This window comes from Xiphias gladius, chromosome 13 (assembly GCF_016859285.1).
Source record: "Xiphias gladius isolate SHS-SW01 ecotype Sanya breed wild chromosome 13, ASM1685928v1, whole genome shotgun sequence".
Classification (NCBI taxonomy): domain Eukaryota; kingdom Metazoa; phylum Chordata; class Actinopteri; order Istiophoriformes; family Xiphiidae; genus Xiphias; species Xiphias gladius.
The window spans coordinates 3,986,613-4,130,791 of NC_053412.1; the positions used below are offsets into that span (position 1 = coordinate 3,986,613).

Consider the following 144,179-nt stretch of genomic DNA (forward strand, 5'->3'; position numbering starts at 1 on the left):
ACACAGAAATTAAAGATTTATCAGCTATTATTAACCTACTTGTAGTAAACATTTTATTTGAGGATCCTTTGGGCTGAGTCACCTCTTTCCTCTAATTTGCGAGGATTGTTGCCACTCTTTTGGCAGTTTGTTTGGTCCACTGTCGCTCTATCCGAATGAACAGGTCTGACGGAGCATCCGTGCAAAGGCTCATGGGACTTCCACAGCATGTGAGGTCTTGCGGCGCTTCCTCCGTTTTCCTCGGCCTCCGCTGAATGCGCTCCCCCCCGGCGCCTAGGACATGACTCCGAATACGGGGTTGTGGCGGCAGATGCTCGGCCCGATCTCCTCGTAATCTTTCTTAGTGTGACACACTTGGTAAAACTCAGGCTGCCAAAACAGAAACGATCCTTGATTACTCTTTACATTTCACAAATAAAAACAATTTGAGAGTGTGTGCTGCACGCAAAAGACTGACAAAAGTTTACCAAAGTCTGGGGCACGTGGAAAGATTTTGCTCCTTCCCACTTATTTCTGATCAACTCCGTTCAAGTGAAAACTCTCATTAAAAAAACGTTCAGAAGTTTTATATCTGCAATTATTTGTTGATATCCAAAATATATGTATTAAAGCGGCAAAGACAAATGATTATGTGTTGTTAAGAGAGGCTGGAAATACTGTTTTGATACTCACAGTAGACGCCAGCATGGATCCTCCGAACCAGACAGCGTACCTCTGCATGTGGTGAGTGATGACTTGCACATCAATGGGCTTCGGCTGCAAACAACGAGATTTATACTCAATATTTTAAGTAAAAGACCAAAAAAAAAAACCGACTTCCTGGGAACTTTTTCAAAGAGAAAAGGCTAAACTTTTTTCAGCATTCAAGTGCATATCTGTACAGTCAATATCATAAAAACACAGATGAAGCCAAGGACAACATACAATACTAATCTTGTGTATAAGAGGCTTGTGTAACAAAATTCAGTCATACTTTTAATGCATTTTCCCCAACTTTTCAATGGTCTATTTTCTGATCTTTCCAAGAAAAATCGATCTCAAAAATAAGGCGGTGGATTAATCTTTGTCCTCTTTCCCATTTCTTCACCTTCAACTTGCCGCCGCTCAGCTCTTCGCTTATTTTCAGACGTGCGTCCACAGTCCTCTTGAGGTCCCTCTGCAGGCGTCTGCCAAAGTCCCTGAACATGGTGGAGCCCCCGGAGAGCACGATGTTCTGTGGCACAAGTACACATTAGCAAAAGCAGACAGACTTATGCGTACGTCATACTGCTATTAGTAGTTGCAGAGGGATTTCTGTACCTTGTACAGTGGACGCCTGACATCAATGGGACAGTTCTGGATGACTTCATCCACCACCTCTGAGATTGGCTGGGTGAAATCTGGATTGGCAAACTGCACGAGACCAAATTATTAGAAGAAGAAAAAAAAATGGCGTTCTCATAAATCTCATGAATCACTGGTTGTCAAATAAATAAGCTGAGTGAAAATACTGTTGGTAACAAAAACAGCAGCATGATGAGTACGACACACTAAATTTCCCCAGTTACACACTGCAGCTAAGCTATTATGATAAATATGTTTTTCACTTCACCAATTTACTAACTTAATCTTTTTATGAAAGCAAAGATGTATGGCTTTGCTTAAGAATTGCCCAGTTCAAGGAAAATTTTGGAAAATCAATTTTCAGGATAAGGAATCCAGCTTTATTTAGGGGCAGATATTAAAAAACACCCTTTCACTCTTGTAGTACTCAAAATGATATTTTTTCTTAACGCCTCTGCAGACTTACGTTGCCGAAATGTCATTTGCGATCTTGGTTTCTACAGGGCAGAGAAACTGATAAGCCTGGTACTGACCGGTCACATTGTTTCTTCATTCGGAGCTAAAATTTTAGGGAGCATCATCTATCAGCAACAGCAGCAGCAGCAGAATCGTGAAGACGATATCTCTTAAAAAAAACAACCCATCGTACCTCAGGATGGAAAAAGATCTCAGGCCCGAGGAAGCGTTCGTAGCCGACATCGATGGTGAACTCCTTCTTGGTGATTGCGTTGACGCCTGTGTACTGTTTGATCCACTTGGAGCCGTCAGTGTCGTACTTGTTAAACTCCTTAACAAGGTCAGGGCAGACATAGCTGAACCGTTCCTAAAAAAGAAAACAAGATATTTCACCTGTTTTTGCAATGAGTGGCTATCATTAGCATTGGAAGACAATTTGGCAGCTGTGTTTATTAAGTACTGTTCAAAAAATGCGGAGAAAAAAAAAGGAAAATGTCAGAGTGGGCATCTTTCTATTTTAAACCTCTGACACTCATTTCAGTTCCTTAAGGTGAGGTACAAGTTTTCTGTGACTGCACTGACCTCTAGTGGCCAAACTCAGGAATGCATGACAGTGACAGGACAACGTCATGACTTCCTTCCTCGACTGTTGAGGGTTTCGCTTCCTTTTACAGCGCCTTTTTTTTTTTTTTTTTTACAGATTTCAGTGCAGAAGCAGAGCATGACTCAAGATGCAAGAACATAACTTCCCTTGCTGATGCTGTGCGGACCGGACAGCTTCATACAGCAAAAATTTTTTTTTTAACATCAGCAGTTACCGCATATAAAGCTGCACCAGGTCAGGGTTTTGCAGGTGGGTGAGGGGCTTCTCGTCTGGTACAGACCTTTTCTACTCTTTTCAACTCTACAAGAACTGAGTGTTTAATTTTGGATGGAACATCATTTCTGAGTTTAAACCAAACAGTCTTGCCACTTTACTATAAAGCATCAATTACTGGCAGTATAGGAGGCCACCTTTTATTGTTTTAAAAAAACAAACAAAAAAAAAAAACAATAAGGGAAATGCAGAAATGAATACTGACCTTGACAGCTTTAGCCGTCTCCAGGGACTGTTCCGGAGGTATCCCCACCTCTCGTTCCCTCAGCAGCTGTTGGATGAAGTATGTAATGTCTCGACCAGCGATGGGGATGTGCTTAATGCAGCTACCGATGACGTAGCCTTCAGCCTGGAACACAAACATGCACGAGTTTGAGGTTGAGAATGAGGAAGAAGCAAAAAAAGAAATCACAGGGGAAAAAAAAAACAAAAAAAAAACCTACCACTGGGATGACGTGTGTGACGCCGTCTCCACTGTCGATCACAGTCCCCGTCAGTGTCCGCTCTCCAACCTGTCTGGATGTCCAGGAGGCAGCCAGCGCCAGGACAGCCTGATGCAGAGAATACAAATTTTAATTGAAACAATTAACAAGACGAATTCTGTCCTAAAAAGCGAGTAGAGATAATCAGGGTCAAGCAAGCTAGTAAGGATTCGCTGTCTTATCTCTGTCTGTCTAAATGGCTAAGACATAAAAAATACAGCAAAAATGTCACTTAACAAACTGCATAATTTAAGGCTTCAAATGAGAGTCTGGTACAATTTTTTACAAGATTCATGCTCTAGATTTCAGGTACACAGAATGATGACATTGTGCAGTGTTTTGAATCAAGTGGAAATAATCAAATAGACTGCGAAACCTAAAAAGAATAAGTCAAAATAGATATTTCCCGATCAAAACACCCTCTGGATCACATTACATTCCAAGATGAAAGAGTCAAATCTAGTTCTATTTATAACCCACGAGTCTTGTTTCAAATGTGTGTCAACTAGTTGTGAGTTCTGTATTTTTAGGCATTTGTTCAAAATCAGCCATAGTGACTGGCTGAGTAACACCTCAAGAGTGCTTTTAAACTTGCCAGTGTGTTTGTTAGACTTCAGAGAAAATGAACACTGGTTTTGCCATTGGGCACTTTGGCCTCTTGCTGGTGCTGGAATGTTTCTGGAAACTTACCTGAACGGCAATGTAGAGACCTGGGACGTTGAACGACTCAAACATGATCTCTGCTGTGTACTCTCTGTTTTCTGGTGTGTTAAGGGGAGGTTCTGTCTGGATAGAGACAGACACAGAAAACGGACGTGAATACAGTGTGAATATAAAACACTATGGCACATTTCATAATTTAAGAGACTGAAGTGCAAGACTTAACTTCAATTATGCCACAGAACATATTTACTGATGAACTTCATCGGGCTTAAATGTTTCTGAATGACCCTTCATCTGAACTTACATTTTTTGAACAGCTTCCCATATTCTCTACTTTAGTGAAATCTTTGGAAAGTATTATTACATTAAATTATACATTTCTTGGTAGAATATTGATTTTTTTTTTGTGTGCAATCATCTCAATATCCTTACACATATCTGGCTCAGGATGAAGTATTAAAATGTTGCTGCTCCTAGCTCACTGCTTAAGTCCTTGCCTGTGTTGATTTCATCCTTTTTTATGCTTTCCTGATAGCAAACCGTAGCAGCTTCTAAATGTTTTCAGTAGGCGTAGCATGTAGTTTTCCCGCTCTATTGTCATACCTAAATATCAGCAACGGTTTTAAGGTTATATACTTAATAAAACAGAAACAGGTGACGACCCCAGATGCTTCTATCTTGAAGCAAACGACTTGTGACTTTCAGGACATGACGGGAGGACTTGTGACAGGAACTCTCTCAACAGGAGCTTATAAGACAATTTACTAAAAAAAAAAATTAAATAAATAAAAATAAAAATGCTCCCTACTCCTTGCCTATCTAAATGCCATTTAATCTGAATTTTAGGTTGTAATCTTAACAATGTATGTAGTTCTGGTCTTACCAAAAGAAAGTAATGGTCTTCAGGTTCTGCCCGCAGATACTTGAAGATGATCTGCTCCATAAATCTCTCCATCAGGTCCCAGTCTTCCACTATCCCATGACGAATGGGCCACTGGGAACGGGAAAAGAAAACAGTGTAAATATCGATGCCCTGCTGAGGCCTAAATCGGACGGCTTCTCGCAGGAAAACCACATCTGACCCAGTTCAACTCGCTCTGTTTACCTTTGTTGCATACGATGGTTTGTCGATGGCTTCATCCCCGATGAAGAAGTCCAGGTCATCCACACCCTTCATCATCCTGCGCTGGGCCTGGTCTCCGACCTTGGCTGATTCTTTGATTGCGATACCTGAAGTTGATTAAACAAATATGAGAATTTAACTGAAAACACCTTTTTGAAATTGATGAAAATAAACAGCTTAAGGTTCCAAGTTTACAAATTCCTGTTGTCCAAATAAATCAACTGATATAACATTATGATCCTGAGCTACGGGTTAGTTCAAGTATAAGGCTGGTATTATGGAATAATAGTGCATTTGTTGGGGACTGCTTTCAGCGATACAAAACTCAGTTCTTTTAGAATCATCAAGTCAGCAGCCTTATCCTTGGCAAGTCGTCTAGCTGGTTTCTATCTGACTGAACTGTGTGGTAAAAGGAAGTCGACCTGAAGCTGGCCCCTTGTTGGAAATCATAAAGGAAGTACCCTCATCGAATAGATGTTTTGTTACAGGGCTGCAACTAGCTGTGGTTACTGCAGGTTCTTTTTTAAATTAATCAATTAATCAGTTTGTCTCCAAAAGGCCAACACATAGTTTAAAAACGCCTTTTATAATTTCCCACATATCAAGGTGGCATCTTAAAACCCCTTGTTTTGTCCGACTACCAGCCCAAAATCCAAAGATAATATTATGTTATGTTTACTGTCATATGTGACCAAGAAAAGAATCAAATCCTCATATCTGAGCAGGTAGAAACAGCAAATATTTGACATTTCTGTTTTAAAAATGACAAACTGCCTTTTCTCTTTTTACCAAAATAGTTGCCGATTTATTTTCTGTTGATCAACAGAGCGATTTATTGACAAATCGTTATAGCTGTACTTTGCTTCGTAAATGTAGAAATACAAAAAAAAAAAATACAATTCACAATGTTAAAACAGAACCTTTTAATATAATTTCAATGATTACACTAACACTATAAATAATTTACTACAGATTTCTGTAGTTACAATTTAAAAAAAGTTCCGGTTAAAATTACTGTAATTTAATGAACCAAATTTCTGTAGTATTTACTTACATGAAGGTATGATGAACTGTGGTTCTGTGTTTCCTGCATAACCAAGCTTTGTGTACCTAAAGGAAAGGAGAAAGAGAGCATAAATGTTTAGTTACAGCTCTTTCCTTCTGGTAAAAGTGTTTGCTGGAAATCACAGACGAGTAACAGTAAAAAATAATCTGGATAATATGCTTTCTGATGTGAGGATTGTCCAGGAAGTAACATTAGCTTCAGTAGCTAACAGCAGCTAATTGCAATGATAAAGCAGTATTGAGAATAAAAGCACACAAAATAAAGCAGTCGGGCACTTTGGCGTGCTCATTTGTAGCATTTGCCTTGTCTTTATAGACACAATAAGAATAAAGAAGTGAGCAGATGCAGCTGAGTAACGTTAGCACCTTTCAGGCTGAACAGCTACACAGCAGGGCGTTAGCTGAAGTTTGACAGCCGCTTATGTGGTCAATGAAAGCCAGGCTAACGCTAACTAGCAATTAGCTTTTCTCACTTACCCTGTGCCACAGTCAACAACACAAGCCGGCAGCCGACCAGCCATGCTTGCTCTCCTTTAATCTACCTACAGGTAAATATATCAGGCGCCCGATATGAACGTATATCTCAACGGTAACCAGTATAAATCGCAGCAGCCTGAATGAACAGCACTCACGTCCGACTCGGGAAAGCTTCCGGGTTCGGTGAAATTTCTTCTAGTGCAGAGTCAGCAGCTTCGAAGGCGCAACACTGCCGAAAGTGGATGAAGGCTGTTACTGCAATCGAGTTAGAAATATAATTGTATTTTTTTTAGATTCAATTTACCAAATTAAAAATAAAAACTATATACACTTTTATAATGACAAAGTCTCCAGTTTTAAGTAAAACGTCCTTAATTTCAGATATGTTTTTTCCTGGTTCAAAGATTTTGAAAAAATTTTGAAAAAATTTAAGTTGTATTTGAGGAAGATTCAAAATTTTTAACCGCCACTTGCGCAAACAACATCTCCAGTCACATGCAGGATGGTACGGAGTAGGTGACCTGTGCAATTTTTCAGTATATAAAAATGTAGAATGCATATGTATATGCAAACTATACAATAACAATAAGAACTAAAAAATTCTGTAAATTAAACTAAAAAAAAGAAATAAAGGGAACCTTTTTAGTAGCACATTTTATTTGTTGGAATTTTTGTAAAATTTATGGCTGTAAGCTATGATTTAAAATCTGCCAAATTAAAAATAAATACAGTATATACTTATATAATAATAAAGGTAAAATATAATTTATGTCTAGTGATTTCTTTTGATTACACAATAAAAACAAAGAAAGAAAGAAAAAAAAAACACGTAGCATAAAAAGAAACTTAAGTTGTGTTATAGGAAGTATTGAAGGTTTTATTTGTCACTTGCTCAAACAATATGAGAAATGCAGGATGGCATACTCTTAAGTTCAATAAGTAATAAAGAGTAAAAGAAAAGTGGGATAAATAAAGATAAATAAGAGTAAAAGAATTAGTAAAACAAGAAATATATATAACTATTAGATTGCTGAAATGCATATCATATACTTGGTAGGTAGGCGAGCTGTGAAATTGTCTTTTTTTGTGTGTGTCACACAATGTCACAATGGTAATGCAAACTACACTATAAGAACTAAAGACTTCACAAACTATACATAAAGGACCAAAGGGAAATTTCTTTTCAAGCAGATTTTATTTGTGTGGAATGGAATGTTAGAGGGTTTGTGTTGTTTGTCTCACAAAAGTTCCACCACTGTTAGTGCCTCAGAAAGTCCCTGTGGGCAGGGCACGTGTACGTGCATGACACGGAAAATAACCTAACTAACCAGCGATATCATTGATGTAAATGACATTTTCATATACTGTATCGTGTTCACGTTTAAAATACAAATATAATCACTTTCTAAAGTTTACAGTGTTAAAAACAAAGTTGCCACCAGGCCGGTAAGCAGATTCTCCATTGAACAAAAAAAAAAATGGTAACTGACCTCATCTCACCCTGCTGACTCCGCCAGATGATATCAATGATTTAGGTGCCATCAGGGGCCAGACACCCTCCACGACTGCATGGAGGGCCACTGATAAAGACGATATATGAGCAGGAAGGAGCTTTAGGGCTGGATTCTAGGTCCGTAGCGCCTCACCACATTAGAGCCAATCCCAGGGCCTGAGAACATTGGCCCTTTGTCCTCAGGCAGACTCATCACTCACACAGGAGTCTCTTCACCACAACGAGTCTCCTAGAAAAGCCCTTGGCTCTGCTGCTCCTGATAGAAACACTCCCGGTCTCCTTCGCCGCGGAGCCGTGCCACTTGATGGACACTCTCTATTGAGAAGTGTAGGTGGAACAATTTGTTTCATCACTGTCAGTGCTGGAGCAAAGATTTGCCAGGAGCCCACTATCGGTGGACTTTCCTTTTACATCACAGAGACAAATGACACAAAACACAGGTGGCGCCTTTTGTCCTCTCTTTTTAGCGGAACAGAGCACCAGCGTCATCCCATAATGATAGCAAAACACAAGAACTGGTTGTATTATTCACAAACAACTCCTCTTTCTCCGTCATTACACCAGCTCGTGCGAGCGCTTTCTACTCCTGTGTGTCACTGTTTTGAATGCTAGAGGGCACCAGTGCTCTCACTTTTGAGAAACAACTGAGCCTTACAAACCATCACGAGCTGTAATTAAATACAAAACAAGATAATTTGTTTTTAGCCGTGCAGCCTCACCACCACCGGCTCAATCATTCTGACCCCTCTATAAAACATCCTTCCTGGGATGGAATAATCAGTGTAACGAGGGATTTTTACAACCCTTCTTCAAGCCACTTCTCTTTTATTTTGCAGGCCCATGCAGAGGTTCAATGTATTTAACACTAGTCTGATGCTTGTTAACTTCCCCACAGCTGCAGATTAATATCCTCTTTGCACCCCTGTAACTTCGGGGGGATTGTAATTGTGTTTACTTTTCTTTATGGGCCCTACTTACTGGAATGAAGATTTTTGTTAGTGCACTAAAGTGGATTAGAGTGAAAGTAAAGTCTGGTGAAGGAGCCTGTATCAGGTTGACTGCTAAGTCATCAGGTTTAGGATAACTGTTGAGGCAGCATATACCTTCCTCAGCCTTGATCTTATTCATATCCAATGTAATACTGTATGTTTAATGGAATTTAATAGAGTTTCATTATTGTTTAGCTGTTTCATCAAAAAACAAAACGAGGCCTGTTGATGGCTAGGTTCATTCCGGAGTTACAACAAGTGAACATAAATGAGGTTAGATGCATTTAAGTGGGCTGGCTCTGATTCATTATATCTATATACACTGCACAGTATCTATATTGCTGGACTGAGGGTAACTGACTCTCTGGAGGTTTTTGATCTTGCTGTCCTCTGTTAGTCCTGCGATTTGTACCTGAAACACTTCCCGCCCACAGCAGAGCAGATAATTCCCCCCTTATTTCCAATACACTTCGTCTACTCAGTAAACAAAGTAAATGAGTTGAGGTCCCTCATCAACTGAAGTATTCCCACTGCCAGGGCCCTAATATGAGTGTGTTTGCATGCACGTCATTAGAGCAAGGCAGAGGTGGGCCTTATTATTTTTAATAATCTCCTGTTTTCGCTGCTTCTTATCCCTGGGAGATCTTCAGTCGGCACTTCCCCTCCATGATCGTCAGTCCCGACTCCTTCCACCACCTCCTCATCTGTGTTCGGGCTTAATGATGCTCTGCCATACAGGCGCGCCCTCACACTGCAGGATGCTTTGGCGGCTAATAGACCCAGAGTTTAAGCTGCTATAGTCTCACACACACACACACACACACACACACACACACACACACACACACACACACACACACACACACACACACCCTTAACTGAGGTTCAGCTCCTCTTAACATCATTATTTAACGACACCAAAGTCATCTGTTATTACTGTATTAATGATTTCTCTGTTCTTTTTTTTTTTTTATCTCTTTGCAAAAATTACTTTACATTTCACTGCTGACTGCAAGTTTCATCCAGTGGGAGCTGCTCCGTTGTCTATTGTCTCTTACAATGCACTGCTGCATTGTTAGGCGCATGATTGAAAATGGTTACTTGGAAACACTATTATGGCACTTACAAGTCAATCATCAGTTCCCGGTGACACTCATCACAGCCGCAACTGGACTGTCAAATTCTGTGTCTGTCTTTGAAATTGTTAGATATTATTACAGACGCAGTACCAGCATCCAGCAGGGTTTTACATGCTTTGTATGGGTGTTTTTGCAGGGGCCGGGGAACTCTGCACTTTCCCCATATCTCATCCTTGCTAAATTACCTGATTTCTACTGGAATCTGGTGTTGTCGCCACAAGACAAAAACAGCCATTGTAAGACTGCTGTAATACGGAGTGGATTATGTCTAATCTGTACTCTCTGCTCATTCTGACAAAACCTTAATCTTCTGTTTCATATAAAGCTTTTATCAGGTTTCAGTGCAGGCTAGTAATTGAAAATGCACACAGCACAGACCTGCACAGTAATAAAATGGAGAATATACTCCTGAAAGACTTTCTGCTCAATAATGCATAAATCCTAGCACACAGAAAGCTAAACATTGGAAAAAAAAAAACACTAAAAATGCATGTGCATACTTATTTGAAAACCACAGAGGAGGCACAATGCGCAAAATAATCAATAGATGAGTAATTGAGTGACGGTAGCGTACGAAAGCGTAGCTAATTCAATAAAGCTCCTGGTTCCGCGCCATGCTTAGCCTGGCTGTTTGAAGGTTAAAGGTATGGAGAGAGCGTTTAGGCCCAAATAACCACCCAGGGACCACCAGCAGTGGAGGTTTTCATTTCCCAGAGAGTCAAATAAAGTCGCCCGATCCCTTTAGAGCCCCAAAAGCTCGTCCATTATAGCCGAGGTGAGGTGAATTCTAATGTTAAGATGTAGGAGGCGGTTGTTGCAGTGAAAAATGCTGCCGCTTCTGGATTTGATCTAAACCCCGTTCCACCTAACACAAAGGTGGCTTTTTCTTGGTTTTATCTTGAAGGAACGCGCGTTAGCATGGCAATATTCCATGTTTGTTCACTCAATCAGTGGGGAAGCCCCATCGTTGGGACCATTTCCTAGACTTTGCAGGTCCTGTAGTTCCCTTTAAATCTATGAGAAGGCTCCTAGAGAGAACCTAATTTGGTAATAATTACTGTACAGGGAATATAGAGACAGTACTTCCAGCTAATTAATTCCAATTAATTGATAGCACAACCAACAGAGTCTTTTAGTCAAGTCCTCAGAACATGTTGCAAGACTGTGATATTCAAACCTCCAATTGAACATACAGTATATGGACAATAGAACAAATGAATGAGTATTTACTTGGGTTTAAATGCAGCAGTTATTTCAAGTAAAACTCAAGTAAACTCAAATACCGTTACTGTGCTAGAGCTTTGTCTCTGTTTCCCCTGAGTTGCTACCGAATCACAACTTTCTTTCCAGGAAACTTTCTTGGATATAATTAGGAAATTACAGGCTTGTAAATGCAGACGGGCGTATTTTCATGAAATTAAACGCCATTGGGCGGAGACGTGAAGTTCCTACATAACAAATGATGTAAGGGTTCGAGCTCTTGTTACTGAGTGAAAACATGAACTCTCGCCACTTGACCGGTCCCTTTTTTCTGCAACATTTATTTACATCACATACCAGCAGAATACAGTGTTACTCTTCACAGAAGACCAGTAAAATGAAAAAAAAAAACAAAAACGGCATGAACATTTATCAGATGGTCCGTCTCTGTCTGAAACTGTAAATGTTTTTTGTTTTGCCTCCATAACAATCAAATGATGCTCTGAAACAAGTATCGGAATATTTTACAACATTCATATCATAATAATGTGAAGTCAAGGTCTAATGAAATCGTCAGATGGAACCTCAAAGCAAATTCTTTTTGCTCTGCTCTAGACCTTAGACCAGACCATCATCTGTGGCATTAAAATGCAGTGAGCGAGTGTCTGCGTTGTTGTTGCCTACGGCACATTCACTACATATCAATATACTACTTTACAGGCTGGAAAAAATAATGCAAGCAGTCAAATAAAACTTCACGATACAAATAAATAAATACATGAAAAAAATAAATAGGTAACTAAACGATTTAGAGGGAAATGTAAGCATGTAAATTTCCTATCATGTCCACCTGAACATGGAAATATGATCCATATGTCAAATTAGTTTTCATTAGATTATAAATTACACTATTAGGTGTACCACAGTGGCTACATGCATCACTAACTATGGTTTGGGCATATGTTTGACTCTCTTTCGTTCTAAGCTAGTATAAATTTAAAGGGAAATATGGTTGATATCACCCTGAAAAGAATGTATTTGTGCTTATAGGTTGTTTTTATACTGCACTATGTCAATGTAACACAAATTTTATAATGTTTAGTTCTAAGACAGTTCAATATCTCATTTCGAAAAAGTAATATATGAAATATTAATGTCTCTACAGTATCTCTAATAAAGTGCTCACATGGCAGAATTAAGCCAACCAATTTGATGATAGTGGATGAATAAAAACACAAATAGGCTTTCCAAAACCATTTCAGCATTCTTCATACTCCCGGTAGTAGAATGTCAGTCAATACTGTATGGTGGTGGAAAATATGCATAAATATGACAGGATAATATGCTGAAAGACACCTCATATATCAGTCCTTATTTGCCTGAAACAAAGTACCTTCTTCATCTTAACATATGAAGAATGTAAGTGGGGTTTGGATTCGTAAGGTCAGTTCCGTTGTAATCAGTTTGAAATAAGAAAAATCGAGTAGTCTGAGCAGCGACAGCAACAGCATCAACACGAAAAACAAAACTAACACTGCTGCGTCAAACCATAATTCCAATAAAGCCCAGAGAATAAAAGCTTCAAAATATTATTTTCTACAGTAACCACTACCTTTACACCATGTAATAACCAGAAAACAACTTCAGAGCAGATTCTTCACAAAACGCTCCACTTCACAAAAAGCAAAGAAATTGAAAGATGCCTCGGTCGCAGACTGGATTGTCCTTCTTTGGCAACAAGAGCAATACATGATTGAGAAAGCTCGGTATACTTCCGGTTTCCGGTTCTGCAGTGTCATTCTGGGTTGTTGTTGTTGTGCTATATCGATCAGATTCACTGTTCTCCATGACGCTGAGATGATACAATGCCAGTATGGTGTCCAAGTCTGCTCCTTCAGCATACCACAGCAATGATCGCAGGTCCAGGCTCCAGGGTGAACCTATGACAAAAAAGGACAGAATATGTGTTCATTCAGTCTCTGAAATGCTATAATGCTAAATGCTGAAAAAAATACCAAAGTGCGACTGTAGAAGCCTCCACTCTTCTGGCTTCAGGTTTTCCACCAGATTTTGGGGTTTGCTCCCATTTAGCCGCGAGAGCATTAGTGAGGTCCAACACGATGTTTGCTCACAGTCGGTGTTCCAGTTTATCCGCAAGGTGCTGGATGGGGCTGAGGTCAGGGCTCTGTGCAGGACCGTCAAGCTCTTCCACACCAAACTGGGAGAAACCATTTCTGCACATGGTTTGGGCGAGGCCCATTAGCTCCAATTAAAGGAATAGTTTGACATCTTGGGAAAGCCGTTTCTTTACGGACCTGCCTTTGTGCACAGGCGTATGTGTTGAAAACAGGAAAGGGCCTCTAAACTGCTGCCAAGTTGGAAACACCCGGTAAATTAAACATATTGCTACAGCTAGCAGCCAGTTAGCTTAGCCTAGCTTAGCACCAAGACTGGAAACAGGGGGAAACAGTTTATAGGCCCTTTCCTTGTTTCAAGAAAGCCGGGTCATTTAAGAAATGGATTTCCCAAAATGTCAAACAATTCCGAATCATGAAAAATAGCGCTAGAACAACAGCACACAACAGAATGTGGTCAACATACACATGCTTTTGGAAATGGAACCAAAATGTCAGATTTTGTGCTTCTTAGGACACAAAATTCCACAACTTGGGTTGTGGAATTTGTTGGGGGAATAGATCTTACACAGATAAAAAGCAACCAAACCTGAAGCCCAACCACTCAGTTCTTGTTAGCCCCAGTGTTACAGAAATCCTCTCTTCTCTGAAGACACTCATTACTACTGGAGTGTAGCTACCACTATTTATTGGCATCCAATATCTAGCAGTAGTCCATGCTTGAAAAGTCGTGCTTAAAAGAGGGCAAAAGTGCTTAAAAGTGGTCTGAACTTATGTTTATACATTTGCATGTGTATGTATGCGGCTAGTTCTTTGTGTATAGGCCACAGATAAATTACAGCAAAAAGAGCAGACAAGTTTTTCAAGGGCAACTAATTTGATTTGATTTCCTCTCCTGCTAACAAAATCTTTAACCTTGCCGGATGACAGGTTGCTGACTGAGAACCGACAAGAGCCAAAAACAAGAGCAGCAAAGGGAGGTTTCTTTCTTTTCTATGGTTTGGACTAAGGACAACAAACTGTACGGTGGAAATACGGTGGGACCGTCTACGTCCGCGGGAGGAGCATCAGTGGCAGCAGGAACGAGATCAGGAGGAGATGAAGAGGCTGGTTCGTCTGTAGGTTTGGCATCGCCGCCGAGGGTACGGGGCGCTTCCTCTTAGGCCCATTGCAGAGCGGGGTGTTGCAGCAGGAGATGCAGACGGAGTTCAGCCTCCCGGTGCAGAACTGCTGGTAGCCAGAGGAGGCAATGAGGCAAGCCCCAGAGGAGGCACAGGACTTCCGATAATGTATTCCTGCAAAAAGAAAGAATCAATAGACCAGAGGGATTTGTGTTTTCTGAATTTCTAAGTTTGTCCAGAAAGAGAAAGTGTTAATAGTGACCGGTCACCATGCAAAAGATAACATCAGACTGAGAGAGAGGTTGTGATTCATTGTTCCCCGTTCCTGTAATTAGATTGTTTAGATTGAAGATGTAACGTGTAAGAATCTTGTGTTTTGCAATGCTGCAAAATTTTATTGCACTATAGGGTTATGGAGAATTGACTTTCTGTCCGTTCTTATTAACGGATGTTTGTCAGTGTGCTATATGTTCCTACAATTTGTATGCTTGTATGAGGGGAAAAAAAGTCTGCTGTAACTTTTTATTGCACTCGGGAGCCATGGACTCCCTTATCAAGTGAGGTTGGTGTTATTTCTTATGTGCTCGTATGGTATGTTACAGCAAGTATTTTATCATTTATATGACGTGTGTTATTTATCTTGTGTTTTTTTCTTTTTTCTGCAAATAAAATTTCCTCTTTCTGGACAAGAAAAAATTTTGATTATATCTACTTCAGATAAATTCAATCTCTGCAGGCACAATGTTCCATTATCTGGGAATGCTCTTTATTGATGAGGGAGCAGAAAAATGTACAACCTAGAATTTTTCCTCGACGATAGTCTGTGTGCTTGTGGTATCCAAGCATACTCCGCAGAAAGCACCAGTACTCTGCTGCTCTGTCTGTCGAGGCAAAGTACAAAACATCTGAAGTGTTGCAGGTTTTACTCAAGGACATCATTGCTATGCTACTGGACCCGTAAACGTCAATTTGCAAAATGGCGTGTCCCACCATCAAGCCCACCGCTGTTTGATATGCTTCACATAATGTGAAATAGTCTCTGTGCCAGACAGAATGCTTGACCTTAAACGGTAAACAAGGGGTTGTTGGAGTAAACTTACCCAAATCCGATAAAAAGCTTGACATGGCTGCTAATGTTACCCTAAACCCCGGTAGCGTCCGGAACCAGCTTTCACATCGCGAGGAGGTACCACATGTTCTTTTTATGATTTTGGCCTTTTTTGCTTAACGAATACTGTAACTGTAACAAATTAATGTCACCTAGTCAGTTAATGATGTGCCTTGGGCCTGGAAATAAGGTTGGGCTACTCCTGTAGGTAGTTAGCTAGTTAGCCACACGGTCGCAGCTTACATTATAGCAGATAAACACCCTGTTTAATCCATTCCTTACACTTTCACTGGTATTTTTGGTTTAGCAAAGGCTAAAAAAAAAGACAGTTCCCTCTAAACTCCTTAGCAAACAGTCAGTTCGACACCCTACAGGCTGAACCGTTTTATTTTCCGCGCGGCAGTGCAAAACTAATCCAATGTTGTGTCGCTGGCAGCTGGAGGAAAAGTCTCTCCTCCTTGACGAATGAGCTGAATAAAGCGGTTCGGTGAGACAGCGTTTCACGGCGTCAACACAACACCAAACTGCCTCATGTGAAAGTGAGCGTGAACATTAAAACCACCGGACGGCTCCGCATTTGTTTGTGTAGGTTTCACATTGCAGGGATGAACCGATTGTGCTGCACAGCCGGATGCCGTTTCTGCTCTGTGCAAGTGTGACTCCTGTAACACAGCGAGTCAACCCACACATCAATCAATGCTTCTCTCTTTCTTTGAAGCGGGGCGAAGGAAGAAAAGAACCGATAACAATGCCTGTTACACTGAAAAGCACGGGAGACTGTTTTGACCAACTCGGTCTCTTCTGCCGGCTCCGTAAATCAGACACATGAGGATTAGAAGGTTTTTGGGGGGAGGAAGAAGGGATAGCTGGGTTTCCTCGGTGAGGAGTGTTTCAGTCTTATTTGTCATTTTACCGTCACGAGAGAAAATGAGACAAACGGGTGCAAACATCACAGCTAATTTAATGTGCCGTTTACAGGCTGCGCTTGCATGACCTGACAATAAATGTCACATTGTAGCAGAAAATCTTCTGAAGTGATATTTTTTGACCTGCTGTTTCCCAGGCAATCTTGTTTACGACCGCGTCCCGGCTCATCTCAGCTGAGACATCAGTATTTATGATCACTGTCTGTCCCGTTGTATATCAAAAATAAATAAATAAAATAAGTAAATGCTGGTTCTTCGTGACTTAATAATGCCCTCATCTAAATGGCAAGGAAATAAAACTTAATGCTCAGAGCTCACTCTTCTCTGAGCGCTGTGTTCGGCTGCGTCTCCAGTTTCCAGGAGGTCACCTTTTTCTCTACAGATAAATAGGAACACTGGCTTTCTACCTGGATACTTTTGGATGACCCAGCCCTTGCACTTGCAGCCTCAGCTCTCAATCTTCTCTGGCTTTGCCCCTGGATCCCGTGGAAGAATATGAAAACCTTGAAAGCCTATTACTCCGCCAAGGATGCATGATCCTCCAAAACTGTATTTCGGTAATAGAATATAGGAAAATTTAGATCCATATCAGCTCCGTAATACATTCGACGTGGTTGACAATCATGGGAAACGTGTTAGATTTTGATTTTTGTTTTGTTTTTTTCCATTCTAGTAAGTGCAGTAGTTCATGGGCAACAGCGAAGTAGCCTTCATACTACACCAAACCCTGCAGCATTTTTCCGTGTTTACACTCACAAAGAAAGACTCACATTACAGCGAACTGTCGCTTACCATCAGGTTTGACCAGCACCTCCTTCTGACACATGTCCTGTACGTTGACGGTGCAGTTGACGATGTACTCAGGCGTGGAGCAGTCATTGTGCTTCATCTCCTCACACTGGTAACACTGGATCTGAAGGGCATCTCCTGCACCGTGGAGGAGGAACAGAATGGCAAAATGTACACATTTGTTGCTGGTTTTATAGAAGACTGTGTTTTTCCCTATGGAATCGATTAGACAGACAGATTCATGTTCAATCCTGCCATCACAATATGATAAGGAAAGAAGCTGGATTAAGCTACATAATTGACAGAGTTTCGGAAAATGGGCTTAGAATTTGAAGCACGAATGTCTGTTTGTCATGTCTGTTACGTGTTTCGACATTTTAGGTGCAACGACTTAAACATTTTCCTCGACATCAACGAAGCTAACGTGATTGGTATCGATCTTCTCATCTAACTCTCGCCACAACAAGTACGTCAAACTGTAAAACTATACATTAAAACCTAAAACTATTCCTTTGAGATTAGGGTGAAGTTCTAGTTATTGTTATATTAAAACGTATTATATCGGTCCAGCTTCAACATTCTTGCTTTCCTCTGTACTGGTTCAATGCCACCTATTTCCTGTTTTTCTCCATGTTGTCCTCTCATGACAGGACGCATCCTTCTTCTTTTGTGCAGAGTGTATAAAAGCTCGGACGATTTTCGGGATCAATATAGGCCCCCGAAAATCCAGTACCAGTGGGGCTCTAGAGTGTAACATCGACTTGTGTTCACAATATTCTTGTTCCACCTATTTTTGTGCCCATTGGTTTTCTTCTCCATGTTTTTTCTTTGAGTCAAGCAGGAGAGGCTTTTATAGATTTTGCTGTCGTGCGAGAGCCTTTCAAGATGCTTCAGCTCCAAACAAGACTAATGGTACTCCATGAGAGTGCCGTGTCGTCTTCTGTATCTTCTGCACAGTGTTGTGACATGACTAGCAGAGGGGCCACTGTGAGGTGAGAGCACAGCGGGATCCCTTTAAATTCCCCTTTAACCCATGTATCTTTGTAGGTGATAAAGCTCCATTTATGATACAAACAGGGAGCGAGAGAGACTTGATGTGCTCTGCCAGTGCAGAGATGCTTCTCATCCCCTGCGGTGGTGAAAATGTGAGTGCCTGACTGCTACAGCACCTTCTTGTAAAGATAACATACAGCACTTCACACAGCTTTTGCAAATGTCATCCGATGCTTTTTAAAACTGCCCCAGATGAGCTTTTCTCGCCGCCTAGAACCTCATCACGAGTCCGAGTATCCACCGTGCACGTCGGCCCGACAGAGAGGGCAAGGCATCGACGGGAATCGAGCTATGAGACCTAAAGCGGAGAACATTTTTGCAGACAATATGCCAGCTGTGCGACACCCATGTGCAATGAACGTGACATCTTCCCACTGGCCACGCACTGCATCACAGGTAGGGGGGTGAAGTCTACTCAGTTCGTTGAACCTCTGGATGCTTTTTCAGAGAAAGCTGCAGGAAAATATAACCCTCGACACTACATTCGCTCACAGAAAGTACTTTTGACATTGCCTGAGTCAGTGTTTACTGACACTCTAAATTGTTTTATACACTACACCTGCCAGGTTCAGTTGGTATTTCTATAAGATATCTAGCATCACACGGGCATTCAATCAAAAAAAAAAAAAGTCCTACAAACACGCCTGCCCTTTCTTTCCCACACAGGCTATCCATCCCCACTGGCAGATATCACTGGTGTAATTATTAAAATGGCACCAATCATTAATCTCCACTCCAACAGCGCCATCAAACGCAACTGATAAAGGCCCACATATAACAGCACAACCCCGGCTTAATTACTTTAAACCAAGCAAATGCCTGAAACCGCCATCCATCATCTGGAGGGAGACTCACGAAACCGAGGAACTCTCTTATGGGGATATCTGTCACACCGCTGGGAAAAATCCAGCGCCTGGGCTCGGCTCATCAGTTTTAGAAAATTGATCTGAATCTATTTCTTAGTTCCACAACAGAAAACAGAAGCTGATAAGAAAAATAACCCCAAATCCCTTACACCTTTCGGACCCAGGTGTAGAACAATTGAAAAACCAATACTTTTCATCACAGTCCCGTTTACTATCATCACTGCAGGCACAGCAAAACATAACAATATCAAAGAAAAAATTAGACACAGGTGCAGGAGCAGCTCTGGAAACAGCAACCCATTTCCCAACATGAGCGCCGGCCAGTGAAAACAGAGCAAAGAGGCACAAGAAGGCAGCATCAAGAGGAGAAATCCCTCATTCAAAGCAAATACACGGCTGATAAACACCGGTTTTATTTCAGCGCCTAAAGACATCACCAAAAACGCAACAGGGTTGCCAATCACCGCCCGTTGTTTGCTTCATTTTTCCTTAAGTTTCCCCAAGAGTACTAAACAAAAACCAAACAGTAAACGCCCCGTGTTGTATTCAGGTCTGGAGATCGGACCCCAGGCACGGACTTTACGGGTGCAGAGAAAAAGTGTCACCGGGAGGCAAGAGTTCGGTTTTTCTAGACAATAGTGGCATCAGAATCACATTTGCAAACATTTCGGAACATCGATATCTCAAGTTTAAATGGTCTAAAGTCTCTGCACCCCCCCCCCCCCTCTGCTACGCACTCATGTCCATGCTCCGACCCGTGCCGCCGCGCGCCGGCTGAGGACAGCGGCTGCCGCCTCCTCCAACCCGCACCTACCTGCGTCGAGAAGGACTCCGAATAAAGTCGCAAGAACGAGAAGAGGCATTCTCTCCCAGACGACGCTCGGCGGGGAAACATCAGACCCCGCCAACTTGTTCAGACGGAGGCACGGAGGACGCGGATCCGCTCGTCATCCCCGAAAGCTCCGCCAAGTGGGACTGATCTGCTCCGGCGCAACTGGGGACGGAATCCGGAGCGCAGAACTCATAAGGCGCACCACGTGATATTTTCATATCTCAGTCAGTGGGTCCTCATGCGCTGATGGAAAACGAATGATGAGGACGTTCCTGTGGAGGCTTTTCGAGCTTCCAGGTAGTGAGTTTATGGACATTTTGAAAGTCGTATGGAAGGAAACCCCCCCCTTTTTTTCCCTTTTTTAAAAATTATATCGAAGATGCAGATGAAACCACTTCTGTTCCTCGTAATATCCTGTTGTACACCTGCACTAGTGGCATCTGTATATTAGGGCCTGAGTGGGTTTAGAGCGAGCTTTATTTATTATTCCTACAAAGGATTAGATCCTATGGAGGATCTAAGTTTAAGGCACTTTTTCACTTCCCAAGAACTCACTATCATACTTCAACTAACCATTCGGTGACACTACGACCTTTTCCCGAGCTTTTCTTGTCTGTCAGTATCTTGTATCTTGAGTATATTTCACCAGTATTTTTTAGGGGGGGGGGACTCAGAGCCTATAATGACCTCGGTGGCAGTTTTCTTTGTCACAGTTCTAACTCCTTACGTCTATTTACGTGCTTTTCATGAGTCATACAGGTATATGTTTACAGTGTTTGGCGAGCTTTTCTGTAGCCTGCTCCTTTAAGTGTTTCTCCGACAGATCAGTGGGTAGACACGATTTTTTGACTCACCCAGCTGTGCTCATCTCAACGCTGACTTTCAACGGAACCGGACTCTGTTGCTTTGGAACGGGTTTCTGCGATCGATACAATATATTGAACCCGAGCTACGGGGGGAGACAGAGAGAGAGAGATCATCCGAGCGGGCGTGAACTAATTGCGTTTATTTATACGCACATAATTGCCCATCAAGGGACTAATGGTTCTAAATCCCTCCGCAGTGAGCGGTCCGGGCGCAGCCTCGGAGCGAACCGTCGCCGGCTCTGTGCCTCATCTCTTGCTGACAGATTGCGAGTGGGAAGCGGTGATTACACACGATGCCCGCGGCGTGTGTGTGTGTGTGTGTGTGTGTGTTGTTGTGAGTGAGTGAAAGATTTCGGGTTTTATCCAAACTTTTATCTCCACATTCACAGACTGAACGGATGAATCACCCGGTGACGCACACCTGCACGCGCCCGCGCACTTTTAGGCATGGATGCACGTTCTGCCTCACACGCACAGACACAAATACACACTCACACGCACACACACACACACACACACACACACACACACACACACACACACACACACACACCATACAGCTCAGGCTGAAATAGGAAATAGTTTCTCATATTTATTTAGGAAATAGTTACATAAAATATAGCATTAAAGTCTAGTGTAACAGACAAAATTGCACACGGTAATAATAATAATAACAATAATATTAATAATAATTACCAAAGTAACACTGCTGGTAACCATTTCTCTTTACAAGGGAACCAGGAACATTTAAGGAGAGAGGTGAAGCATGACAGTCACACTACAGTCTGACAGTACAAAATGTGGGTATAAATACTGGACATCTAGAAAAATACACAAGTCCTCTTCAGACTCTCTTCATACAATATTAACAGTTTCATAGAAAAATTGAAACACACAGTCGGCTCTGTTGATTAGCACCAGCTGGTCAAATTCCAGGTAGAAATTTGGCGTAACTTCAGCCTAAAGTTCAAATATGTCTTTCAAATAAAGTGATAAAATATTTTAGTATTAGCTCTTATTGATCAAAATAAAGACTTTTTAAAAACAAAACAAAGCAAAAAAAACAAAAAACAAAAAAAAACAAGAACCCCTAAAGAATTCCATAAGAAAAGATACATGCCATTTTCAAACAGCAGACTTAAAACCTTGGTTGAATGATTGGCAAACAATGTACATCTTTTTTTTGTTTGTTTCTTTATTTTTCTACTTTGCATATATCAATCAGCAATGCCCATTCTGATATTAACTTATAGCAATTTTTATATACAAGGTAATATACAACTATGAAAGGAAAACTGAGGTTTGGAGAGTTCAGGTTTGCTGTGCTACATGAGAGTATAAACTAGACTGTGTGGATTGTGGAGTTTTGTATCAGGAACTCAAAAAGAAAAAAAAAAAAGAAACAGACTGAGTGTTATTTGTGTTTGTCAACATTTTCCTGATGGCTCTATTTTAAGTCTTACAATCTACATTAGTCCAGTATGTTCCCTGAGCTACCAACAATGACACTGGGTGCGTTCAAGCCAAAAAGTTGGTTGTTTGCTGTACCTGCGTATCAGTCAGACACTGAAACATCGTTACAATAGTGAATGTACCACGTGGAAACGTAATAAGCCGTGCGTCAGTTGGCATCATGAGATAATCTGCCGTTAAAAATGAGTTTTGTTAGCTGAGGGGTGATCATTTTCATGTCACGTGAAGAACATTTGTCAATATTTTCTGCTTTGTTTGCCATTATCGGCTGCATAACTGCTGAAACGATCACACGCAGCGACGCGATGGGCAACAGGTTTTACCTTTAAAATGATTTCAAATGATCAGAAATTATGATTAAAAAAAAATTCCTTCAAAAAAGAAGTAGACAAAGCTGAACCAGGTGTATTATTATGAGTTGTGATTCATCGTGGGCAATTTTCTTGGGCAACTTAAATGGACAACATACTTAGCAGCAAAACATACAAATGACCCCTCTGGTTTAAATCTAGTTTCCCCAACCAACAGGAATTCAATCAAAAGCAACACTTTTGTTGCAACTGTACGCCAATGTTGCCCATCACCGTTGTCCCAAGAAGATGCCCAGCCTTATCACTGCGTGAATAATTGCTAATAAATTCACTTTACACTCCTTACAAACTTTGTACATTTTTTTTTGTTACAGTGCAATGATAAAAAGTTCCCCAGCATGGGGAAAAGAGATAACTACAAAATTGCAATGAGACAACGTTGTGTAATGCTGTCCAGTCAACCACACCCAGAGTCAAACTATTCAAAGTTCTGGTTCGATGCCTGGGTTGAGGTTTTATCATTGTGTCCCCAGCTCTACTAAGTGCTTTGTGTCGTATGCAGAGAGGACAGGGCTCCATGTGTTGAGGCAGGGCTGCAGTCAAGAACCCGTCAGTCCAGTCTGAGTCTTCTACGAGACCAGGCTGCCTGAAAACCCACTCTGTAGGCCTAGCATACCCTTCAATATCCAACCAATCAATGCATGGACCTTCGAAAGGAAGAGGAGAACTTGAAAAGGCAGGAAAAAGTTGGTAATGGCCAAGAACACAAAGTGATGTCTAAGTGGCCCTAAAACCTGACTCAAGACGTGGACCGGACTCCTTCACTGCAGCCCTACCTTCTGACTCTTTGCCCCTCACACGTCATTGGAGCCCTGACTGGTGCAGGAGGAAAAGCTGTCATACAGCGAGTCGCTCAGGGAGCCCACTGGATCTGCCCCGGGCTTGCTGGAGAAGCTGGAGGAGGAGGGCTCGTCCACCTTGCAGCAGTCCTCCGCGCTCTTCCCGGCGTCGGCGTGGCAGTCGCCTCTGCGGCCGCCTAAGCCGGCGTCTGGGTAAAGGCTGCCGCTGCTGGAGCTGCTGTGATTCAGCTTGTTCAGGGACTCTAAAGAGAAGTCGAGAGAGCCCGGCTGGTTTGCGCCGACGGGCATTTTCTCCAGGGGAATCTCCTTCTGTAGAGAAAAAAAGGAACATAGATCAATAGAGAGCAGAATTTGTGCTTAAGAAACATGATTTCCTGCATCATGATTAACGTTGAATGTTTGTTGCACTGTAAGTAGAGCATTTCCTTGTCTCCACACTCACTTCTTTTGCTTTGACAGATACACAATAAATACCAAGAAGACAAGTAAGTCTGACATTGCACCATGTAACTCATCTCGTTTGCAGTGTTGTGCTGCAAAGCAATGAGACTGACGCCGCTTGAGACCATGATAGTGATCTATATTGAGATTTTTATCACGCTCAAGGACCAAATGTATGTCTTGCGTGTTGGCAGACGTGCATCTCTGGGCATCTGGGCTCACACACTCTCCCTGTTATATTAACTGCGTTGTATGATGTATTATTTCTCTTATACAGAATTTGACAGTCTGCTTTATAGATTAGCATAATCCGGAAGGTGTTACTCAAGGGAAACGTTACATCTGAAGCTGCTATCTTTTAACACTGCTTCAGTCAGCAGGGGTAGTTTCATCCGGAATGCGCTAATGATTAGAGGGCGACGTGTGCTTGGAGTCGTGGCAGTTCAGACGGTGCTAAAACTGAGAAATGATATTATTGTAGGTCTTATCACTGGACCAAATGGTGTCATCACATCTGAGCCTGTCGGTCTTTTTCGAGGGTGCACGCCTTCAGGCAACTCAGCAGTGATTAGACTCAACAACAAAAGTGCAAAGGCCCCGCATTAACCAAGTGGTACGTGACGAAACAAAATAATGACACAAAACAACACATAAACCTAAAAATAGTCACTTGTTGTTTAAGATGTGCCAACTCTTTGAGCATACTTCATGATTGCTACTGTATGCCTCAAAAGGCACTTTAGGGAGCTAGTTAATGGGGCATCCAAACCCCTCCGCAGAGGCTGTAAACAAGATTCTCTGCTTCTCCTATAGCAATCCCAGCCTTGGAGAAGCAGCTATCTACACAGGTATTTTTGCAGGGGTAAGTAGACAGAGGACTAGCTGGAGGGCTCAAGCAACCCCCAGGGAAGCTCAAAACCTGGACTATTTGGCATTTCGCCGCGAGGCGCGTCTCCCCTCAGACCTAAGCCCAGAACTGCTCCACACAAGAAGCATGAACACATAAACATGACTTCATCGGTAATACAGATCTGAGCGCTGTTAAAGTGGTAAAAACTTCGACATGTTGGCAATGGATCCCGCAGGCTTTCTTTGATCTTAAAAGTTGCCAAGTTTCTTCGTCACCGACCTCATCAAAACGCTACCACGCTAGAAGACCAAAAGCAACATTTAGAAGCAGGTTCTGCAAATGTGGGTCCACGTGAGTCTCATGACTTCATCAGTACAAATGCTGTAGGCAAGTCTCCCCAAACAATAAAACCTCTAGCTGTTGCAGTAAAATAAAGCGCCGTCTGCATAACATCTTACTGCGAGAACCACCGACAAATTTTTGGGCCTTTTTTTTGTAAATTTCCCTTCCGTTTGAAGAAATTTTCTGCACACCCTCTGAAATCAGGTTCCAGAGCCTGCATTTGTTATCACATTTGTCCTAATTATGTGGGACCATTACAGAAGAAAACAAATCTTTGTTTGCAAGATAACAATTTTAATAGCTCTCCATTCTTTTTCCTGTATCTTTTACTTTTCCCAGTCTTATAGTCACATCATTTTAACAGCCTAATTAGCTACTTTTGTGGTGGAACGGATTTGGTTCATTAACAGGTGAAACTACAATAGATGCAAACAATTTCATTAATTGATTCAGTAAAATTTGTTCTAATTTGGGATTTTATTTAGATGCAACTGCCTGCAATGGTGACTTCGCAGCCATTTTGGAGCTTACAGTGCCCCCCTGCCACTTTTTCTGCATTTTCCAGAATTTTTCCTGACAAGTGTGAGTTTTTGCATCCAGCTGCATGTAAGGCTGTGGGGAGTAAAAACAATAGTGATAGTTGTTTTCAGTTCTGGTCCTCATGGTCTTGAAGTCTTGCTGGTTTGCTCTCCTACAAACTAGCTAATGGCAATCACCTGCCATCCCAGGTGTAAACTATTCTGTGACTAGGGGCTGGAATGAAAGCAGCAGGACTCTTAGCCCACAGGTGCGAGTATGAGAACTACTGGTACTGTACAATAATTGCAAGACAGCTCTGTCTCTGGAACATGTCTCGTGAGTGCATCGAATTCTGGTTTACTGAGGTTTTCTTAGAGGAAAAGAAAATAGTTTTCAAAAATATGAGAAATGTTTGTCAGAGATCTACGCAAAGTACTGTCAAAAGGAACAATGATTTATTTAAATATTTGTGCAAGTATGTAAGAAAAATTCTAGTTTGCATGATTTGATTAACTTCAGAGGTTGAGCTTAGAAGGTAACCGTGAAAAAGATCTAATCATGTCATACTGTGATTATGTATTTTGATGCAGAATCAACCTTGCGCCCCAGAATCCCATCTGGCCCCATTAATGTGCACTGATGTGGCCTTTCTTAGCGGGCATACTCACAATTAATTTGTAAAGAAGACATAATCAAAAGAAATATTAAAGGTAATTGTGGCCAAAGGGGACATCTGACTCCCATATGATCTGAAATGTTGAGCAGGTTTTTGCAGGAGTGGAGGAGGAGTCCAAATTAAGCCCAGGCGTCGAATGCAGATCAGACTTGTTGAGTTTTAGTTTAACACCCGCACACTGCTGTTCATAACATCACTGTTTTTTATGTCATTGTCAGCCATAAAAAAACGTTGTTTCATGGCTTTGGGAAATGAAAGAGTGTGGGGCGTGATGGGGATCAGTGATTACCAGAGCTGTGTGACAGTGAAAAACAGTCTTCAAGTCCTAGCTCTCTCAGCTAGCCCTCCCCTCTATGTCCCTTTTTGGTCGGTAATAAGAGGAAAAGAAAGGGCAGTGGCTGTGTTATCGCTGATTGGATTTGATTTTGGAGGAACACAATTACCAGCAGATCGAACTTTCCCGGCGCGGGTCCCTGTACCACCTGCGAGTGCAGCCAAAATGATGGCCACACACATAACTGAAGCTGCAGGCAGATATCTCGGTGAGAGCGTCGCACTTGAAAACACAAGGGGCCAAATCGACAATAGGTTCTGCATCGCATGTCACTAATGGGATGTCTAAACTTGAATTCAGTAGACCTGCTCGCTACAACGGCTTATTGGGAGGGTCTTTTATTGTAACTTGAGCCAGACATGTTTTCTCCTTTTCCCCCACTCTTATGTATGCTTCTGTTTTTACCTTGATATTTTTGACTTGTATAAATGGTGAAATAATGCTATTTATTTTATCTTATTTATTTATTTTTTGCAATAGCCATTCAGTGTATTTACATTCAGTAATTACTTCTCTATTTTTTGTCATTTTTATTGTTGGTGCTGGATTCAGATCACATACCTGAAGCATGAATGTATTCCGGCCCAGTTTTATCTCACTGATAACACTGATAATAGCTAATAGAAAATGGAACATTTCCTATTGCTGCTGCTTCACATCAAAAAAACGTTCAACCTGCGAGACACGGCAGGGCTTATATTGAGAGACAGCCACAAGAAACGCACTGTATTTATCACAAAAGTTAGTAATGACAGTGATCGTTCATCAAAAATGCATCTAAAAAAGCTACGTGGTTATTTTAGGTTTATTTTGGCCTGACCTTGGCATTTAATGAGATTGTGGGAGGGATTTGGACCCAAAAAGGAAATGATTAGTGACCTGGACCGGGTCTTAATACAAACAGGTTTGCATTTAGCACAAATTGAGGCATGACAAAGGAGACCAGCGAGTGACAAATCTCGGCATTTGTGCTAATTCTGATTTTAAGTGTTTTACAATCCAGTAAAAGAAGCATTTAAAAATGTGTTTTTTCCATCTGCTAAAACATCAGTTTACTAGATATCATCAGCTGGGCCACTGAATGGTTAATAGAAGCTACTCATTATCACTCATTATCCATAAGTGTGACAGTGTATGCAGATAACACTATGTTCTATGACCAGTAGATTTCCTTAGCAAGGTGTCTTGTGTCCACTGGAGGCAACACATCTTAAGTTCGGTTTGCTAACCATTAAGTCAGGAGGGAGAAAGTAATTGGAAAACTCACGTTGATACTTTCCATTGTTATCTAGTATCTGAATCTCATTTGCAAGAAACGTCACTCACATCGTGTCCGTGGTATTGTGTAGACTGAGGCTGATTCTGATTTCGCTTTACAATGAGGATAGCGGTGAAAAAAAAAACCCCAATACATGCAAATGAAAGATGGTCAATGTCTCAGAAGACGAGTCATCTTTGACGTCAACACTGTGCGAAATTATTTGATCACAGGCCAGTGTGAGGAGGTGTGATAGCAGGTTCTCGCTTTCTGTTCCTGGGTCTATTCCGTTTGATTTTCCTGTGCCATGGCGGCCAGCAATGCCACCAATCTGACAGCAACTCTCGGGGAGCACATATTACCGCCGCCGATACCTATTTGTGCACTGATATTGCTATAGTTTTGGTTATCCAGTAACGCTATTTCAAATTACACGTCGACCGGACTGTTGCCTCTCCCTCGCCATGTAATCATTACTCAAGGTAAAGCTGTTACCGCGCTCCAGGAGATGCTGCGCATGCTGATTTGTCGTACACCGGCTTTGGACCCAGGTCACATAACCCCCAGGATGCTCCCTAACTTCAGTGATCCTACGCCTCGGCTAAATTTCTTGTGTTGTTTTCCTGCAGCAATTTCTCTCTCTCGCATGAAGACAAAGGATTGAAATAGGAGGAAAAAAAGGGTGAGTAAGTAGGAAAGGAATGAAAAAACGAGAAGTTAGTTTGGGAAGGGAATTCAAGGAAAAAAACAAAAAACAAATGTGCGGATAGTCTAGAACAAAAGCGAGAGAAGTCAACTGAGAAGAGCAGACAAAAAGAGAATAGTACAGGAGAGACAGAAATAGAGAGAGGCGAAACTGAAAGGAAGACAAGAGAATACTTGGGGAGAAAGAGAGACTCAGTGGAATGAGAGGATAGAAGGAGAAGGGGCGGGGGCCGCCGTTAGCGGGGCCGTCAGGTGCTGTCAGGATGATGAATGGGAGGCCAGTATGGGCTGTGAGGGCTCTGATGGGAGCTGCTGAGCTTTACATCACTCTCCTGAGTGTTTGTGAAAGGTTATTCAAGGCGCTTAAATCACCGGGCTCTGACACAGGCCCGCCACCAGCCACAAAACTTCCCCAAACTGCAGCCAGCGACAATGTCTCCCGAGCCAAGAGCTCCGGAGCTGCGACAAAAGGAGCGCGGTCACACAGGTAAGGACGTGCGCTCGAGAGGTGAGGAGGTGGTGACACGCAGATGGATCATCCTATTCAGAAGAATAATGTAGGGTAAATGGGTTCAGCAGCAGCCATCCATCATTAGGGCTGGTTCACACTTTAGGAATAAGGTTATTGTCAAAATTAATGTCAACTTTGCAGGAAGGTATAATTCCCCTTTCCAACACAGAAACTAGGAAAATCCGTATTTGTACCCGTTGCATTTAATTATTTAGTCATAAAATCGCTGCAAAAACTTCTTATCAAGTCATTTTGGTTTAAATTGAGTCTTCAAAGTCTTAATTTCTCACAAATGGCGAACAAGTCTGCCTCTGCAGAGGGATGTTTCAAGTATTTCCTAAAGTCAGGTTAAAGTTCTCTTGATTCTGCAGCAGTAACACATCTTATTCTTCCTTGTTGTTCAGAGACAGACACTCATCTCTGGAACATTCTTGAAGTGAGCCAGTTTTCTTTGGAGACAGGTTGAAATATTTTTACCGCGCCAGCAGATTTACTTCACTTGTTTTCAGAAAAGAAAGTTAAGGGGGAAAAAAAGAAAGTACAGATAGAAATGGCTTGATAGATGGGTTTTTTTGATGATTACTGTCGACACTCATACAGTATGCTAAGGAGCTAAATTGAGCGTCCGCTTTCGTGATTCCGTACCCTTAGATGGAAGCGACATCTAGATGCACAGTAGCAGGGGGTGTCCACATACTCTTGGCCACATATTTTATATACATTAAATAATTGTGTTTTTTGTTTTACTGATGCATTACCACATAAGCTCCTTTTACTGTTGCAGCTGGTTAAGTTGTAGCTCATTTTAACTACTGTATACTCTGTCGGGTAGTTTAATCTATAATAATGCATTATGTTTTATAAACCGATGTTTTTAATGTAGAATCTTAATCTGCAAAGTTACTATAGTTGAGAAATAAATGCAGCGAATGAAAAAGAGAGATATTCTCAAATGTAGAGGAGCGACTATATAAAGTATCATAAAATCACATCATTCAAGTAACAATACCTCCAAACTGTTCTTAAGTACAGTGCTTGAGTTCCATCACGGGACGGGACAGGGGAGAGGGTCGTAGTGGGAGTTGAACTCTTGACCCCTCATTTTCGGTGCAGTCCCTTTAAGCACAAGGCCGCCCCACTACCCTCGGAAATGTAGCCTGCCGCCACCAATTAAATGACAGACAGGTTTGAGGATGCGACAAACAGAGCTTTGTTTGCTGTGTCGCGTCTCCTGCACGTCAGTTAATGGAGTTGTGCTTGCAGCTCGGTTGCGCAGCACCGCATCGCTCGCCGCGCCGCCCCTCCGCCGGGACCCGGCGGCGAATCAAAACTCGCTCACGCGAGCCTCGCCTCCGGTTCAAGTGCGAGCACCGAACCTCGCTTTGTTAAACAGAGACTCTGCCTCATGCAATAATGTAACACTTGAGTGAAAATTCCCTTTTTGCTTGAGGAGGTCACATGGTCCAGTCGGCTACAGCACACTCGGAGCTTAGAGGGATTCAGTCTCGCTTGAGTGTTGCTCAAGGACACTTTAGCAGTGTTTACCTGCCGAATCGCCCCGGTCTTTCTACTCGAAACAACACCTTACATCCCAACCAATTTGTCATTTTCTGGTAAACAATGGTAAAATGTAATGCGGCTCAGAAGGAGGCTGCCCTTGCTACAGTCCTGTAGCAAGGGCTGAAGCAGTAAGCATATTCCACCTTCCACCCAATAATCCTGCATAACTATTCTAATAAATGGGTGTCAATGCATTACAAATAGTCTAGAGCCGATCCTGGTGTTAAAGTCCAGGATGACACCAGAGGTCAAGTATCAAGAACACACAGAATAAATTCAGCTTTTCTCCCACCTCTCATACACAATTGTTTTTTGAACTTTTTGAACGTGTTGAGTCAGACCCCTTCTCTTTTTTTTTCAGAATATGGATTTTTGCGTCGAGGTGGGTGTCGGGGCAGCAGCGGCGTATGAGAGTACGGTGCGGCTGTCCCCTAGAGTTTAGCCATGCGGGCTGGAGGCCATTTCATGGTCTCCGATTCTCATTTGTCATTCAGCAACGTTAAATACTTGTAGGCAAATACCCGCTGACACAAGAGGCTGCGGCGATCGAAAGCAATTAGACGACTTTTTCTAGGAAAATCAGCAAAATATTCCAACGGTAGAGAAGAAGAACCTTGGAGAACAATCAGCACAGTGCACACTGCATTATCTCCTTAGTATAGTATACTGAGGCATAACAATTTATAAAGGTCAGTCTAAAATAACAAAAACAAAATTCCTCTTACAGTAAACGAGAACTTCAGGACACCACTTAGCAGAATGTTAAATGTCTGAATAAGTGCCTTCAAAAAAGTGAATAAAGCAAGAAACGCCACAGCTTACAAAGCTTCCTGGGTATCATAAGAGGGTGTAATGACCGATAAAATGCTTGGTAGGAATCCGCAGCACGCCAGTAGAGCATCTTTTAAGAGTAAGACCGACGAGTTGCGAGAAGTGAGCTGCTCTAATACTCACACTGAGCCTGTCCCCTGCTTTGCCATCGAGGGATGACTCTTTGTGCAACAAGTTGTACTGGGAAATCCTCCTGCTGTCCTTCTCCAGATGCAAGAACATGTCGTGTTGGTAGTAGTCCATGATTGAAAAGGATTTCTCCACGCTGCTTCTCTTCAGGGTCTCCTCGTTCTGGTCGACTGTGGACGGATACGTTTGGGCGCGGTGGGAAATGAGAAAGAAAAAAGGGAAAGAAAGAAATAAAGCATCTCAATAGAATTTGCAGGCGCCATGTTTATAGATGAGTGAAAATGACCAAAGGAACTTCATTAATCATGTGGTAATTTTAAAAGTTTCAACCAGACCTGAGTCGCTCTTCTTGGTTCTGTTGATCAGGGTCCTTTGTGGCGAGCTCAGAGTACTTCCGCTTCCCTCGAGTTCAGTCTCGGTGTCGCTGCTGCTGCTGCCCGAGTACGTGCACACTCGCAGGGCTCGTTCCTATCAATGGTCAAAGAGGCAGAGTCATTTTAAAACACAGGTACAAAGCACATTCAAAAACTCAGACGGGCGCTATTATGCTGATGCCGGTGGAAGGAATAAAGAGTGAAGAAAGTGAACAACAACAAAAAAAAAATCAAACAACGAAAAAATCTTTAAATGCAGTTTTTGTGCAGAGTTCAATGGAACAGTGCTTCGTTTTCCAGCCAGTTGTTGGTAAATAACATTTTTCTGGACAGAATAACTTAACTTTTGCCAGGCTGTGCTGTGTTTAAGGTCTCAAAACATTCATACTTTTTTTTTATCAGACCTCGGGTACTTAGATGTACATGGTGATTGCTGAATTAAAGTCTTACAGGACAGTTTAGCTTAACAAAAACTTTGTGAATACTCAGTGCTAATGTATCTATCACTTACCAACCTGGATAAAAGGTCCATGTACATTAAATACAAAAAATGTTTTACCGTGACATTGTGTTAAATTCGGGGAATTCTATTGGTATTTCCTGATGTCTTTTCACTTTTTTAAGACCTGGTAATATGTCCATTTTGAAACGTTTCACACGGATCTCTGCATATAACAATGTAAATGACTTACACCGGGCATATCATAGTCCTTGGTTTTCATCTTCCTCTCTGGTTCTCTTTCTTTGTCCTCTGTGGAGATGTTGCACCGTGGAGCGCACAGACTCAACCTCTTTGTCCTGATTGCATCTTTTGGTCAAAAGAGACAAAAGAGAAATGAGTCACAGTAAATAACAGAGGCTGTTTTGTATTCACCACATGGCCGCCTCCTGTAATGCATGTGGTGGTGGCAACTGGAAAACATCATTTGAATTCTTCTAAAGTGAAAGTCTTTGCTTCTGCAGACGGACTGATGAAACACAGGATGAGCACATCCATTCAACCAAAACCCATCCAGCTGCCTACACAACCCTTTTTTCTGCATATAATGGAGCTGCACAACATCCAAGCTATCAAACATTAATGGTGTGCACCCCGTGATTGTTCCCAGTCATGACTCCTGGCGGTCCAGATGTAACAGCTTTCAGCTGTCTGTCCTGAATGACGAAGCACTGCCTTATTATCACTCTGACTACCGTTGTCTCGGACAGGCGCCAGTTCGATTGTCTCTCTCGGCATTCAGCTACATAACAATAACAGTCTGCTTTTGGCCAGTGCTCTCCGTCTCCATCTGAAAAATCTGCATCAAGATAATAAAAGTCCTTGCACCTCCTTCCTCTCGCCTAATAGGGAAAAAAACAATGTGACAGACGCAACTCTTTTTCTGGCATCTTTTAGCTTTGTGATGCTCCATCATGGTGATAGAAGGGAAAAAGTGGTACAACACAGGATAAACATGCACAGAATATGTTTAGGCTCGTCTAATCGACTTGTTCCACGGGGAAGACTCAACAGGAACGGCTCTCCACTCAAATTGCTGCCTCTGCACTGCAACCGCAGCCACGAGGTGAAAGAGATGCAGGCTAATGTCCTGTAAGCATAGATCTCTGGGTGATCGCTCATCCCTGTGCGTTATTGTAGCTTTAATCAGCCATCTGATTGCATCTCACCCACCACTATTCTGTTGTGCATCACAGCAAACAGCAAGGCAGACGGCGCTTTATGATTTATGGCTGTGCTGACGTGCTTATCTAATTGCATTTGTTAGTTCCCCCCGAGGCACGGGAGTGTGTGGGTTTTCTATAAGGACACAAGGAAGGTTTTGTCATCTCAGCTGAGTATCGGACGTCAGTGTTGATACATTAGCTCCAGAATTAGTTAAACATCAAGGTTCTTTAAGTCAGAGTACAATAAACAAAGCAAATTCCTCCTGTCTGCTTGTCTGGAGGCCTTGAGTGCTCCGGAGCAAAATGTGTTAACATAAAGTACCACAGCATTCAATATTTCACTTACGTCCAAGCTGTCTAAGGTTTTCAAGGCATGGCACAGTAGCGTTTACAGACATACATTTCAATTTGTTTTCCTCCTCGAACTCGATCGAGGACACCAATTTCGAAAAACAAAGGCATTGTTCTTCTCTGTCATGTGGTGCCATAACCAGCTAACAATGATAATCGAGTTGGCTCAGATTAGAATGAACTGGCACTGACACAGAGCGGACAGGACACAGCGCTGAGGAATATGAGGATTTTTCTAGAAGCACCAGTTAATATTAAACTAACAGGCACAGAAGTGAGCATCGTTTTTTCTGAAACATAAATCCCCAGCAATGTTTGAAAAACTAAGAGGTTTATTTATTCACACTAACTGCTCTTTTGAAGATATGTTCAGAATCCTCAAAAGCTCATTTCCAAGTTGCAACTCCGTTTCCTCATCCAAACAAAGATGTTTTCCAGAAACAAATTAAAATTAAAAGTTTAATTATTGGTTATATTTCATCTACACTAATGTTGCTTTTCGTTATTTAATGCTTCATACGTAATCACAGGTTGATATTTTACTCGTGTTGTTAGGCACAGGATGGGGCTACTTAAGACAGAGCTATTGTACAACATCTTAGTGGTTGTTCTTGACTCACCGGAAGTTGCTAATTTTGGCAGACGGCTCTGGGTGTCCTGGGCGCTGCTGCTGCAGGTGACGGCGGAGTCGGACAGGGAGTGACCCATGCTGGTAGGGGCATGCAGGTGTGTTTTTGGGAGGGAAGGCACTTTCACATCGGGGTGAGAGGGGTCTGGGTGGGAAGAGGGAGGCCCCGGATCGAGCTCAGACGAGCCGGCGCTCACCCCATCTGGGCTGGATTCAGATTTTGGGATGTGGCGACCGCTGGCCCGGGTGACGGAATCGGGGAGAGGGAAGGTGCCGATCCCGCTGTCCAGGGTTCTCATCTGACAGCCGGAGCCTAAAGTGACAGGGAAAGGAGTGTGACGTCTGGGAGAAGCAGGGGCCAACAACGAAGGAAAGGAAAGGAGGGTTTGGATTTACATGCAACGGAAGGGGTTGTGAGTAAAGAGCGCATCTGTAGCAGGTTCAGTAACACATAGCCGGTAGGAAAAGAGAGAAAAGACAGCAATTTTATTTAATATAGTAATATTTAGGAAAGAAAACAGACTATTCACTTCCAGTGAATAGCCTCCACCAGCAACCCGGGGACTTGTTTGCTTAGATTCATCAGAGTGCATTCTGGGTTGTAATCAGGAGAAAGGACGGCGAGTAGCAACAGATGGATGTTGTTTAGAAACCACAGTTTGCAGATCCTTGACTCAGGCTGGAACAGATGGACGGCAGTTTAGCACAGCCCAGGTCCTTGGAACTGCGAACGCTAATGATCAACAGTTACATCGGCTAATTATTAGTGGTTTGTAACTTTTTGCTGAGAAAGAATTTGTAAAAGTGAAAAAACATGTACTGGTTCATCTTTCTGTGTTGCCGTGGGGCAGATTTAGGTTGAAACTGAACTCCATTACATTATGTCTTCCACCGTTCGCCTTGGAGATGAGGAACCCTCATCATTGTTCTGTGTATTGGTAAGTAAAGCAGACCAGCATTTCCCCCCCCCCGTGTTTTTAGGGGTGGATCAATGTTGACAGGCTCTCCTTCTCAACTATATAGCTCTGTCTCACTGGAATTCACAAACATACTCTTCTCATGAGCATTTCCTTCCATGAATAAAACTTCTCTCTGAACTCTGAAGTGCATTACAGTTGGGTTTAAAAAGAGTTTGCAGGAAATGGAAGGGTGCACTTTTTCAGAATCAGTTTATCGCTAAAAACATTTACACTCGGGTCTGAAGCTAAAAACTACTGATCCTTCACAGATGAGGCAATTGCAGGAAGTTGTGTTTCAGAGAGTTCAAGAGTTCTCGACAAAAACAAAAAAAAAGGACTTGATGCTATGCCGTCAATATCCCTGTTTATGTGCTCTTTTTGTTTTTATCGGACTTGCTTCTGACATTCAACACCATACTGTACGTACAGAACCTGTGAAAATGAGTCATCTGAGTTCAGATGTACACATCCGCCATGTTCACTGTACAAGTGTCCCGATACTTGTACACATATCTGCTCTGAGTCACTTGAGAGCAGCTGCTGCGAAAGAGTTCAAGTCAAACCAAAATTCTGATCTAAGTTTTAAAAATGACATACTCACAAAGAGTGCTCACATGAATGCTAATTTGTGTGTGAGGGAAAGAGGAAAGCAGAGAGCGCCATAGATTACACAGCTGTATAATTGAATGCCAGGCCTGGCAGTTCATAATGCCCTCTATAACCAAACTATAACAAGGTCCACAGTAATTCTACCCAGAGGCAACAACAACTGGACATAATCTAGTTTTTCATGAGCTCCCTATCACCTCTGTATACAACCTCCAGGGTTTGAGGGTAGAAAGCTGGTTTGTTGATACCTCCACTGTGTGAAATTGGCTCTATGCAATGGAGGAGGTGTCAAAGAGAAAGAAAGAGGCATCACTAACGACCATAACTTAATTTAGGAGATATTTCTATCTCAACATTCAGGTGAAAATGCAGCGAAAAACTGACACAAAATGTACAACGTCACATTTCCACAATAGAGACTAGTATCCTTGGTCATTAGAGTAAAGATACAGAAGCAAAATGTGAGGCAAAATGTTGCATAATTGCTTTTGTTTGGCTTAAGAACGAAGCTTTCATTTATCATCTTGTGGTTGCTTACTTGTTGTCTGGGAAAAATCAAAAATTTGAGTTTTTTTTTCCAAAACAGTCTTCTAGTAAAGACTAGAAAGCAAGTTTTGAAAGGCAGAAACATCTGCACCTGGCGAAGTAAATGCTGAATCATTGCTATTGATCAACAATGCCATCATTCCCCTGCAGATGTATTAGGGTTATTCTGTGCTGTGCGCTAGTCAAATATTGATTATTGGGCCTTTATGAGAAAAAAATACCGAATCGAGGGAAATTCTTCTAATATACAATAAATGACCAGTGTAGAGGGAACCTCAGACTCTGCATTCATAGCTTGAGCATGGTTTTCACTCAGGCTGCTTGCATCATAAACTAACTGGATGTAAACTATTTACATGATTGATGTGATTGTCTGGCATTAGGCGTGTGAATGCTGCACTTTGGAGAGATGTGACATTAAAGCGGCGCTGAGGAGCAACGAGCAGCCACGACTGCAACCTTTGAGAAATATTTAATTTGTACTGTCTGGAAACGCTTAGTTGGCAGAATATAGAGAAGGCAGCCTGTTCATCAGAAAACACAAACAATTAACCATTTTATTTTGGCTCTAACCCAACGTGAGCTCTTTTTCGCACATCTACGTTGAATCTTCCAACTCTGGAAATGAGTGAAACTGAGAGCCCAGTTCTGGTTCTACAGATATTATTTCCACCAACACTCAGCTTAAAAAAAAAACCATATAGGTAAATTCTAAGAACTGGCAGATGTGACGTTTGTCACAATCACTTTTGGACCTAATCAGCGCCAATGGTACAGTCAAGTTAGTAACTATAAGCTAAGTAATGTCAAGTAACAACGTCAGACACAGTGAGGACAACTGCAGATACGGAGCAACATTAGCATTAACTTGTGGTTGTGTTTGTGTAAAAAAGGCAAATGTAAGCCCAATACAAACGTCTTCTGCCTCTTTTACTGCGGGAAATATCTGGCGCCTTTAGCTGCTAAATGCTCCACTATCTTCATCCGCTGGTTGCTAACTTTGTCATTCTGCTGCTCAGTGCTGGGAAGATACCGTACAGCGTGTTTGCTTTCTTGGCGAAGCCGGCTACCTGCGGCTACGGCTGAAAACGACATAACGAGGGCAAAGAGAGTCAACCAAAACGGTAAAGTTGCGGGCCCGAAAACCAACATAATGAGCTTAAAGTAAATGAGGCCTTGTAAAGCTAAAAGGAACTGCAGAGTCAGGTGATAACTCTCTTATGACTGCTTTCCTATAGAAGTGGTCTTGTGATTACATTTTTTAACATAAAAATATTGATTATTGCACATTTAAATGAATGAGATAGTTTTAACGTTTCATTCTTTAAAATTTAGAAACAACAGCCCCGTTCGTAAAGCTAGCACAAGGAAGACTTTGGAAAATTTTGCTGTAGGAAATCTAATTTTTGTGACCAAGACTAAAACTATGGAAAAAAAAGCACTTTTTTTCCGAAGAGCGTGGCCCCAACTTATGAAAAGGACCCTTTTCAGCTCGTCTCAGTTTGCCGGCCATAGTGCTATGTCACGAGAAATATGTCATTACTACCTCTGAGATGGATCACAGAGACAATTTCTCAAATACTCTACTGAGTGACAAACGCGCAGCACTCCACACGCGGTAAACAGCATGTCGTGGTTGAATTACATACTACAGTGTGTTGCGCGGCAATAACAACAATCATCATGCCATCTCACAAACGGTCTGATGCATCTATTTTTTCCATTTCCCTACAGCTCGGGCATTGTAAAATATCACCCGGTAGCACATCAATCATCTGACTACATTGTCAACATGTTGCTTGTAGCGGCTGCTATTTCTCCAGAGTAATAGCAAGTCTGGCAGTGAGGGGAATCAGTTGGCAGAGGAAGTGAGTTGTCAATCATGTCAGAAAATCGCAACTGTAAAATGTGTTAATGCTCTGCTGCACTGGTTGATTCGTGATGGTTAGTGACAGCCTTTCGTAAACTCGATGACAAAAACCACTGGGGGCAGTAAACACTAGCAAATGTGAAACTCCGGGGTTTAAAACAGACAACGTGAACTTTTGGTGCAAGAGGAATTTTTCACACGAGATAAGATTTGAACATGACTTTGGTTGGTTCGCGGTGCAGATTATTTATTTTTTTAAAATAACAGTAATACATAAGCTTACCGATCATGTGGTCTTGACAAGCCGTGTCTGGGATGCGTGCCTCCTCATTTTCAGCCCTCATGCTGATCCTCTGAGTCATTATAAGGGTCTAGAATATTAACAACAATGCATGTTAGTGCTACAAACTTCAAAAAGCAGGTGTAATATTCCATAACACATAAAAATGCCATGATATACAGCATAGGTAAGTTTCAGAATTTAAATGTACCTTTTATTTGTATAAGGTGTTGCATTACGTAACACGTATTCGTTAAAAAAATTAGTTTTCCTAAGAATCAGTTATAGTAACTACAGATTCATGTATTTTATTGTTTCCCCGGATGAATAGACAAGCTTGTGGCATTGTGAAATATGTTTAAAGTTTTGAAAAGAAGTAAGGTAATTGTCATACTTTCCTGCCTTACTTTAACTGGGTTATTTAAAAGAAAAAAAGCGGTTTTGGGGTGATGCAAGGCTTGTAGGTCATAAAGTGTCGCTCTTTTGTTGTATTTCTGTGGGGAGAAGATAGAGGGAAGGCTTGGAGGATGGTATTAAATGGCCGCTTTGTCAAATTGAGTGCCTGCGATAAGGGACTCCTCCATGTTATCAAAATTCCACATCATCTGGATTAAATTTCCTACATTATGCAGTGAGACTCTCTTTTTGTCATTCTCTTCCTCTATTCAGCCCTGCTAATTTTACTTTATTTTTATTGCCGTCTTTCTTTTTTCAGGCTCTCTCAAGAACTCAGCCTCTCCATCGTTTTCTGGTCTTTTGACTGACAGATTAATAAAAAATAAACCCACAAGGTCATAATTTTAGCCTGTGCGCCGATATGATGTGAAGAATCAAGCAGCTGAGAGAAACCCAATTTAAGTTTGTATTACATGCATGGACTGATGGCTGTCTCTGTATGAGATATAGTTTAAAAACCTTCAGCCTTGAGGAAAGAACAACAACAACATCAGCCTGGATTGATAATGAAAAAGTAGGCGAGGAATTGTAGGGCTGAGTCAGAACACAATGTGAATCAATAACAAGCCTTCAGGGGAAATGACGCTGAGGAGGTGGCGGTGCTGCGGATGTGTTTGTGAACATGTACATACTGTTCAAGTGTGAAACACTGGGGGAATTTGCATGTGTGTGTGTATGCCAACAGCCTGTCCAAACACAGTTGGAGACAAACAAGCAGAGCTCGACACAGATATTGCTGTAATAAAGTCAGTGGAGTTCTATTATGGTGGCATGTTTGCTGACTTACAGCAGTATCTGGACAGATCTCCATATCGGCCTTCATTTCGCTGTGTTTCTTGGGTGTGGAGATCCCAGGCGGCGACGCAGCCACAGAGTTACTCTTCACAGCAGTCCTGCGAGGAAATAAGATTTGATCTGTTTTTATGCCCGTGCGCCGAGTTCCTCCTCTATCAACTCGGCAGGTAGAAAGTGAGCCTGCTGATAAATTGCATTGAACCGCTCTTTCGCTTCACGAATGTGCACGCAAACATACGTGTACATGCACAGAAATACACACACACACACACACACACACACACACACACACACACACACAGGAATGCCATCAAATGTTTAACAGCCTCTATGAAGTGCTCCCTCTTAAGTGATTGTTTGCAGGTAGTCTGGATAAAAATCTGTCAGTTGTGAATTGAAGTGGCAAACCAGTGAGGTGCGGGTTATGAAATGTGGAGTTTTCCCGGCTGAAAGATACTTTACCTAGAGTGTGCTGACTATGTGTCTGGATGCTGGTCCAAGAACTGCTTATGCTCGCTGGAGTGGTTTCATAACTCAAACAGACAGCTGTTGTTTATGCTGTATACTTTCTCTGAACACAGGTTTAATGCAGTGATGGCTCATATTTAATTCAATAGAACATTCGGTTTGTTTCAATGTGCCAATGCACTTACTATAAAGAAAACTCTGGCAAGGCTTAGTGAAAGGAAGTAATAAGCATAGCATCTGATCAGTTAAGGATAATTCATTCTTGATTTTCTTGATAACAAAGATGTCGGTTTACCCACCTGCCAAGAAGCTCTTTCACGAACTGGTCTTTGCCAATAAACGCTGTCGTACACTGGATCTGACTGGCAATCTGACCCATCTGATTGTTGCAGTGGTCCATGATGGAGCTCAGCTTGTTATTCATCTCAGACAGATTCTGCACCTCCTGACTGTCTTTCTGCTGGATATCATTTTTCTTTTTATCCTTCTTTTTGTCAGACCTCATCTGTTTGCTTCCAAGCACTGATCCGATCTTCAGCTCTTTCTTCTCCTCTTTTCCTTTGGGGGAGTCTGTTTTCTTACCACTCAGAGCCGGGAGTTTGCTCTTACGGAGGCCAAACCAGTTTGCCAGAGAGGGGCCCGTCTTCTGTTTGGCCTCGTTTGCAGCGACCTTCTCCTGTTCTTGACATTTCTGCAAATTCTCTTCGATTCCCATCATGACTTTCTCTTCAATAGTGCAGACTGTGGAGCTGATCTTTTTCTCCTCCATATCTGGAGATTTGTTTGGCGAGTCTGTCTGAGTTTTGACTTCCCTGTTAAAGTCTGGCTCATTAGTGGTGGCTGCTATGCCTCCCGTCTCTCGTACTGGGTTTTCCGAGCTATAGACACAAGAGGACGGAGGCTGAAACTGTGGATGAGAGGCAACTTTTGTCTTACGAATGTTGTTCAAACCAGTCCTGTCACTGATGGGTAAGCTACGCACCTCTTTTTGAGAAGGTGCAGTGATTGCCTCTTCGTTCACTGTGCCCTGTGACCCCTCACCTTTGGAGCCTGATTTAGAAGTTCTCTCAGGAAGGACTTTATGAACATTTGACTCTGTCATACCTCCATAGTGGCTAAGCCTGGTCCTGGGGGAATGGACAGGGCTCTCAGCTAACCCAACACTGGGTACCTCCAAGGAGCTCTGTCTTGACAAAGAGTTCCCCCTTTCACCTGAGTTGGTGATGATCTGTGTCCGGATTTTTCCTGGTCCATCTAGAGCATTGATGTTGGGTTTCTCAATGTAGTTGGTGCTGAAACTCTGGCTACGGGCTTTGGCTCCATTCATCCCCAAGGCTGGCTTTAGATGGGGTTTGGTAGTAACAGATATAGATCTAGAGAAAAGCTGACTATTCCTTTTCCCTGTATCGCAAACATCCCCCTCCTCTGGTAACACAGCAGCGTGTACCTCCTCTTCCAGTAACCTACACTGGCCCTCACCTTTCCCCTCTGTAATGGACATCTTGGGTGGTGAATCAATACTGTAAACTGGCTGCAAGCTGTCACACTGGGTAGAAGCATTTGAAGTCACAGTCTCCTTGGAGACTGAGTTGATATGATCCTTCTCTTGCTTGCCTGGTATAGATGGACAATTTTTATGGCTGGGGGGAGATTTTAAAAATGCTTTAAACCCCATTGGGATACGAGTCTTTGAGGCTTTTTCCACTGGATTAGAGGACATCATAACTGAGCTGGGTGGGCTGACCACAGCTTTACCATTTTGTGGTTCTGTCTTACCTTGAGGGGTGTCCTGAAGCGATATAGGTAAACCAATGGAAGTCTTTTGCACTGATTGATGGACATTTTCATGGGTTGATCCTCTTTTACTTGCAAATGAGCTCTGAAGTGAGGACCCTCTGAGAGCACTGTACGGAGGAGGGACATTCTTTGAGCTTTTAGGTGCATTTTCAGGTTCTGGAGCACACCCTGAGTTTGTAGTAGGGAGGTAGTCTTTCGTGGTCATTCGCTTGGATGTGCCTTTAGTAGATGTCTGAGTCATGGCGGGGGACTTTTGAAGGTGCTGACTGGTTTTGTCAACCAGTTTCTGAGGTGCAAGTGCAGTCCCGTAGCCTGCATCCAAGTCTAAGCAGTCTTTATCCTTGATGGGTAGTGTAGTTTGCATATTTGGTACAAGTGAGGTGTGATAACTTGGGGGAGGGCCCCTCACAGTGGTTGGTGTGGATGGTTGAGCCATCCCTGTTTTATGTGCTTGAGATGACCCTTCATAATTTGGTCTGATCAGTAAGGAGGTGGTGCGGCCTGGGGGAGGGGGAGGAGAAGGGGACCTGAGTTTATTTTTGCTGGTTTCACAGTGTTTGTCTCTGGTGGGCTGTTCGCCATTATCAGCATACTCCAGGTGCCTCCTTGAGAGGTGAGGGGAACTGGAGGAGGAGCCCTTACTCCATTCAGCCCAGCTGGGAATCTTGGAATTTACCGCCTTTGGACTCTGTGAGCAGTTTCCTTGTGTCTTGATGAACCTGGACATTTTAACTGTAGGAGAAGAGGGGGATTTCTCCTGACCGGAGGGTCCTGAGTTTCCACTGTTACTTTGTTCAGTGGTGGAGCCCTTAGACAATCTCAGTGGGGATCCCGAAGGTTTGTTACGACCTGGTATCTTTGAACCACTGGACTTGGGACCAGTAGAATCATTCATGGGAGGGATTGAATGGCCTTTATTAGCTCGGCTGTTTGGTGGTTTGATTAGCTTCCTTTGTGGAGTCAACTGCATTGACAGCCTCTCTGCACTGCCCTCTCTGCTATTGCTTGTTTTGCTAGTCCTAATCTGATATTCAGATGGTTTTTCTGGAGATTCAAGAACAGTATAGTTTCTTGTATTTGCTGACTTTTGCCTTGTTGGTCTCTGTTGGGGCACTACCTCTGTGTAATCAGCAACTACTTTGCTACCTTGAATGTCATTTCGAGACCCAGCACCTGCTGCAAGTTTCTGAGCACAAAGTTCAATAGGTTCTCCTTCTGCATCAAATATTGCCAAAATGCTCTCCTCAGACTGAGTACATTTGGCCCCTTTGGGCTCCTTAATGAGGCTGAAAGGCCTGGGCCTCCCATCTGCAGACTGGGTGCGCCCCTGGTCTCTTCGCAAGCACTGTTGTGCAAGCAGCTTGCTAGTGTCCCTTGAGAGGCGCTTGGAGTCCCTCTCTGCTTCCTCTAGTGGCTGGCAAAAGGACATTCGGATGTCACTGGACTCAGAGTTGAGTTCCTCTGGATCATCCACATCAGAGAGGTGATTGGGACCCTCTGGGTCAGAAGGGTCGGCGTGAAGCAGGGTTGGTTTAGTAAAAGCTGATGTCCGCCCCCCCTCAGGGAGAAAACTGTTAATGAAACTCATGAGTTTTTCGGGACGCTCTTTTGAGTCATAGCCAGAAGGCTGTTTGGTAGCCACAGGACCTGAGCTACCATTACCTCCATCTCCACTGTCCTGTATCCCCTCCAAGCTACATAAACTGTCTGAAATGCTGTGGGAGCGCCTCTTACAGTAAAACCAGTTGTCCTTGGTGGGGATGTTATCTCCACGACTGGAATGTGCCAATTCATCATCTGCATCATCGGAATTATAAGAGAACTTCTTGCCCCCAGCAGCCAAAGTTCTACCCACATGGGTAGGCTTAGACACCCCTTTACTGTTACTTTTGACACCCAGGGAGTAGATGCCCTCGTTGGAGTTCATGCAGTCTTTGTAGCCCGACTTGGAGACCTTGGATGAAGACGAGGAGCTTCTGTGTTTCCTCCTCTGGAGCTTTCTCAGTCCCTCTAGTATGTGGCTCTCCTTGCGCCTCGTGGGCAGCTGCTCCTCCAGTGGGGCACATATATTACTAGGGGCTGATGAACCCAAACTCAGCCTCTTCTCCCAGGTCAGAGATGACTACAGAGTAGAAAGAAAGAGTGCGTCACCCTCAAACAAATTATATTGTAATATCTGCACACATTCATATAAAAAATAATAATCAACAACTTGTTTAACCATATACTACTGACTTATATACTATTTCAGGACAGACTTGAATCATGTTAGTGCACCATCATCCTTAAATATGAAACCACGTTTTTTCCAAACTGTCTTAAGGCCCTAATTGCCGTTTGCAGTTGTAATCAGCACACTCTTACAGGAAGATGCGGGATTAATTAGGGTCTCAAAAGAAAGATAATCAAAATCTTAACAGTTCCTAAAGTACCTCTAATGGGGATCTTGAATGAGTTATCATGTGCCACTGTTTTGTGGAATAGCTTTCAGGGTTTAAAGAGTAAGGGGCTTTACCATTTTTCCACAGGAGCGTCCATCATTCCAGGTGTATGAGCCACTGGAGAATTCACTGCACGCACTTGACAGGGACAACTCACTACTGCTACGGCTGCTGCGCGGGTATACAGGTGCTGGCACTGTCAGACTCAGCTGGCTCAGACACTTAACCACAGGTTGACCTGCCTTTCCGTTCAACTGAAGCTCCTTTGAGATAGAGAAAAGAGACATGACATTATAGTGGAATAACTTGTGGAGCATGATTTATATTCATGTGTTGGGCTTTCTGAAGTGGGAAAAATTGTGTTTGCTTGATTTTTCCTGTGATTAAGCATCATGAGTATTTGATGTGTAAGCTGTTAGTAGGTAGTATTGCATATCTAATTGCTATCTTGCTGTTTATTTTGTGATGAAAGATATTTAATAAAGACTTGACAGACCGATCAAATATTCTGGAAAAGTTTCTTAAATTGCTAAGGCACTGCACTTTGCAAACTTGAAAAATATCAATCAAATTTTCATGTGCAGTCACCGCAGCACAGCAGATGTTTATCCAATTTATATCTCACTGCAGACAATTTGACTATGCAAATAAATTATTCTAAAGAGTTGTAGTAGGAAAGATAAGAAATATGATATATAAATGTCACAATCTCTGTTTCTCTAATCTCACATGTGTCACTCGTGTGTATCACTTAACAACCTATTTAAGGAGAAGTGGTACTTTTGCACATTTAGATGATTTATAAATCACACTGTGGCTATTATTATTTCATTTTCTCCCTCTTCTTCCGCTCTCACAGCACACGTTAGAGTTTATCAGGTGGCATTCTCGGAGGGGTAAAAGGGTAAAAGAATGGAGCAAACTCATTTTCAGTCCTTAATGCATAATACATAAGACGACTAATGTACCACAGTGTCCTGTGGAGTCATTTTAACTGGCAACGAGTCTCAATCGATGGTTTTCTGGTAATATGACAAGGATTTATTCCTCTTAGTGCCAAGTGATACTGCCAGCTCCTGCTGAGGGCAGAGGAGGGGTCAAAGCTTCAGATTGTTAGGTCTGTATTTTAATATCTTGTAATGATTTCTTGAGGGGGGTGGGGGTGTGGTTATGATACCTGGACGAATTAGATGGCTGAAAAAACAAATACACTGCCCTCTGCATGTTTCCCATGAAGCTTACATTAGAGGGAGAGTCCACATTCCTGGAAAGCAAGAAGGCCTTGCTTCTCTCCGGCTCCAGAAGCAAATCTGCAGCAGACAGATCCATGATCCGAGAGTGGAGTTTCTGAAAGGCAAAAGGAAGGACACGCCATGGTGAATTTAGACTTCAGGGATTTCAAGAAATTAAAATGAGCCATTGTGCATACTCTGATACTGACACAACGCCAAAATGGTAGGGAGATTTTTATCATTTCTTTGTATGGTAAATAGCAAAATCTTAATCTCAGCAATACACTGTTTTCAATTTCAAATTGAATGCCTTAATATGTTTTTTAGCACTAAGGGATGCCCTAAAGGTCTGATTCGTACATGTCAAAAAATGCATTCAAAATATAAAAATGAAATAAAATGAAATAATTATTTAAATTTGCCCCACGTCTGTACAGTTTGTTGAGGCAGAGCAGTATTTTGCCTGCCTAACAAGCGCCCATCAGATTCCCTTCACTGGCGCTATACAGAGCCCGGATTCGTCGCTCAAAGTCGTTAATGTCACTGGCCAGAAAAAAACTAATGTGAATAGGAAATAATTGCATCAGGGAGTAAGGGATTCCTTTGATTTTTTTTTTAAATTCATATGCTAGTCTGCAGTCTCTTCTGTTATTTAACTCTTGTGCTTAAGAGGGGAGGATACAAAACCAAATACATTTCCATGTATTAATCTCAGAGTTTAATTATGCTGGGTTCCCTGTGCTCAAATCAACTTAGACTGGAAATATGCTGGCACAAAACACTTGATCTTATGCTGCATGGGTAAAATTAAAGCTCACTCAGGGAGTGATGTATGTGTTATATGTACACACACACACACACACACACACACACACACACACACACACACACACACACACACACACACACACACACACATATATATATATATACATACACTCCCAGGCTTCTGGTAGAGGACCCAAGCTTGAGGAAGGACATGGGGGGGTGAGAGGGAGACTTTTTATATATGTATATATATATATGTATATATATATATATATATATATATATACACATATTTCTTAGAATGTATTTCTGTCTTCTGATATATTAGAGTCTGAGCTTCTGTCTGAGCTTCTGCTGTTAAAATGAAATGCACTTCTCATGCTGTGCACCTGCAGTAGAAAAATACCTATCAAGAGAATGGCATGTTACAAGTGAAAGCCACCTTCAGCAAATGGAAAACCAACTGCTCAAATTTTTTCATCAATGCCATAAACATTTTAAAATAAAAGCAGGTAGATTGAGCTGCATTCCATAAAGTCTTTGCTGACAGTTTGTATTGATTTTATTGTGTGTTGTGACAGGGGTGCTCGGAACATTTTTGTGGGAAAAAGAAAGAAACCAGCTCGTAATGATACCACAATTTAACAGCTTCTTTTGTCTCTTAAGAACAAACAACTTGCATCACTTCGCCTGTGGCCAAAACACAACCATCCTACGTTTTTCTCTCTAACTTTCCGCAAAACATCCAGGAAAGACTTCTTTTTGTGTTAGTGTTATCGCTTATGAATAAGCTTGCAAAGAGACTGACTTTTCACTGTCAGTGACTTGGTGGTAATGGTGCCATGGAAACAGGTTGATGCCCCCTTTAAATGCTTTTGCAGCACAACGATAAGGATAAGTATTCTTTACTATTTTTTGAGTTTAAAAAACATCAATCTCTGCATCCCCGCAAAGGGCTTTTTATAACGTTGTTTGATTTGGTTCAAAGGCAATTAAAGTGTAGAGAAGATTTCTCAGTTTTTGTCCTTTCCCGAACTTGGACTGTTAAAATGCTTTGAACCGATACAGCAATTTTAAGTCTCATAAATTATGTGTACAGCATTCTTTCAAAATGAAACATGATCCTAAGGTTGACTTGTCTGATTTTAGTCATACTACTTTGGACTCAAAGTGCCAGATGGCATTCATCCCAGGTTTGAAGTCATGATATTGAAATTTGTGCAGCTCTGATGCCGCATCCCTGCACCCCCCTGCTGTCCACACGGGATGGGAGTGGGTGAGGTGTCACAGGAGGCTCTGATCTTATCGTAGGGTGCTGGATTTCACCTCCTCAGCATCCTCATCAAGGATTCAGTCAATAGTGTCACAGATTCATGGAGGGAAGATAGTTGAAGGAAACGGTAGATGACAAAGGCGGTTGTACACTTCTTAAACATTTTCAGGTTCAAGGGCAAGGTCGAAGTCAAAAATGTTAACTGAAAATTTCAAATTAATGAAGGCAAGGCTGTGATATATCACACGAATATTGGCCTTTTATTAACTATTAGATCATGTCTGGGAGCCACCGGAGAAGTTTCATGTGTCCTATTAAAGAAGAAGCGGAAGCTCGCTGCTTCTGTTCTTCGTTGTTTTTGGCCCTGACTGTGGTCATATTTCAAGACAATGAATATCATCCCAGAATAGCACCAATAGGCAGCTTCCAAACAAATACATCAGTCTTGGCACCCACTGTCAAAAAACACATTGGTCCAGCCATCCGGAAACACGCCCACAAATACACACAACAGACAGACGAGCAGTCACAGATAGGTCACATACACAAACCCACTTGTACACGTGATGCTCACCTGCGTGACCTGATCTATACTGTATGTCTGACTCATCACAACAGATTTTCCTGAAGCTCCAGCTACACACAGCCAGTTTAAACTACACCAGGGAATGAGACAAAGGGTCGGCTGCAATGTCACAAGTCACATGACAAGACTGAGGCGTGATATACGGAGCTCTATTCAAAGACAGTCATCAAATATCTTAAAAGCTCCGCTCCGCAAACGCTGCCATTGAAATGAATTCTTGAAATGTGGCAGAATGTGTTTAAATTTGTGATTTCACACTTCTTCTGCACAGAAGCTTTAAGCGGATGGCTATGGCAGCAGTGGGTGTTCGACTACACAAACTGCAACACTGCACGAGCAGCGATGAGGTCATGGCGTTCACGCTGTGTCCTTGGGGCCATGAGGTAGTTTGGGAAGCAAGCAGCATTTGTCCCAGTAATGGGCGACTCAGTTGCCACTTGCCTGTCATACCTGATAGGCAGCATAAGTGGATGGGACTGTACACCAGTAATTTTTTCGGCTTGCAAACAGGGCATGGTTTGAGAAACCAGTTAATGTCAGATTTTCTCTGAAATGAATGCGTGCCATTTTTTTTGGAACCAAACCAAAGCAGCAGAAGGCAGTGAAGGTGCGCGACTGGTGTCGTTACTATCAAACGCATTGTGGTTCTTTATCAGAGAAACTCAAGATGCCCACGGGGAGCGAGAGAACGTTTTAAATACTGATAAGCAAAAGCTCCAGAGCTAGGTTGGAAATAATACACTCGTGTGGATGATTAAGTCTCCCTCTGCTTTAGGCTCCAGAAGAGGAAATAAATGAAGCTCACCCTGGTTGTTTTCATATTTTCATTAGACATTCAGCACAAGAAAAAAACAGACAAATACCTTTACAAGTACCTTAAATGTTGCCACAAAATCAATCCTTTGCTAATATCCCCTTCTTGCTCATTACATTTACCGAGAGAACTTAAAGGACTAATTTGGGGAAATACACTTGTTCGATCAATACCGCTCTCATGTCTTTAAGCTAAATATGTAGCTGGAGCCCACAACCGATTAGCTCAGTTTAGCAGCAAGACTGGAAACTGTTTCCCCCTGTTTCCAGTCTTTATGCTAACCTGAGCTAACTGGCTCTGGATAGGTAGATAGATAGATAGATAGATAGATAGTGAAAAAACCCTGGATTAAATACTGGTGGAAGTTCCAGTCCCCTGCGACGTGGATAAATATAACTGTTTTTAATGGCTCTCCCACACATGACTGCAGAGCTCATAATGGACACACTGAACATCCGGAGCAGTGGGATCACATCATGATTAATTCTTACACTGAATCACCAGCTTCGATGTTGAAAATGTCATTATCAAATAATGAGCAGGCAGGAAAATAATTTTCCAGTGGAAAAAACTACTCGTTTCAAAGCCGCAGCTCATTTTCACTGTTAAGATGTGTCAAACACGTGGACACACACACACACACACACACACGTACACGCACAGGCACACGCACACACTCACACACACACACACAGACCCCGAGTCAACACCAAATTCAATATTTTTGCCCTCACATTCCAACAAGCACACATTACATGATTTATTTCCTTTTGACCTGTCTTACACACACACATTACTAACTGATATATAATCCCAGCCTTGTATTTGAAGTTATAAAAAAACACATCAACACAGTCTGGACTGAATGCCAATGCGATACAACTCTATCATACTACTCAGTGCCTTAATTCACATCTCCAGATAGATGGCACCTCTCGGTACCCACAGTGGTATCATCAATATCCCTCTCCCAGCTTTTTTATATTGCAGTTTTACTTGACAATGTTCCTGTCTCTCCAATAATGGCACTGGAAGTAGCTGGAACTGACAGGGAGCTTTACAACACACCCAGAGCCATATTATTTCGCTTTCCTCTTCCCCCCATTTCTGCCTCTTTTTATTTGGCCCTTAGTTTTTCACTTCTACCTCCTTGTCATCTCGGTGCTCATGGTCCCCTGCTATCTCATCTCTCTCCATTTTCACCTTCCCGTCCTTCTCTGCTTATCTACCCTATCTTTCTTCCTCCCTTTTCATCCTCATCTCTACTATATCTCTTTTCTCCTCTCCTCTAGATGGACTGACGGCTCCTTTCCCTCCCTTTTTTTTGGCAGCTTGCTATTTTCATATTGACAGCCAGGAGCCCCGTGGCAATTTGCACAATTTTTTGAAATCCTACTTTCCAAACTGACCCTATCGTCCTGAGATGCTACCGTATATCACGGCTGACAATAGTTGGGTAAAGCAAACAGCAGCAAGTCCCTCAGTTTCATAATTACACCCAAAAAAATCAAGCTGGAATGCACGCACAGACACTCTCAGTAAATTGGTGTTTTTCCAATGGACCAAACAGATGTACTGGGCCACTTTTCAGACACTTCAGATGAGAGAATGTAGGGTTCGAGGAGAATATAAATACAGTGGTCATTGTCTGATGGTTACAGGAGAGAGACTGGGTGGATGATGGCGCTATTCTCTGTTGTTTTTTGGATGTGAAGTTGACAAGTCTCCTGCAGAAGATTATAGCTCTAGTGCTGCAAACATGTCCCACCAGTCAGTCCCAGCGCACCAGAGAGTCCTTAGCACATGTTTGAATCTTTGACTTGAAACCAAAAAAATAAGAACGTTAAAACTGCACTTGTGCCACCTCAGATTGATAAACCAAAACAACTACAAGGGCTCTATGGTTCAAGGCCAGTACTTCCTTTATCCTTGCTTCAAAACAGACCAGAAAATAGCTTCTGAGGAGAACACTTCACTAACAACGCAAACAAAAAACAACTTCAAATGCATGTGAATAAGCGCTGGGTCCTGTGCACTCGAGGAGCTGCTGCTTTGTTTTTTGCAAGCTGACTGAGTGCAGGGGAGGCTGAAAGTGAGCGGGCAGATTTACAACTGTGAGGAGAAACAGATATGGCCAAACACTGCAAACATCTGTGGGGCCTAGCACAATTATGATTTTATAGGTCTAGTGCAGCTATTAAGCCCGGTGGATCTTTCAAGTTCCATAGATTAACTATCAGTTCTGCATCCAGAGCACCTCTTTGTTTCTTGATTTTTTTTAGAAATGTGGTTGGTGAATTTAGAGGCTGCGTCCCCATCTCAGACTCAGGCACTCGTCGAGGCTATATTTCAACCCTCGGAGCAGTTCTGACTTTGGAAATAAATCCCAACTAAATGTGAATCTGCCGTCACCCACAGTAATTTTATCATTCCACAGTTGCTCCGGTGAATCTCATTATTGGCTGACTGTGAAAGTCAGTCGCAGCTCGAGGACGCGAACATCTGGGCTGGTTGCGAGTGGGCGGCATACCTGGAGAAGCAGGTCTGAGGCGGGCTTGATCCTCTGCTGGAACAAAATACTCAGCGCCCGATTCTGCTGCTCCAGGTCAAAAACTCTGGTCCGCAGCTTCAGACATTCCTCTCTCAGATCCTGATTCAGAGGAAACACGGGAAGCGAATCAGAATATGGCGACTTGGGTACATAACATTCACTCAACAATGCTAAACAGATAGAAAATTACAGTACATCATCATCATCAAATGTATCATGAATCTAACAAGGCAAGATTTCACAATGTTTCTGGATAATTTAATGCTGTTAAAAGTGATCTGAGATGAGTTTCCATGGAAATAAGAAACAAACCTTCTGGGTAAGAAGCGCCTGCACAACTTGATTGGCAACCTTAAACAGGCAGAGAGAGAAATAAAAAGAAGGCATCATTAAATGTCATTCGGCACAGTGAAAAGGGCTTGACCTTGTATGACCCTTATAGGCATCTGTAGATTGCCCTTGCAGTGCCAACACTGCACTTTGCAGGCTTTCCTCAGCTAATTTACACGTAAGATGAATTATGAGCTTAATGTGCAATGTATTACACATTTTTCTCCTAGAATCTGGTGTGTGCATATGAAAGTCTCTTTTACACACACACACACACACACACACACACACACACACACACACACACACACACACACACACACACACACACACACACACACACAGACACTACATGTCGTGTACACTGTTTAAGTCTCTCTTCCTAATGGCTCCTATTGACAGCGACGGGCTGATGTAGGAGCAGAGGTGGGCCCAGTTTAACTGCTGTTGTGCCTGGGCCTCGGTCTCACAGCGGCTCACACCCGCACTCAGACCGCAACGCTGATGGAGACAGGGCTCCGGTTACTGCCCATTGATTGCTCATTAATAACGTGTGAAGCCACATCGGCTCTTTTGAGTGCGCTCACTCTCGTTTATTGAACGAGGAGACATGGGAGTAAATATGGTGAAATGAGCCCTGCTTCGGCAAGTTAGAGTTCTGCCACTTGTAAAACAGCAGAATGATCAAACAATACCTGACTCTAATGGTCTTGGACAGAGAGAGACTGAACTCTGTCAGACTGTGCGGTTTTCGTATAAGTAATTAAACCAAAATGAGCTTGCCCACACATTAACATTTGGACGGACAGCTGGTCTAACATAAAAAAATAAACACCCCTTCTGTTACAAAGCAAGCTAGGTTTTCTGCTGTTGTTCTGTGCAGTCATTAGAGGGACACTCACAGCCTCCACCATTAAAACAGCATCATTACCGAGCCTTCCTTCCACAAAAGTCAAGCACATAGGAAAACAGTTTTCAAGAAAACACAACAAAGCTGGGCTGAGCCATCGCAGTGAGGGAAGGGAAGCAAAAAGGAGACGCGGGCTGAATTAACCCCCACTTACGAACCAACTCTAAAACAGACATATCACATTTCTATTTAATACTCATTTCCAATCCTCTTCCTCACCCTGCCTCCACCCTTCTCCTCTTTTATTCCCCTGTTCTACCCTCACCCTTCTCTCCCACCCTCCCGCAGATCTGCTCAGTCTACTGAGTCTGTTGGTTCCAGGACAAATTGAACAACTTGTCCCTGCCGGACACACGTCATTCCTTACTTAGCAGAGCTCCCCTCCCTCCTGGAGTGATTCAGCAAGCGGGCACTGCCGAGAGAGCCCGGCTGGTTTAGTCCCCTCATGTGGCTCCCTAAACAGCACTTATCAAGGTCTTGTAAATAACTAGAGGACACAGAAGTGGTGCTGTTATGTAAACCACTGCTTCAACAACACAAGTTCACATCAGGTTAAGGACATCTACCAGCCCGCATTTTAGACTTTAAAATTCACACTGAGCACAAGTAATAACAACAAAAAGCTGTTTTTTTGACTTTGGAATATAGGTGTGATGGTGGTACAGCTGAGTAATACGGGGGAATGGACCTGCTATTATATGAGCATCAACAAAATGCCCTCTGACATTAAGAATAGTTAACTGTACATAAGAGTTTCAAAAACAATGAAAAGTAAAGTTTGTTACATAAATCAGACTTCAGGGAGCTAAATGTTAATGTTTGGCTTGGTGCAACTGAAACACCCCAGTCTCTTTATTAAAGCGAGAGATGAGAGATTGCAGTGCCTGAAAAGTGTGAGACAATGTCTTCAAAGTTAATTGTTATTATCAACAATTCACCCCTGCTTCCCTCAAGCCATGGTTCAAGAAAACTGCCGACCTGTGGTAAACACAATGTGCCGTGCGGATCCTTATTAATAGGTTCATCTTAAGTTCCACAGTACTGCTCAATCTGTTCATGTGGAGTCAAAACAAATTCAGCAAATACTCGTGGACTTTTCAAGGCAAGTAAAACATCTGGTGAGTCACACAGCATCCTTGAATGCGCCTCGGAGTGAAACAAGACAAACAAGGTCTGCACTCACCTCATCTAGACAGCGTTCATACTGTTCCCTCTGGCTCTCATTCTCCAAGGCCAACGCAGAATTCTCCTCCTGCCAACAACACACAGACACATTTGGTGTCAAGGCAGCACGAACCTCGCGGGGGACTTTGGTTACATTTGAAACAACAAACCAACAGCGATGGAGTCGGAAGTAGCAATCAGGCAGAGCTGCGGCTAAGAGGAGACTTGCTTCACAAAGGTCATATGTCAACGCTGAACCGGGATGGCCAATAAAAAATTTAGAAAGAACCACAGAGGAAAAGGTCAGGGGAATGGAAGTTATGATGCTGAACTTTGGGGCGGCAGCCAGCCATTTGGAGTTCGGACCTAATAAGAATATCTCCACCACTTGCCGAGCGGTAAGGTGGCACCTTATTGATCTCCGGGAGTTTCCAATTTGTCAGAGGTAGGCAGCATATTAGGAGCTGTCAGCTGGCGTTGCTTCCCCCACCCTCTGCCCTTTAGTACAAACTACCGATCCCCTTGATGGAAACATGGGAAACACAATTACGATCCAAAACATCCTAATTATGCCATCGAGGAAGAAAGCCTCAATGGTAATGGGTGCAAATGTAAGAACAGTTCTAATGAGATGGCTTTTGAACGAAATTTCTATGTTTAACAAGAGAAATCCCAATTACTGTAATGAAAGTATTATAATTCGTGTCGCCAATTGCATAAAAACAAAATCTCTCTGAAATCTCTTTTCTTGCGCAAACAGCAAATAAAGGTTATTACTTTTTAACGTGTGTGGATTCAGTCAGCACTACACCTACACAAGAGCCCTTTTCTCCAACGCAAGTATAATAAGAAGTGTTATCTGACTCTCCTGTCTGTTACAAGATGCAACTTAAGAGGTGTATTGTTACCTCAACCCAGACATAAATTTTATTGCAGCTTTATCGTTCAGTGACTCACAAGCCTTTAAATGCTGAAACGAGAATCCCAATGTCATTTGGACTTACAGCATGCACGGCAGTGGCCATAACATTTCCCCCTATGATTGTTCTTTAAATGCAAAACTTATCCTTTTTTTTTACAATCGAAAACCTCGACATAAACTGCCCTCTCAGCTAACAAACACAATATAGAAAGACATGCATGTGGCATTTAAGTTCGTGAGGTGACGTGGTTTGGAGGGATTATTTTCTGACTGTCAGGTATGAACAGTAAGCAGGGGGAAAATGTAATGCACACACTGATATGTGAAGGTACAAAGAAACAGAAAAGTGCTGTTTAATTTCAAAGCAATGATAAAAGTGAAACTCTGAAATGGATTATGTCACTCTGGCTGCTTTCAAGGTTGTGGAAGTTGTTAATATACTCTCCAAGAATGAATGGCAGTGAATTAAAGGGGAAGAATTAAGTCCAATATTCACTCTCATTCTAGTTCTTTCAGCTTCCACCAACTCCTGAGGAAAAATATCTGACTATTGAGCCGCTAAATACTCATCAGCTAGTTGTTAACCTTGTCTGTCGGCTGTTTGCTGGCGGACAGGTAACACACGGTTAGTTTTCTTTTGCTGCAACAGCTGCCTGGTCAGTGAAAGTGGAGTTTGGCGGCCAATATAAAAAAAAACAATATAATGAACTAAAACTGACTAAAATGCTATCTTGTGGAGAGGGGGAGTACAGGGCCGGGAGGTAATCCTCCCTGGTTTTGCCACTATAACAATCATCTTTCACACTGAACATAGTCATTTGATCAGTTGTGAATATGGAAAGTATTGATTAGCGCAGCTTTAAAAAAAATTCTTTATTGCAGCATTTGTACTTGTACTTCAAATGATACCACACGCTTGTGATTGAGCCTATCCACTTCATTATGATTTCACTTCCTGCAGCGAGTTATTTTCTTTTTTCTTTTTGGAAAATTCATGTCACCCCTTTCAACTTGTTTGCAAATGATCCACTGTGGACTCACGGGCGATTCTGGCATTTGCAGCACGTTCTCATCATTTAACAAGCAACATGACCAACAAGCATTTCTCCCAAAATCCGGGTGTATTCATTTGAGCCCCCTGTTGCAGACTGCGGTGCGTGCCAGCCAAGTTAATGAACGGCGTCAGTCGAGCTGGAGAAATAAGAGCCGAGCAGTGCTTACTTAGTGTCAGTGGAATTTATGCACAATGTGAGGCAGTGATGAATTTCCTCTGCCTTGTTCTATCTGCTTCAGCCGCTGGTGCATCCATCACCCGCACGGCAGAATGGAACAAAATGGCAGATAACTTTTGATAAAGCCATATAAAATGTAATGTTTAGGTAATGCGCTTCATCGGATGGATTGCCAGGACAGGTTGACCGTACTTTCCTGCCAGTCTGTGAAGATAACTTGCGGCTGAGGAGCAACGGGCAATTATGCGCCAATTTGCTGTAATTACGGGTGTATTTTCTATAAAGGAGGATTTTGCGTAATATTGGCGAAAATGACAATACATCCTTAGGACTCTTGTCCTTTTTACATTTTTCCTTCACTATGTGTGTGTGGACTGAAAGCCTCTAATCAATCTGAATTAATACACCTATGTTTCTAAAACACTCTCTTGTTTACTCTAGTTTCTTGTTAGATGAGGGTGTCAGTCAGCTTCTTAAATGCTGGCATTATTTGCTTTATTATTAGCCTGTGTTACAAAAGTTGTCCGTGTATGTCACACGCCAAGAAGCAACGTGGAGCCACTTAGGAATGAGTAGGTAGGACTGGAGGCCTAATTTAATTAAGTCTGAGTCCTTTAATTGCTGAAGAGATCTGAGAGGATGGGTGTCCGGTGGCTTGAGTAGGCAAAAAAACAAAAAACAATCAGCATCGACGACTATGGCTGTGACTCCCGCTTCGGATGTGGCTTGGGGCTCATGGCAGAGTGCAGCTCAAATCCTGAAGCGCAGAGGAAAACAAACAAAAGCTGGAGCACAGCCTGAGGCCCCCGCGGTGACTCTCACAGGATGACTTTGCTCTCCAAACGAAGAAGGCTGGAGAATTTGATGAGCTGTCATGCTCTCAGACAGAGCTGTGCAACCACTCTGACAAACTGGCAGACAGGCTGGCCACAAAGGATATAGCCAGGGGTAGCTGGGAAGTGTGGATGCGAAGAAGAATGAAGGAATAAAGAAGAACCACGCAGAAAGAGGGTAGGTAGAGCGAAAGGAAACAAAGGGAAAGTCACAGCAGTAAAGATAGAAAGAAAAAAGAAAAGCAAGCTGGTGAAGTAGTTACCTCCAGGGCCTTGAGGCGTTCCACAAGGAGATTGCTTTTGTCTTTGTCCTCTTCTGCTTGGCTGGTATCAGGATCGGCGTTCGGCAGAAGCCTGGGGTCCGGCTCCACTCGAGGCGCCGTCAGGGAGCCATTCTCTTCGGGGCCATTGTGCTGTTTCGCCACTTCCTCAGAGAGTTTATCCTGTCGCACAGACAACCAGACAAGGTTAGGGGCATAGAAAAAAAAAAAAAAACACGGAGGAGAAAAGGAAGGGGAAATTTGGCACGTAAGAACCTGAGCAGATGGGAAGAAAGCGCTCAAAAGAGAGGTATGACAAATGTTTCAGGGCAAAATGAAAAACGGGTAAGGAGCCGTGAAAGGCAGAAATCACAGGGAAAGGCAGAGTGAAAGATGTGGAAAGAGGAAGGGGAGAGGATCAGATGGGCAGATGGGACAACAGGGAGTTAGCTTCAACAACAGAGCTCCAAAACATCCCCTAATCCCTAATCACGTTTTACTTGTTTTCCAAAGAGTGGCAGTGACCTTGAGGGTTCTCATCTCGTCTGTATTATGGGGATCCTGCACTCTCCCTCTTTGCCCACACTGTGTTTCTGCCTCTCTCTCTGCCTTTGACAAGCTCTCTCCGTCTCTTTGCCAGCTATCTATATCTTCTTCTCTTTTTTTTTTTTTGCTTTCTGGCATCTGCGATAATTAACTACTTGTAATAATTAGCTTCTAATTAGGCACGTTCTGGCTTGCACCAAACTGCAAAAAGGAAACACAATGAGCTCCCTGTCACACTCAAGAGATTATCCGTCTTTTTTTCAAGGCATCTTTGGAGCCTCAAAGTATGTACTTATTCACTGAACAAGTTTTGGTCATAGCAATAGCATGTTCAAGCTATTTCAACAAATGTACAATTAGAAATGAAATAACTACTTGATTAACTATTACAATTTTTTTCCCCCATCTTATGTCATTATAGATTGAGTAGCACTGGACTGTTGGCAGGTGAACACAATTTCAATACATCATCACCTTGGGGTCTGGAAACTATGATGGGCATTCTTCACCGTTTTCTTGCATTTATAGGCTAAACTAGCAGCCGTGACCACTCTTCCCAGCCTGAATATGTCTGTGAGGTTATAGCAGGTCAACTATAGAGAGATTTCCCCCTCTAAAACTCTCAGATGGTTTCATTTGAATAGCTGTTAGAGGTCTTAAGAGGAAAAAAAAAAGCAGAAACTACAGAAAAGAGGATGTGGATAATGGGCTTTCTTCACAATTTTATAGCATTTCATAAACTAAACGAGTGGTTCCCTACCTTTTCAGCTGGTGACCCCTTAAAATAAAGCAATATCTTTGAGTTTTTTGAGCAGTTTGGTGGAAAAGTTATTTTCTCCACCAGACCTCTTGGATCGTTTCGTTTGAGGCCTTGTTCGGGGGCCTGAGAAGGTAAAACTATCCAGTATATCACAGGAGAAAGTCTAAACTTAGAGAGAAATCAGGAATATTTTTAAAAAAAAAGATTTACATTTGAGTAGCGGAACAGTCTTTTAAACATAGTTTTAGATTTGATACGTTTAGATTTGGTTTTTGAAATGCCGGTCAAGGGAAAAGAAGCTATTTATGGAAGTCACCTTGGGATCTGGGAAATTTTGTTGGGAACTTTGTGATACTTGTGGCATTTGGCTGGTGAACTCTTGAGATGAAGCAGTATCCGCCTGCGAGCATCTATGACTATCTATGATTTGTCAGCAGCTCAACCAATTTGCGTTGAATGATTTTCTCCCTAGTAATGTCCTAGTAATGAACAGGAAGAAGCAAATTTTTGAGAAAATTCCAAAAGAATGGATCTAAATTTGAGTGGCAGGAACAATATTTTTCTTATTTCCTGCCCTATTGATCATTTTGCGACCTCTCAGATTTATCCTGCGACCTCCTCAAGGGGTCCCAACCTTCAAGTCGGGAGCCAATGGACCAAAAAATTAATCAAAATAATAATAAGTTAATAATAAGATAAATCAATGATGGATAAAGTTATTAGTTGCAGCCCTAAATAGATTAACTGCAAATTTTAATTAAAACAACTATAACACAAGATGTATCCTGACTACAACAATTTCTCATCCTCTTAAATGCAAATTAATTTTCAATTACAGAAATACTAAAACCTCTCATGTCTTCCAGCTGTACTGTGTTATTCACTTACAATTGCCCTCCAATAATATACTGTAGCTATTGTTGTACCCTATTGCTGCATCTACAGAGTGGGTGGGACGCCAGCTTTGAGTGAAGCAATCGTTGCGTTTCTTCAAGCGACAGAGAGGTATTCAGGTGTGATATATATCGCCGCGCACATGTGGTGCATTTTTCATCCCTGCCTGAGCTTTGAAAGATAGAAACCTGACGATACCTAGGGTGAATGTGCAGGACATGGTCGAGGTTAGCAGCACGGCTGGATGGCTGCATCTCAGCTCTCACATGTCCAAATGCAGCAGACCACAAGCGACTTCTCCCTCCAAATGGGAACTGGAAATAATGTCCTTCAGAGCACTTTGTTTTTCAGCTTGATCCAATCTCTTCTGTATATATATTCGGTTTTCAATCTTTTTCGATCCCGTCAGACCAATGTGTTTGAGGCAATACTTTACAGTCACGGTTTTAAACTTTGCATTTGTTTGCTGGGGCTAGCCTCTGAAGTCTGTGGTTTGCTTTTTGAGACTGCTCATCAGACGGCGTTAAAGGGCTCGGTAATAATCTCCACAGAGAGTCTGGAGTGGGAGAGGGGAGGGAACCTTGTCCCTCACGCTGCCCTTTCGAGTTATTGAGTTTGTCTGCTGAACACACAGAATACAGCCACGGCAAGAGCGCATCGCTGCGTAGGAACGGCTGGTGTTCAGTTATACAGCGGGTGGGAATAGCATAATAACCCTCCGAGTGTATTCTCTCTGTCAGTGTCTGTCCGCCGCTGGACAGAGGAGGAAAGTGGAGGTGCACGCGGTGCAGTACAGGCTGACATGCTGCGCATCAGTGTGGAAAACTTGAACCATTTTACCTTCCATAAGCGATCGAGCTCTGCAAATGAGAAAGAGCTCAAATGTTGCTCTCCCCCAACATTTTCACATCATTTTGGTGGACCTGAATTTCACTGCTTCACATTTTTTCCAGGTTTATGCGACAGCCGCAGGAAATGCACACCGCACCGTTATGTGTTGTCACGCAAGTAGCTTACAGTTAATATTAATGATACTAGCAAGGGTTGACTGAGTTGACTTTTTAGGAACAAGAACATTTTATTTCCGTGACGAGCAGCGAAATGATTCTTCAGCTGACAGGAATCTACATGAATCTACAGCAATTTCAATCAGTTAATCGTAGATTATAGTGTCTAGAGTTAAATCGACACCTCTCTGACCCCGCACATGTATGAACAAAGACAGAAAAAGGGCTGAAAGCAGTAGTCAATTAATCAGTGAGTGGATCGACAGGAAATTCATGGACAAAAACGTTATCATTTAAGTCCCTATCAAGCAAAAATACCAAAGGTTCTCTGGTTCCAGCTTCTCAAATGTGAGAATTAGCTGTTTTTCTGTGTTTTATATCATCTTAAACTGAATATCTCTTTTGGCATTGACTAAACAATGAACTGATTAATCAAGCAAAGGGGTTAATTAAGGATTTAACCGTGGAAACAACAACAAAAGCTGCTCAAAATAAAAGTGTCACTTGTGTTTGGTAAATCGCCCATTTTAATTTAGTTGGGATTGAACCCAGGTTACCAGGGTTGAGAACCTTTACTTTATGCATCCACCCACCACTTCAGCTTTCACTTTCTCTTACCCTTGTCATATTGTGTCTCCTCAACGTAATCCGTTCGGGGTGGGGAACCCAGAAAAAGGATTACTCTGTGTGCACAGAGGACATTATTTGCATATTAAAGTATTTAATTCATTATTATTCACACGTATTTCATAAGACGAGGCTGACTAGTCATATTGTCGCAATAAAGTTTTTGCACCTCGGGAACTGTATATCAGTTATTATCCTGGCCGTTAATCCCATGTTTCACTTCCCCTCGTACTCACCGGAAAGTATAAGCGGTAAAGCAACTGACATTTAATCTTATAGTGCTCATTTTTTATACTGACCACTTTTATTTGCACTCATCATTCCAACATTTTTTGCTACATCTATTGCTGTCTTTTATTCACAGTGATGAACACATGTAGCCATTTACACTGACACTCTTTTTATTGCGTACTCGCTGTAATAGTGGTGCCCTTTTCTTCTGTTCCCTGGAGGCATTTCGCTCTTGTTTCAGCTGCTTAAATGTTAAAGACAATAATGTGGTCGCCGCTTTAAAGACACTATGGTTATCATGTGCTCCTTGTGTGACAAAGAGCCACATAGATGCTGAATCACACGAAGTCGGAAGCGAGAGAACTTTTCTTCCCCTGCGGTTAGAGCTCTCAGACGGACAGGGATGTGAACAACATTGCGCCAGTGACGGACGGACTCAGACAGCATCGTTTCAGCGCTGCAACGCTGTGCAAACATATTCAGCTCCAAATAGTGAAGTGCAACCCCAAAGGTGACCCTAGCGGCTTTTTCCCTTATGTAACAGGGTCAGAAATGAACGCTCTCGTCTCGGCTTAATCTGGTTTTGTTCAACACTGTGGATCTCAAACTTGGGATACCTATTCCTAGAAAATGATTATTGGTAAATCAGTAAACAAATACAGAATATAACTATATATCATCAGTGAACGTACAGGTTCCTTTAATTCCTTTAAGTTCTGTCATCATTTCATAATTCAATTCCTTTTTGACTAATTCAATAAACCTGTGCGTTTTTCTGAAAACTCTCTATTCTAAGGCTCCCACACTTTCCAGATCATTTCCTGGAAACTTTCCTCACAATCTCCAAAAAAAAAAGTTAGTCGATATTTAGCTGTAAATTACAAGGATATTTCCGAGAAAGGCCAACGCAATGTGGTTCTAATTATACGGGGAAATGGAGAAAGTGTTATTTGCCAATGTTATTCATTAACTGCTCGTTTTTAATTTAACACAAATACGAATTCACGGTAAGTAAAAGCTGCTTCATAAACAGAGATCAATATCCAGTGGAGTTAGCTTGAAAGATTTGGATTCTTCATGATTCTAAAGATCACTTGATAGTTAGGTCATTAGAGGTAAATATTAATTTTTCTGACATTTATGCTGCATTTTGGTCGCATTCTTACCATTAGTTTTCAGCTGCGCTGGAAACTCCTTAGTTTTGTGTTTCAAACTGATATGAAGATCAACAAGTAAAACCCTCTCCATGCAGTAAAACCTCAACTACTCAGCAGCTCTACTGTTTCTCCTTAATTCCTGACGACCCGTAAAATAAAGTGTCAGTGTGGCACATTTTAGTCACTCTAGGATACTTATGTCTGTTTATGAACTATTTTTCACTTACCTGCTACAAAATTTACTATTTTTTTTCCTAAAACTCAAATATAATGAGCGGGTACTTAATAATTAATTAATTGTAGCAACAACCACTTTGTCCATTTCCCTTAATGGGTAGGGATGTCTTTCTTGGAAATATTCTTGTAATTCACAGCTAAGTACCTGCTAAATTTTGGAAAATTATGAAGAAAGTTCCCAGGAAGTTAGCAAGAAAATAAATGTAAAATAAAGTGTTACTTTCCTCCGTAAGATTATCTCTAAGAATTAGGCCTCTCTGAATATTGACCGTCATTTAAGCCTCGTTGCAAATGACCACAGCACGCGTGACAGACACTTAGAGGTAATTCACCTTATAGGCCTTCATGATGTCCACTGTGTCCACGGCAGTCTGCTCCAGGACGCCCTGATTCTGCAGCAGCGACCGCACCGTCTCTTCCATCCTGCACACAGAGGACATATCATCGTGTCGAGTTACATATCACATTAAAATAAACATGAACAGGGAGGTTAAGGAGAGCATGTATGACGGATACTTCTTAGATTTTGCGAACCTTCCGGCGTCAAACACTCATCGCTGTGGCTTTTTTGCAGCATCATGGCTCTTTTCTCTTCAGCTAATACAACTCATGTTGACTAGATAAATGGAAGTCCACGGTTATATAGTCAGCAACCTGGGTTCATGCCGTGCACTGTGTCAACTCTCCCATCCTCCTCCTCCTACTCGGTGTGGACCTTCTGTGCAGCCATGAACACTCAACATGAGCCTGCACAACACTGTAAAATCCCAAATTCTTCTTATTAGGGTCTCCCAAGTCCTCAGATAATTAAGCAGAAGCTGCTGATCAACCTGAATACACAAGAAGATGTTTCTTGACAGACGCCGCAGCGTTTTTTACGTGACTAGACTTCCTGTAGGGAATGGTGCTCCAAGAATGGAGCAACCCTGATCCAAACACTCCTTTTTTTTTTTTTTAAATCTCAACCGTAAGTAAAAACAGCCAGTAAAGACCTGCCCGAGGCGCTCAGATGTACACTGGTTGAAAAAGTCTGAAACGATGCAATGCCAGAGCCATCAGCCGCTTCCAAGTGATGAGTAGACTCAAAGGTACCACTGTAAACATCTAAAATGCCATCTATTTTCTAGCGGTGTTGCTGTTTTATAAGATGTTTGTTGTTTGAAATGGATCATTTCATCCTACAATTGAGATTTTTTTTCACACTTTCCATAAGCATGCACACACAAATGAGCCAGCGGTGAAGATGAAACGAGAATGGAACTGAATCAATGCCAGAGCTGCAAGATGGATGAGTGGTATTTTTTTGGACTGAATCCCAGCCTCTGCTCGGTTCACTATGTGGGGAACACTTTGTCCAAATGACTGCGCTGAGTCCAAAATGTGCAAACGTAGCACTTACTAACTTATTGTGTGTGATTTTGTGGGCGTTTCTCTGTCCACAGCCTTATGTGTGTCTGCTGATGGCTTGAATTAAGTGCAATCACAGCGGGCGAACACCGAGCGAGTGACCTTGACCTTCAAGACCTGGTCTGCTCGAAACAATCTGCGCTTCTATTTTGCGCTGCTAACACTGCAAGCTGAATGCAAAACAGGTGCCAATGTGAAAATGCCTCTGCCTATTTCCATCTGAATAAGAGCCACATGCCATCTTTACCCCTCGAGCTACAGGGTGAACTTTGGCCTTACATATATTCACTTTCGGGTTCTGTGGAGAGAAAAAAAAAGGAAAAAAAGACTAGCACAGCACCAGATAAGCTACGTGAGATGATCTTGGACCCAGCTGGGATCATGTAAACGGACATGATAAGATAATACTGACATTCAGGAGCAGCGGTGGATGGGGAGCGACAGCCAGCCATTGTTAAGAAGGAGCATCTTGACAAAAGAAGGGCTTTGACATTGTCTGCTGGGAATCATCTGAATGTCATGACACTTTCCTCTTCTTCTTCTTTTAGTGTCTGGATTCACAGTGAAGTTAAGCAAAACAAAGGAGACAATCACGTGACAAAGCTGATTTGGCAAGCATGTGTTCGTTTCGGGGCTAGAGCGGGATTCACCCAGTCTGTTGCACAGCGTTCACGTTAACGAGGACCATCACCTCTTTGTCTCCCCAGTCTCACACCCGTGACTCATGTGCTTGTCAGTGTGACAGAAGGCCTTGTACTACTTGTCAAGCTGATCCAAAAGTGCATGAATCATATAAAAAGAGAAATCAACCAACTTTGATGTGGAGCTCACCAGCTTTTCACAGTCGTGTAAGTATTTTTAGAAAAAAAAAAAAAGATAAAATATTCATGTATGTGTGGACTATCATTACAGTGTTATACATGAAACTGAGAGAAATAATTCTTAACATTACCTTGATGAAAGCCGGTGAAAGCCTTCCGCTATATATGCTTATCTCACTTTTTTGCCGAGAGTTAGATGAGAAAAATCAATGCAACTCTCATGTCCGTTCATTCAATATAGAGCTGTGACCAGTGGCCGTGGTTAGCTTAGCTTACTTGAAGGGGAAAACACAAGGAAAGGAAACAGCTAGCCTGGCTCTGTCCAAAGGTAACCTAATCTGCCTGCCAGCACCTCCAAAGCTCAGTAATTAATGCCGAGATCTCGATGGTTTAATCCAGCAAAAAAAAAAGAGAGAGAACTATATCTTTAACCTTTAAAAAAAAAAGGCGTCAAAACGATTTTTGTGGTTTTTTAGTATTTTTGAAAAGAGGAGGAGCTTGGGAACAACTTTATTTACAGTATAATACAGTATTAGTAATAATAGCAATATACAAGTATTGGAATTTTCAACTTCAAGACAACACCGTGAGCATGCTGTTTCACCACACAGTGTCTGAAATTAAAGTATATTGTTGTAGTATATTCATACCCAACTGTGTTACGCTTATGTTCTATACGCGCTTTGTTGTATAATGATTTCATGGTAGTTCTCCGGTGATCTGCCCTGGAAGTGAGTGAGAATGAGCACAGGCAGGCAGGACGGTGCGAGCCACACCATCTGTCCCGGCTGAGCCATAAAGCCGGCTGTAATCAGGCCGCTAGCTGCTGACTGAACAGTCAAAGAGGCGGGCAAGCATGACGGCAGGCAGGCAGGGCTGGTGGCAGATTGTTCCTGTTCCTGCTTTAAATGCGGGCCTTAATCAGCACATCCTATAGAGCAACGAGGACATGACATAGACGGCTTTGGAGTCCGGAGACACTGACACCGGGTCAAGGACTAGCTGACAGGCATGATGAGCAGGACAAGTAGCGGTAGTTCTTGGACTTAGGGGATTTGGGCAGGTGACCACCTACAGTTTCTGCCTCTTGTGGATTATCATGACACCGGAGTCACATAGATTGGCATATGCATCTCTTTTTTAAAAAAAAGAGGATTTTGAAGGGATTTCCACAATCCTCAAACACTCCTCTGTGGATCTGGATCAAAAATATACCATCCACTGCACAGCAATAAAGATTTTAAAGCTACTTCTTAAGTTGTGAATCTATTTCTTGATCCAAAACAGATGGTAACTGCTCCTTTTGTATCACACAAGAGAAATAGAACTGCATTTTTATGTGTGGAAAATAGTGTCAAATAACATTATTGTAGATAATATACTGGATAATTAATTACTTGCAGAGGAACAGTTTAAAAAAGGCACAATTGCTCTCCTGTTAAATTTTTTGTTGATTTGATCAACTAAAACTGAGCAACTGAAGTAATGCGAAGTAAATGCAGGATAAATATGTAAATGTGGGCGTTTTTAAAATTAAACCTGAAATGAGAAATAGCGGAAATATCATTAGGCAAGCCAACAGATGGAGTCAAAATTATTCTAATGCCGCATGCATGAAACCTGTGCCAAATAAGCCAGGGAAGCAATGAATGTAAAATTAAATGAATGATATCAGCATTTGTTTTTGTAGCTCCTGTGGCCATACCCGCATAACTTCCAGACAAACTTCCCTGCATGCTCGCTGTGACTGACAAGACCTCCCTGACCTTCACATTACGAACCGGCAGAATGCTACGAAACACTTTGATGCCTCAGCCTGCCTGCTTCCTCGTGTTGTGGCTGGAGGAGGAGGGAGGGACGGGGGCGAGGGAAGGGTCTGGATATAGTGCTCCCGTTTTGAGGGGATTGCGGCATTCCTGCACACCTGAAAGAAACCCTTTGTGTTTCTAAACAGACCCGGGGAGCTCTGGCGCTGCCTAGCTTTCCATACAGCTTCCATTTCAAAGTTTCCTGTCACCGAAGGAGCAGATGTGTGGCATCTCGCTGGACAGACTTTTGAGCTTTTGACGGCATGGACGGAGCGCTGAAAGACTTTGAAGTTTAGTGGTGGTGCTGAGGGACCTTTATTGCCATCAGTAAATCCTCAAGGTCTTCTAAAGCAAAGGTTCAGCGTCAACAGCAAACGTTTTCAACCACTCCAAATATAATGTTTTTAGCTCTGCAGTGAAGTCTGTTCCTCTGTCTTGAATACGGGATTCTGCCTGAACCACTAGTTATCCTCTTATTTTCCTCGGGAACTCATGCGGTGCAACAACACAAACAAGAATGCCTTGGACAGTTACCTCCCAGTAAACACTATCAATGTTGCACTGACTACTAATAACATCAAACCGCTTATAACGCTATTTGACAGCATTTCTTTTCTTTTCAAATCACCATTTGTGAGAGAGCTAATCATGAAGCAACGTGGTTCCAGAAACATAAAAAAGTACATTTAAATAAACAAATGTATGTTTCAAAAGCAGTAGATCCTGCTAAGAACAACAGGAACGATGTCCATAAAATAAATAGTGTAATTTGTCATTACCGTGAATTCAGCCACATAGAACCTATTTACATATGAAAGAGAGTGTTCTAAATGCATACGATTGATGGAATACAACTCAGTTGACAGAGCATTACTTTACATAAAAAACATAGTCTTGCTCAGTGTGATTCATCTCAAAGCGCTCTCCAACTGCCTGTTGAAAAAAATCATTCAAGGAAGGAGAGAGAGTAGGAAGGACGTGTGTGTGTGTGTGTGTGTGTGTGTGTGTGTGTGTGTGTTTTGAAGGGGCGTATGTGGAGATGAAAGCAAATTCTGACTTTCCTGACCCTCGTGCTGCACAAGCTGAATTTCAAACGTGGCGTTTGTCAGCAGTCCAGGAAATACAATTAAGGGTCCAATCAATTTCCAGCCCGAGGCCTGACGAGCTTCGGGCCATCACACCCCTCTCCGTCTCGCAAAAACACACACACACACACGCAAAACACACACATGATCGCGAGCTGTCCGGAGCTTTGATGTGACAACGAACCGCAGAGGCGAACAAACTGGTGCATCATCAGGACACACGGGAAATTAGAGGTAAAATGCTGTGTGTCGTCTCATGCTGTTAACATATGAAAAACTTCCTCTCCCTTCTTCTTCACCGTTTAGCTGTCAAAGGTCACAATGACATCAGGACTTCAAACGAAGGAGCGTTTTATTCAAAACTATACTTCCTCAGTAGATTTACACAACTCTAGCCTTCAATGACAAATTCCTTCACAGACCTGAAAATGATCAAGGGACTCTAAACCTCTCTCAAAAGCCAACAATGTTGGATCAAAACTTACCCCATCTTGAGTTTTTCTCCATTTTTAACACCACCATTTTTCCTGAAAAACGCCAGAAAAACTGTGCAGACATCCCTGAGCTCCATATGTAGAGACATTCGAATCCAGCACTCTGCTCTCACGGTTCTATAAAGTGACCCAGACACTATTGCTGAAATGTGGGTCTCTAGGCTAAAATAGGCCATGCGGTCATCATATAAGCCTGAGTGCTTTTCGCTCAATCGGCAGACAGCACGGTCAGTCCCGTGGCCGGGTTACCGAGTCAGCCTGACAGCAGATCTCCTGTTCTCATTTTCTACTTGCCGTGTCTCCAGTGTGTCATTACCCAACACTGGCTCTGTGCAAAGACAGTGATTTGGCAGGCAAAGACTTTCCCATATGTCCCACGTTAAGCCCTCTCACCGAGGAGAAGGGCCCCTGCTGGGAGGCAAGCAGGCCGGTAGTCTCGGATCAGACGGGAATCAGGGATGGGTTTGTAGGGATGAAGCACGACTAAAGACAGGGATCCCCCTGGTTTGTCAGCCAGTGTGTGTGTGTGTGTTTACGTGTGTGTGCATGCAGTTGTGTGGGTCTGCATTGGTGATTAAGAGGCCCTGGCTTCACTAAAATCAACACTTTCCATGCAAGAAAAAGCTAACACAGAGGCTGCATGCCAGGACACTCGCTGCCTGATCTGAGATCTCTGCGTGCCATCTCACATTTATAGTTCGTTGTTCTAAACGGTCTTCTCTCCAAATGTGCCACTTCTCATCAACACACTTTTTAGATGCTCGTTTGTTTATTTTAGTCATCGCTCTCCTGCCAATGACCGCCTGCCTCTTTGCATGTTTAACAGCTCGGACCAAGCTGGAGTTGCTGATCCCCCCCGCCATGGTTGAATATCTGGGCTGCCAGCATTCCTTGGCAGCAGCATATAAGCTACGCTGTGTCTATATTCTGAATTCTAAAATAAAAATATAGCCTTTTTTACAGACTTTTTTTGCTTTGTTGTTTTTCCTTTACACAGAAAACTTGGAAACTAAACTGAAGATAAGGATAACATCGTAAAACCCATGATAACTTGTTGAAGCTTCAGCCATAGAAAACGTGACATGAGTTTTACAGTGGGAATTACAAAGGTCCGAGTCAAAGAATAAGATGAACAGAAACAAACCTCGTGACAAAAAAGAAGCTCTAAACTGCTAAATGATGGAAAGTACCGGAGGTCGCTGGAGACGCATCAGCTTTTCTCTGTCTGTCTCTAGATAGCAAGGCAAGACACTCTCACTCTATCAATGCTGTCAGAAGCTCAGGTTGACCGAGACCCTTTAATCAGATTTGACCAGTGAACAATTGGGAAATCCTATTGCTGCTGAAATGATAGGGAGAACAATCACCTGGTTGTGCGGCTGAATCAAGGCCATCAGGGGCCCTTGCGTGACTGCTGCATCGATGGCTACAATCGCCTTATCTGACCTTACCAAGTCCCAGCAAAACTGTCCATTTTGGCACGAAATTATTCCATTCTTCTTCTCAGGCTCCTTTCCAGCAAATCACTTATGTACGCCCACCGGGTGATTGCCTAGCTTAACTAAACGCTAAGCCACTGTTATCCTCTTAGAGCTGTTTTGCAGAAAACATGCAAGGAGACCCTTTCTTAGACGTGACCTAAATGAAGGAGAGAAACAAACTCCCTGGAACTAAACTAGACGTTTTTAGTGAAAGGTTGGGTCCAGTTTAGAGCTTTGAGGACAGTTCAGAGCTGTAAACCTCCTGCACATCAGTCATGCGTGTTACAGCAGGGTTGCATTACAAAGGTCCTCACACTCCCGACCGCTGACTCTCGCCAGCGACCTTTAACCTTATCAACAAGACTCACATGCAAGAGAAAAAGAGCTCAAGAAGCCAAAGCATTTAGTATACTCTGACAGTCATATTTCGTTTCAATATTTGTTGACCAACCTGCCGTGAAAAAGAGTGTATTTTGGTTGTTGTTGTTTTTTTGGTTGTTTTTTTTTACATAGGATGCCCCTTTAACCTTAAAATGTTTTTATGAAAAATACACTTACAATTAAATGATTAACATAAACATTGGTTTATTGACCTGTTTTACCTTAAATACAATTTAATTTCTGATTGCAAATATTAGAAATGCAATAAAACTGGAGAACTATCTGCATTAAATACTGATTCTTTCCAGAATCGCCCCAAAACAATTTTACCAGAAGCACAGTGCCAACTGGGTGTAATTGAGAACTAGTCTGTAAAGAGAGTAAATTAAAATGGACATATGGAGGGCACGAGATTTAGGTTCTTTCTTCATCCCTCCAGCAGTCCCACTACATTTGGAAAGATTTAGACTGCAAATTCATGATGTCGGCCCTACATGTTCACCTCTGGCCAAAGGAAGCAGTTAGCAATGAGGAGGCCATTGAATCTTCAAGAGCATGTCACCGGACCCATCTCCGCAACGGCTTACAGGCATGTGTGTTCCACATGTGAAGCGGAGACAGTGATACAGACTGAGGAGGACATCCCAGTGGGACACCTTAGTCACGAGGACAGCATGGAATCCATTACTTATACTGGGAGCTGCAACTGCTCCTAAGGAGGGCCATTTGGGAACTGGGAAAATGAGTGGGAGGTGGGTCAAGAGGGAGAGTGGGGGCGGATGATAGTGCTAAAACCTAATGTCAAGTTGTATGAAGAGCTGAAACAACTACTCGATTACACATTTGGTGAGCTGACAGCAAATTAATTGGCAAATATCTTCAGAATTGATTAAGTTATTTTTAAGCAGAAGTGGAAAAAATGTAATGGTTGACACTTCCCAAACGTCTGGTTTTCTTAGTTGTCTGTGATATTAGATTGAACGTGTTTGGGTTGTGGACTGGACAGAATGAGCAATTTTAAGTCGTCACCTTGGGCAGTGGCTAATTCTGATGGCCATTTTTTGCTATTTTCTGACACTTCACAGACCAAATGATCATTGATTTAATTAGAAAAGTCCCGATTGTTTGTAATCATATATTTCGATATCAAAATTCAATTAAGAAATCATTTGTAGGATATGTTTGGATATGTTTCTGTCTGTTCCAGTGAATTAAATAAGAGCCAAAAAAAATCTAAAAATACATCTGTTAAACAAATATCGCCATAAAGCCGTCCTGCTTATTATTTATGCAACATGACCTACAAGCCTCAATAAAGCCTGAGATATTACAGGGATAGTCACCTGGGTATAAATGGTACAGCAAAATCTCTGATGGGTGGCAAATTTATGTTTATGCAAATTTTTAAAATGCATTCATCTCATGATGAATGTAGTCACACTGGAGACCAATCACACCAACTGACACCAAACTTGAAAAGCCAACTCTTGCTAAAGCACTGAGGTTAGCCCCTTCAATTTCTTACAAAACTTCCTCTCACATACTTGTCATGGTATCTAGAAATGCAGATAGTTTTAGTTCAATTTGCCCAGGTCTTGAGGCATCAGTCTCTGAAATGTCTGCCTTCAATACAATAGAGTTTAAAGGAATTTAGTTTGTGGTCAAAGCATTGAAAAATGGCAACAATATCTGTTTCCAGAAAAAGTGCTGCGGTTACTGTGGATAATCTGTAGAACAAAGCATAAATGGTTTTCCTGGGAAGTACTTCTTTGACACAAAGCAGTAATCGGGACACCGTCCTGGGAATAAAATGTTGCCGGTAAATGTTTTAAATGTAATTGTTCAATGCTGCAAGCAGGACAAACACCTTTCCATTCTTCTCTACTGCATTGGGGTGGCAACAGAAATGTCAGAGATATAGCAGGTGGATGATTCAACCTTTAAAGAAGTGCGTGGCGGGCATTTTCTGTTAAAATGTCCTTTTTGTTGCTCGTATAACATTTAACAGTTAAAGAATATGTGTCAACCAGAGCGGCGGCCAGATCATCAAATCCATACCGCAACCATGAGGTCAGTTTAAATTACATGCTGTTTGGCTTTAGGCTACAATCTGTGAACACCAGCTTCACAAGACAGAGAGAACAGGCGAAGTTTCGTCATGTGAGGATGGATGCCCTACTTCCTGCAAAAGCTTGTAATCTGACCTCTTTCAGTATGGCTATAAACATCATAACCAGCATGTTTAATCCAAGACAGAAGTAGAGCGTGGGTTGGAGTGTACGCGTATACAAGTGTTTGTGATTGTCTGACAGAGTGACGAGCAAGTAATAGGTCGCACTTTGACACACAACCCCAGGGTGTTGCTTAGTGAGTTGAGCGCAGGGATTATTGGATTAAAAAAAAACAAAAGAACAAAAATAGGCAATTGATAACACAATTCTCTTATGGGCTGACAATTTAATGCAATGGATAGAGTAAAATAACCCAAATTAAGTTCAATCAGACATAATTCCCGGCTCAAATTTGGAAGTTAAAGAGAGGGGCTGAAATGGACCAATAAATCCACCAAATATGAGGTGTTCCCAAAATAGTCCAGACACCTATTATCTATTTAACAGCCCTCGTCCCCATTGGGCAGGAGTAAGGAAGTAACTTCAAAAGACAGACCCCCCCCCCCCTCATCCTGTTAATGACCCCAGATGTGTCTGCTTGAACAGGGGTCTGATTCATCTGGCCAAATCCTGCAGCCGCCAAGGCATGCAGGGGGGCCATTTCAAATGCGCCAAATTGAAACACTCGGGCCAGGCGTGGCTGGATGCTTGGATGATTGGAAGAGAGGGCATTGATCTGCAAGCAGCGTGCAATCACTCGGCTCCCTCTCGGAGTGCATGAGCCTTTGCTGGTCCCGCTGTGGTGCAGTGGTAATGAGAGTAGCACATGAATGCATACAGTACGCGCACACACAAGGTTCTGAAACTTTAGTCTGCCGACTGTGGAGGGATCTCAACTTGAGCATGACCGTCCAAACAACACGTCCAGACTTGAAAAGTGCTGCCATTCCTGCCTGTTTACATCATCTGCCTCAGACACACATTGTATATGCACGTGCGCACACATGTTCTCACACACTGAGTAATGTGCAGAAAGAATACGCTGCTGAGCTATAAATCTGCAGGCACCAGTCATCGTCGGCTGTTGTTGTTAGTCTAGCCATAAGTCTCCCATATCCTGCCATGAAGAGGGCTCATCAAGGCGGCAATGATTCAAAGTCAAGTGGATTGGGTCGGCCGTAAACGCAGTGGATTTGCCAATGAGCGCACATGTGTTCTGGGTGACAATGACCCTGAAGCAGCGGCCAGGCAAAAAGAAGAGAGCATTCATTTCCAGACCGAAGTAAACCAGTTTAGCAAACTGGTTTACTTCGAGCGCCTCACAAAGAACGAAAGTGACAAACAACCAGACAGATAAGTCTGAAAAAAAAGCAAGTAGCACAGAGATATTCGAACTGAACTGCCCAGGTGTGTGTGAGCAGACTTGAGAGCAGCAAGCAACAAAGGGCCTCTTCTTTTCCCTCTCCAGAAGTGTCTCATCTCCACAACAGGCAGAGGAACCACAACAATAAAGTGTTAAGAGGACTTCAGTTCTGCTCCACACACACCAAATGAAACATCAGTTCTGGTCATTACCTGAAAACGTCCTCCCTCATCTTCATGCCAGACGTTAACGTAGGGCCCCCAGTGGCCCCCATGTTCCCTTCTGCTCACCGGTCATCCTGTCTGAGTGTGGTAACACAGGAAGGGGAGGGAGTTTTGGACAAGGCCTCAGAATGTCCTTGCGGGATAGATGTCTAACTTCACTTGATGGATTATATTTCTGTCTCTACAATGAATTTAGCCTTTTCTGTAAAGTCATTTGCTGAAGGATGAGAAAACACGATTTTAAGCGCTGCTCCCGGTGTCCAAATGTTCTCCCCTCTCCTGTCCTTTCCTGTCCTGGCTCTTAAATGTCTTGCCCATATGGAGTTGTGGGACGTCCAGGGTGGGCCGAGGAGGCTGCTGGGCTGTGGGCTGGAGTCTCCCACTAATCCGTAGGAGTTTAATGACGGCAGGCCTTGCTAGTGGTGGTGAAGCCTTGGGGGGTTGACCCAAGTCAGGAGGGGCTGGGCATGTGACCCACACCAAGCTAAGAGCCCAACTGGTTGGGGGAGGGTGTGCGCGCGCGTGTGTGTGTGTGTAGGAGTGGATATAGGCATGTGTGTGTACACCTATGTCTGGAGCTAAGTGGTCAGTCACTTGAGGAATGCAGACTTTCTGATCTCAGCCGTGAAAACGCAGGCAAATTGAGCTTTTTTTGTGGGTAAAAGCAGAAAAGAAAAAGCCAGTTGTTCCAGTGTTGCCGATTCCTGCGTTACATTCAACCCTTGCCAAAGAGTGTAAGACTTACAGGGCGTACAGAGGCAAACATACACACACACAAGCTAAAGCTGTAAGAAGCTGAGGTTCCCCAGAGTGCGTCTGGCTCGGGGAGCGACTGTCTGATCTTTTCTGCTCACTGTGGATATGCCTGTTTGTTCATGTATGTGTTTCTATGTGTGATACAGTAAAGTGCAACCCTAACAAGCTTCTCATTACCTTTGTCTCATATCATCACAGAACACCTCTGTCTCCCGGTGAAACAAAACATAAAAGCAGCAACCTCAAAAAAAAAAAAAAATACACTTAGCTTAATCTGACTGGATCCTATTTTTGGCAGAGTTTGAAAGATCCATTTAAAACACTCGTTTGCTTAGTGTTTGATGTCTTTGCTATAACATTAGGCTCCTTCAATTTGATATGCCCATTACCAGCCTGATTTCACTTCCATCTTCATGATTCAAAGCGCAACCTCAATTAATTAGCAATACGCAAATCAATTGTTGCCTGAGGTCAAACAGATCTCAGTCTATTTCAGAGATTGGATGTCCACTTAACATGATTTGCGGGTGTTATCTCAAAAGGCACATTGATGAACTGAGGTTTCTATTCCAGTAATGCGCAACGAATAACAAGCCTGAATCAATCCGGAGATATGGATGAAGGTCTCACGGGAAAAAAAAAAAAAAAAAAAATGCAGTAGAGACACGAATAATTGTCATCTGTTGGTTGACAGCAAGTGTGCACCCATGTGAACCAGCGCGCGTGTGTGTCTGTGCGTGTGCTTGTGTGTGGGAGGTGTATCCATAAGCCAATAACTGAAAACAGCAGAGCAAGCAGGGAACGCAAGTGGGGCAAAGGTTCATGGGAAGACACTTGTTAGTGGCCCGGTGACCGAGTTTTTTTTTTTTCTTTTACTGGCTTGTAAGCCCCTAATTAAAGTGACCACACTGATGTCCCATCTGCCACCGGGGCACGGTGCCACCGATTATTGGCTGCCATGTAAGCATGTTAATCCATTGAAGGGCCAGGTACGAGTAAACGCACGCCGCGCACACACACACGTTGGCAGCTCCCGGAGAGGCTCACTCGGTACGCTCACTCATTCACATTCAGATAAGCACTCAGCAATGCCTAAACAAAGATTAAGACTATAACAGTGAGAACAAAATCCTTTTAGCTTGCTGGTGTGCAGGTGGAGGGAGATATCTGTGTAACTTGTGGAAGCAGCTGAACCTTGTGTTCCCACAGGAATCACAAAACCACTGACGGTCTGGCGCACGGAAATTACAGCAATCAGGTATAATGACAACGCGCAGCGCTGCTGGAATGACAACAGCTGAGTCAGGTGACGAGGTTGGGTAAATATTCCCCCTTCGATAAATGCTTTTTGAGGACATAATGGAATCCTTTGTTCATAATGCAGAGCACCAGTAGCCGTCTGGCACCCAATGAGAACCATCCATCTGGGTGACCTCCACCATGGCGACAAATTCATCTGTATCTGCGGGGACCTGTGCAGGACCCAATCAGGGATAAGCTTTATATATTTCCCTCCTAATAGAATTGCAGTGCTCTCTCTCGCTCAGGCTGCAGGACATCGACTCCCATATTTCTCCTCTCCTATCTGCTAATTCGCCACTACATCTGCCCCCCTTTAAGAGCCTTACTCCAAGAGGGAGTGCACTGTGTCTCCCCAAATAGTATCACTTTTTACTGGCAATGTGTGCGGAGAACATAATAAGTCTACACACGGGTCAAACAGGGAGATTCTTGTGTCTGACCAATCCTACGCCCAAACACAAGACATGGACAGGTGCAGCCAGCTATGTTGGAAATATAAAATTGGTTCAGACAGGTTTATGCAGGATTTTGTGTTGATTTATATCCCCCCGAGTGAACAGAAAGTCACGCTATACCAACTGGAAACTGCCCATAAACTGTCATTTCATAGGTCATATCCTGTGTATGGGCAGCTACTGACATACCGAGCACAGGAAAATTGTCTGAAAATGTGAATACCCCCTTTAAAACTGTGGCTGCTAAAGGCACCTTGAGCAGGGCGCTTAACCCCATGTTACTAAAGCTAAGCTGTCTTCAGCCGCTCTAAAGTGTAAACTGTACAAATGCAATGCAGGGTGTTATTTCATAAAACGGATACGAGGGAGCCATTGAGCTTAATTCAGAGGCAACAATGGAACATTTTAAATGTGCGATAAATCTTTGGAATGGCTCTTAAATATTTCATTCTTCCCCTCACGGCGACCCTGCCCTCATCTGCACTATAACACTGGGACCATTAAAATGTACAGGATTTTCTCCACCAACTTAATGAGAAGATAAGCAGTCAATGTGAAATCCTCTGGACCCTCTTTCTTTTTCTTTTTTTTTTCTTTGCATAAGTCAAGGACTGAAAACCCATCGCCTAATTACCACATCAACTTGGCTCCAACTCTTGATTGGCCGTCCCGCTCTGTCTCACCTCAGCAGCCGTGAGGTGGAGTACAACTTCACGAAATAGAGGTTGCTAAAGTTATGACGAGAGCAATTGTTTGAGCACTTCATGCTTTAACAACTCCTCTTTGTCACAGCTGAAGTCATGTAACAACCCGTCTTGTGCTGATGATAGGATCAAGTGACCAGGAATAATATCACTGAAGTGCTCAGACAAAATAGCGGGACCGAAGAAAATGAGGAAACAGAAAGAGCAGGGACGAGACACTGATTCTGAAGTTTACAGTGGTGATTGCAGGAAACTGCTTCTAAAAATCAAGTACTAAAATGGGTGGCAGTTGGTTTCCATAAAGTTTTGAACAATTTCACTATGGCTATCAAATAAATGTAGTGCAGTACAAAGTACAATATGTAGTGGAGTAGACATGTAAAGTAACATAAGAGTATGATACTCCAGTAAAGCACTTGAGTAAATGTTATTAGCTACTTTCCACCGCTGGCTATGCCTCCTACACGAGGTCACGGAGGGCTGTATGCTATTCCCGCTTATATTGAATGAGATGATCATGAGTATCATACTAAAAACATCTTAGCGATGAGTCTGCTACTTCCATTGATTTTGGGCAAAAGTCACCACTATAAGGGTGGTCAGCCGGATTTAAAGGTCACCGTAGTCCTACGATAATATCAAATAGGCTCTCAGGCCCTTTTACCTGGAGAATTGTTGCTGCAGTGAAACCATCTGCGCCCGTCCCAGCTCTGACTCCTCGGTTACTTCCCGGAGACGCTTCTCGCTCTCCAGTCGCAGGCGTCGCTCTTCCTCTAGCTCGTGGATCAGCTTTTCTCGCTGTGGACACAGAAATAAGGACGGTCATCTCTCAGGGCTCAAAAGATCAGCCGCGGCGTCCCCAAGTCATATGCCATATTTACGGTCGTTGAGTATAAGTCCCTTAAAACCCTGACAGCTAGGGGGGATGTCATTTTGCTGCTGATCCTGAACTCTGACCCTCCTTGAAAAAGGTTCCTCGAAAACAGAACCTTTTAACTTGAAGCTCATCAAAACGTCTGTGACAAAGAGCGGCCAAACATCTTGTCTAATAGCAAACACTGGACATCCCGGTTAAAAGTAAATGGAGTTCAAAGCCCTGTCATTTTTTTGGGGGGAGGGAGAGAATAAGACAATGAGGTGCGTGGTGACATTTAAGCTTCCAGATTGGCATTACTTCCAGTAGTTTGTTGTTACCTGAAATGTTCATAGTCAACCTCCCCTTCCGTCCGTCGCTACGACAGAAAGTTCAGACTAAATGTCAAGCAACGTCACCAAGCCGGTTCTCCCGTGCCTCCATCCCACTCTCCGCTCTTCCTTGTCCTTTCATTTCACTGCTGTGCTGCTACACTGTGGGCATATTTACGGCATCAAGGATGGTACGCTCTCACACTCTCTGCAGTCAACGACAACAAAAGGTACTATAACTATGAATAGAGTGTTTCCCTCGACGGCAGCCATCCCCGTTCTCTTCCCCCGCACACAAACCTTGTTCTGCATATTTTACTTATTTTTACAGTGTTGTTGCTCAGTAACTTTGCAGGGAAAAAAAAAAAAAAAAAGCTGCTTTTTATGACCGAATGTAACCCCACGTGACTTAACTATTGATCGGTACTGAATTCAGAAACCAGAGCTCATCAGTAAGACTGAAGAGGTCCCATTTCCTTTTAAGCTAGCGCACAAAATGAAAGCTCCATAACTCACAACACCATCATGGAAGTAAAACCAAGTCACACCTGCCTTTCAATCCTTTCCACATGCTTTCCCACTTCATTTTAGTGCTGTTCTACGGCAAAGTGTTCTGGCGTTTTTCTCTGAAGCTTGTTTGGGTGTGACTTAACCCCTTTCTTCCGCATGGGGAACGTCTGCGGTGTGTAACGTCTCCGCAGATCACACGACCATTTTTATCTGTCACTTTTCACCAGAGACTATTCTAAAATGAAATCTCTTTTTTTTTTTATAGTACTTTAATTGGATTCTTCTCTTTCTGATGGCCTCAGCCATCTGCTCCCAAAAGAGAGAACTGTCTTCGCCTCAAGCCCAATTTCAAAGCCTATGTCCCCGTGCTAGCACACTCCTTGCTTGCAGGGGGGGGGAACTTTGGCATTGCGAGTTAGTTTTTCTGTGACAAAGTTGCGGAGGGGCTTTGAGCGAGGCTGACAGAGCAAACCAACGAGGATCATTCTCTCACTCTCGCAGTCTCCGCACAGAGCCTGGCATCACTGTCGCTGACAATTTATGACAGAAGCGATTGGCTCTTAGCTGAAGGTTTTTAAGTGATCAACCATCTGTCACTGTCTTGTCAGGAATATCAGCTAAAAGTACAAGATTGTAAAATAACTGCAAACTGTTGTCAAGGACAAAGTGATTAACTGGACTGTCATTTAAAAAAAAAAAAAAGTTGCCTCTTCTGCAAACCAACGTGCAGCTTTTGCTGAATAAGAGCTCTGAACGTGAAGTGCACTTCATCTTATTTGTTTGGCTTAACAAAGAGTAGACGTTTTTTTTTCTCAAAAAAAAAAAAGCTCAAGTGTAAAGTTATTAAGACTGTAATTGTGTCTGCACAGAGACGAGTCATTCTCTGGCAGCGAATTCATCGGGGGATTATCCTGTCAGCCCTCGGTAAAAGATTATATATCATCATCTGCCTTGAAAGATGAGATCACAGACAATGTATGTACAGAACACGTCTGTACGGACTTCAGAGAGAGTCTGCAATGCCCGTTCAGAAGACAGTAGAGAATGAATGTCTTTTTTTTTCTCTCACTCTAGGTCTGATCCTCGAGTCTTCCCCTTCCTGTTCCAGGCGAGCTGAGGTGCTTTTTCAAGCATTATGGGGACATCTAGTGGTGTAAAAGTATAAGACATACTGACCGGAGAACGTGCCCAAGCAAAAATCTCTTCCTTTAAACAAAACATCCTCAATGTATTTGTGTTTTTACTGAGTGGATCATCAGCATCTGCACTCATAATTTAATGCTATGATCTAAAACCAAATAAGAAAGAAAAATGTCAAAACAAGCGGAAAGCATGTCCTTAAATTACCTTACATTTTAGAAAATTGCTATTTTTACTGTGACCGTAAAGTTTTGAAAGCAACCGCTAAACAACCATATTTCACTGTACTGATACTTGGCAGGAAATCTGCCACAAAAGCAGATTTCAACTGGGTGAATCAGTCAGGGAGAGAGAATATTAAACCGAAGTCACCATAAAAAACAGTTGTGGTCCTCTCCGTGGCCATAAATTTGTGGCTACTATGTGGAGCAGCTCTTTACACAACAGGGAGGCTCCCCTTGTCAGGAGTAATGGCCACTGTAAATCCAGTTGTACAGAAGCATAAAGTAGTGCATCCCCCTGCCAAGAGCTGGATCTATATATCTGGACAGAAACCGACCATTTTCTGGCTCTTCTTCACCTTCTTTCTTTAGGGAAAATGGAACAAGAGATGCAAAAAGGCAACATGCAAAAGGTTTTTCTTCATCGCTACAGCAAGCACAAAATTTACTCACATGGCAGCTTTAAACGACAAAGTGCGAAGAAAACAATTTCTTTTTCCTTGAGCAATAGGGATAGAAACATGTTTTTAATGATACAAACATGGCATAAAAGCACTAAAATGGTGCTAATTACCAGCGCAACCTCCAGCGTCTATTACTTTAGCTGAATTTCACCTCGCTGCAAACACGCACAAAGGCCTCTTCTCTGCGGCAACACATGTATTAATGTGTACGGCATTGTTCAGCGAGTTGGCCTGGATTCTCAAAGAACAGTAGCTTTGGTCCCGATTTCTGTTGCCCACATGGCCCAACTGACGCCCCAGGCATAAAGCACCGACCACTATGTGTCTGCTGACAGAGTCCTGCCAACAACCTCAATAGCAAAACAGGATTTATAGTCTGTGTTGCAGTAAAAAGGCCTCTATTGCTTTTGTTCAATATATAATTTCAGCAATTTAACAAGGCCCAAGCCCATTAAATTAAATATTACCATATCTTTATGTGGCCAGAAATCCCTAGCAATACATTACGGTTTTTCTTGTTTGAAACGTTTATTGTCCACAGCAACCTCGCGGCTTTTTTTCTGTGGTAAGGAGTATGCTAATTTAAAGCATATTCTTTCATAAGCCTTAGCTACAAAGGCAACACGCCTTCAGCAATGTCCTGGGAAGACATCTCAGAGTCAACACTCAGATGGCATGTGATGAAAACATGCTTGGCAACTTTCTGTGAGAACATTTACTTCAGTTAATCCAACGACTGAGGAGATAATCCTCTCACTTGACTGCCTGTCATGGCCCCGGCTGATTGAGGTGTACTGCCGCCTTCCTCCTGTGGATGGCAACATTTTCCTGGAATGAAACCGTAGTAGTAGTAGTAGTAGTAGTAGTAGCAGCTCCAACAAAGCCAGCCTCTATCAAACAATAACAGTGGTCGGCAAGAGCAATATCAAATGGAATGGGTCGAGTAATCTATAAAATGGCCCAGGCAGGATTTTATATCGGTCTACTGAGCCATATATCTGAGAGAAGCCTGGATCGGGTGTTTCAGGATTAAATTTGACCTCTGTCACAGACAAGGCTGCTTTCATTTCCTGGTTGATAAAACTGTGTCCATTTAGATATGACAGAATTTATCAACATCAACATGTAAAGCTTTAGACTGAACAGACTGCGAGATGCTATTGATTTCCATACAGTAAATGTACCGATATAGATGTAAAATCGGGGATAAAAGAAATAGCAAACACCTGATTTGCGTGCGTTACGTTGTGTGTTTTGTGTTTCTGGCATGCAGGAGGTTGTACTGCAGCTCAGAGTGCTTCCTCCCCGTCTCTTCTATAGAGACTCGTAAGTCTAAAATTGTATTAGATGCATTGGAGCCCAGAACGAAGCTCGCCTCTGTAATTCGACAGCATTAGATGGTAATGGTATTCATCCGAGCTGAATTACTAGAAGACTCGAACCCCCCTGATGCCCTCCAAGATCCACGGAGGACTCTAAATTAATTAGAGACCTCTGCCTCTCCTTGTTGTGCCGGCAATGCTGTCTCCCATAAAAAATAGAAAAAAAAAGCCGCAGTGCAATGTTATCAGGTTAAGTGCATGTGAGCGCACGGCCACGACTGTGTCTCTGATTCTGTAGGATGTCTATCTGCAACTGTATACGTCCGTGCATTAATGCAGGATTTGGGGTACAGTTCAGGGGGCTCAATAATCTCTTCATTACAAAGAAACCCCCTTGGTCGGAGCTCTTTGCCTAATCAAAGGGCTGGGAGCGGATCTCTGGCTCGCTGCTAAAGCAAACATCAGGGACACAATACACCACGCAGGTTCGGTCATAAATAAAACATGCCACAAGGCCTTTTGTGTGTGTGTGTGTGTGTGTGTGTGTGTGTGTGTGTAATCGTTAGCGAGACTGAAGTCAAATGAAAGTGTAACATGAGGACGATTTGACTTCTTGGCTGCCACATATAAGGCATTTGAAATGCCAGGTTAGATGCAAGAAAAAATCATCATGTATATCGTTAAGACGAGCGTGTGCCAAATGATGGCATTTGTGTTGTACAGATAAAGAAAAGTGCATTTAAATGAAGTATAATTCAAAATATTTCCATTCCAAGGATACAGTGTTAATTATGGCGCCTGACAAAGATCTGAGAACATAGTTTCTAAAAAACAAAGGGTTTCTTAATGCAGAGAAATTCAGAGGAGCATAGGTTTTCTGATATGACTTGTTATAGAAATAAGGTTGAGTCCAAACAGTGTTTTATTCACTAAAAATCTGTGTCCTATGTCCCCCAGGGCTCCATCAATTCAATTATCATGGAGAGCCACTACATTAGAGTGTACCACTTCTCTCTTAGACAGCCGCCGGCACTATAGCAAATAATACACACACCCCAGGAATATGCTAAATCATATGAGCGGCCCATTTATCATTGCCAAGGGAGCTCCCCCACCCCACCCACGCACTCCGAGTCATTCAGTCAGTCACACACACACACACACATACAAATAAACTGTGGAGAGTGGGTGAGAGGGACGGTGTGGAGATGCGATTTGAGCCTGGCTGTCAGCGCTCGTCACCTAGTGAATGTGCCGAGCGCTGGGGGGATCCCATCTCGGCCCTCGACGCTGTCCGTGGCTGATAAGGCCAATCCGCAGAGACAACACCTGAGTCCCCCCCTGGTCCCCAGACCTCCACGCTGTCAAACATCCTCCAAACAGCTGTCAGAAACGCTCTATGAAGGTCCCTCAGCGATGGAGATCCATGAGGACTGAGCCTTTCTTCCCATCTTTTAAAACCGGGAGCCGCTCAAAACGCTACTTTATCTGCTGAAAGCACACTACAAAAGACGTCCATCTTAAAGGTGCTTTTTATGGTACTTTAAACATTAATAAATCATTGTCAAATCAACCTGGATACCTTGGACCTAATTACCGCAAACTAATTAAACCATGGTTATGCCAAGTGGAGGTCCTAACTCACACAGTGGAGCTGCGCTTAAAATCAAGACCGCCATTCAGTTTCTCTCCCTCATGGCTTGTCCAATTTGGACAAGGAAGAACGTCAGTTGTCTCTGAGTTATACGTTGTACAGCAATTTTGCAAAATCCGGCCCAGTTAAGCACAAGATGTGGAAACTGGCAGCCTATCCAATGGCTCCGTTTTTTCCTACAAACTACGTTAATTAATAGAGTAATAATACTGAAACACTTGGTTAAGGTTTGGGTAAGATCATGGTTACAGTTCATGAAAAGGGTAACGTTAACTGCAGGTGTGTGATGGGAAGCCAGCGCAGAGGGCACACTAATTGCCACAATGAACGTTGGCATTGGACATAAACCTCAGCGTGTGGACTGGTCCAATATGGACACACCCCTTAAGGACACTGGGTTTCCTCAGTCAGCTGCATCTGAAACTGAACTGGCAGCAACCCGATGACTGTGGGGTTTCATTTGCTGGAAGAAAAAAAGATGGAATGACTCTGTACCAAACACACTGTCAAGAAGGGGTGTTCAGTCCCCGCTGGGCGGCCGATTCCAAAGTACATTTTACTTGACGCAGCGTTCGAAACTGTGTCACATACAATCTTGCAGACTGTAGCACATGAGAAATCTGTTTTCATGGACAGAAATAGCTGATTCCTATCTCGGCTCCAGGGGTTGTTTTACCCTACTGTGCCACCCGCTTCCCACTTTATATTCACAAATGCAGCGGCTCCTTTCTTATCTTAACTTCGTTTTCTACATGAAATACTACGGAGAAATCTGATTTTTAAATGGGTAAGTCACACAAATTAAGCCCAGTTCAACCCCAAACAATTCCCCTGTATCCTTCACATGCATGCTTCACTCAGCCATGAACAAATCAAACACTGTAATCGTCCCAAACTTCCAGGGAAATAACTGTGTGAGAATCTACTGTATGTGTGAGGCTCATATCTGTTTAAGCTCAGATATCACAGACCGTCCACAAACCCCAAAGAAAAATAACGCTAGTTTCTCTCAAAGCCAGATCGTTTATTTTCACATGTTGTTTAGACAGCCGTTTCCAGTGGTCATAATCTTACCTAACAGATTTAAATGCCTTTTTAATGGAGACCCCAGCCCCCTCAGCAGAGCAGGCGACGCTGCCTTTACGAGCCTGCATATAGACTTGTGTTTTCTCTGTTTTCCGCCTGACAGGAAACCCGGCATCCTGCCCCTGACACACTTAGATTGCGCTTCAGAGTGGCATCAAAAGAGAGTGGGAGACGGAGAGCAGCCCTGCCCTTGCACCACGCCTCTGGGTTGGGGTGTGAAGAATTCCAGAGCAAACCTACAGCAGCGGCGAGGCTGTGAAAGAGCGGTTTGACTCTAGACAGACAGGTCGGGCTTGTTGGAAAGAAACTGAGGTCCTCGCAGAGTAAACCGTGACCTGTGCTCTATCAAACACCTAACGGGAAATCCAGTGTTTTCCTTGTCGGAGTTTTTCGAGATTGCACTCTGCAGAGCAGGCCAAAAGCACCATGTCCAAGCCCTAATACAAAGTTTAAGACACAAACAGTGGTCTAACACAGGCAGGTCCGGTGTTAGTTAGACCATATCACTTCAAACTAATAACAAATGCATCTTGTGTGGCCATATTTGTGGTGAAATACCTCGCAGACGCTCATACCCTGAGCCTAAACACCGATTGCCCCGCAAATTATTCAGAGGGTTTCGACTGGGATTCTCTCAAGCGATCCACAACAAAATAGTGCTGTGCTTTTGCGCTGCCAGTAGCCACCGTGTTTCACAACAGGAGACCCAATTAAAACACACGCTCCTCAGTAAACGGTGTTGTTAATGCCGTCTCATTTACAGCTGTATAACTGCAAAAGCCAGACCTGCGGCTTACAATTGTGGCAGTGTGCACGTTCATAAAGATGCCGTTCACATTCTTTTCCTACGCAGGGCACTAGTAGGGGTACAGCATGACATGTCCCTGCAGAGATACTCAGCAGACGCAGCCGGCGCGGGACTGCAACGGGTGGCACTGCTGCTCTCTGCTTCTCTGATCGCGTTACACCGAAGACACGAGGCGGGGAGCAGAGGCTGTTAAAGAGAGGCATCAGATACAGAGGAGGGGCAGAGCCACTTCAAAAGTCTGTGGCTGTTTTAATCTGTCTCTCTGGGTTAGCCCCTTGGCAGGCGAAGATGGGGGTTGGGGAAGCGAGCGGGCATGGAAGTGGGCGTCAGGGTGTGGGGGTCCGCGGGGGTCCGCGGGGCACAGGCTGTGGCTGGTGAGCAGTTCCCACTTCACACTGCCAGCACTTTGACAATTATCTCCTTGATGCAGCAGTCTCTTTTTCATTTCTATTGAGGAACCGTGCCTGAGCTCCGAAGCCTCCCAGGAATGCCAGAGAGAGAGAGAGCAAGGGGACTCCAATGGGGATAATCCCAATTTCAAATGGAGCTTAGTGATATCCCCCTCCTCCCTTTCTTCCTCCACCCCCCCACCACCCTCCTCCTGTCTGGCACAGATAACTCGTCCCTCTCTCTCAACCCCGTGCATGCGCAGACAGCGATTCACACACGTTCCCTGTAACGTAACAATTAGCATATCATCCACTTGCGTGAGCCTGAGAGCTGGGCCTTCGGTAGAGTCTCACAGCATGGCGAACGATATATTCTTCTTGGGCCGTGCTGAGGTCAGAGGATGCAAGGTCATTGTCACGGGAAGAGCTGCTGACACGCAGAGGTGTAGCCTTGAGGTGTGGGCACACAAATTGAATTATGTTATGTACACATAGAAGAGAGAAGTAGGAAAAGTGCCCTTAACGGTACCACGACGTGAAAAGAGTGGAATTGGATCTTCTGTATGCTACATGTGTTGGGATACTTTCACGCCTAAGCTGTTCGGTGTAGGTCAAACAAACTCTGGAGCTTCTGACCCTTCAGTTTGTCCGACCAAAGGTGGGACACCCAGTCGACTCTGGTGAACTTTTTTGCGGCACTTCATGGAGCAATCACAGGATTGTGTGATAGTAGACATAAGACTTTTTGTATGAATTCAGTAGCTAAGCTACTATTAAATTACCATCTTTCCATTTACTGATTGTGTCAACTATCAAGTGGAGTGATCTGTTTGATCACAGGAGATCGTTTGGTGACCATGGTAGCACAAATGCTACAAGCTGAAGGTGAAAAGAAGTGTTTGGGGCTTGCGTCCTATTCCATTTCCTTTGGCATTACCTCATTACCAGTCTACTATCCCCCTTTCCGGCTGTCCGTCGTTATTAGAGACACGAGGTCTAACTGCGGGCTGCACGTATTTCTTGGTGACCTATTCGTGACCCCCAGAGAAGATAGATAAACCCACGAAAGCACGGCAAAGTGCAGCATGACTTTGGACAGTCTCCGTAATGAACTTTTTTGTTTCCATTTTTCTCTCCCTGAGGCAATGTGGGCGCTGGTGACAGTCAGCCAGGCGAAACTGTTCAATGAATGATTTATCCATCAGTCCAATGACTCCACGTTCGTTGGTAGGAGGTTAAGGCTGTAATGTAGGTAACTCTAGCCTATGAAAAACAGCGCTGACCACGTGACTCTGCCTAGGGGTCACTGGTGGATGCGCCCATTCCCTTCATTTACAGCATATCTACCAACTGTGGAAATCAATACGGAGCCTTCTTCTTTCACGGGGAAGTGGGTGAACTGGGGGGGGGGTGACATCCTCCTTACGTTGGTAGTCTAGAAATGTTGATATAAGGAAATCCTGGAAGTGATGGCCATCTCTGGTTGCAATTATCTCATTTTACACTGAATTAGTCAACTGTGTATTTACAGTTTCAGTGTCTACATTTATGAACTGATGCAAAAAGTATGCAAATTAAGCTAATTTTCCACAAGAACAACCATTCAGATTGTAGATTTTGTTCTCCGTCAGGCCATGACATACGGTTAAACACGCCTCTGGTACAGCTACTGTTTCCAGAATAAACCGAAGCCTCAATGATAGCAAGAATCTGCAGCGCCGAAGTGCCCCTGGGCAATACACCGACTCCCTGCCCAGCTCCAGGGACGCTGTTCTCTATCTGACCCTGTGTTTTGACCTCCTCGACTGTGGGGAGAGGCATGAAGAAAAAACAAGCATTCCTCCTTCAGGGATCAATAGAGAATCACACTCACTAGCGCGAAAACCTCGGAGTGTATCAGCCCTTGTGTGCTGTTGCTTTAGGCCCGCTGCCATAAAGAGAATCGGAGGCATCGCTGGGGTGCAGCCGAACAGCTGGGCCTGTGGTTAGAGCCACTGCTCGGAGGCTGCAATCACATAGTTCAACTTTTCACTTTCTGACCTCCCTTAGACAAACATAATGTATTCGCATGTGCGCAAACAGAGAGCAAGATATGCACTTAGGTACATGTATATATATATATATATATATGCGGAGCTCCACCTCCTGAATTCTTTCCCTTCCTTTCGCGAGTTCTCGAGAAAGAATTGAAAGCACAATATCAGTATTCCAATAAAGCCAAGTACAACGCAGTGCGACAGCAGCCACACAACTGCAACCTTGTCATGCTACACAACCTGGCCCCGCATCATCTGCTGTTCCTGCCGAATATCTGCCTAAAATACCATTTGAGTAAAACGTTTCACAGAGTATGAAAAACTGACAAATACAGAAAACTGGCATTCAACACTTGGTTTTATGTGTCTTTTCCTCCTTTTAATAAGTTCTTGTATAGTTAGAATTGTTGGTTTTTGTACCAAATGCCTGAAAATACCTACCACACATTTCTCCAGAACTCTCTTCTTTAAGATCAACTGATGAAGTGTTGAAACACTAAAGATCGACTGGCTGCTGTGACAGCTTGGCAGAGCATGACAGTGTGTGTGTGTGTGTGTGTGTGTGGGTGGGTGTGTGTGTGTGAAGTGAGCATACTGTGGCTTTTTTGGCTTTGTGCAGATTACAGGGGCGAGCAGCTCCACTGTACTTTACCATTGTTCCTTCGCTCTTGCTCCGTGCGACTTCCCTCTGCAGGCGAGCCACGGCCAGCTTTTCCCTAAACAAAAGGGAGAGGAGAGGAAGGGGAGGAAAGAAGAGAGAAAATACGAGTGATTCAATGTGTGATCAGTGTTCAGTTAGTAGCGCAGTCAGACTGACAGCAATGTGTTTCAGAGGCACCCGTAACATGTTTGAATTTTCTTTTTGCACCGAATCAACAAGCAACTAGTGTTTTCCCCAAGAATTTCACTCTTTTTAAGGAGGAAAAGCCTCTGAAGCCATGTTCAAACTCATCAAGGGACGCTCAGACTCTAGACTGAAACAATCACTAGAGATAGATAATCAATTATCTGATATTTATTTCAAGTCAATATCGACTCAGTATATGAAAAACCAACTTTTCTCTCTTCCATCTTTCCCTGTCTTCTGCCTAACAGCAGATGCCACACATGCCTGCTGGCAAATCAGCGGACACACACACACACACACACACACACACACACACACACACACACACACACACACACACACACACACACACACACATTGAGAAGATGGAGCTGTCCACTAACCACACAAAACAGAGAGCTTGCACTTCTGTCCAGACAAAAATAGCTCAGAGGAAACAAAAAGCAGGGCATCCTCGCGCCAGACCTTACATGCAGACACACACTCATAACAGACTCACTCCACCACACTCACACACACACACACACACATGTGAACTGGGCTAAACAAAGAAACTGACTGTGCACGTCCAATCCATTTCCCACATGAGGGCATTCCAGACTTTAATGGGATAAATCTTGGCACACTAGCACGGATAATAAAGAACCCTGTTTTATTGCTTCTCCTGAGGTATCACAACAACTGAAACACAAGAGAAACACTGCTCCCAGACAAAACCAGCCCTGCATCTGAAAGGCGGAGATGAGACATATACACAGTTTGTCATCCTGCAAGTGCTTTTTTTATCCAAATTGCAGGAAAAACAACGCATCTTTTGAGGAGGAAAACACCTCCTTTGGCAGTGCAACATGTGTTTGAGTCTTCATAATCTGCTGGTTTGAGACCAAAAGTCATTAATTCAAATGTTAAATACTGCATTCAAAAAGATGTTAATACAGTGTCCACACAGTGTATTGACACAAGAGGCACATAAGAGGCCAGATGTCCTCCAATTACCACTCTCAAAAACGTGGCCAGGAATGCTAATGGGGCCATTAATTAAGCTAATGAATACATTAATTAGCAAATATTTATGATAAGACGAGACAAACTTTATTGTCCCAAAGAAAATCTTTCTTGAACTCAGGTGTTCCTCACACACAGCTTCCAAAAAACTACAAAAAAATTACAAAATAAAACACAAAGATTTATCACAAACCATATATTTTTCCACGAGTCAGTACATTTCTGCAATAGTGTTCAACGAAATAAAAGTCTCAAAGCATTGATAAGCTGTTTCAAATAAGCTCTACATGTTATGTTCTACCTAACAAATTGTATCACGTTATCATGCTCCAGAATAAAATCAATAGAGCTACTATATGTACGAGAGGAACGTTGAGGTGTAAGTACCGTTCTTGATTTCCTGTGTTCAAAGACATCACACACACACACACACACACACACACACACACACACACACACACACACACACACACAAATCCACCTAATATGGGACTATGGGACCTAATAAAGAAGCGTATACACCAGACAGCCACAAGTAATCAAAATCACCTGCACATTTTTCACATTTCTTCACTGGAGCAGACACCCAAACCCCCTGCCAGCCTCCCCAACCCCCGAAATAACTCAAGACTAGCATCTCCTCATCGCCTTTGACAAGATATCATTGTTTCTGAGCGGCTTACCTGTCGGCAAGAAACCCCTGGTGATTAAGACACAGCTGGGGAAGTATGGTTGATGGATGAATCGACTGTCTGGGGTGAAAAGAGTGTGCCGAGCTATAAACTAAAACCACGACCGGTGGAAGACATTCACACCGTCGCGTTCCCTCTAATGGGACCAGACTGAATTAGGTACAGCCGAGCTTGGCACGCCGATTGTGAAACACATGGTGTGGTTGTGACAAATCCAGGAGGAAGTCAAGAGAAGAGTCGAGACTGTGAGACAAAGGGGTGTGTTTGGGTATGTGAGAGTATTACTGTGTGTGTTTGTGCCTTCATAAATTTAGGTGTATGGGCGGGAATGTGTATTCACTAAAGTAAAGGTGTTGTGAGACCATTCAGAAATAGGTGCAAAACTGCACAAAGCTGTGTGTGTGAAAGTGTGTGTGACCGCATGCTCCCCACCTAGGACTGACTAACATACTCATGTTCCAGTTACACAATGTGTCTCATCCTATTACCACATACTGTATGTTAACACCATTACGTTACCTTGAGGAAAAACACACAAAACAAAAACAAACAAAAAAACAAAGGCAAAAAATGAAAAGGTCTCTGGAACTTCTCACTGCAGATACTGTTTTGTTAAACAGGACCGGCCTGGCATTCCTCCAGTCTGTGTTATGGCTGAGTATCAGCCCTGTAAGGGGTTAAGTTTCAGGCCACTTATGCACAGGCATGTTCCAGGAGCAACGAAGCATGAGCCAACTGCACCCCGAGAAAATCATCTCCAAATATAGAGCAATTTGACATTCTGTGTTAAACATAATTATAGTAATTGGCACAAGCAGTAGTCAAAACAGTATTCTAGTGCAAAATGCTCACTGGCGACATTCACGTCCAATTGATGGTGGTATGGAATTGTATTGTATTTGAACGGCATTCAAGTGCGCATGAAAGCAATCTGTGATCCACTATATTGGGTATGCGTTTATGTATGTGTTCAGACTGACGTGTTCCACTCCGAGTTTGTCATTTGCATTTCGATCCCCATCCACGTAGGACATTTTGCCGATCACTCACTTCGTAAACTTTTACCAGCTGTGTAAGCTGGCCTATCAAAACAGTCCGACCGAGCAAGAGTCCAACCCAAACGCTTTTATGTCAGGGAGTTTATCTCAAGCCATCTCTTGCAGAAGGCTGGAAATGCAAAGAGTAATGTTATAATAGTGTATGGAAAAAAGTGTGGTGGGTCTTGCAGACTGATTATGATGTTTTCATTTTCTGCTAAAACACACATATTCTTATAAATGTCATCCAAGAGGGTCGGAACGCCTCATTTTAATAGATAATTATTACTACTTGGGTCTTATTTTTGTAATTATTGGCCATTGTTACGAATGGTTATAATAACACTAACGATGTTTTACAGGGAAAGAAACGTGAGCGCTCCGACGATCAGCCGGCAGTTTAGCCAACAGTGTAGCTACATTATCTAAACCATATTGGGAGGTAAAATCGAAGGTGTAATAACTACGGCAAGTACGATAGGTCAGAGTTTCTCTTCCGAATAAGTTTGGGTAATCTACTGTTTGTTTGCAAGCTGTCAGAAGGTCACTGGCAGTGTTTTGTTTCTCGCCCCTTTCTGACTTTTTCTTAACTGTGTCACAGCCACTGAGCAATTAACTTACTGAGAATCATGACTAAACATTATTATTACCAACATAACGATGCATAAAAACCTTAAAAATAAGATCCGGGTTATAATAAATCTGACCTGTTTTTTTTTAAAGAGAAGGAAATGTTTGCACACCAGCAGGAAGTTTTGGAAAATCAGGCATGTTAGCAATGTATCTATGCTGTGCACACTTGACTGTGACTAAACAGGAATTATTTCAGGCCTCAGTCTATGCCTTTGTCCTGTACATCCAAGCGCTTGATGAAAGCACAAGCTGACAGTTGACCATGTATACATTCCTCCTCCTCCTCTGCTGTTTTTCTTCCTCTTTGAGCCCCATTATAAAGCTTGGCTGGGTGAACTCCAGCAGCCAATCGTGAGCGGTGCCGACGCAGACCTCCAGCCGTTCCCAGTGACCTGGAATCACCTGAGAGCACCAGGGGCCTTAGCGGCGGAGGGAATCCCACTGAGCTTCACTGGCAGCTCTCAACCACAACACCGCCTTTTTTTTCTACTCTCATGTTTCTGTGCTTCGGAAGTTAATGCGGCAAGAGGAGGAGGATGTCCGGAGACCCTGGTAACAAGGTAAACTGCAGACTACCAAACACGATGCAGAGTTTCGGTTTAGCACCTGCTGTCAGTGCATACACAGACAATGTTCTGCTCAGTTTCTTAGTCGACACCATTCGCTGTCCACCCACGCACACTTTGTATTCATCAAAGACCAGCTCCCTCCTTTACGCATGCGATCCCAGCAGCATCAAAAGCTCAACATCCCTCCCTTTGAGATAAAACAGATAGCACAGCGCAGAGCGATCGTGACACCAGCCTTGTTGCGTTCACGGGCGGATCGAGCCTGTTTCCTCCACGCTGTGTAAAACCCTCTTCACGTTTTTCTTCCGCCGCCTCACGCTAGGTGCTCGCTTCAGTGCGCTGTGGCATGCAAAGACACGATCTGTCAGGGTGGAGGGAGGATCAATCAGAGCGAGGGCATTTGCCAACCTGAGCTGACACGTTGGACCCGTGCGCTTTGAAGTGCATTGTGGGAGGCAGATGGTTAGCTGTGTTTTCACCACTGTTATCACAGCGCCTCCATACAGGTGGTGTAATCCATCGTACATTGTTTGCTGTTAAGCACATAATGAAAGAGAAAATAAGTGCTGTCTCTTGCGTTTTCGTTTCCTATTTCCTTTACTGTAAACCATCTTATTACCGAGTGCTGTCAATCTCTCCTCTGTATAGAAAGAATAACAGGTTATCCGGATTAAACACTACATCGTGCTTCAGCTTTTTCCCTGCAGCAGTTCCTCATAATGACATAAACACACCCATCAGAATGTATAAAATATGCATTAATATAAAACATCTTTCCAGTATTGTCATTGAAGCTTACAGGGAGCCAAACGTTTCAATCGTTGTGAGCCATGAATGTCCACAAAGTGGCTGGGAGGGATGCACTAATGTTTGGATGCGAGCAGAGCTGCCATGCATTTATGTATTAGTGTCTGCACTCCTGCTGGGTTAAGAGCCCTGATGCTCACGCAATCCCCGCGGCCCACATAGGGCATACTGTTCGGAGGGACTCTGGCAATATTTTGGCACGGGCTCCGGACTGGTCATTCCCATCCTTAATCCTCCTACAGCTGTGTTATGTAACCTTCTGCACCGATCCAAAATTTCACCCAAGCCCCCAGTGTGGGACAATGAGCTTACCGAGGCGTTTGATAAGTTATAACATCCAACCCGGTCTGACAGGAAAACAGAGTTACAACTGCCAGGAAGGTAAAAGCCGAGATGGGATGAAAATGGCTTTGTTATCTTGTGGCTCAAAAAAAATGTACTAATTTATATTTTTAGATCAAAAACTGAGCATGTTTACACCCTGCATAGCTCTGATTCCTCACATTTTTGGGTGATTCCCAATGATGGTTTCATCCTAAGGATTTGTGCAGTCACACACCAAATACTGAGATGGCATCATTATCAGCTTCAGCCCTCAGTGTAAACATTTTCATCTGTTCCAAGCATCTGAGGGTGGGGCTCGCACATCTGTGACTGCTCCATTGGTCCCGATGCATTAGGCAGGTCCAATCAATCACCAAAAAGCGCCATCATGGATGCCAAACGGCGGCCTGACCTGCGCCTGTTCCCGCCGCCTCACCCACAGCTGGTTCCTGACCTTCCATCTCCTGCTGCGGACCCCGTCTGCACTGGAAGGGCAGCGGAAAAACAGGAGCCACATGTCAGCACCCAACACACCCAACCACCCAGCCAGTGAGGCCAGCCAGGCAGGCACAATGAGCCTTACCTCACCACGGCAGCCCATCAATTATTGACGAGGTGAAATGTGATGAGGTTCCACTGCGAGCACACAAAGAACACACGCCTTTTCATGTTTCCATGTGGCCTAATGATGTCTTTACAAAAAGGGACATTTCTAATCAACATTTTTGTTCTTTACGCTTTCAAGAGAATTCATCACCTTCTGTTCTCGGAAATGTCTTTCCTCTTGATTATAAGGACGCCAGACATATGTCAGATCACACTTCCATGCAGGTCACTACTGTGAAAATGATAAAATAAGTATATTTATTGCAAATACCCTCCTATGATGCTACAGTTTTCTGTTTTCTGTGTATTTGGACTCCAGAATGCCTTACAAACATCTAAAACAAAGTAACAACGTGGGTCATCTAAACACCCTGACATAACTTTTCCCTTATTCATACTTCCTCCTAATGTATGGGGTTCTGTATTGGACTTTGTTTGGACACGTGTGCACCACACTGAGTAACGCAGTCAAAAGAGTTTAGATGATCATGATTAGCAAAATGTATCCAAAGTCAACAACATGTTGAGTGCTCTGAGCTGTTTATGCGGTCCCTCTGTGATAACATCTAGCCCTCAGTGCTTTACCAGAGTCTCAGCGCTGGATGGCTTAATTACACTGGTTGCAACATAAAAGCGTGGGGGCTACCTTATTGTAGTTTTTTTGACAGGAGGGACCGACATTATCTCCAAGCACATGATTGATGGATGCGGTCACGGGACTGTGTGAAAATGATTTGTCTTTGTACATGTAAATAATTATGGGGAACTACCTGCAAAATCAGAGTGAGGACAGTGATTTAAAGATATTGTTTTGCGGCGAAAGATCAGATCAAATGCGTTCACCGCATCAAAAATCAGACATGAGGAATCCTCCAAGACTCCTCCTGAGCGCCGAGGAATGCGCTCGCCAAGCGTGGATTACCCCTGCCTGACTGTCTGTCTCCCTAAATGTTTTCTTATTCTGCGAGCAGGGCCTGACCTCAATTGTTTCAAAGCCACAGACGCATTCCCGTCCAGACGAAACGAAGCACTGCGGATGAGCAGATGTGCTTTAAACGTGGTTGCAGCACCCGCCTGCCCGCCTGTCTGTCTGTCAAGAGGGTTTACTCACCAGCACGGCTCATGAAGAACGAGGACGGAGCTAGACGCGAACACACAAGGGGCACTCAACAACACATGGATGAACACACATGTACAAACCCCCTGGCAGAGACATGCACAAACACTCACACAGTTTTGAATATTTTATGTCCAAAACATAAAAGAGAGATGACTCCACACTATTGCTGGACCTCAATAACCCCAGATAAGAAGAAGAATAAAGATATGTCCATTCAAAGCGAGAGAGAAAGAGATAGAGCAAGCTGCACCCCCCAAAAAAAACATTCATCCAGACACGCCTTGTTTTAAAATCGGGTTCATCAAAAGGCATTTCACAGCTACATACTCACAGTCCAACAGGTAATAATCCTGAGTATGTATTTAGGCCTTTCCATTGATGGTGGCCGTCTAGCTTGTGTCACATTCTGACATATAACTGAGTTTTAGCAAAGCACCCTTCACACTGGACTAAAATTACCTCGTGATTTAGGAGTTTACCTGTGTTTCGTGAGGTGCGTTCAGACAGGGTAAACAAAGCCTGTTTAACTTTACAGACTTTTGCAGTAATTATGCTACTGCCAAGGAATGTGTAAAGATCTCTGCAGACCTATGCAGTGAAGGGGTGTTAAGGCCAGCGTTATGTTTGAAATTAACTAGCTCGCACGATGTGTTGTCTGATCATGTCTAAGGGCACGAGTGTTTATACCTGTTCTAAACGGCAGGGAGACAAGCCTGCCATCATAGAGAGGGGAAAGATGTGCTTAATCAGACAAATGGGAATAAACGCGCTCTCCTAAAAAGCATTTGTGGTTTTGCCCTTGATTGTACACATACCTTTAGGAAGTGGGAGAAGTAGTTGTGTGAAGAATGGAAGAGAGACAAATCCCGCATCCTTTCTCAATGCTGCACACATGGCCAAGCAGAAAGCTGGCGTGATTATCGGATTCGGAAAGTTACAAACCTTGTCCAGACAAAGGTGTTGGAGGAGTGCGTTTCAGATGCTCTAGAACGAGTCGACAAGTACTTTATTTGAAGCATACTGACGACGATGTCTGGGTAACTTTAGGTTGGCAGAGGGGTGGCAGAGGAGCTGATGCCCACACTTTCCAAAACTCAACAATGATTTATGCATCCCTGCGTGTCCAACGGGCTGATTAGTCGGTCCAACTTCCTGCCAACGGACAGGTTGAAAAGAGAACACTGGAACACTGGAAAAGGCACCCACATATACCGTATGTAAGTCACACGTTTCATGCATTGTTCTGTATTTCACACCCCGGCTGGCCTGGTTTGAAGTAATTGGGGAGCAGGGACTCACATTTACTACTGTACCGTAATACCAAAAGGTTCTGCTGACTCATGGAGACTGTGCAAAGGCTACGGGGTATTTTACGCTAGCTGTCAACACATCGTTTTCAGAGAGGCAGGCAAACAGTAGCCCTTTGCAGAGGCAGACAAATGGCCGCTTCACATACAATGGAGAGAAAAGTGTGGTAAACAGGAGCACTCGAGCAAAGGGGTCTGCCATCTCAACTGCTACCCACCCCTGGGTGCGTGTGTGTGTGTGTGTGTGTGTGTGTGTGTGTGTGTGTGTGTGTGTGTGTGTGTGTGTGTGTGTGTGTGTGTGTGTGTGTGTGTTTTTGTGTGTACATGTTGCTGGGCAGCTGTTACAGAAGTTCCTTTGTCATAAATGTATCTATTCTGCAGACGTCACATGTTCGGCTTGTTGCATCTCTAGATTCAAATTCATCTCATAACTCCCAGTCTCTTGATAGAAAACCTGAAAACTGTCCAAAAGAAATTTCCACTTGCTGATGGGTTCAAATTGAGAGATGCACATTTCTCTCCTCCATGTTCTTTCAGTTGTCACAGGAGTATTGCCATAGCATTCTCGTTCTGACACTCTGGCATGCTGGTAATCGAGTAATTAAAAGTTACTGCACTCATTGTAATTCACTCTAAGTAAAGACTGTCACCAAATGGCTTAAAGAACTCGGAGCCAACAAGAGAGGTGTTTGGGAAAGAATTTTACTGCATGAAGGTGAGCTTCTCCAGCAGCCTTTATCCATTTCCTTTCCAGCTGCGCCAACACCTCCAGCCACTGGACGAGGTCCTGCATGTTTCTCCCACTATTATCCAATGATTTACAGCCAAGAAAGCGGGGAGCCGAAGTTTGTTGACATTCCCTGCCCCACACAACCTAAAATACAACGCTGACGCCTTTTCCAACCTCGTAAATGGCTCGCTCCGTTGAAAGTATCACCGTGACAAGTACAGAAATATGAAACAAGAGGGAAAGCTCACAAAGTGGGATTTGACTGCTTTGATCTACAAAACTTGTGAGATGCAGGCGTCTGTGAAAGTATGTCAGCGGGAAGGCTGTGTGTAGTAAACAAGGACAACACCATATTATCCTGTAAACTGTTGACATGCAGGGCGATGACCTAAAAAACAAATCCAATTTGCGAATATTGTTTTCCAAGATTTAAAACGCTTGCTGGGTTTTCAAGGCATGAATACAATAGATATAAACAAAAGCTTTTATAAAGGAAAAACAAAAGTTTATGTTTGCAAGCCAAGATACTCCAACTGCCGTTACACAAAGAGAAATTATATTTTATGCCACTTCTAACTGGAAAATAGGCAGTAACTGCAAAAGCAGCCCACAGGTCTTCGCACCTTGGTGAACTCACATGGAGCGAGTTCATGCATTTCGAAACCGCAAATATGCTCTGGCTCTAATGACATCACGAAGCAGTCACTGAGGGTGTCTGGGCAAAGCTTTGTCTCCAGGCAAAACAGTCAGTGCATGCAATAAGCCATTGATAACTAGCAAATAAAAGTCTTTTATTGGTTATAAATTGTGTCAGACCATTAAACTTTATGTTTTTCCTGAGTGACATTACTCTAAGTTAAGGCAACAGGAGACATAGAGAAAAGACATCTGATAGTGCCATTTTTCTCGATTTCCAACTTGTTAACATTCAGTGCAACGCAAAGCATGAGACTTTAGCCGGAATACAGTGTGATCTGGTTCTTTGCATTGAAAATACACAGCCTGGCAAACTGTCAAAATCTTTTATTGAGCTATTTTGGTTTTTTTCAGATGCTGTATTTGCAAAAACAGGTTCATACCAGCCCCAGAGAGCTCTGCAGGACTCTGACTGTTTTTAGAGTTCCCACGTGCTGTTCGTGGGGGAAGATAAATGTAGAGCAGGCTAAGGGGAGGAATGCATTCAAAGCACCCTTAATTGAGCTGGATGGCCTGCAGTCACAGAAGCAGAGTGTCTCAACAGGGTTCAGGCTGGTGAGATCCTGAGATGTGCCTCACACGTACACATCATTAAACCGGCTGCTTTGGCTCACGGCTCCACGGTGCCGATGAACACTGCAGAGACAGTGGGAATTACATGGGAAAGTTGTCTGGAAGGAGCTCCCCCCTCCTTCAAAATGAAAGTCCCCTGGCTGTCAATGAAGGGGAAGTGCTCCCATGCTGAGGCCCACTGGGCCGGCCATTGAACAGGGGAACATTCCACAGTAATTCAGTTTGACCTGAACCCAATATGCTAGCTGAGGGTCACCGACTACAGAGCGCCACATACAGGGAGGAGACGAAAGGGGAGGAGGAAAAGTTGGGAAAATCGGATGTAAAGGAGCAAGAGGCAAAGTGACGGACAAGACTTGGAGGGGTGGAAGGAAATACAAAAGCACATGTCAGTATTATTTGCTAGAGGAGTCTTAATTTTGTTGACTGTATTATTCGTCAGATTCTTTTCCGGGCTGGTGTTTTGGGTAATGATAATTGCTCTAATAATGCCAAGTGGCACAGCATCTGGCATACAAAATGTCCCAGTGCACACTCTCTGTTGTTACTGATGAACTCTTCACATCCGTCTCTTTAGAGAGAACTTGCTTTGTTATCAAGCAGCTCACAACAGCATCTAGGCCATGTTAGATTTCGGCCAACTGCTGCCAACTGATGCCATTCCACTCAAACACGGAACAAATGTGCCTGTCTCGTGACTTTTAAATCAAAACTGCTTAAATGTAGGACACACGATGTAGTAATGGAACGCGTTGGTCAAACGAGAACACGGCAGCAGGGAGAAATTAATACTGTGGAGAAAATGGCTGCACTGTGGCATGGTAGGGATGGAGAGAATTACAGTTTTAATTCTATAAAATCAAATCCCTCCACTTGGCAATCCTCTTATCAAGTAATCCCCAGGTAGGTTTCAGAGGGCAGCCGGCTCAAACTGCCCAGTGCAGCAACACATCTGCCCTAGTGGCGGGATGATATCACCGGGCTGCTCCCGTGCTCTGAATAAAGGCTTTAAATTGACACTGTCCACACGGATACTGGACCAAACGGTTAAACTCTAACCTTTGGTAAGTAATGGTGATTGCCATTGTACATGCGATCCAAAAACATGAAAATTGAAATCGATATTTGATAGAAGTCGGCCGTGGCTGGGCTGGATTCACTGGCTGGTGACAGCATGGCTGGAGTCTATATAGGAGATTACTGATGCAAGCTTAAGATGCATGCAAATTGTACATTTAACGCATTGTGTGATGCATGTAGTGCAGTCATGGAAGAGAGGAATTTCCCTCAGGTCATAGATTTTACTGACCAATTAGCGCTCAGACGATGAGTCACATGGATGTTGTTCATGAAACTTGGTGTATGAGACCAAGATCTTGAAATTAGATAAAAGTATTTTGTGTGACTTTGTTTGGAGCCACGTCATTTTTTTTAGCTGGTAATATTCCTGAAAATCTCAAGGTTTGGGCCACTGGCAATGCTAGTATTGGGAGTTTGAAATTCAGTAATGCTACTGTAACACATTTTGGGTTAAAAGTTAAAACAACTTTCTCTGTGTAAGTTATGTTAGATTCCTGCAGTAGCACTAGGAAATAGTACTTTTGTTTACCCTCTACTTGACTGTTGTCTCTCGCCGTCCTTCATTTAGACGGCCAACATTCAATCGCGTTTCCAGCTATAAAGCTCCCAATACATGGCAGATGCTAGTTTTTTGCTCTCATGTTGGGAAGCACCCGTTCCCAGGACGAAAAAGAAAAACTCAACTCAAAGGCAAAAAAAGACAGAGAATGGCATTTCTCTCTGGCACTTTGACAACACCAGCAAGAGAATGATGATACCTCCCATATTCTCCCATGCTCTAATTTTCATGTTCCCTTGCAGCTCTGTTTTTAGAGATAACAAATCCAGCTAAAAATATCAAGCCAGTGTCCAGAATCCTACAACTGGCATCGTTGGTGTGTTGGTTTCGAGCATCCTAGCCTCTTTCTGTGTATGGCTGACTATGAGTAAAGTCCCCTGACCATGCCATGACTTTGACATATGGACACTAGTATTGCAGCACTTCACGCCACGTTAATGAGGAGCTGCAGAGAAGCTGACCAGAGCAGAGAGACCATATCCTCATAATCCATATTCTCCACCATTTAGCTGTATCCACACCCAGTTCAACTCCAGTCATTTCATTTCGGGATTAGTGGGCCAGAGAGAAAATCTTAATCTGCCTGAGACAGAGTATAAGGAAAGAAAATAAGTAGAGGGATGGGAAGAATGCATTCCCGTACATACAAATCCCTTTCAATGCCGGATTATTTCACCTCTGCTTAAACGACGGGTATCCATTTCCTTCTGTTATCAATCAGAATCAAAGTGGTTTGCGTAGCGCCCCGGTCCCATGCTGTTGCCACTAGCAACAGGACACGCGATTCCCACTGCAACTCTCTAATCGGGCTCAGCGCAAATCAGAGATCATCCCCTGCACGTGTGTACAGCGGTGCTATATGAAATATGTTCCCTCCTCTGGGGATTTATTAGGAAAAATGGCAGCTCAGGACAATGCAAAGACGGCTGAAAGAGGTGCAGCCGGGGGGAAAAAAATCATTAAGTTCATTGAATTAGGCACAAGCAAAAGCTGAGTGTGCCCGTATTCTTCTGACAGCAGAGAAGTATGGCACATATAAAAAAATAAATAACCCCAATCCCCAAACAAGGACAATCAATCAGCAAGACAGTAAAATCGTGCAGTTGCCCAGGAAATAATGCAGTTCTCGCATGTCATGTATGCTGATGACTGTCCGCTTCTTACCCTGGTGGAGATGCAGCATCCTGGTGCATTCAGAGGACACACATGGTAATCCACCAGCACACTTCCCTCCTGCTCTGCAGCTGCTACCCACTGATCCCGCAGATGATAAAGTTTACATCCACAATGCTGCGCAGCCAGCTATATGCTGCTCCCTGCCTGCCTCTCTACTTGACTGAGACCAAAACTGCCTCTCCTCCCCTCCTCTCTCCTCTTTTCTCTGCCGCCTCAAGCCCTCAAAATTCTTGCTTCCCGTTCTCCTACTTCCCGTCGCTTCTGTCCTCTACCCTCCCCGCGTCTCTCAATCTGGCAACATGCATTGACTCTCCCGATGCTGCTCCACTCTACTCTTCTCTTCCTTCACGCTACATACGCTCTCCCTCTGTGCTATGTTTTCTCTCACTAACACACACGTTCAGAGGCTTCTCTTCACACACACAGCGATCTGTGCCTCCCCCCCCCCGCCCACCCCGCCTCCCGGCTTTATGTTCCCTCAGAATATTTCTCTCCTCAGTCTGTCTCTGATTCTATCTCTTTCTCTCTCATCCCGTGTGTCTCTCTGGCTCCCGGACTGCGTCCCTCCTCCTCGGGCTTGCGGGACGTTTAACATGTGTTCAGGGAGACGGCTGCGTTTCTCTGAAGGTGGCTCTCTCCTCAGGGGAGGAGAAGTGAGGTTGGAGTGGGGGTTGTACAGAGGAGGAGGGAGGAGTTTTTGGGGGGTGACAACAGTGTCGAGGGGGGTTTAACTACAACAAGGGGACGTGAACAGGCAAGCAGCAGCCAGCTTGTGAAGTCCCACTAACCGGACTCTTTCAGTACAGAAAAAAAGAGGCAGAGAAGGTGACAAAAAGACAGACAGGGTCAACCGAAGAAGACATGAAAAGAGCATAAAAAACAGAATGACGAAGAGAAAGACTGAGAAATAAACCACATGTAAATGCAAAAGTTCTGTTTTTCCAAACTTTTGGGCAGGGCACAAAGACATGATGAATTATACAAATAGGGATAACGGCGCACACTTTTAGGCAGGATCTCCCTGAAAGCATTCTTGATCTCGGATTTGGGTGTACACACAAAAAGTGACGTATTTAGTAATTATGTGAAGGATGAAGGGAAGAAAGCTTCAGAGAATATTTCAGGCGCTTCAAACCTGAGAAAATGTTGCGTGCAGTGGGCATGCTGGACGGTTTTGGAAAGTTACAAAAATTGTCAGACGCAAACTTCCCTATTCCAGTGTGGCAAGGATGTGGGGAGAAGGAATTTGAGATGCTGTTCAGTGATCCGACAAACATTTAACAAATGTTAAAAACACATCTCTGACTCTCGTTTACGGTGCTCCATCCGTGCCAAGACACCGTTCTGACACCCGAAAATTGAGCTTTTTGAAAATATCGGCTGCCTGTTTTAGTGTGGACAGGGAAAACAGAGCATTTGGGAAAACAACACAGAGAAAGAAAGAGAAGCCACGAACAAAAGGCTGATAGGGACAACCGAGGAAGAGACCAAGATCAAAAGAGCAAGGGACAGAAAGTGAAAGCCAGAGAGAAGAAAGAGGCTGAGAAAGAAAGAGGGAGAGAGATGTGCTTGGGTCTGCTTGGGCCGAGTGATGGACCAGGCTCCAGCCCATCTGCCGCAATCACAATCAGTCTCAGCTGAATGGCTGTGACAAACTGCAGCCTGGAGCCCACAGCCTCAACCAGGCAGGACGCCTGCAAGAGCTGAAGGAGATGATGGGGGGGGGGGGCGCGAAGAGGCAGAGGAGGAGGGGGGACACCCTCTATTGTCTGCGCCCCAATAGGACCAGTGCAAGAGGGGGCAGGCACCGGAGGAGTGAAAGGGGGAATTAAAAGGGTCCTAGTGACAGGAGCGCTCAGTTAAAGAGGGGAAAGAAAGGACGGGGCTGACTTAGAGCCCGGGCCATCACTGCCACTTTGCCCCACATTCACTGTCACTAATGTCCTAAATGACACTAACCATGTGAGAAAATTAGTTTGCAGGAGAATGGAACGGGGTGTGGGGGGGGCGTGCTGGATGACTCAAAGATGAGGGAAGGTGGACAGAGAGAATGGAGATAAACCTGCAGGGATGAGTTGTCCCTCGCAGGGTTAAATTATTTCATGATGGGAAATCGGACATCCACCAACAGTGATCGTAAAAAAAATGGACATATCCTGTCACGTTCTCGTTATCAGATGTCCCTTAACGCCGGCCGCCACATTCCCGTTTGTCATCATAAAACTCAGAAAGATTCATGATGCCTGATTATTATGTATATGACTGAAACGTCACGCAGAGGGGTAATTGTGTTTATCATAAGCACAGCTGTCTCTGAATATAGAGCATGCGTGATCTGATTCTAAGAGCAGGTGGTCACCAGTTAGACACCATTGTCCCGTTTAGGTGAAAAAGAAGAATGGACGGCTGAGTCAGCACTAACACATACATATGCGCTATAATCAAGAAATATTGAAGGCGGTGTTCCATTCTAATTTGATCAACAGCGAGCAGCGACTCATTGAGCGATGGCTCTAGTCTGCAGGGCGACAAATACACAGCAGAGCTTGGTGGCGGTGGCGTTTGGTCTCAGTTATAGTCACGCACTTATTTCCCAGAATCCCATTACGAGGAAACGGGCGATGTTTGTTTGATTGGCTTTGTTTTCTTCCATTTTAACTACACAATGGGCAAACCTTGGGTTGTGAGTATCTTTGCATGGAGCTGCAACTGTATGACTGTACTCACTAACTGCATGTGCATGTGTGCGTGTGTGTTTGTGTGTGTGTGTGTGTGTGTGTGTGTGTGTGTGTGTGTGTGTGTGTGTGTGTGTGTGTGTGTGTGTGTGTGGGTGTATATGCATATTTGTGCAGTATATGCATTATATATGTGATGCATGTGTGATTGTGCATGTGTGTGTGTGTGTGTGTGTGTGTGTGTGTGTGTTGTGTGTGTGTATATGCATGGTATATTAGGCATTGCATTTATGGGGTTATGCATGTGTGTGTGTGTGTGTGTGTTGTGTGTGTGTGCATGTGTGTGTCTGTATATATATGGTATTGTATATATGTATAATTCTAATAACCCATAATTTGTCCATTTATTGCACTGTATATGTGTGTATATGTGATGGTGTGTGTGTATATGTAACATTCATACGCATTTGAGTGTGTGCATGAGTGCGCGCGTGTGTGTGTGTGTGTGTGTGTCCACTCGCTGTGTGCGCTGAGTGATCTGCTGAGCTCATTAAGGCACTGCTTATTGCTCTGCCAGGGGTGTCAGTGACAGATTCCACTGTTTGGAAACACTCAGCCGCCCACACAGCCAGCCTGGCTCCACCACTGTCGCACACACACACACACACACACACACACACACACACACACACACACACACACACACACACACACACACACACACTCAGGCTAGGTTAGCATTCCACAGAGAGGAGGGGGCTGTAGGGAAGGAGACAGGATGGTGCTGGGACAGTGGCTGGAGGGATGGTGGGTCGATATGGATTTGTAATGGGGTGCAGGGTGGTCTGGGGGAAAGGGGTGCTGGTGGTTGTGGTTGTGTGTGTGTGTTAAGTGTATGTTTGTGCACACTGGCCAAGGAAACGTGTGAGTGTAAGCACCTTTGAACTGCTGTGTACAGTGGCCTGGGTTAAAGGGATGCTAGTGCTTGTGGTAGCATGTGTGGAGTGATGGAAAAAGTATTAAAGATCCTCCACCAAAGTGAAAGTAGCAACTTGAATCCCTTCACTTTATGTACATTGTATTTTTTACATACTTATCCATTATGTTTGAGTGAGTTTGAGACAAACGTCTCTACAGAGACAATAGGTGAAAGTTGTAGTTCAAGTTCAATTTAAATTTTCACTTTAGTGGAACAAAAATATCGTCAGCAACATGTACATTTTGGGGGTCCTGATGCAGAGGGCTCCGGCAAAATATCCAGGGTCGTCTGGCAAAAAAAGTCCAACTCGGCCCTTTTTTTCCACAAAGCAATGCAACAACATCCACCAATGCCCTGGACTGGCTCGTGAAAAATGGACTAAAGTTTGCAATCAACAAAATTAATGAGGAAATGATGGCTGTTGCAAGAACTATAAAGAAAATTATCCTTCATCTCAATATAAACTGCTGTATTTTGATGTATTTTAGCCCTCAAACTCATTGATATATTATTCAAAATGGACATGATGGTTTGCATTTCATCACAGCGCTATCTCCAGTCTAAAGACGGACTAGAAGTAATAATTCTGAAGAACTGCGCCTTTCAGAGGTTTAAATTATCGATGCACTAACATGTGGGCAGCATGTTAATGTTGCAGCTTGTCCAGATGTAGCCAAATTCAACTGCTTTATGCTGTTGGATAGTTTAATCTATTTCAATTTGTCATGTTTCATGAGCTTATCATGTGTTTTGAAGGTAAAATCTTCAACTCCAGCCATAAAATAAATGTAGTAGAGTGAATATTAAAACATTTCCCTCTAAAGTATAATCAAATATACTGAAGTTGCAGAAAATGGAAATACCAAGGTAAAGAAGAGGTCTCTCCAAAGTTGAAATTTAAGTAAATGTAATTTGTTACTCTGTGTATATGAATGTACAGGCATCCTGTCAGCAGAATGTCCAGGGCTCCAGCCATCAGCTACACTTTCCCTCCGTGACATTAATCCCCTGCAGCTTGATCACAGATGAGTGACCAGAGGCGGCCGGGGGAGGCCAGCATGCGTCACTTGAGCTCATTACCCGACCGGTCGATTCCATCGTCTAGGTGTGTGTCCTGAGTCAGACATTAATCATAGAGGAGGAGAAGAAGAAAAACTTTGTTTCCTTCCCTAAAGACGATTAGCATGTAAGCAGTGTTTGAGCTTAGACATGCTTCTGAGAATGGCTCTTTAATGTCTGATACAACTGAGGAAAAGTAATGGGTGGTTACAATCCATCCAGGAGATATTTAGCTTTCAACACAGCTTTTTGCGAAGGCAGTGTTGGGTTGTTGGGGAGAGGGGGGGGTCCGACATGCGAAGCAAAGGAAATGCCAAGCTGTAGACAGGCAGCGTGTTTGTTTACCCAACACAAGCCTGCTCAGGATCTACACAGCTCAAAAAGGCAAACGCCCAGACAGATGGAAATCACAAGATGGGTCAAGCTGCAAGAGCCCCTCCGGAGACCGCGTGTACGCGCGTGTGCGTGTGTGTGTGTGTGTTCATGAGCGTCTATGTGTACGTGTGTGTTGCTTAACTTCTGTGTGGCAGAATGAAGTGTGTAATACAACGAAAGTAATAATGCACCTCCGTCATGTTTCATTAAGCATGGGGATGGAGGCGGAACGATACGCATGATGGTGGTCCAGCCAGACATCATCAGCAGGCGAGATTTTCCTCTTCGTGGAAGTCGGGAAATGCTTAAAGTCATCAAGACTGGAATGAGCAGGATTAACACTGATGGAGTTAATCTTTAATTAATCTCAAGTAATCTTTAAAAAATTACTTTAACATTCCTTGTGTGATTACAGTAAACAAATGAGACTATTATGTAGTAATCTCGGAGGCATCCTCTATCTCATACCAATGGTACAGTTAGTGGTAATGCTTCTAAAAATGAACACCACATTTTAACAATCCCAATATGCTGTTGCTTCATGTCACATTTAACTTTTACTGCCATTTGAAGGAATCCTCCTTTGTACCATTACACAACTGAGCAGCAGGCGTACACACTGCAAAAGGCAGAGTATTTATGGTGTCTCAAAACTGCGGTGGTAATAGGGTATGATATTTAAAACCTTAAACCTTTAAAACCTTTAGCAAAACAATCCTGTTCTGTGCTGTAAAGCAACCAAACAGACCCCACTCAAAAATCAGACCACAAGAATACAAACATTCATTATTCGTACGGTGCTTTAAAACCTATGTGATAATAGTTTACTGATATTTAAATGCAAATACTTTTGCAGACAGTCATTAAATCTTCATGTTTTGTGCCCTAAAACAACCGACCACATTTCAGCCTTAAATCAGACCCTGTACACACTGTAAAATGCAGTGTGCAGACTGATAAGGGCTGCTATCCTTACAGTAGGGGGACTCAAAATAGACCTGATAGTCGTTTATTGACGTTTAAATGCAATACCTTCAACAAAACAGACATCAAATCTACCTGTTGGGTAGTGTAAAGCACCCAGGCCGATTTCATCGAGGTAGCACACACTGTCAAATGCAGTGTACAGATCACCAGAGGCTGACATTTGTTTACGATGCTTACAATATGTGATCTCAAAAACGGATGTAGTAGTAGTTTGTTTATGCTTAAAGGCACTACTTTTTTAAGAAGAAATTCCTTCCCTTTTGCGCCATGAAGCAACCAACTAGATTTCCCCCGCAATCATACTTGGTGGTACACTGTGTAAAATGGAGTGGTGTACTGACATGTGGTAATAGGTTATTGATGTTTAAATGCAATATCTTCAATGCAACAGTCTTTAAGTCTTCCTAAACAACTGAAATCTACTGCCCGGTGGGTAAGATAATTACTTTTCCTCAGCCAATCCAATTATTTTCTTCAACCAAATGTCATTTTCTCAGCAACTGTAGTAGTTTATCTAGTAGTGTATTCTACTGTAGCAGAATGCTGTGTCTTGAATTCTTGAATTAAAACTATTTTCATTGACACTGCATGATCTTACTCCAGCGGTGGATCTGTTTCATCTGTGCAAAGACGCATCCGATTTTAAAAATCATCCCTACAGTGAGAGAATCACAGGACACATCCCCTTGAGGCTGAAGTGTTGTGAATTTCACAAATTTTCACCCCTTCCTGTTTCTTCAGAGAGATGAGAGAGCCCTGAGCTGGAGGTAAATAGCGTAGATGCAACCACTGTGACTGCCACTAGCCAAAACCACACAGGATCTATCAACAATCCAAACCACACATGCTCTATCAACAATAAAAACCACACAGGATCTATTGCTCGTCTTATCTTAAAGCTAGGATGTTTTTCCAGAGGGCTTTGCAGCACACGTATTAGTCAAAATAACCGTGCGCTTTCATGAGCACAAAAGGAGTCACAGCACATTCTCCCAAAGCTTATCTTGATAAAAAGAAAAAAATCCTTTCATTTCACAATGGAGCAACTCAACTGAAGTTAATAGACCTGGCTGTTGTGCGAATCCTCGTTTAATCAAATGTACAACTGACAATGTCAGAGTGACTGAGATCAGATAAAAAAGTGTAATATTCTGAACCAATGCATAATCAAAGTGCTGCCCTTACAGCAAAAAGAACTGAAATCAGCGTCTGAAAATTCACTTAGACAAACAACAATGGTAATTAGCCGTTATGCAAGACCCCACTGAAAAAGACTCCGGTCTTAAACACAGCTAATTGCTTCTAGGAATGCAGATAATACCCTATTCAGTCCTAATGCCAAGGATACGTGTCACAAGTCCTATATAACACTGCATATCCATGTTGTGAAACTGGCAACAGCAAAAACGGTTTAATGCAACATTACGGTTTATCCGCAGTGATAGGATATAGCAAATTTTGCTAAGTGTACAGTTTTTTTTTAGTGCAGTAAACAGCTGCTTAGCTTCATACTTAACCTTGGCTTATGGTAAATGATATGTGGAGAGGGGGGCAGTGCAGGTGCCGCAGGCATAGCATATCAATACTTAAGAACTCTTACCCACTGTGCATGGGAATGCGGCACTGCGAACAGCTATAAAATGACCTTGAGGGGACCATCAATAAAAGGCTTCATTAACCCATTCGATTAACCTCTTCCTCTCATAAGCTCCATAAAACTGATGCATGTATTTCAGCCAGGCCTGGAGTTTGCACATGAATCAGGGCTGGAGTGTTTGGCATTTACAGGACTGGGGAGACGAGCGTGTCCCCAGCCAGACAGGCACAGTGAAACCTCGCTGAGATCAACTAGCAAGTGTTGACTTGTGTCATAGGGCACCAGCAATGTCACCCCCTTAACTAATTGCTTCAGGGAGTTTATCTTCATGTTTGCAGTTAAGTCCTCACTGACAAGTGTGGTAAAGATCAACACGACACATTGCTATGCCAGACCTGCTATGTGCTAACAATCAAACAAGCTCTGATGTGAACAGCTCTTTGCTAATTACAGATAGCACACAGAAGGGAAGCCCTTTTGGTGCGATTACCTCCTATTTTAGCCTCAGATTCTTCGTGGTTTGTACCCCACAAGCTTCAATCAAACTTTTCTTATTGTGAAAAAGAAAAGAGAAAAAACTGTAGAAAAATACACAATGATTTTAAATGGTCCAAATACAAAATTCCACCAGTGCCTGAAGCTTCCAATAAGGTTTTCACAGACTGATTTATTTACCCGGTGAAAGCTCCTGTAAGATATTTTGGAGTCTGGACTCCTGTAATGTGACCTCTATTGGATGGATTAGGCTAAGTCATTCACTTCAGAGGACACACAAATATACTTTGGAGCGCATTAGATCCCTTTGGAGCTTAGCATGATCAAATTATTGCATTAGACTGGTCAACTTATCCAATTAAAGTTGTAAAATGCATGGCTCTCACCCAACCAAGACGACAGATCCTTGGGGCGTATGCGGGAGGCTGAACCCTATCCACCTCCTCATCGACAGAACAGAACTCGCCACATACTTCAGCTGAGGATTACAGCCTTTCATCTTGCTCAGACCGCCGGCAGCACGCAGGCGTCTTTGAGGCCAGATATGCCTTGAAGTAACATCAGCAAGGTCCAGATTTGTAAAGCTCTTTCCCAGCTTTGCGCTCCTGTGGTCTTTTTCTCCTCTGTGTATACTCTGACATATTTTTTCTCTCTCACTTAACCTTGCCATCTTAATAGGAGTTCAAGGACATTTTCTTCCATTAGTGTCCCTTAAATGAAAAATTTAGGGAACACTCAAAGTCTCTCAAAGTGTTTTTGAGCCATTTTTTTTTAGCTCTCTGACTTCAATATGAAAAGTGATTTGTGGTTTAAAAAATCTGCACTCTTAATGAATGAAACAATTAAGAGAATTTTGAATCAATTAATCCAAATGATACTGAAGGATTTATACTGATTAAGGACAAACATTTAAAATAAAACCCCACTTTAAAAACCCAACAAATTTAGTCAAACTTTGATTTGCTTTCAAATACACAATCCAAAAACTCAAACCTCTCTTCGTCTGATCAGGCAAGAACAAAGGGGCAGAAATGTTGAGCAGATAAAGGACAAAACTGGTCAATATTCAATTCTACCCACAGACAAATTCACTTAGACAAAGAAAGTCCTATTACCTATAGTCTCTCAGGGCACATCTGATCTGACTTCCACTTTCTATCTCCCTCCGTCTTCGAAGTGCCGTGGCTGTATGAACATGACAAATAGCTTATTGATCAGCAGATGTCGTTGCTAATTTCCTCTTGGCTTGGGCTGCAGCTGCACCCGCCGGCTCCAAGCAACCTGTCCTAAGCCTCGTGGATCTCCAGCCGAGTCCCCTGCCTCCCCCTTCCTTACCTCCCCACCTCCCAGTCACTCTGTGCGGGGGCCCCTGCCTGCCCGCCACCCTCCTCATCCCTCCTCGTCCCTCCCTGTCCTCCAAGGTGTGGAAAGGGTCACAGACAAACACCATCTGCTCCGGCAGAGAGAAAATGGCAGGTGAGGCCAGCTTCGGGCCATGTGACCCAACACTGGCTAGCTATGCCATGCAGGACCCACTAAAAACAAGGTCAAAAGAAGATTCAGGGAAAAATAAACACCAGCTCAGCACACTGACAAATCAAGAGCGGAAAAATGGGTGGAAGCAGAGATAGAGAGAAAAAAATCTAATCTACATTGTTTTAATCCACAGGGGAGATTACACAGTCACGGTGCCTTGACACAGCAGCTTGTCAGAAAGAGGTCATGCAAACTCACTCCCCACCCGTCATGCTTTTTAGCGCTGCAGAGCATCCATATGTCCTTCCTGCACGTCTGTCACTCAGCAGTTTTTAATAAACTCGCTCAACATTTTCCTCAACACATCCAAGATGCAAATGTGTGTCACCAGCATTTGAAGGCCACCACTAATGATATTGTTTTTAGGCTTAAAAAAGACATTCGATCATATTTATGGAGAGTACACTGCAAACAAATGATGAATAACTAAAAAAACCCGGGTCAGTGTCCTACTGTACGTTGTACAGTAGGACGCAGTAGGATGTTGCCAAATTTGGATTTGCTCCATCTGATGTTGACACTGTGTCGTGGAGCTTTTTTTCCCATCTGTCAAGGACCGGTCACATTGAATAGAGGTTTCAGGAACGCCCAGCCAGCATCCCACTGGGGTTTTGTGCTCCGTCGAGCAATGATATTTGGACGGAGTGCGAGACACCGTGTGTGAGTGTTTGCGTTTGCACGCATGGGTCTCTAGGATGCTGACGATACAGCAGATGCTTCTGACGTACAATTGAACGTGATCATTAGTTAGATTCGTGTAATCAAAAATCTATACCTTTTCATTAGTAAACAACATCTTCCTCGTCCCGGTTCAAAAGTACCACCAGTAGTAGCGTATTTAGTGATTTCTTAAAAAGTCTCAATCAAAATCTCCTTTGGCAGGGATATTTGAGATACCTTGCTAGCTCAAAAAAGTAGTCTGGTTTAAAAAGAAGTCATAATTGTCCAATCTGAGTACTTCACCAGTGTGAAACTACCCTATAATATGGTACAATGAGAGACATGAATGCAGTGGGTCATTGGGTCATGACGTAGGGATGCAGAGAACTAGAGGAATGTAAGGGCTTCTCTTTCTCCTCTTGACGGATTGATGGGCCCCATATTCTGAGGGGTGCAGGGAGACATCCACAGTGTCGTGAGATGCTGCCTAATAAGGGGAAGGAGGCGTTTTTTTTACTTGCAGTCTATGTTTTAGCGCAACAAAAGCCTTTGTGAAGTCATTTATCACTGTCGCCACTCTGAATTGAACAACACTAGAGAAGTGATGAGAACAAATCCTTCCTGGTGGTATGTTGTTTCTAAAAACTAAGCTTCAAAGATGTGGAATTTTCAAAGCTTGGAGCTAGCTGTATATGCACTGGTTTGTTTACAGCGTCTAGATGAGTGCACCTCAACTGTGCAGAACTTCTTCCGGTGGTACCTCTCATTACTCTTTGTAAGACAAAAAGATCCATTATGCTCACTGGTAATGGCTATCTTTGGATCTAGCACTTCCCCTCAGACAAGCGTCAACCGCAAACCCTGTGCTCAACTGAAGGTTGTACTGCAAGTTTGGAGTAAGTTTACACATACACACTGCTTCTCCCTATAGTGGCCATTTTTACCACATTAAAAAAAATCCCAATTAGGCCACTTGATATAACTTAGTTTCAGCATGTGTTCCATTCTTTTAAACCCAGGTTTATTGTGACTTTAAATCAACCCTCCATCAACCTCAAACTGTAACTCATAGGCCCACAAGGCAGGGACACAATGGAGGCTGGATTACTTTCTGTATTATCCCACGAAAAGGTGTCTTCTGTCTTGTCCAGAAGTTAACATTTAAGACCATTACTGGCTTTATTTCGTTCCTCCACTAGCAGTCTTCTCTCTCAACTATTACCTTGTTGTACTGCTGACAGACTGTGTGTCCAGACAGAAAACAAAACTAATTTAAGGGGCAAAGTTAATGTAAAACGCGCCCAGGGCTTTAAGAATCTGTTTGATAAATGTCCAGCGACGAGAGGAAAAGGCAAGAGGTAAATAAAGGAAAGAACTGGAGTGGCTGGTGAGTTTGGATTTAGGGCTGAGGCTGAGCTGATTACAAACACACAGGCACAGAGAAAAAACACAAACAGTCCAGCAGTCAAACTCACACAAATGACACAAGACATCACAACATACCTTTACACGTGCATACTAAAAAGCCTTACAGGACAATTCCTCATAGTAAATGAAAGAAATGATGGCATTGGACTACATAAAGAAAGTGTTTTGGCATCATTTTACAAATGAAAATCTCACAGTAAACTTCTGTCTTTAAAATGAACAGAGCCCAAAACCAAGGAAAGTAATTTACCAAATGCAAAATCAACTACTGTGCTGACTGTGGTTAAGACAGCCACTCCGATCACTTTGGGTCTGTACAAGTTCAAGGCTTTTAAACCACCTGGTCCTCTCGCCAAAACACGGGTCAGTCCCTACAAAGACAATTTGGTCATTCTAAGTGGCTATTAGGTCACTCGGGGTGTCACTGAAGATGACTTCCCTGTCTTATAAAGAAGGTGGGGATGGCTCAGACGGGAGGGTCATTCCTTTACACATCACTTCCTTTATTGAGGGGCTGCCCTGGCCAAGTAAAGGCCACTTGGTCATTGGTCATCCATCCCCCCAGCCACCCACACTGAGACCCCTATCCCCCTGTGTCCAACCCCCAGCTCCTCTCTGCTCATTCAGGGAGAAAATTACTTTGAGCCGGGGGAATACAGCTCCATTGAGATGGTGAGCGGGCTTTACAAAAGAGGGTGAAGTTTAAAAAATTGTCTCTCTTTTCTATGGGGGCGGTGCATCACTGGAAGGGCTAGGACGATGGGAGCATGGAGGGGACAAGGTCATTAGATTGGCATCTCCATAAGCTCTTCATTTCCATTGTGTTGGCAAATCCGCTCAAAAGGACCTCCATGAGAAATGCCCCCAGTCAACCCCACACTGAGCCCGGAGTTTCCCCTTTGTCTGCCACTTTTTAGTGTGCTTCCAACACAAAAAGCATTTCTCAAGAACAGCATACAAAGCTTGTCTCGCGCTCAAAACCAAACAACATTGTTCTGCTGCCTCTGGTTGGGAATGGATTGCAGGCAGCTGCTGATATCCACAGGCAATTAAACATCTGCCCAAAAGTCTTGCGAACCTCTTACCTTCGGACGTTTCGGCGCTCCTCCTCCAGCTGTTTGAGAAGCTCGTCGATGCATTTGTTGGCGTCCATGTATTCCTGCCAAGAAGAGATGAGAAAAGCCAAAAGTAAACAATGGAGTCACTATGCACCCACTCTGAATATAAGTTAACTGGAGACGCAGGCTGATTGTTGATCCTAAAAATGATCATCTGAGCCAAATAACAATAACAGTGAACATTTGTTGATCAAATATAGGCATGCGATGCTGATGAAAGTCATGACTGGGCTTTGTATTTCCTCGACTTTGCTTTCATTTTGTGTGAACAACAGCAAACCCGAGCAGAAGTACTTTTCAAAAGGTGCAATCAATCAGTTTAGTCTCTCTCTCTCTCTCTCTCTTTTCTCTCTATGTGTAACTCCAGAAGCACCTCTGGGTAACTTCTAACGGCTGGCCCAGAAGTGAGCCCAGCTGTGTAACGTCAGCTGGGAATAGCCCACACTCACAAAACGTGCGCTACTGAGTTACAACACGGACGAAATGAGCTAAGGCTAAGAGCAGAATGGAGAAAACAGATGTCCGGATTTCTTGGCTTTGGCCTAATGATTTGCCTCGTAGTGGTGGGGGGGGGCAACCGGAAGAAATAGGCCGTATAGGCACCATACTTCGACCATCTGGGTTTTTAGACATTCGAGGTCTACCTACTGTACATAACACACGGTCAGTTGTGCCTTGATGCTGTCAGATTAGTGTGGTCTAGGTTTAAGACTAATTAATTAGACGTTAGCTTGACAGCTCATGACACATCTCCTGGGTAAACGGTTATCTCAGCGGGACAGATGCTCTCCATTGATTTCTAGACACTGGTCATGTGCTCGCAGAGGGTAATTAAATAATGGGGATTCCCATGAAGAGGTCACTGGGCCAGGAATCTCTGTCTAAGAGAAAAAAAGTAGTACTGTCTGTGAGCCATTTATTTTTGTGCCCTCTGTTTTGATCCCAATCTACACACAAAAGCTTCATTTTTTTGTGTGTATTTACTCCGATTGCAGCTCCCTTATCCAGTTTTTTGATATTGTCTGCCCATGAGCATCTCATTTTCTTTGCCACTGTTGTAATCTCACTTCTCTAAATATTCACTGGCAAAAATAGAGCTCTTCTGCGAGATAAAAACCGATGCTGTTGAAACAGACAACCACAGGGAACCGGAAAACAAACACTGTGCCTGCTGTTTTCGAACTTTTTTGAGAAACCCTGTTGTGATACAGTTTGATTTAAATAGAGCACAAGCATGTCCATAAAAGAAAAGCTTGGTCTATATGCAAATGATTTTATTGCAACAATACAGTATATCACAACAAGACACATCTCTGTGGAACCACATGGTGAAGCTGAATCCAATATAATGCAACCAAAAATAGCAACATAACAATCAACAGCCTCAAAAATGACTTCCTATTTGACGCAGTCTCCAGTCTAACCTAGTCACAATCCTTCATTGACTTTTCAGACGTATAAGATCGAAATATTTCACATAATTTCACATACACCAAACTTTTAATAATTTGCCTGGAGTAATGTTAGGACTGATTCTGACCTCTCCATGACCCACCTTTGGGGCCTGACCAGACTTAAAGTACTTCTGCTATCACTGCATGGGTTTTTTTTAACCTATGGCCTTGAGAGCCAATGTTCAGAAGTGTAAGCTGCGGGTGTAAATACAGTAAGTACGGTTGTTTTGTCTCCTCACTCCCCCTGGGGTGCAGCCCTCCCACTGCTGCTCCTGAAGCAATTATCGCACTTAATCTCACATCTGAGACTGCCCCCTCGAAGACACCCATCACCACCAGCCTGCCCCGATGCCAGCAGAACATGGCAAAGGGCCGGGCTTCCTGCCGAGTCGCAAGTCAAGGGCACTCTGGGTGACCATTAGGCAAACAGGGCCGATGCCAAAGCACGACAACGAATCGATGCCTAACAGCATGGTGCCATATTTTCCAATTTCTCTCACACTTGCTGCATTTTTTCCACAAAAATGACAATGAAATAATATCAACTCTTAATCTATTCATTTCTTTATCCATCATCGTCCTCATTAATTTTGACTTAACCAGTGTGACAAATCTTTCATGTTTGGAAAGCAACCAATTACAGTGTCTAACAACATTGTCCCAAAGCCATCTGCTAGTCTCATAGTGCCACAGCACGCAGCCAAAATGCCACTCACACCCAAGATGAAAGCACTCAGCTAAGCTCCCAAAGTTAAATTTACGGTTGGCTCCAACAGCAGTCGATCAATAGCAACAAACATGGAAAATGATTGCGTTCCTGTTTCTCTTTTGAATTTATCCTAACTGGGTGGATGGTTGAATGTCAGAGATGTGGTGTTCAGTAGTAACAGGGAGGTCATTTGCATTATTAATTACAAAATGCAGTTGCTTGAACAATTCTGTACAAAAAAAGCAAAATATGCAAGAAACCGACATCTGCCATCTCATCAACTTAAATGTGTGACTTTTTGTCTAGCAGCCAAAAAAAAAAAAACTGTCTAAGGTAAAACGTCTGTCTGCGAAAGACCATTAGCAACACGATCCCATAATGATTACGGCTGCTGCACAAAGGTGAACCTTCTTCGTGAAAGCCCCATGTCAGGGGAAATATTTACAGGCCACATCAGACGTGAAGTAAAGCTGCCTAAGTCTGTGTTGTCATCGCGTAGACCTCTGCTAATGACAGGGCACTGAAATAATCCCCGGCACACATGAAGGAATGCAGAGAATGCGGTATGCTTGTTGTCATGTGAAATGGGAGGGTATTTAAAGCAGAGATTTAAAGCATGACTCATGTACATGACGCCACGTGTTATATCTTACAGTCAGGCATTATTTCTGACGGTTTTACGGCGTGAGCGAAGGCTGCACTGTTCCCACGAGGCCCAGGTACTCACGTGTAGACTGAGGAAAAAAAAAAAAGAGTTTACTGACCTGAGACTTTATCGGAGGCATATTTCTCAGGAACAGTAATCTTGCAACTGCAATGCAGCCCAACAGTTCTTTGCAGAGGTTAAAATGTCCTAAGAGCCGTAAGCTCATAAGGAGTGTGTAATCACCTCCAAAGTATTATAAATCATAACGAGGTTTTAAACAAAAGCTAATATACTTTCCTTGACAGCAAGAAAACACGCACTTACAGAACAGACCTTCGGGAGATGCTTTGGTGAACGAAATGGATTTGATTTTGAAGAAGAAATATTTTCACTTGTGTGGGACTAAATACACATTTTGCCTCTGAAACTGAATGCTGAATATTGAAATCCATTTTGAGGTGTTAAATTTAAGGCAATGTTACCCACAGAGCATATTTAGCTGCGGACCAAACTCTGGATATTTCACATTATTTCATTAGAAGCCAGTATGGATTTTTACTGTTATGATGTGGGCAAGGGCTAAGCTAGGCTTAACCTGGCAGGTAACGTGTTTGCTGATGTTCCTGCTCTATGACCGCAGGTTCTCAGTGATGTTTATCCGGCCATGTTTACTCATGTGTGTGAGGGGCGTCTGATGAGGAGGCACTAGGTAGCTGCTGAGGGAAGAGCCTCCCCGCCTTGTGTCCCTTTGCTTGAGCCCCACATCCAGTCCCCTCCAACTGCTCGAGTGCCTTCATGAAATTTTAAAAATATGAGCGCCGCCCCCCCACCGCTTTGGCAATGAGGAGCAGGGAAGGGAAATTAAAAAAAATGAAAAAAACAAGACGCTTCTGGGTAAGGCCACACAAACAGTCAGACAGACTGACTGAAACACAAACCCAATGCAATCTGTTCAAGATTAATGGTCCAGATTTTTCAGTAATAAAACATCAGATGCATTTTTCATCCTTATGAGCCTCACTAGCACGCTCTGCTCTTTCACACATTCTTGAAGATTAGGAGGGATGGAATTACATCCTAGACAAGCGTCTGGTTCTTATATGGGCCTTTTTGGAGTTGACTGGAAAAAATAAATAAACCTAAAGCTAGATAAAACGTGACCTTGTTGCCACCAAGGTCGGCGTGCATTCCTTGAAGTCCTTGCCACGATGAGTTCCCGCCACCACCTTGATGTGTCTGCAGATCAGAGGCTCAGGCTGGCGTCACAGATAAGACGCCTCGTAGAGGCCTGCAGCTCAATCAGAGCGCTCGGCGAGTAAGACCCTGCCAAAGACAAGGTCACAACCTCTACCCCTTCATCAATGCAAACCCGACCCGCCGCACCAACCTATCTCTGCTTGCCATGAATTTTACGCGGACTGATGACATGCCAGCATGGCCTCCGGGACTGTAAAAACCAACTGCAAAACCCTGAGCTGCAGGTTTTGACGGAGAGTAGAACTCCCACGTGGGCTACTGCAAGCCAAAGGTTATGCCAACAGAATTCAAGATTTCTTCCTGGGTGTATTTTTTACAGCACACTTGAGAACGAATTATGAGTGACTTTTCAAGGTGTGGGAGATATACCACATCTGATAGGGCTGTTAGTCTTGGCCTGCGGCCAAAGATACAGCTAGGTTTGCTGCCAAATACTCCTGCCATCCAATACTTCAAAGCTTAAGTGTACATCATTAGGAAAGATGTAAACATAGCAAATTTAATCAGCATCAATGAAAACATACTCTCATATGCCATATAAATCATAATGACTGTGATCCTATCGTAGTGAGGTAATGATCAAATCAGTATGTCTAATTGTGTCTCTGTGCTGATGTCTAGAAACCTGCCTCTGCTTATATCAGGTCACTGCCTATCAGCCAGCCTTGGTTAAATTCATTAGTCTTATCAGCATGTTTTGAGGCTCTGTGCTGATGATCTGCCATTCAGGGATCGTTACGCACGCCCCCGATGACCTGGTGTCGTACTATCAGCCGAGGCATCGCGCTTTCATATCCTCGAGCCCTGATAACTCCACCAAAAGCCCTGCCTTTTATCAATGGAAAGGGCAGCTACACAGGTTAATACATGTCATTTTTCATGTGGGAAAAAAGCTACTGATATCTGTGCACTGTCAGCTCGATCTATAAAAGATGATTTGGTGTCCGGGACAGACATGATCCTAGTTTTTATCAGTAGAAAGGACGCGTAGAAAAGGACAACTGTTTCCTGTATCGTAATGATTTGATGAATCCATAAAGGAAATTGTTGTTTCTTGAGAAGACAGAAGATTTAGATGCGGAATGGGCAGAGACAAGTTCACGACCCCTACTCTCTGTGGCTATAATGCTCCTCCAGGACGTCACCTGTCAACAACGGTAACGCATTCAGGTCAATGCAGAGAGTAGCCTGCCCCTTAGCAAGACATAATGTAAGGGTGTGGAGGTTGATATAGTGGATGGGCATGAAGCGAGGCCAACTTTCACGCAGGAGACTGTCACAGACCTGCAATTAAAGTAACCACAATCTTTTCCCAAGTGCTTCAGTTGCCTAACCCCACTGTTACACTGATGTCTTGTTGTGCAGATGCATTTTTGATGAACGATTACGTTCACCGGGATGTCAAATACATTGCGTTTCCTTTAGCTGCTGCACAATAAAAGCCACCGTGCTTCATCAGCTGAGTGTTTTTAATGTGAAGTAGCAGCAGTTGATAACAATATTACAACAGTAACGCTGCATAACATACTTGCATCGTGTCCTGTGAATCCCTTGTGTATGTGAAGGCAATTTTAATCCAAGGCAGCAGTGGCGGACTCTGCCGTAAACAATAAAAACTACTATATTGTCTGGTACTTACTGAATGTAAACGTATTTATTGCTAATGCAGAAAATTGCTGACCATAAACAGTATCAAACACTGGGTTTGAAAATTCTTATTGCGGAAAGAGAGCATTTTTGAAAAGTTGGCATTGAACATAGCCCACTGTTTTGAGAGTTATCATCTGCAAGATCTATCATTGCTCAATTTATCTATCAATCCTTAGAATTTTCATTTTTAAATAAAAACAATCAAATCAAGCTCTTACTATCTTGCACTTAATGAACGGTCACTCAACAAAAGATGTTGAAACTGAGCCGAGCACTATACTGCCTAATTGTACCTAAAACTTCAATGACTGTAGAGTTTTGGAGCCTGGCACAGTAGCCTCATTGAGCTGAGGACATTCGTGTAACAAATGCCTCCAGTGAGCAGGATATTCTTCATCTGCCTACCTGCCCCAAATGGAGGAGTGTCGGGGAATATGGATTACCTGAGATACAAAAGGGAGCCTTGTTCATCATCTAGGGTGAGTTTCAGCAGTTTGGGTTATCTGATGTTCTTCCTCCAGCAGCACCTACGGCCCGGCCCAGCCCAAACATCAACACATCGCCACCGTCAGGAATCCAAATCCCTGCAGATTATCTTTCCAAACATTAAGATACGTCCAACACTCAAATAACCACCCGTCTGTTTAGGCTCCTCCTCTGCTCTTTGGGTTTGACAGAGTGGGCCATTCATGCCTGTTGGGAACAGTGGCAAAGCTGTTCACAGCGCAAGTCTCACAGGGGAGAGTTGAAAACGTAGCTGCGGGATGAAATTAATCGGATTTGACATCGCTATTTGATCACTTCCACAGAGCTACCTGTGTGGACAAGGGGGTGAGGGCAGCGCAGACTTGTGCGAATATGTGCGTGCATGTGCGTTTTTGAGTTTGTGTGTTTTTACTGAATCTTTGAATCAAGACAAGTCATGCTCCTTATTATCCCGAGCAGTGCAAATTTGGATGACAGAATCTTACATTTCAAAATAAAAGCAGCCCAAAATTACACAAAGAACAGACGGAAGGACGGAGAGGTTGGCATGTCGTTCTTAAGGCCTGCTTCATTCTGTCTCTAACTTTCGACTTGTTATCTTGCCTATAAATTGGACCTAATAACATATCCCAAAATATTTAAAAAAGAAAAAAAGGTTAGTAAGCAAGTGCCTACTAACATCAGAAAGTGTCATAACTAAATGTATTTGCACTTTTCACAACACTGGGGTTGTGCAATGGCTACTGTTGGCTTTGGCTAATTTTGTTCATGGCAAAAGAAGCTTTTGAGAGAGTCCACTGATTGCAACGGCTCCATTGAAATAAACAGATTTCAGTCCAAAAATGTTACTGTTATAAAGGCTTGTTCGATTTTGGATTGAAGGACTGCAGGTTTGTGACGTTCATCTTTGTATTACCGCTCATGCACACTAATATCTATTTTTCCATGTTTGATATAGATCCATCTCTCTGTTTCCTTTGTCTCTTCCCTTTCTCTTTTGCTCCCGGCCTCAGTTTTAAATCTTCAAAAACACACGTCAGGGGGGAGCAGTTGAGGAATGCGGCTTTCAGAAATAAAAACAAATACACAGTGTGTCCTCACTGGACGGGGATCTAGGAAACAGTTAGTGCACAGGGGGTAGAAGTCTGCAGTGCGCCTGTGCCCAGATTTTACAAGCCTGGAGGTTGCGGGGTTTTATTATCATCTGGGGGCCAATATTCAGCCAGGTGTACTTGGAGAGGGGAGGGAGATTGGCGATGACAGAAATGAAAAGGAAACCTGGACCTGGCAACCCAGAGGAGCAAAGGGGAAATAGAGAGGCTGCTGTGGGAGAGAGAGAACGCCAGTGAGAGACATAAAGAATCAGAGGTTAGAGAGACAAAAGCAACAAAAGGGAGAGGCAAGACATCAAAAACTGGAAAAAAGATAAATCCTTAGCTGTTGAATACAGACTATAAACAGAGACAGCAAAAAAAAGAGGATGAAGGAGATAGCCATAGTTACAGGTGACAACATTTTTACATCGGGATTTCGACTTTGTAAAATACATCATAACTGTCCCTTACAGTACCTTACACATACTGCATTTTTGTGATGTTGAATTTCTGCAGATCTGTGTCAACGCTGCACGTGGAGCACTGGCACAATCCAGTTGCGCACAAACCTTTACCAGCAAGTGCCAAGCACTTTCTCGGTTGAACCTGCAGCTAACAAGGTTCTAAAGACGGGATTTAATGCATTACGCAATTCATAATGAACTACTGCAATGGCTACGAGATGGAAAATTCATCTTTTTGGAAGTATTTTGAGTCCAAAAGAAAGGATTAACCAGTGGATGGCCTGGTTGCGACACAAGTGAAAATTTCCCTCTTACTTCTTCCAAATCCATCTGACCATTGACGATTGTTGGTTATAATTCTCTCTCATCCGTAGTAATTGACTTGCAATTACATTTATTTCTACCTGGAAGACTTGAGGGGGTCTAAAAACTTCAAACAAGCTTTGCTTTCTGCATCTGTAGGTCAGCTGATCCCTCTGATTTACAGAAGCAGGATAGGAACCAGGTCTATGACTATCTGAGTTTACATTTACAGAATCCTCATATCGAGTTTCGCGTTGAAATTCTCCGTCCCACTTGCAAATCTTGGTTTTCCAGCGCTGAGCCCAACGTCCCCCTTTAACTGATCAACGAAATAGCCCACAAGAAGGACTGTGTTCCAACTTGGAAGAAGAATTTACAGCAACTATTTTTAATTATGTATAACACATCAACAACAGTTGTAACATACTGTCGATGTGATTTAATCCAAACATCACTCAGCATTGAACCAAAAAAAAAAAAGTGAAAAGACTAAGCACTTTGAAAAGAGCACGAGAGAACGAGAGAAACTCTTTGGAAAGTGACAGGGGAAGGGGCAGATCAGAGCAGAGGGCTGATGCTAAACAGATGTTGGTTGGGTCACAGGGGGAAGTTGGGCTTCTGTTTATGCAGGCTTTGACAGACAGGCACCACACCTAACCCAGCCACACTGTAACAGAAGCGTTTGCGAGAACAGGGATGGTTGATGAAGAAGCAGTGACGGTGTTCTTTCACAGGAAATTAGGCAAATTATAGATTGAGCAAAAGCATTTTCCTCACCGTACAGCTCGGCTGTCCAGCATTTCTCACCTCTTCCCATTACAGTCTAACTATGTTCTGTGTGTCATCATGTCGGCTGCGTGTACTTGACACTATGCTTTAGTGGTTTTGGGCCTGTCAGTGGTGCTTTCCACGGGCCCAGGATTATACTCAGATACTGTAGAAATGTATGTTCTCAAGATACCTGAAACGACCCACGGCGCGGGCCTGTTTTTTTCACCCTTACTGATGGCACAGAGTCAGATTTAGAGTAAAAATAACAAAAAAATTCAAGAAAGCATTACCTGCTCTGCTGAGGTTCAGCTGAGAGGACAAGAGAGTATAACATCCTAGGTAACAAATCAGAAGCCACAAACACAACAAAGTCTCTTCGGCAACAATCTCATGACCTCCAAGCGTGTGTTTTTACAGAGATATTTCTTGCCTGGGACACTTTGTCAGCTTCCCTGACATTTCACGTGCATTAGCTTTAGACCCCAGCTTTATCACAGCTTCTGCTCTGTTTATTCCAGAGGCTGATTTATTGACGGGGCCTGTCTGCGCGCTGAGCCGGCCGACCCAGGTGCCGGGCAGATGTCGAGGCAAACGAGCAGGCGAAGCGCTGCATTCCTGCTAGAGAAAGCATTAATGTCAGCTTCTGATTTTCTCTTCTCTCTGGCTTCCTGCCTCGGGATAGGGAACAGCGATTGCCCCTGCAGGCGTGCACAGAGCCACAACTGGGGAAATGGTAATGTGACAAGAGGACGCAGTTTGTTTGCGTTCCTGTCATCCCCAAATCCACCTGTGCCACTCATGCTTATCAGACCCACATTTCCTATCTAACCTGACAGTGATGGAGAGCGGATCAAGATACAGTGAGGTGATTTCGGTTTTAAAGGGGGAAGCGAAGGTGTGGTGGAAGAATAATAATGAGAAATGTGAAAAGAGATGGGTTGTGGTGACTTTTGACCTCCACTGTAGGCTTCAGCGCAATGATTATTCCCTGGGTCATGAATTATTTCTGTGGCGATGCAGAGGGGAAGATCGCCGTGTTTTTGCCCGGCGCATCTTTGCAGGCAGACTGTGGGGGTGGCAGCAGCCCCAGGGTTAACAAAACAGGCTTGTGGCCAGAAAGCTCTCTCTTTGAATCTGACTGCTAACTAGAAAAAAATGCACGTGGGGGAAGTGAATGAGTAATGCACACATTTCCCTAAACAGATAAGTGCCCCTGACCAACACAGTCAAACAATGAAGATGTCCAGTGGGCTACATTACAAGACCGCAGTAGTCCTGGCGTGGGTGGTGGAAATCTAGGTAGTCCCCGGCCCCAAGGCATTGCTGTAAATAAAAATTTCCTTAGTGACCTTGGCTTGTTGAATGATACGTTAGACAATACTTTGTTTGTTGCTCGTTCATCCACGCATAAAGTGACGTGCCTCTGACGGAAAAAACACAGTGATTGTATGATGATCAAAGGCGCCGAAATATATTCATACCTTCCTCCTATGATCTAGTCATTTAGTTTTGGTTTTACCTGCCCAGGTTTCGGGATACACCGTCGGTGTGATTTCCGCCTCCACCCCAATACAATTCCGGAGAAACCAACCGAAACAATGTAGGGGGACACATCTGTGGGTTTATCTGCCTTGGCTGCCTATCACGTAACACACGGTCATTTGACATACTGTCAACATAAATAATCTTGATTAGTGCAGCTTTAAATCTACAACTAAACCAAACGGATTAGCGAATTAGTATTTTGTCCAGAGGAAATCAGGGTTTGCCACGTACCATTTTGTCATTGTCCCTGCTCTACAAGCCTCTAAACAAATAGCACTGAGCTGTTTAAACCCCAGTTACATAATTTTGACGCTTACTGTGCTGCCAAAGGACTAGGTTGCCTAGTGCAGCTTTAACTTCATTTTTTGATAAGTCAGCATTCAAGACACTACATACGAGTGTTCAGATGCAAACCTGGGGCCCGTTTCACCAAAATTTCAACATTCAACACGCAATTTGAAAGATGAAATCATTTCTTGCAACCTAAATCTGCAATCTGTACGTAGACACTGTTCACAGATTACTTATGTGAAACAGGCCCGCATATAGAAGACAATCCCCAAAACTCACAGAAAGTTTTTTTTTTTTTGTTCTTATATTTCGGTTTCCATGTCACTGCGGTGATTTTGGCTTGAAGAGATCATCTACGCCCTACTTTGGCTGCATCCGTTTCATAGGTTAATGCGAACAAAGACCTCTCAGTGCAGCAGCCCACCGCACTTCGTCAAGTGATCTGAAAGAGGACCGAGAGTCCAATAATTCAGCAGCATAAAATATTAAAATCGACCATCATCAGCTTTTGAAAGGCATTACTGCAGCCTATTTCAGGGGGCTTTTTACAATCAGAGCTCATCCAGGTTGGGAAGGAATTTCAATATGAATCTGGGGCCAACCACATACTGTATTTACACAGTTAATGGCACTAAATCCTTGTTATCATCTCAAGTGGATACTTATTTTTAGCAGCCATATTTGTTTTATTTCTTCCAGATGGGAGCTGGGGAAGAATTTGACATCAGCTCTGTTTCTCATTAAGCCTCTCAGACGGGGTGACATCAGTGGACTTGAATATTCTCTTGTGCCCGGGATTGAAACACACTGAATTTCTCTGTGTACAGGACTATGGACCCCCCCACCCCCGACCCCCCACCTCCCCAACACCACCACCACACACACAAAAAAAAAAAAAAAAAAAAGAAACAGCGTGTCAAAGGTCTATCTGATAAATAAATTAAATTCATCGCTATTATAACTGAACTTCCTACCAGGAACCTGAAATCAAATATTATTTATTTGCTTTCAAATTTTGCTTTCTGGATTTCATATCCTGGGAAATTTCAACACTTGAACTCTTTGAGATATTTTCGGATCAGAATGTGATAGTTCCGCTACTGTGGGAAAATGTCGCAGTGCAAGGACCTGAATTTCCTTTGCTTAGGCCAGCTATTTGCTCTTACAATAACAACACTGTTCTATCATTATTATTTGTTTATTCAGCTAACCCTCTTTATCTGGGGCAGCCCCCCTTTTAGCCAGTGCTCTCGCATTCTCTGAACCCTCTGGAAGCCATTTCTCAACCGGAGGCCTCAAATGGGCTGATTGAAGTGAGGTAACGGCTTCATTCTGAGGGGTTACAATAGCTCACCCATCAGATGCCCTCTACCCCTGAAAGCATTACCTTCAGCATGAGCTGTTTGCCATGGCATTATACAGGACATGCTAGAGCGTTCTGCATTGTTCCCCTTGTAGGTCAGTAGTTGGACTGACCACATTGGTTGTATTATTAATGGATGTGAACAGAAAAGATATCCACTCCACGGTGCGCCAAAGGACGTGATTACTACATATCTTGCAGAAGAAACAGGTACGTGGAGAAAACACAAAACACAACCTGAATGGAAGCCTGATGAGAAAATGAAGAGCTTTCGCCATCACCTCATTTCAGCATCCTCTCTGCGTACTTGCTGCACATAAGAGGTCCATTTACAGTGAAATGTATCCTGAGAGCATTCAAATGCTTTCCAGGTTGCCAGTGTACACAGACGCCACGCTGGAGTCAAGCCATGCAAGAGGTAAGGGGGTTGCGGGTCAAGGGAGAAAGTCTTAATAATGCACTAATTCAGCTGGTTCGACTTGAGCCGCACAGCCCCCTCCTCAAAGCTCCGGCTGAGGCAGGAGTGAGACAGAGGAAGGGTGGGGAAGACAGAAAACCCACCAGGAAATTCCTCCGAAATAACGCTTATTTGTATGCGAATGTACTGCAATATTTAACAAAGAGTAAATACAGGCTGTTTTGTTGAGCCATTTCAAGAAATGAATATAATGAAATAATCACAGGAATGCTGTTTGCTCTGTATAATTTCACGTGTGGAAATCTATTGGCTCCTCCAGCTGTTGTGCCAGATGGATGTAGAGTCACGGCTCGATAGCCCCCTGGCTGCAACGGGTCCCCACAATAGCCCCCTCAGTGACCGCTCTGACCACACACAAAGGCGTTGACCACTGACACCGCAGACAATCAGCCCTGAGGGTCAAACGGTCCTCTGCAAAGCATCCCCCATTCAATCCTTCTCACCTGAGGCTCAGTCCGCCTCATAAAACCCCAATGTCTGCTCTTGCGTCTGGCCTAGGAGAGAGGATCCTGGAAAATCATTGAGCGCCACAAGCACATCACCATAAAGTTGAGTTATGGACTCATGAAAGGCATACAGATCATATTATCTCTTTAGAAAGTGACCAAGACTCAATACTGTGAATGGCTCCTGCTTGCCAGATACTCACACAGACAAATGTTACTACATGCAGATGATATTGATTCTTTTCATGGATCTTAGGAATAGCCTGTCTTTTAAGGACAAAGAGCCCAGTATCCAAATGACTTGATCTCAAGAATCAATGATTGATATTAAAGGCTGGGAAAGCGCTGCAAAAAATGTAGATGTAGAAGCCCTTCAAACTAGTGTGGAGTTTTGAATTTTATTCACTAACTAAAGTCTAAAAAAGCTGGGGCCATGTCATTCATTTCTGTTTAAATTGATCGCCATCTCTCTCTCGAATCCGGCATCTCCCTTCAAGAGATCAGCATCAGCACTAGAAACTAATGCAGCCTCCTGTGGACGAAGGTAAAATAGTTCCCTGTTGGACGGATGAAACCAAAAGGACTTTTTGCAGCGTATAATTGGATCCACAGAAATGGCCAATCTTCCGGCCACTGACTCCCCATAATGGTGCACCATTAAACAGCTCCTGCATGAATTTCCTTCTAATCATAGTAATGGCTCTGCTTTGCATCTCATATTGATACTTCGCATTTGAGATAATGTGACAACGGTGGCTGTGTTTAAAGCCCTGAGATTACGCAATTGAAGACCATGTGGAATTGCAAATTGCTTCAAAAACTGAAGCAGGTTTGATTTCTAGCCTGCGGTGTGACTATAAAAACTCTGCAGCCTATACTATATTACCAGGCAGGGAAGAGATCATCCCAGTCTACCTATCGGCCCTGACAGCACCCGACTCCTCGCATAGTGCGAGTGGCATGAAGGTCACCGCCTCCTGACTGCGAGGCTGTGGTTAAAGTGTAGCCACGAGGCGGATGTGGTGATCTGGACTGCGCTCAACTCTCTCTTCCCTCTCGCCGACTTTCGCAGAACGAGACAAGGCTAGCATCAGCCGCAAACACTTCTGACAGGGCGCATTAGCCACGTCAGACAAAATCAGGTTCCCTGCAAACAACACCTTATTATAATGCGGCGCAGTGCAGCGGTTTGAGGCAAGGCAGATATCCCCCCTCTTTGTTGCACCCGCTCTGTTGCTGTGTTTTCATATGAGCAGGTTACAGTGTGGGATATTGTGGAGAAACATTTCAGGGAATGGCTCATACTATGAAAATAACCGCTGGCCATTTTCTTTGAAACACGTCAGACAGAATTAAAACCATTATCTCACAACCAGCAACGTAGACCAGAGAGGCTCCTGTTTTCAGAACAGAGGCCGCACATAAACACCACCCTCTAAAACACACTTAATTTCCAACAGAGAAGTGCGACACACGCATTCAAAGGCTCGTGAAAATAGGTTAATCTGCCACAACTCGCATCAAGTGGGTAAAATTGCCCAAATAGAGCATTCTCAAAGAGATAATGAGAGCCCATCATGACACAGTAGTTACAGACTTCCACATGAGGCCACAGCCTTTCCCCCGGGGCTCTCACCCTGTGACACATCACGCAGCCAGGCAGGTGATCTTTTGTGTGGGAGAGAGAAGATGATGAAACATGCACACAGTGACTCCCAATGTGGGGACAGCACATAGAAAAGCAGGAGAGTTTAAAACAAAAACAGGGAAAAAATGAAAGACGACTGTGCTCCAGGCTTTTCCCCCCCAAGCGTGTCAACAATATACAGGAGCACTGTTGTATTGTCTAGCTCCGCTGTTGTGAACTGACAGGCCTTTTAAAGCTCTAGAGCTGTCTGTACTCGGAGGCCGTCATCAATGGAAAAGCACAGGGGGGCCAGAGGACGGCCGGTCAGGGCCTGGCCACTGCGGGGACGCAACCAGCTGGAGCACCTGGTGTTCAGAGCCCAAACGCACCCACAGAGGCGCAGACGCCGATGATGATGCAAACAGGCACACGTGCAAAGAAAGCACCGCACACATGTACGGTGAACACATGGGAGTGCACATGAAGCCGGCCGGTTAAGCATATATATTTGCCTACACATGAACAAGCATTGATAGTGTGTTTGAGTCCACATGGATGCACGCTTGCTACAAATGAGCAGGCACATATCCAGAACGCAAGGGTGTAATATACAGACACTGAACCGTTTTTTGGGATTGTACGGTAGCTTAAAGTTTTGTGCTACGTAAAGAACAACAGCAACAAAAAAACAAATAATAATAATAAATAAAAGAATGAGAAAAAAATGAGAAAATTCAAACTTGAAGGCAACTTACTTGAGTTTTGATCATTAAAATGCTGTCAAATCATAATTTTTGTTCAGATTAGTGGCTTTACCTGTGTAGAAAAAATAAAATTTCTGAATTGCACAAGTTAAGGACTCTGTATTTTTTTATAACGTATTGAGTAAAATCTTGAAGCGGGACGAAGAGGTTTCACGTGAGCTTTTGCCGACTGACACTACCAAAACTGCTCTGTCCAAGGAATTAGGCAACAGTGTTCTTTACAGCGTCGGATTTTATACGGCAGGTCACATTATCGGTTCATCGTGTAAACGTGCATGTGTGTGAGACAACCACAATCTGACAGTTGGCCGTAAATGTAGGTGTAAGCTGTTGGAAAGTGACAAATATTGAGCAACGTGTGAAAGACAGAAAAAAAAAAACAGATCATTCACCTGTGCATCATTAGATCCAGATCAACTTCAACAGTTGCAATTACAGCCATTCTTAGTCAATATATCTGTCACCATCTGTGCGCAGTGTTTGTATCCAGCTTCCCGTAAGAGCGAGCTTCTTTCTCATTAGTGGAAAACCAACGTTCAACAAAACTGACACCTCACACTCTCTGCTGAGCATCGCAACCTGCCCAGAAACCAATGTTGCGAATTCAACATAGCATGAATAACAATATGACCTCAATATTTCAGAAGTGTGTTTGTGTCTGTTTTGGGTGGTAGCTGTTGTTGTGGCGGCGGTGCTGGGAGGATAATCTATGCAAAGCTCTGAGGCTGAATTACGGCTGTTGAAAGCCAATAAGGCGGTATCAAAATGAGGGCAGAGTTAATTAATCATCTCGGCTTCCTTTTCACGGCCCTCCCGTGACTGTCCCGGGGGCTTGTGCGTGTGTGTGTGTGTGTGTGTGTGTGTGAGAGACAGAGAGAGCAAGGCAGGGAAGCAGGAGGGTGGTGCAGGTTGCAGCTGGGGGATATTAACATAAAGTAATGTGCGCCAGCAAACTGCTGAGCTCCTGTAAGCCTGGCGCAACCCTCTGAGGAAAAAACAGGAAGCTACTGACACCTGCTTTATTCACTGACCACAGAAAAAAAGGAGGGTGGACACTTAAAAGACAGTAGAATCTATATTAGTTACCGATGTGGCACTGATTACAAACAATAACAAGAACTACCCTTGTTATAATACAATGAGTGATTGTATACAGTATGTAGTATATTTTAATGCCATAGTATAGTGTTTTTGCAGTCAGTGTACAAGAGCAACGTGCTTTTTTGTTTTCTACCGACAAGAAATGATGCCTTACACGCGCAGGCAGCCATCAATCAAACTACAGCCGCTGCCCATTAAACTTCACAAAGAGAAAGCAAAATGTTTTTCCAGAGATTTAATACTTAAGCTTCCAAGGTCCTCCTCCAGCCGTCTCGCCACCATCCATAATTAGTCACAGTGTGTTGCAGCTGTGAGGAGCTCATCTCTCTCTTTTTGCACAGAGTCAAACAGAAAACAAGCCTGTATCCAAACTCACGCCCTCGTTCAGTCGTTCACTATTCCCCTATCGCGGATACTCAGCGCTCTACTCGTCCTCGTTTTGCGTCATGGCTGCCAGGTGTACCGTCGCACAGCATCAGTAAAATGTGACACACTGCGCTTTGGGCACCTCAGTAGAAAGTAGAGTACATGTCATGGACATGATTTTTTTTTTTTCTTTTTCCATTGTTGGAATTTTTAGGGCACTACATGGTGAATACATTTCACACATGCAGGCACTCCAATAAAACGGCAGCAGGTAAAAATGATAGCTCATTGCGTATACCTACCCACGTCACTTTTCAGGGTGAAATATCACCCGACTTTGCACTTCCTCCCGGCTCCATGGAGATTATCGCCCTCACCACAGCAGGCAGCTCTTTTCTGTTTTAGCAAAAAAGCTCAGAAAAGCAACTCTGCGCTACCTGCCCAGCACCAAACCACAGACCACGGTCAAAGTTAGCAACTAGCTGGTGAACCCAGTGGAGCATTTTGCAGCTAAAGAGCCACATCTTTTCGTTGGGGGTTGGTGGAGAGCATAACAGAGCTAGAAGCAGAGTGAATATGGGACTGGCCTGTATCAGGTGGACACAAACAGGACTCCAAATCAGTGCTGATGTCGCTCTGTGTCTGCTGGATGTGTAAATAAGCAACTATTTGCTAACAAGTTTGCCATATCAGTGTAAAAGGTGTGTTGCACTTCAAGAGCTTGTTTCAAGAGTGGGCAAATAATCAATTGTCGCACGTTTAAAGACACCAGCAAGGAAGGGTTTTCGGAGTAGTACCTGCCTTCAATACCACGATTAGGTGGCTCTGACAAAAATGAACGGGATTAGCTCTCCTAAGCAAGTTTGTGCATCTGACTTATTTGTTTATATCATATTAACATGAATGGAAAGCCATGAAGGAAGTAATCAATGTAAAACTATATGGTCTGCTTGGGACTGGCCTAGCACATGCAAAACCACCTCTGTGGTTTTTTTTAAGAAGAGATTTTCTTTACAATGACTAAAGTGGATGATTAAGACATGAGCAGAGACTGGGGCTTTGGCCTTCCCTTCCTTTTTTTCTTTTTTTTTTTTTTAATTTTTTACTACGGCCATGGGTAGGTTGAGAAGACTTTTATTTTGGCAGCGCTGGCTTGGCCAACTGAAGAAGAAAAAGCACACCTGGACTTTCAAGGCGGTTCGCATTCCAAGCAGAACACGAAAAGTCCACATGCGCTCGTGGCCTCGGTGCACGTAACGCTTTCATTCAATCCACAGTACGAGCAGTGTCAAGAGGAAAGAGTCTCTTGTCTGCCTGACAAAGCTTTATTTATAGAGGCCTTGAGTGCACTTTCAGTATGGACCTGCAACACAGAAATATGATTGACAGTGCGGAACATCACCCATAATGCCAACATTCATGCCACAATGCATTACAGTGAAAAAGAAATAAAGGAAAAAGAAATCCCTCGATGTATTTTTGCTACAGAGAAGTCTTTCAGGCTGGAAAAAGGCTCAGTGGGTCAGTGTGTGAGTGTGTGTGTGTGTGTGTGGAGGTTTGGGGCTGTTGGGGGGATTTCTAAACGGAGCACAGGGAGCGATCTGGGCACGAGGAGGAGCGAGAGAGTGAAATAGGATGGAAAAATGCAATCATGCATCCCGGGCCTCTCCAGCTCCTCGTTGTGTGTTTCTTCTCCCCTCCTTCTTTCTCCTCAACGAGCCATTAGTCACTATCCAGCTCCTGTTAATGTAATTAGATAAAGGATATATGGAGTCTCAGAGCTCGGTGGAGACATTTGTCTGCATAATTGTGTCCATGCGGTGGCAGAGGGTAACCCCCCTGGATTTCCACAAAACACCTTTGGCTCAATAATTCAGAAGAGGTGGAGAGAGGAGCGGAAGAAGGATGGAGAGAGCGATTTGGAAAATGAAAGATAGAGATGAAAAAAGGAAACTCCTCCCTGAAATAAACCATTTTCTTTCTTTCTTTTTAAGAGCACAAATCACTGTTACTTGCCAGTCCAATAAGTCTAATCACTTAGGATCCCACATCCCTTCCACTGGACCCACTCCAAGAAATAAAAACAAACCAAAAAACAAAGGAAGAAGTCAGTATTCAAAGCACTTAAAACCATCCAAAATATTTTTAGATCTGGCTGTTGCCACATGTCGAATTGTTTCTCCCCCCAACATACATATTGCACATTGTGACAGCCTACTACTAAACTGCGAAATCGCACAATCCATCTCGACCATTTGGGGTAAATGTGTACAGATGGCAGGCAGGTCCCCCGATTTTGATTTGGAAACGTGAAACAAGCTTGAATCTCGCATGTAATTTGTGGTCGCAGCTTGTTGGCTAGTGCCCTACATATGGAACATAGATTACATACACTCTAGATACACCACACACAGTCGAGAAACTCTGACGTTCCTCTGCACTTGAGAGGCACGGACACGTACACTGACAGTCCAAAAAGCAAAGCCGGGACTTCAAATAATGATTATTTCCCCTATAAATGTATCTGTTTTTTGATTAATTAATCAGTCATTAAGACTACAAAATGTCAGAAAACAGTTTTCTTACATTGCTTGGTTTGCGCAACTAGCAATCAAAAGCAAAAGATATTCAATTTTTGCAGATCACAAAGGCAGCAAATTCTTCAGATTTGTTGCTGATTAATCCTTGAGTCGACTTTTCGTTTCAGCACAACATAAAGATGAAAACGCTCAAAACGAATCAGTCTCTATGCCATAATATTACACATAATCGCAGATAGATACACATGCAACAAAAAAGTGTAAATACTGCATGCACACACCAAATACAGACTGAATTTGAACTTTCCCTTCACCAACCCCCAACACTCCCCCCCGCCTGCCCTGCACCTCTAACCCTGGGCAATTCCTGTCTCCTGTCTGGGGCAAAAGCGATATAGGTGGTTGTGGATTTGGGCGGACTGGAGGGCAGGATGTTAGCCTGATTATCACCCAGTCAGACCTACTTCCAGCTCCAGACAGCCTGCCTCCTGCCCCAGATAACTTCCCAACGGATGGAGGGCTGGAAGGGATGGAGGGACTAGAGAAGGGAACGCATGGACTGAGACTCACCGCCAGCAGCTCCAGCAGGGGGATGTTTCGGATCCTCCCGCAGACTGACACAACGGCGTAGTCCGTGAAATGGCTCATTCTGTGCCCGTTTTTTCTCTTCTGCCCGCCTTCCTCTTCTTCCGCTTTGTTCCCCAATTCTGCCCTAGCTGCCTCGCCGAGTCTCAGCTGCTGCCTGCCACTGTGTGTATGAGTGGGTTCGCATTTGGCGCTCTGTGTGTGTGTGTGTGTGTGTGTGTGTGTGTGTGTGTGTGTGTGTGTGTGTGTGTGTTGGGATGATGATGCAGCAGGCAGTCGCGTAGCGTTGGCAGCAAAGTACCTTGTCTGAATTCTCGTCTTTCCTCATCAAGGCCACATCAGCTCTTGTCAATATTTAAACAGCAAGTCAAGTCAGATTAAATCACCTGAGCAAGACCTAATGTGGTTTTCTGCCCAAGAGAGAGTGTATGTGTGTGGGTTTTTTTTTTTTTTGTATTTGTGTGTGAAGCAGTGAATGGCTGGGATTTGTGCATGCGTGTAAAGTCATAAAACATTAACATGTCAGCACAGTGGGCTACTTCAGACTCCACATTGGCTGTTTCTTCTCTTCCTGTGACCCTTAGCTTCTGTCCAAAACTCACACTCAGTCATGATGTGGCATCTGAACACTCTCACGGAGGCGGAGGTCCAAGGCGATGCAGAGGAAGACTTGGCAGCAAGTTTGTTCGCGTTCGTGCAGCTTCCTGCCGGGGCGACAGGACTGTCACAAAGCCATGGAAAGGACTCCTCGACATTTGACTCAGGAGTATTTTCCCGTCTCATCGTTAGCGTTCGAAATCAAATATGCCGTATGACTCATGAGTTCTGGCAGGAAAACGGGGCATCTTGAGCCAACTACTTTGTACCGGTCTACACACTTTTCACTAGGAAGACACGTGGGTCAAATTGACGGGGGATGTCTTAGTGAAACACTGTACGTTGAGCTGGTGGTTTCATCCAGTGTAATTTAACCTGGACAAGCAAGTAGGGATTGATTGTTTCACTTGGGGACAAGACAAAAAGCTTTTGGAGCATTTTCTGAGCAGTGAGCCATGGCAGAGCTCCAATGTTATGTGCTGATCCCCGATGTTAGATGTTCACAAAAAATGGTGTCAGGGGTCTACTGCCCCAAAGCAATTGTCAGTTGCTTTTTACAGTAAAAGAGCACGTAGCAGTTGGACTTGATGAGCAACTGCACTTTGATCATTACATTTGGCGATTCATGCGGATTGTTTTCTAAACTGCTTTCATACTCGAAAATGGAATTTAAACTTCATTAACGCCAGCATGGAAAAGAATTCCTTTCACAAACAACGTCCGTCTGCTAAGGAGGGTCATGTGATATGATCAAAATCTCCCAAAGAGCTACAAAATTGACCTTTCGGTGAGATTGTTTTCTCAACTGCTTTTGCCAAGATCATGAGTCAGCGCTTACCACCTCACAAACAAATTTCTTGAGGGAAACAGAAAGTATGATTTTTGAACCTCAGATTACAGGTTGTGTTTCGTTCACATTGGTCTGGTCAAGTACGCTTCACAATAGATAATGACAGTTCTCTGCTTCAGAATGGAAACCACGGAAGCTGCTCTGGTGACATTGTCACGGTTCTCTCAAAAATGTCAACCAGAAATCAATTTTTGAAGTTTCTGAGGTGAGAAAAAGCTTTGCAGTCATTCTTCATTTATGTCTGCTTGATTGGTCCAGTATATATCCGACCAGGCAGAAATCATTCCTCAGTTGCGTACTGTAAAACTTTTATCCGGAATAACTTGCAATTAGCAAGAGAGTACGAAGTGAGTGTCACTTTGACCCTTCAACTTGACATTTTTCCACCAATTGCTATACGGGCAAAATCAAACTTAGATCACAAAACTCCTAGGAAGCCAGTGAGGTAGAACATAGAGCAAAGACTCACAACATTATCTGAATGACTGCTGATTGGTCTAGCACTAACATTTGGATGAATAAACAAATAATGTATCTACATCTACATTTGGTATAGCAGCCAAACCTTGACTATGAATATTCTGATCCCACTGACCCATATAAGCTGTGTTTTCTCCCCTCAGAGGTTCCAGCTTGCGACCTGTGGCTATCACTATGATTGATGGGAGTCGAGTGGCAGGTGGTGCTACTGCTCCAACGCAGATTACAAACTCATCAGTCAGCAGGCGCACGGGCAAGCCTCGCTGAGGAATTTATGACATCAGACAAAGTAGCGTCACACCGGTCAGGTTGTGCGGAGCAGGCTGAGGTGATGCAGGTGCAAAAGTTAGCGCCCTGCCCTGCATCGCAAGTGGCTAATTGTTTTCCATCAAAGCCGGTTCCTGCCTAGTCATCAGACCTTCATTAAATAGAAAATTACTTTGAAATCTGTTGTGCGAGCAGACTTTTCATTATTGACGATGACTGACGGGATTGAAGCTTATGCCTCCAGTCATCTGTGTATCAAACCAGTGTAAACCATTACACAGTAGCAGTCGACAAGTCCATGCGGAAGTAATAATGAACATTCTGTCACTGAAAGGAGCAACCATGTTTATATAATGAAGACTGAGATTTTAATAATGCTTGGCAGTCCTTTGGCAATTTAGGGATGCTTCATTTGTCAGTGAGGAGGCATCATGACACTAATACCCATATAATGATTTTGGTCTTGGATGGCCAGAAAATTGAATCTGGGTATGAAGGACTGGCTATTTTGGTAATACATCTTTAGCAAATGAGACGGCCCATTTGTCACAGATTCAATAAGATTAATGGTAAAATAATATAAATACCATAAATTTAGGGCAATTATTGTGGTTTGGAATGGCCGCAAGACTACACCGAGGTAGGAATAACTAAATAATTTATATCATTTGTCAAGTTAGAAACTATTGGCAAATTACAAGGCACAGAAATTCCACAGCAGTTGAATCAATGTATGTAAGAATGTGCTGAGCACAATTAAAACCAGGCCCTAACCCCCAACCCTTTTACTTTTAACCTGTAGCCCTTTAAAAATCAAAGAGGTCACCAGGTGCTAGGAAGCACCACTCCTCTGGCTTGAACACCTGGTAGGAACTCACCACACAAGCCCGACCAGTATAGCCTCAGCCGGGTGAGACAATTGCCATGGAAGGCTTCTATTTTGCCCCCATAATAAGCCCCACAGTCTCCTCAGGCATTTACATGTGTGGAGGTAACACCCATCTTAAGACTCACAAACAGACAAAAGCTCATTTGCATGTAGAAATGCTCGAAAAACATGCCAACACATGTAAGCACACATCCACATATTCATGCACACGTTGGCACAAAAAACACACGCACACTTAGTCATCATTAATCAACCTGTATGAAAACAAACAAGTGAGGCCTTGAGCACTTACGAGGAGCCATATATCAAATTTTAGTTTTAAAGTGGTTTCTGTATGTATTTACTCAGTGGTCGAAGCTAATGTGGAAACATGTAAATATTTCCCTAGACTCGGCAGGAAACGATTCTCGTTCTTCCCAGACCACCAAACACCACCGAGTCCTACACAAGGGACTAAGGCCGGGATCAAAAGTTAGGATTTCTGTGGCCAAAAAGAGCAGACACGCCACACATGAAGACTGTCACTGCTCGCTGTCGCAGCTGCATTCATTGAAAACATGTCCAAATAATCCTACACAATGTCTACACAGCCACGATAGTAAAAGTCCTCCATCAGTGTCCACACAGGATGCGCTCAGACGCAGCAGTCACCCGTGTTTTGGCAGTGCTCCAAGCCCACACAAGCCCAAAAACGCGGCTGAAATGCTTACTATGTAGACAAGTCTTTAAAAATGAAAGCGAGGGGAATTCTTAACCAGACATCTCCAATCCATCAACACACACACAAGTGGTACAGCCTAGAAAAGACTCTGTCCAACATAGTCAAATGACTTATGATGCCCATATTGCAACTCTTTATCTGCATTAAGTTATATTTTTTGGGGGGGGGGCTGAAACAAGCCTTTAACACAACGTTGACATATAATAAGCCTACTGTGTGTCCTTGCTTTTAGGAAATCTCAAAAAAATTTAGACATATAGATCAGTAAACCCAACAACAAGCCTGGTTCCCCCACATTCACAGCTCTGGTCATGGAAAACCGAGCATGAAAGGGCTCTCTCAGATCCCAGCTGAGGGTCTGGCTCGGTGCCTGATGAGGAGGATGTGATCAAAGGGCGGCCTCTGTGCAGAAGAATAGCCCTTACCACGGCTTCACCTTCTGCCATCTCACACCAACACCCGGTCTGCCAGGAGGCCACAGAGCGAGCCTGTCCCGCCCCAGCTGCAAGGTGAGGAGGTGGGCTTCCCTTTGCTGACAGATGCAGCCCCTCCTCAGCCTCCTCTTTCTGCCTCTTCCCCGTACGCTGGGGTCTTAATCTGCACGTCCAATCCTGTTAACCACCCTCTGCCAGTTTCGCCCTTTTCACACTCAAACCTGCAGTGCCAGTGTTGGATCCAAAGACGGTGCCTCATCTGCATATGATAAACAAACACCCCCGGAGATGGAGCTTCCATGCCAGGTGGACGGGGTTAACACCCTGGGATAAGCTCTACTGACTTCTGTTTTTGGATCATGTTTCAAGTTTCTCTGCTGAGACAGGCCTCTATTTCAACACAGCAAACCCAAAAGATAATAGTGGTTTTTACATTTCTGTTTTCAGTGAGGGAGACGTGCATGGATGGTAACTATCCCTGTCAACACTCTGCTAGCTATATGTAATATAGCTAATATAAAATAATAATATATTCATTCACATTTTATGTTTCTGGCTGCTGGTTGTCTAACCCACTAATGTAGGTTTTTCATGTTCACAGCAAAACTCCTAATATTCACATTCTGGTAGCGGATCGAAACACGCGCTCATTTTCATTTTTTGGACATTCCCAGTTTTTGTTAATCTGAACCAAATTTGCACCATATTTGGATGGAAACTTGCCTATTGAGGATGAGTTGAATGAATATGTTGTGATTCGTTAGATGGTCAAAGGAACTGTTTGTCCTGACCAATTTGGGTAAACGGTGACTCTTGATTTTGCATCATCGCTGTCACTCTTTGTGCACCTGTTAAGGAGACCTGATCTGAAATTTTTAAACAAGTTTTCTTAATGTATAACTACAAATTAATATATTACTACATTAAGGGATGTTTGTGTAAAGGGAAACGACTTTGATTTACAGTCACAAGAAAAGGAAATGCATTACTCCTTCAAGGCAAGTGTGAACATCTGACCTGATCGTACTTTTTAGTTTGATGTGATTAGTTTCAAGTTTAAAACTGGCATAACCGAAGCCTTATTCCAAGTAAAATAGAAACATGTCATGTTTTTACCATCAGTCTCCTTGTAATCTTGCTGAACAGCAACAAACTTTCTCCTTAACTGTGTGAGTCTCTTATCTTGATAAAGCTCCACTTGAACCAAGAGTAAATCTGAGGACATTGAATGGTTGCAAGTGTTTGATGATGTCGGGAGATAACACGGGCAGATAGAGAGAGGATTGTCTTCTCCTTGTCCCTGCAGACTTCAGGCCTCTTAAAAGGCCTCTGTGTTCCTGGCATCAGGCTGTTTTGAGGGAAACCACAGAGTGAATAGAGATTGCTGCAATGCGCTAATGTTTAGGGAACAATGCATGTGACTCAGACTGCCCGCGGCCCCGGTATCAACTTTGATCTTTGTCGTGCTTGGAATAAGACAGCCCGTAATTTACCCCTCAACATAAAAAAAAAAAAGACAGTCTCATTGGATGATGCAAAATGGATGTCCAATTATAAGAGCTGGCACAGAGCCCAGCAGACCCAAAAGCTTTGTTTTTTATTTTCCAGCTGATTATTAAAGTGTCATGCAATAATCCCCTTTGACCCGCAAGATAACATTGTTTACAACATCAACCTATGTTCAGCGGGCAAATGTGATTTTCATGTTTTTTCACAGCATCATCACTCAGGCATGTAACCTACTCTACAGATATTTCAGCGCACATTAGCACGGATCAGCATGTCATTGGCAGGCAAAAGAGATGGTTAACATGCCAAGCTGAGAGTAAGCAGGTCAGCTAGAATGCTTGGCTCCATATCACCTGAGGCAAAATGTGCTAACGTTTTGCTTCACTCACCTGAAATAAATCTCAAAACTCCACTCAAGTCCCAGCGAAAGCCAGTAAACTAATTTTCTGACATCATGTTGTGCAAATGGCTGATCAAGAAAATGAAAGAAGCATTTAACTTCACAACACGTGATGCCGACATCCATAAAATATAATATAATTGCGCTAATAAAAACACAGGCTAGGTATTAACTGGGGACTGCCAAATCTCGTTACTTGGAGGTTGGAAAAACAGACGAGTGGCTCATATCAAAACAGCCTCGACAATTATTGAACCAATTTTACAAGCGAATGGGGGCCACTTAGTCTTATCCACAGCGTGTGGTTGCTTATGGGGGAAGCTGCCGGGTTTCAGGCTGGAGTCTAGGGAAAAGCTAAGGTTGTAATTGCTCCTCGTCGGGCTCATGACAGAGGAGACGGTTCCCGTGAGACAAGAGGAGGAAAAACGCCACCTCTTCTGCCTCTCGGAGTCAACGAGTGTCCCAGAGTTTGCTGGGTTCCCACAGCCCGCAGCCCCGTGGCTACCCACGCGGTGAGCCCAGGTATGTGTGGTATGTCACCTGCACGCTCAGGGGGCTGTCAGAGTCCCGGCCAGGGGCTGGTACATCCCTGCTGAGAAGCTTTATTTAAACATTCAAGATGAAGTGTTAGAGACTGAGCGCTCTGAGAGGAAAAAGTAGAGGCCGCTCCAAGAAGAGCCTAAATCTTTTTATGTAACTGGCTCCCACCCAAATTGTCCAATCAGTCTCGTCCTCAGAACCACACTTTATACCAGTTACTCAAGAATCAAGCTGACACACTGAGTGAGCACTGAGTGAGCACCCGTCCCCTGAGCTTGGCATCCTGTAATACACATGGCGTGAGAACAGGGCCCACGCTGAGGATGGCCTTGTCGTGTGGATATTACTACTGTATAATTACACTCAATTAGTTTGAGCTGCTCGGTAATAATATCAAACTTCTCCATTTGTCTGCCTGACGATGTGGGAGCCAATCAGATTACACTGAGCATTTCTTCCCAATAAGCTACAGAGCTCGCTCCCCTGCTTAGTTTTACGTCTCTATCCTGTGTTGTAACAATCAGCCGTAATGGGCTGGTGGGGGGAGAAGAAGGAGGGAATCCAATCTTGCCAAACGGACTCCATGCTGGCTTACCATCTAATTCATTAGCACTTAAATTTAGCATAAACCAAACTAATTTGTCTGTTTCGGGGCTTGTTTCTGGGACAATTTTACTGTCTGACTTTCGCCAGTGGCAAATGGGCCAATGAAACAAGTTGCAGCCCGATATAACAGCACGGCAGCAAATCGGCACGTAAAAGACTTTATACGAGGAGGGGGCTGGACAAAAGGCAGGGGGATTTAGCTAAACCCAAATACTTTGGAGATAAACAGGAAAGCACTACCACATGCTGTTAATTCAATACAACTCACAACTATGCAGCGAGCGTTTAATCAGTAATGTGGAGCACTTGATTATTAACCCTCCGCTGCAGAGTATTTTCAATTTGGCCTTTTGTTATCAATTATCTCTGAGCATGATTGCACTGATGCACACATTATAAATGTTGGCAGGGAAAAGGGTGTGGAAGAGAAAATAAGGACATGCTCTCACCAATTTAAGGATCCTTGGGTTGATGAGTATGACTTCACGGTTTGAGGAAATGCATTAGACACCCACATGTTAGATGGGAGCACATGAAGCTCTTTTGTTATATAGAAATGAGACACAGGCATGACGCAAAGCCACAAAGACAATGATAAAGAAGGACACTCATCGTATCCGTTCCAACCGGCCATCACCAAGCTTGAATGTTGAAAGCAATGCAGCAGTACCTTAAGCCGATGACATACTGCTTCAGACGTGCTGTTTAGCCAGTTTAGAAGGGCCTTTCATCTCAGGTTGGATAAGGGGGGTCTGTGTTGTGCCAAATTTTGTAACTTTCCAAAAACCACAATCTGACAGTCAGGCCAGGTGCACATAGGTGTGAAAATGGGCAGAGCTCCAAGCCCTCTGTAAGTTCTTTTCTTCACATTTCTACCTCCAGCAGCGTTCGTGTTCACTGCTGGACCATGCCGATCACGTCCGTGCCGACAGTGATGGAGGCGGGGTGCTTTCACCAAAGAAATTACTGAAAGTAGATCAAACTCTAAAAGACAGTTAGGTCAGAAATGCGTTGATTATAAACTCGACCTTACGCCACATTCTAAATTAAAGTGCACATGAGGAGATGCAGGTTCCTGTATATGCATTTCTTTCCATAGCCTGTTCATTGATTACTTGTACCAGAGAACTGACCATCAGCTTCTTGCCCAGCCTACACAGTACGTTTTCGCAGTGATATGGTAAGTATTGCTACATTAATGAGATATTATGGCTTAAAGAAGTTTATGCTGTTTGACTAACACTCAAACACTGGCACTCAAACCGGAGCCGCTGATTTTGGAAGCATTTTACTCCACTCCTCAATGTTCTCAAAAGCTTTTTTCCCACAGTTAATGGCATACATAAGCCCTGTGATGGGATGTTTCTTACTAAAATGCATCTTGGGACTTGTAGTTAACGTCTTACCTTATATCTGTATGTACACAAGCGAGTATTTTCGAAGAACCAGATATTTTCCGACACAATTGTTCGTTGCTTCCACTACTCATTCAGCCAGGAGAGTTTTCTGTTCAATCAAGCCTTGAAGTGCTTCAGCTGTCAGTCGTCTAAGATAAAACAATATAAAATGAACTGGGACTTTTACTTCCAAAAAGCAGAGGTGCCCAAAATAGCTCCTGACAGCACTTTAGGGTTTGCCACTTGCTTGTTTCCCCTCAGCTCTACCCAGGCTACACTCCATTGCCCAAATTTCA

At 43.3% G+C, this 144,179-nt stretch overlaps 3 protein-coding genes across 6 annotated transcripts in view; all 3 read right to left on the reverse strand.

The window, feature by feature from the left end:
- Nucleotides 1-6,650, reverse strand: part of LOC120798336 (actin-related protein 3) — a 6,986-nt gene extending 336 nt beyond the window's left edge. The window contains exons 1-12 of the mRNA XM_040142568.1: nt 6,467-6,650; nt 5,979-6,034; nt 4,907-5,031; nt 4,685-4,795; nt 3,829-3,924; nt 3,100-3,207; nt 2,862-3,005; nt 1,973-2,146; nt 1,300-1,392; nt 1,088-1,213; nt 673-756; nt 1-369 (exon numbers count right to left, since the gene is read on the reverse strand). The exon at nt 1-369 is cut by the window's left edge and continues 336 nt beyond it. Coding sequence (XP_039998502.1) covers nt 274-369; nt 673-756; nt 1,088-1,213; nt 1,300-1,392; nt 1,973-2,146; nt 2,862-3,005; nt 3,100-3,207; nt 3,829-3,924; nt 4,685-4,795; nt 4,907-5,031; nt 5,979-6,034; nt 6,467-6,510 — 1,257 coding nt within the window. The 5' untranslated portion in view covers nt 6,511-6,650 and the 3' untranslated portion in view covers nt 1-273. The remainder of the gene's footprint in view (nt 370-672; nt 757-1,087; nt 1,214-1,299; nt 1,393-1,972; nt 2,147-2,861; nt 3,006-3,099; nt 3,208-3,828; nt 3,925-4,684; nt 4,796-4,906; nt 5,032-5,978; nt 6,035-6,466) is intronic.
- A 4,987-nt stretch (nt 6,651-11,637) lies between these two features.
- LOC120798090 (ly6/PLAUR domain-containing protein 1-like) lies at nt 11,638-20,287 on the reverse strand. The gene is made up of 4 exons (XM_040142111.1): nt 20,120-20,287; nt 17,390-17,524; nt 14,468-14,737; nt 11,638-13,247 (listed from the first exon to the last, which is right to left on the reverse strand). The coding sequence occupies exons 1-3, from the start codon at nt 20,166-20,168 to the stop codon at nt 14,490-14,492; spliced, it is 432 nt and encodes a 143-aa protein (XP_039998045.1). The 5' UTR covers nt 20,169-20,287; the 3' UTR covers nt 11,638-13,247; nt 14,468-14,489.
- A 1,317-nt stretch (nt 20,288-21,604) lies between these two features.
- On the reverse strand, nt 21,605-115,289 carry LOC120798089 (nck-associated protein 5-like). 4 transcript variants are annotated; one of them, XM_040142107.1, is made up of 18 exons: nt 115,221-115,289; nt 89,236-89,299; nt 78,433-78,566; nt 63,709-63,799; nt 57,921-58,100; nt 54,690-54,758; nt 52,579-52,617; nt 52,246-52,365; nt 46,285-46,389; nt 45,117-45,305; nt 41,104-44,723; nt 40,329-40,434; nt 39,089-39,176; nt 34,814-35,134; nt 32,870-32,985; nt 32,139-32,271; nt 31,798-31,973; nt 21,605-23,956 (listed from the first exon to the last, which is right to left on the reverse strand). In XM_040142107.1, the coding sequence occupies exons 1-18, from the start codon at nt 115,286-115,288 to the stop codon at nt 23,642-23,644; spliced, it is 5,934 nt and encodes a 1,977-aa protein (XP_039998041.1). In that variant the 5' UTR covers nt 115,289; the 3' UTR covers nt 21,605-23,641. The 4 variants fall into 4 exon arrangements, with proteins under 4 accessions (XP_039998041.1, XP_039998042.1, XP_039998043.1 ...); XM_040142108.1 differs by lacking the exon at nt 115,221-115,289 and adding an exon at nt 102,333-102,702; XM_040142109.1 differs by lacking the exon at nt 45,117-45,305.
- Between the last annotated feature and the right edge of the window lie 28,890 nt (nt 115,290-144,179).

Excerpts from the sequence above, each read along its gene's own strand:
- LOC120798090 (XM_040142111.1), bottom strand. The coding sequence starts at position 20,168 with ATGCCTCTTCTCGTTCTTGCGACTTTATTCGGAGTCCTTCTCGACGCA. Across the intron at positions 17,525-20,119 it reads CGGAGTCCTTCTCGACGCAG|GAGATGCCCTTCAGATCCAG; the intron begins GTAGGTGCGGGT and ends TCCACGGTGCAG. Across the intron at positions 14,738-17,389 it reads GGTGCTGGTCAAACCTGATG|GAATACATTATCGGAAGTCC; the intron begins GTAAGCGACAGT and ends TTCTTTTTGCAG.
- LOC120798089 (XM_040142107.1), bottom strand. The coding sequence starts at position 115,288 with ATGGACGCCAACAAATGCATCGACGAGCTTCTCAAACAGCTGGAGGAG. Across the intron at positions 32,986-34,813 it reads GCCAAAATTAGCAACTTCCG|ATGCAATCAGGACAAAGAGG; the intron begins GTGAGTCAAGAA and ends TTTGACCAAAAG. Across the intron at positions 32,272-32,869 it reads AGGACTATGATATGCCCGGT|GAACGAGCCCTGCGAGTGTG; the intron begins GTAAGTCATTTA and ends GACCATTGATAG.